This window comes from Parasteatoda tepidariorum, chromosome 7, assembly GCF_982258835.1.
Source record: "Parasteatoda tepidariorum strain Cologne lab strain chromosome 7, Ptep-v5.0, whole genome shotgun sequence".
Taxonomy (NCBI): domain Eukaryota; kingdom Metazoa; phylum Arthropoda; class Arachnida; order Araneae; family Theridiidae; genus Parasteatoda; species Parasteatoda tepidariorum.
Window position 1 is genome coordinate 85,181,982 of NC_141761.1, and position 121,896 is coordinate 85,303,877.

General features: G+C 29.7%; 2 protein-coding genes across 2 annotated transcripts; one reads left to right on the forward strand and one right to left on the reverse strand.

Annotated features, from left to right (window-relative positions):
- Positions 1–60,916: 60,916 nt before the first annotated feature.
- On the reverse strand, positions 60,917–85,875 carry Snrk (SNF related kinase). Its single transcript, XM_016055031.5, has 5 exons — positions 84,812–85,875; positions 82,432–82,573; positions 74,975–75,184; positions 68,299–68,448; positions 60,917–63,216 (listed from the first exon to the last, which is right to left on the reverse strand). The coding sequence occupies exons 1-5, from the start codon at positions 85,404–85,406 to the stop codon at positions 61,782–61,784; spliced, it is 2,532 nt and encodes an 843-aa protein (XP_015910517.1). The 5' UTR covers positions 85,407–85,875; the 3' UTR covers positions 60,917–61,781.
- Positions 85,876–93,577: 7,702 nt separating this feature from the next.
- LOC107441685 (angiotensin-converting enzyme) lies at positions 93,578–117,967 on the forward strand. The gene is made up of 14 exons (XM_043045170.3): positions 93,578–93,799; positions 95,411–95,683; positions 98,356–98,520; positions 99,880–99,982; positions 103,305–103,448; positions 104,017–104,208; positions 106,258–106,355; positions 109,050–109,219; positions 110,129–110,253; positions 111,000–111,098; positions 112,800–112,944; positions 114,034–114,132; positions 115,131–115,253; positions 117,639–117,967. Exons 2-14 carry the CDS (start codon positions 95,456–95,458, stop codon positions 117,826–117,828), a joined length of 1,881 nt encoding a protein of 626 aa, XP_042901104.2. The 5' UTR covers positions 93,578–93,799; positions 95,411–95,455; the 3' UTR covers positions 117,829–117,967.
- The last annotated feature ends 3,929 nt before the right edge of the window (positions 117,968–121,896 follow it).

The following is a 121,896-nucleotide window of genomic DNA, read 5'->3' on the forward strand; positions in this document are numbered from 1 at the left end:
ACAAAATGCATTTTTTAAGTTTTCCGTTCGAATTTTTTTTTTTTACGATTTGTTATGAACAGTTTAAAAATTAAGATAAAGTAATCTTAAATTTCTAAAGTATAAAATAAATTTCAATATTCTCTTTAATTTTAATATTCTTCTTCTAAATCTTAAATTTCTAAAGTATAAAAGGTATTTTTTTTCAATACACATTTTTGTAGCCCTAATTTAAAGTCAGTATCCTGTACTGCTATTATTACACTTTTAATTCAAAAGTTTAAAACTGAGAGAATTGCTATTTTTTATTATTATTAAAATGTAATTCCTCGCAACAGTTTAGGATAAAGTTAATTTGAAAGGTGGTCTAATCTTCTTAACCGTTTTACTATTATTATTTTTGGGCAAATAACATTAATATACTGTTATAAATTACAATTAAAGCGATCTGTTAAATGATTTAGAACTTTAAACTTAATGCACAATGAGATGCAAGTAATAGTATTTAATATATCCGCCTGTTTGGTAAGCGAAAATATTAAATTACGGTAGTGAACTCATAAAATTTGTCTGAACAATATAAAGTTATATAATGGAATAACAATATAAATGTTATTTTAATGATTACTTATAAAAACTACTTCTGTTCACCTATAGATCTAAATATTTATAATACTAATATAATATTTGGAGGTGGGAAGTGGAAGAACGAGCTTAAGCAAAGCGAATTTATTTTAGTACATGTATGTTAAGTGAATAATTTTAACTTTAGTATAAATACTGTTTTCTGCCGAGAAGCAACAATTATTGCGAAGCAATCATCTGGGTTGGTGAACGGCGGCGAACAGAGGGTTTAGCTGCCTCATTGTATACAAAAAATGATAATCACGTTTATGAAATAATTTATTTGTTGATAACGGCCCTCGAGCCAACTGTGGCCAGCCAGAAGGTTTCATCCAGCCCAGTATACATTCATTTTCTTGTCTACTTTGTTTAAAAATATCTGTTCTTTCTTTTTTAACGAAGTACTGATGACCTTTCTCTATTTTTGTTCTACAAAACATAAATTGACGGAAATAGAGACAGCTTCAGTAGGTAAAGTATTGAAAACAGAAGTTCCTTATAGAATAGCCGTAGATTGGCGCCATCTAAAACAGTTGTTTCTAACTATGGCAAAGTTTGAGTCAACCAAAAGCTAGTTTTCCAAATTTAATATTTCATGCCCAGAAAATCAGGGCTATGTTTACTTCATCTTATACACCGAAGAGCCATTACATTATGACCACCCTCCATCTATAACAATGGACTCGCACAGGTTTTCATGGTTTCTCGCCCAGGAACAATGCTTTCATGGGGCACATTAGGACCCATAATCCTCATAGAACTATCCCTGACGTCTGTAAGATACTTGAACATAGTTGCAGACCAGGTTCACCCATTCATGGCAACAGTTTTTTCTGAGGGGGGTGGTGTTTACCAACAGGATAATGCACCATGTCATAAGAGTCGAATCGTCGAGGAACATTCCAGTGACTTTCAAGTCATGTCTTGGCCCCCAAATTCACTTGACCTTAATCCAATAGAGCATTTGTGGTCCTACTTGGAAAACCAAATGTGTGCTGCCACGTTACCCCTCGCAATATGAGAGAATTGCAGGACCTGTTGGTGAGTGCTTGGTACCAGATACCTCAGACTACCTATCAGCACCTTGTGGAATCAATGCCACGGAGGGTGCTAGCAGTTTTGAGGGCTGAAGGTGGTCCTACATGTTATTAGCAGGGCGGTCATAATGTAATGGCTCTTCGGTGTATATGTGAACAAGTGTTTTCAACTATGAACCTTAGAAAGAATTATCTCAGAACAGACAAACAGACTAACAGACATAGACTAACAGACAAAGATTTAGACTTGTTCCTTAGAATAAGTGCATCTCCCTTGGAACTTCAATATAAGGAACTTTTAAAAATGAAATCGCAATTTCATTCATCTCATTAAATACTTTAATTAAAACTTGTATATCTTTTTTTTTTAATTTTAGACGTTGATCTTGGTTGAGATTTAAATTTATTATGGTAATTGTATTAAAAGATATAACCCATAAATATATTCTGCATAAAACTGAGTCTTTTACTATTGAAAAAAGTTTCTTCTTCCTTGCAACTTCTTAAATAGATTTCTTTTTAAGCGTTTAGTTTCAAAATTAAAAGTTAATACTCATTTAATATCCATACTTTTAAACTGATAATTATTTAAAATAAACAGTTACTAATGTAAAGTTCTTTTCACAAACTCAAAGGGATTTGATGTGAAGCGAATTATTTTAAGCCTTTGTGAAAGTATATCACGGTAAAGAGTTGATTTACGTTTCTGTAATTTCCTCCTTTAATTTATATTTATAAAATCATTGTTAAAAATAAAGTAAATAAGAAAGGAAAACATATTTAAAACGTATATATAAGACATATATAAAACATATATATTCATATTTAAGAGCGGAAAAAAGAAATACGCTATCAAAATAAGCCGAATTATTATTGAGGAAGCTTGTTGAAAAACGCAAAAAACAAATTTAATTGCTGCTGAACTCAACTCTTCCTTATTTCCTGACACAATCAAACAGTTTTTGATGTTTTTCAACCCACTCAGATTCCGATATCATTTACGTCTTTCATTCCTTGCATTATATTAATTTTCGACCACTTTTGTGTATATATTTTTTTGGCATAATTTTTAACCAGAATTAAGGTACATATTAAGGGTATTGATTACAGAACACCAAGAATGTTACAATCCAACGAATTTATTCTTACTTAAACTTGAAAGAACAATAGCGGATGGAACTTTCATGTAAACTGAGGAAAATGTTGAGTAGCTCCAAACATCGGATAAAAAGGGACAGTTCCTATTTCAAACAATAATAAAATTTATACGTCAATGATGACTGCTAAATATCCTTATAGCCACTCATACTTAAAATATTTCAACAAAATACTTTAAAAAGTATGTACTTTTTTAAAAAAATATTTCAGTTTCTGATTGGTTTTCTTTACAAATTTTGAAAAAGAAGAAAAAATTGATTCCATTTATATTTAAAAATAATTTTATTATATAATCTTCTGCTTACCACAAATTCCTCAATATTTCAGGAGTTATGCTAAAAAAATAACTAGCAAACCATGATAAAAACGCATAGTATGGTTTTAAGCCTTCGTTATTTTCAAAAAAGGACCTATTGTAAATCGTATTCATAAATGGACCTATTGTAAATTGTATTGGTGACCTAATCCCATTGTTTTGATAAACTTTATTTGATTCTGATGTATAAGCTCGTTCACCAGGATTTGGCACCTGGCTGCGCCTTCATCACGTGATATCCGACGATATTATTTCTCTATTTTGTGGGAGAAGGATGTGAACAAAACTAAACAAGGTTTCTATTTGGCTATCATTATGACAAAATTATTTATTTCGCAATCTTTACGTGCATTTTTTTCAACAATAAATACGGAATTTCTCTCTTTTGAGTGAATAGTTTGTCTTTTTTGAGACATTTTATGTGGGAAAACAGCAGTTTTTGAATTTAAAATATATTTAATTAGCTAGAGTAGCGAAAGGTATAATAGCAGATGATAAAGCGAAGTAAGTGACTGAAAAAGAATTCACTGTTTGCGTTTGGCACGCATTAAGGGTTGTCACAATTTCAAGCGCGGAGATGTTTCTTTTCTTACTCCCGCACTGAAATAAACTCTGCGTCCGAGGAGGTGGAGCCAAGTGCCAACTCCGAGTGAACGAACTATTTAGGATCAAAAAAATAACACTCCCTATAATAGAGAAAGCATTCGCACAGGTTATCATAAACGAGAAATCTGATTGCTTAGTACTACGAACGTTATGACTTACGTACATTATTTCCCCCACCGCGCATTTTATGTTAAATACATTAGACTACAGAATTGATACGTGTGGAGGCCTTCTCTATTTTAGGAGGTTTTTATTAAATATAAGTTTAAGGTTGTTCCGCAAAAATTTGCGCATTAAGTTTGCAATTCGTCAGTAGACAGTTAAAATATGTTTAAAATGTTGACTGTATATTGAAAACAACTAAGTGCAGAATTGGCACTTAGTAAATGTTTGTGGTCATTGTGAGAATGACCAATCTGCAGTCTATTAATTAAAACCTGATTTTGACATTCAACAGATACTATTTGATAGTCATCAACAGAAGAAACTACTTGTCTAATATAGTCCCCAGTTTCATTATACTTATCTAGCAAATGATATTAAAAAATGCGTCAAATTTATGATGAAACTAAACAGTGTCATTAAGCGATATCAAACATATAAACTTATGTTAGCGTAATTTTGATTATGCTTATCTAGTTTTTAATTGAAAAGTTCAGAGAGTAGAACTTTTATAATTATATAAACAAAGTAAATACTGCCGTGAAAGTGGGGAAAAAAGCACTATAAGTGCTTAATGATATCTCTATATAACATAAAATCATAATGGTCTAGCACCGTTTTCCATTGTTGTCGGCGCATCACTAATTGTGGCCGGAAAATCACGTGGTAGGATCCAGTTTTTCGTCATTCATTTCAATATTGTTTTGGCTGTTATCATCATAAAATTAACAAAAGTAGTAAAGGCATTATTTTTCTTTAAATATTTTTGTATCCCTATTTTAAAGTTATTTTCCAGTACTGCTATTATTAGCGAAAATATTAAATTATGTTTGTAAACTCATCAAATTTGTTTGAATAATGTAATGTTATAAGAATATTAATGTTATTTTAAAAAATGATTATTAAAAAATCACTTCTGTTCACCAAGAGATCTAAATGTTTATAATACTAATAGATAGTAATATTTGGACGTGAGAAGTAGAGGCACAAGCGTCAGCAAACAGAATTTCATTTAGTACATATATCTTAAGTGAATAATTTTTATTAATTTAAGTTAATAAAAACTGTTTCCTGCCAAGAAAAGACAATTATTGCGAAGCAATCATCGGGTTGGTGATCGGCAGCAAACAGGGGGCTAAGCCCCCTAGTATTTCATGAAAAGTTACTCGACAACCATTTTCTCTTCATTTATAATGTTACGAACACTAAAACAGAATTTCAAAAAACTTATAAAAAAGTTTATTTTTGCAAAAAAAAATTGTAATAGTAATAATTTATGTAATAATTAATCTTATCTTTTTGACGTTTTACTGATGCTCTAAATGCAAGCAAACATTTATTTTTGGCATTTTTTATAAGACTAGCAGCTACATTTTTACTAACAGTGTAATAGTTATTCTGTTAGATTTTAGGAATTATATTTATACTAAAATATAAAGTCCAAAAAAGTTGTTTTAAAAAAAAATTCATTTATATTCAAACATTTATCAAAAACTGATTTCGTAAATTAAGGAAATTTCATTGATGAATAAATATTTCTCGTTGATCAACTTAAGTTCAACTTTGAAAAATTATTGCTTGGAAGTGAACTTCGACCTTTACCTTTAGATTTTTAGATTTATCAGATTTTACCTTTAACGCAGAAAAAGTGTTTCATGCTGTATTTCATAACCGTAAAATATTTAAACACCAAACATAATATTTTTCACTTATTTTGACCTAAATTAATACAAAATAACGAAATAAAAATATAAAAAATATATTTAGTAAAAATTCTGTTTCAAAAGGTTAAAAAAAAACTCCAACTATATAAAAATTTCAATTTCGAATTTTTTTTTGTCACTATTTCGCATAGTTTGATCTTTCTATTGCATGGCAGAATATGCCTTTATAAAAATTAAATTACTATAGGAATCTCTTAGATACTTTTTAAAATGTTCTTCTAAATTTTAATTTAATTTAAAAATGATAACTGTTACAGATGTTCAAACAAAGAATTTACAAAGCATTCTCATTGTCACGTGCTTAAATCTTTGAAATACATATTAGCTTCAACTTCAATCTAAAAATTGTATTAGTTTTAACTTCAATTAAATATAAAACTATTTAAAAAAATAGTTAATGGAGTTGAAAGGTTCAATTCAATTAGCGTTTTCTGCAAAGTAAGAAGCTAAGTAGGAAGAATATTTAAATTGCACCTTGAAAAATAGATTGATCATATTTTGCCCAATGACATTTTCGCCAAGATCGAAAATATTACGTCAAATTTAATTAGTAATCAATTCCATAACGATATAATATTTTTGTAATGTATGTTAATTTCTTTTATACTAAATCGTGTACAAAATTTGGTACAAACACAGTTTCGTAGATAAACTCAAAAACGAATGTACATTAAGCAGCAAAAAAAAAATTATACTTTTTCAACTATCGAATTTTTATGTACTGAATACCAATTTTAATGGTTCGGAGGATTACTAATATGTTTATTTTTAAAACGATTAAATTTAGTTACATAATCAAACACAAAAGAGTACTTTAGATAAACTTTTTTTTCGGATTTGGAATCCTGACAATAAAAGCATAGGATTTAGTTGCAATTTGGAAAATTTGATCCCAATATTTTTGTCAAAATGACAAAATACAATATTTGAACGTAATCAGGTGCTTTGAAATTTTATCATGCATTCGGAAGATATCAGAAGTTGCAAGAGTTCCTCGGATGCAAATACTCTGTAGTGGGATCGAATCACCTGTGAAGATGTCCAAAATACTCTTGGAAGTGATTCGTCAATGAGGTTTTCTTTTTTCCTTTCTGAATGAAGCTCGAAATGCGCATTTAAATAAATAAGCACCAATAGAAATGTGTATTTAACAAAATGAACACAGATCAAAATGCGTATTTAAAAACAATGAACACAGATCGAAATGCGTATTTAGGAAAACGAACACAGATTGAAATCCGTATTTAAAAAATTAATACAGATGAAAATGAGTATTTAAGAAAATAAACACAGATCAAAATGCATATTTAAAAACAATGAACACAGATCGAAATGCGTATTTAGGAAAATGAACACAGATTGAAATCCGTATTTAAAAAATTAATACAGATGAAAATGAGTACTTAAGAAAATAAACACAGATCAAAATGCATATTTAAAAACAATGAACACAGATCGAAATGCGTATTTAGGAAAACGAACACAGATTGAAATCCGTATTTAAAAAATTAATACAGATGAAAATGAGTATTTAAGAAAATGAACACAGATCAAAATGCTTCCTTAATAAAATGAGTAAAGATCAAAATGCACGCCTCAAAATGCCTACTTAAGAAAATGGATATAGAATTTTATTCCGTCTTTCATACTTCTTTTATAACAATTGTCCTTCTTTAACGAATACACTAATGAATCAAAATAAATTAGAAATGTCAGCTGATTCAAATGTCAACTGATGACTCTTGCAAAGAAGGGACTAGACCATCCAGTCCCCTCCACCTCAGAGCTTACATACCTTGAACTTTTTGCAAGGCAAAAGGCCCAGAATAAACAAAAGTGGCTGCTTCCACCTATTCACTACTGGTATAAAGCAAAAAGACCAGGACTCTCTCTATCTCTCCCTGGTGACAGGCAAACCAACACCTGCCTATCCCGACTTGCCAGTGGACACCTGAAAAGTCTCACATTTTCTGCAAATCAAAAGATCTTTCCTCTTTGCCCTAAATGCCAACAAAACCAGGCATCACCTGAGCACATCTTGATCTGTTTAGGGCTGGACTGGAACGATATTCATTCCTCTCCCATTCTGGTTTCGGATTTTCTCAATGTTAACGGATTCATTGATCTGGTCTGACCCCGTCAGACCAGATGGGAATTAGCAACAACAACAACAGAAATGTCATGTCCCCATTTTCCTAAATTTCTTAAAATATTTTTTAGTTTCCTTAAAAAAATTTCAAGTCAAGTTTGTTTTTTTTTTAACTTGTTTTGGATCCTTATAGATTTTTAATATTAGTATTTAATTTACGCTGTATGTATTTAGGTTTCTGAAAACTACGTTATCGTACAATATTCTGAAACCAAAGAGATGGTCAGAAAAGTTACATCCGTCTGGTCGGGGGCCCGTAATGATTATGCTTAGTGCTTAAAAAAGTAAGTTCGAAATTCCTCGTTTAGATTTTAAATTTAGGTTGAACATTGAAATGGCACATTTTTATTTTTTTGCTGTGTCCATCTTTTGAAATAAGCATTTTGAGCAATACCCATTTTCTTAAATACTCTTTTACAGCTCTGTCTAGCAAGAATACAAAAGCTCATGAACTCATTGCAGCGCTCCATCTCTTCCAACAACCATTAACGACAAGTAAATTATAAATGACGTTATAAACACTCATATTATTCTCTTATGCACAGTAAACGTATAATAAAATTAGTCAAAATTAAGTAAAATTAGTAATTAATTAAACGTTTTAATTAAATTAGTTATGACTAGAGGAATAAAGAAGAATGAGATAACTTTTAGTAAATGTTATATATATTTATAACTAAATTTATTAAAATTTAAGTATTACAATTATAAGTGATCTTATTTCTTCCTCTCGCTTGGTACTATTTATTTGTCACATTCGCCGTCATAGTAGTTCTCATCAAAATTTGAGAAGTGCTCAATCGGTATTTCACGGTACTTCTTATCAATACATGTGCGATGGGAATGTTTGCATGTTGGGTGGTATAATTTTCATGGCCAGGTTCGTATCATTTTTTTAATATCTTTTTGGTTATAATTTAAAGCATTTAATTAAAAAATTTCACATAATTTTAATTACTATTTCTTTACTGCTCCGCTAAATTATGTTTCTTCCTTGACTTTTTGTTAGGAACGTATGTGTTACTTTTAAGGATCAAAAGCCGCTAATGTGCACTCTATCAAGCTAATCATCAGATCAACTGATTTGCTCAGTTAACATTGCTGAATCAAGAGGTTTTCAAATTTTACTTGGGTAATGAGCATGCATACTAATGGCTTCTACGTCGTTTAAGTCTAAAAGTTAGTCTCAACTAATTTTTTTGCTTGATTCTATAGATACCAAAAATAAATAATATTATGCTGATTTCCTTATTATAATAATATTTTAACGCACTTTATTTTCGATATTATTGCTGCTAAAGTGATTGATGATTGATTGATCAACTAATTTGTTGAATGTTTAATTGCAGCAACTCGTTTTTTTAGATAGCGAAAATAAATAAAATTAAACATCATTATATTGATATAAGCGTACGGAAATGTTGCTGTTGTTCCGGCAAATATCTTATTTTAATTTGAACGATTGTTTAGTAATTAATGTGCAGATTATCTAGGTAGTTTGCAGATTCCCTAATTGATATCAAATTGAAAACAATTTATCGGCACTTTAACGAATCACCCTAGTTAAACTGCACATTAGTTAGATAATCTGCAGAATAACTGATTTCTACTCTTTAGCCAGTAACATATATATAATTCATGGTCTTTATTTTCTAGTGTAAGACGTATAGATCCTAACAAATCACTCTAGTTAAACTGCACATTTGCTAGATAATATGCAGAATAACTGATTTCTACTCTTTAGTCAGTAACATATATATAATTTATGGTTTTTATTTTCTAGTGTAAGGTATACATATGGATCCTAACGAATCACTCTTGTTAATCTGCACATTTGCTAGATAATCTGCAGAATAACTGATTTCTACTCTTTAGCCAGTAACATATATATAATTCATGGTCTTTATTTTCTAGTGTAAGACGTATAGATCCTAACAAATCACTCTAGTTAAACTGCACATTTGCTAGATAATATGCAGAATAACTGATTTCTACTCTTTAGTCAGTAACATATATATAATTTATGGTTTTTATTTTCTAGTGTAAGGTATACATATGGATCCTAACGAATCACTCTTGTTAATCTGCACATTTGCTAGATAATCTGCAGAATAACTGATTTCTACTCTTTAGCCAGTAACATATATATAATTCATGGTCTTTATTTTCTAGTGTAAGACGTATAGATCCTAACAAATCACTCTAGTTAAACTGCACATTTGCTAGATAATATGCAGAATAACTGATTTCTACTCTTTAGTCAGTAACATATATATAATTTATGGTTTTTATTTTCTAGTGTAAGGTATACATATGGATCCTAACGAATCACTCTTGTTAATCTGCACATTTGCTAGATAATCTGCAGAATAACTGATTTCTACTCTTTAGCCAGTAACATATATATAATTCATGGTCTTTATTTTCTAGGGTAAGGTATGCATATAGATCATTCTTGTTAATCAGCACATTTGCTGGATAATCTGTAGAATAACTGATTTCTACTCTTTAGCCAGTAACATATATATAATTCATGGTCTTTATTTTCAAGTGTAAGGTATACATATAGATCCGAACGAATAACTCTACTTAATCTGCACATTTGCTAAATAATCTGTAGAATAACTGATTTCCACACTTTAGTCAGTTACATATATATAATTTATTTTTTTTTATTTTCTAGTGTAAGGTCTACATATATATCTTAACGAATCACTCTAGTTAATTAAATTAGCTAGATAATTTGTTGAATAACCAATTTCTACACTTTAGAGGTAACATGTATATAATTCATGGTCAATTTTTTAGTATAAAATATACGGATGGATCTTAATATTTTGAAATTTTAAATCATAGTACCACTGTTCTTTTATACATATAAAAAACAACATACATGTAAACAATAGAATTATTATTAGAATTTAAAGTTGATTGCCGCGTAAGTTCCGCGCGTCTATTATTATAAGACCATCGTTGATAAACTAAACATGTTTTTAATTTTGACTAACTATAGGTATTTTGACCCTTTTCATTTTGCAAAATCTCATTCGTTTTGCATCAAAAATCGTTCACACTGTTCTAAATTCCAATGTTTAAGGGAAAAGAAAATAAGAACGTTCGATCCGAACATAATTGTTAACATTTAGTAAGTGGAAACCCTTACTTTGAATTCTTAGCGAAATTCAAGTGTATTTTCACCAACATCGATAACCCCGTCATTATGAAGAAAATAATTCGAAGAAATAACCTTGCGTGGCTACTTCCTGTGATTGAAACCTATCATTTCATTTCAACTTTACGAACTTTTAACGCAACAGTAATTTTGTGGGCAGACAGAAGTTCGCTTGTGTACATACAGTTTATTTGTTTTTATTTCCTTTCTTTATTTTTTGTAATTTCAAGTTTAAAGAAAATTTAATGGAAACAAAACGTAGCACTACTCTATATGATTGCTTTGACGTATTCGAATAGTAAAATGGATTTAAAAAATGATGTAAATATAATGTAGGAAAAGTAACGCGATCACCATAAACTATTTTTTATAGATATTACTTCATTTTGAATTCATTTTTTGTTCAATGGTTATTCATTTACCAAAGATAGTCTTTTGTTTTATTTGAATATTTAATTACATTTTAATTTGGCTTTAACACCATGTAAAATAGTTTATCTTATCGAATAAAAATTATCTGATACTTGAATTCTTTTTAATTGAAACATGTATAACTCGAAATATTAATTAATTCGAACTACAATTAGGAACTTCCTCTAGAACTTTCTTTCCTCAATGTTATTTTTTCAATTCAACACAGGCAGTCAAAGGTAGATTAATGGTAAGGCCTTTTTTGGTTGTAGTTTAAGGTCTTTGCTTATCAAAGAATCCTCTTCATAGCCCAGAAATGCATCGTCGCTGAGATTTTTCATTTTGGATTTGCTCAAAATGCGTAGGTAAGAAAATAGACATAACTCAAAATGTACGTTTACGAAAATAATCACAACTCGAATTGCGAATTTTAAAAAATAGACATAACTCAAAATTTGTGTTTAAGAAAATTGATATAATTCGAAATGTGTGTTTAAAAAATTAGACATAGTACAAAATGCGTATTCACGAAAGTGGACGCAGCTCGAAATGCAGGTTTAAAAATGGACACAGCTCGAACTGCGCGTTTAAGAAAATATACATAACTTTAAATGCCTGGTTAAGGAAATGGACATAACTCATTATGCTTGTTTTAAAAAAATACACATAGCTCAAAATGAGTATTTAAAAAGTTAGACGTAGCTCAAAATGCGTATTTAAAAAGTTAGACGTAGCTCAAAATGCGTATTTAAGAAAATGAACACAGTTCGAAATGCGTATTTAAGAAAACGGTTGAACGCTAATTGAATAGGTCTTAGTTGAAGTTCGGTCTTTACAAGCGAAGTCTCGCATGGATATCGAACCTCATTTGCAGCTATATCATGGCATTTGTTCTTGCCATAATTTAAAGCCAATCAGATTCGACACCCACCGGTGACATCACTTGCAGATACCCAATTACATCTGATTCGAAAATTGATTCCGCGTCATAATTAACCAAACATAATTGCTGTTATCTTAATATGTCGTTTTACTTATACACAATCAAAAATTTAATATTGCGTTCTTGTTAACCTTTATGCATATTGATGTGATAGCTAGATTTTTGTGGAAAATGGATTTCGAAAAATTAAAACATTCTTAAGAACTGCTCTTAAAAATATAAAAAAATGCCTGAAAAGTGCCTTCAAAATAGAAAAACATTTCCTTAGTAATTAAACAAGAATTTCTTTCTGAAACATCATTTCGCTAAAAAGTTTTATATGACATAACGTATAATTGTATTAAAACGTGTACATTATAAGAAGTTGAGATGTAATTTTTATTTTAGTTTGAATTTATTGTCAATTGCAAAAATAATAAAAAGCAATTCTTTAGCCAGTTTTTTTTTTTTTTTTTTTTTTTTTTGGAACATCAATAGACCATCAGATTTTTTTTAATTAAACAACACTTTATTGGGAACAAAAACAAACACATAAATACAAAGAATATATATTCGTCGCCAGGAGGAAAATCCTGTCCAGGCGACAGAGAAAGGTAATACAATAAATTTAAAATAGAAATTAAAAAAAAAAATGCATGAAATCATATTTAAAAAAAGCAAAGGTAACATAAGAATTTCATTTGGATTGGCACAAGCCTGGTATAAAAAATTAAATGCTTCCCTCAAAGTGAAAATCGTCAATGTTCATCACAAATTGAAATAAAGCACGCTTAAAACAAGAATAGATTTGGATATTTTGCAACTGAAATGGAAATTTATTATATAATTTAGGTGCTAAGTAAAAAAACTGTTTATTTTGCTCGATTTGTTTAATCAAACATAATGTTACCAGTGTGTCACTCTAAAAACGGCATAATTTAGAGCTATTTGATATATTTGCAGACACAAAAGAATTCACATAATTCTCTGTAAAATGGCTACTTCTTTCATTCTGTGGGCATCTGTTCAGCATCTTAAAATAACTCTTAAACGTTTATCTTTTCGAATATGATAGACAACAATAAGTAATTTTTTAGTAGCAACTCTCGTTTCACATAATTTGCAAAATAAAATTACTTCATCTCTAGAAAAAACACATTCTCAATTAGCTCCAGAATAAACTTCCTCAAGGCCGGGATAGCCTAGTTGATAGAGCGTTGGGCCCATGTTCAAGAGGTCGTGAAATCAATTCCTGTCGGTCGAAGACTTCCCGTGTAGTAAATGGTGACTGGTGCAGGTTAATTCTGTCAATTAAAATACAATTCGCGATGTTAACGAACTTAGATAACATTCATACTGAGTGTTGTTTGAACGTTTTGCTTAAAATACACCATTCAAATTCACAATTTCAAAATGAATATTTTATACAAATTTTTATTCTGATGAAAAGGTTTATTCCCGGTGCAGCGTTGGAAAATATTTTATATTAAAATGCAAAGTTCGCTTTCAAAACACTTGAGCATTTGAATTCAAAGTAAAATAATTTTTTTGTAACAAAAAGAGAAGTAACCAATATCTCATTCCCTTTTAAGATGATAAACCAATTAATCTTTTCAGTTTGTTTTCGAACGGCATCGTCAGAACAGTTTAGAGCGGACTCCGTGTCGGAAAACTAACCCATTTATTACAGTTGAAAGAAATTAACACTATTTCCGAAAAAAGTTTAAAAATTATTTTAAATTATATCTAAAGAAATGGAATATACACAGAAATCGTAATTTCGAATAATATTTTTTATATATATATACACAACAAATATAGAAATACAAAAGCGATATTTATTTTCGTCCAAGCGTCGTTGGGGATAAAGTTTCCTTTTGTCCCAATTATTTTTTCGATCTCGAACTATTGAACTTTCAAACTCGAATTTCTCTCAAGGAAGTTTCGAGTTTCATTGAATTCAACTGTTTTTACAAAGTTATTTTTCGATTATTAATGCAGGTTTGACAACATTTATTTCAGCCCATTTCTTTTTAATTTTCTATGTTGATTTTTGTTAATTTTTCAACTTTTTCATTTATTTTTAAACCAATTCGTTAATTCATTGATTCGATTTTGCGATTCATTAATTCACTTCCGTTCTACTATCCATCTTCTCTTCTTTTATTTAGTCATCAAATCAAAAATCATATTTTACTTGATTGAAAACCTCATCCCCTTCAAAAAATATGCAAAATGGAAATAACAGTAGACGTGTATCAAGCGCTCAAAAATAGGCGCCCGTTCTTAAGACTCGCTAGACGTGAATGAGAAGGAATGAAAGTGATTTGAAATAGGAAACGTAAAGTAGTCAACGAAAAATAAAGGTGAGAAACAAAACTAGAAAAACCTTAGTGGCCGAGGCAGAAAAGATTTAAAACAGAATGAGAGAAAACTAAACCTACAGTGGCCGAGAGAGGTAAATCAAGCAAAAATGCATTTCCATTAATTCTGATTCCCTTGTTAACGACAGTAGTTCCTCACCACCCAACCATAACACGTGGAAATGCATTTACCCTGATTTTACCCTCTCTGCCACTGTGGGTTTTTCCTCTCTGGTTTTTACCTTTTCCTCTCTCTGCCTCTGTGATTTTTCTAGTTTTGCTACTCGCCTTAATTTTTCTTTTTTTCGTTGGCAATTTTACACTTTATATTTTACATAACTTTTGTTCTTTCTCATTCACGTCTGACAAGTCTTGAAACTGGAAGCCAATTTTCGAGTGCTTGAAACTTATCGACTATTTTTTCCATTTTGCCCATTTCTGAAGAAAAGGAAGTTTTCAATAAAGTACTATCTTACCGATTCATTTTCTCACGATTATTTAGTTAAAAAAAACTGTAATAATATTCCTTCAAAACAGGGAGTCAACGAACTTAATAACCATGAGCTGTGCTTGATTTATCATAAGGCCTAAGAGTCCCCACACTTCTGGGAACCCATAAGTGATGCCAATATTTTTTAGTGCTTTTCCTGTGCAATTGCCAATTATAATTACAATTTAACAAAAAATATTAATATGTATAATTTATGTTTATAATAATTTAAAAGCATTTTTTTGTTTATAGGTAACATGTAATAAACCTACATGTTACCTATAAACAAAAAAATTAGTTAAATTTAAACCCTGTTAGTTGTTTAAAGTTACAACTAACAGGGTTCCCAACAGATCTATGCCTACATCTCTCGGATTGCAAAATAGCCCCCTAGCTATTTCTACTCTAAACTAATTAAACTAACATGCGAAATATTTTAAAAAATGACCTGAAGTTAGATTTTCATCAAACATTTGGAAAAAATAAAGGAAACAACTGAAGTGTTGGCTATTTTCTATTGACTCTCTGATTTTGTCCAGCCATTACTATCTTTATAAAGAAAAAAATAAGCCAAAAGTGTACGCGTTGATACATTTATGAAAGTTAAGTTGAGCCATAATACGGTAATATCTTAAACTTGAGTGCTCGATACTGTAATTCAAATTGAAACGAAAAACTTGACAATTTAACACCTTACTAAGGTTGCAGAAATTTTTCACAATTTTCAAGTTCTGATATAATGATTCGGAGTTGAATCGATTTTTTTTAAAGTATTGACTATTTTCTAATGGCTATATGGCTATGTTCATCTATTTTTACCATTATTATTTTGAGAGAGAAAAAATTATCCGAAATAATACACGCATTGGTATTTATGTAGATTGAACCATATTATTGTACTTCTTAAACTTGATTGCTCGATACTGTAGTTGAAAGTGACAATTTAACACCTTACTAAGGTTGCAGAAATTTTTCACAATTTTCAAGTTCTGATATAATGATTCGGAGTTGAATCGATTTTTTTTAAAGTATTGACTATTTTCTAATGGCTATATGGCTATGTTCATCTATTTTTACCATTATTATTTTGAGAGAGAAAAAATTATCCGAAATAATACACGCATTGGTATTTATGTAGATTGAACCATATTATTGTACTTCTTAAACTTGATTGCTCGATACTGTAGTTGAAAGTGACAATTTAACACCTTACTAAGGTTGCAGAAATTTTTCACAATTTTCAAGTTCTGATATAATGATTCGGAGTTGAATCGATTTTTTTTAAAGTATTGACTATTTTCTAATGGCTATATGGCTATGTTCATCTATTTTTACCATTATTATTTTGAGAGAGAAAAAATTATCCGAAATAATACACGCATTGGTATTTATGTAGATTGAACCATATTATTGTACTTCTTAAACTTGATTGCTCGATACTGTAGTTGAAAGTGACAATTTAACACCTTACTAAGGTTGCAGAAATTTTTCACAATTTTCAAGTTCTGATATAATGATTCGGAGTTGAATCGATTTTTTTTAAAGTATTGACTATTTTCTAATGGCTATATGGCTATGTTCATCTATTTTTACCATTATTATTTTGAGAGAGAAAAAATTATCCGAAATAATACACGCATTGGTATTTATGTAGATTGAACCATATTATTGTACTTCTTAAACTTGATTGCTCGATACTGTAGTTGAAAGTGACAATTTAACACCTTACTAAGGTTGCAGAAATTTTTCACAATTTTCAAGTTCTGATATAATGATTCGGAGTTGAATCGATTTTTTTTAAAGTATTGACTATTTTCTAATGGCTATATGGCTATGTTCATCTATTTTTACCATTATTATTTTGAGAGAGAAAAAATTATCCGAAATAATACACGCATTGGTATTTATGTAGATTGAACCATATTATTGTACTTCTTAAACTTGATTGCTCGATACTGTAGTTGAAAGTGACAATTTAACACCTTACTAAGGTTGCAGAAATTTTTCACAATTTTCAAGTTCTGATATAATGATTCGGAGTTGAATCGATTTTTTTTAAAGTATTGACTATTTTCTAATGGCTATATGGCTATGTTCATCTATTTTTACCATTATTATTTTGAGAGAGAAAAAATTATCCGAAATAATACACGCATTGGTATTTATGTAGATTGAACCATATTATTGTACTTCTTAAACTTGATTGCTCGATACTGTAGTTGAAAGTGACAATTTAACACCTTACTAAGGTTGCAGAAATTTTTCACAATTTTCAAGTTCTGATATAATGATTCGGAGTTGAATCGATTTTTTTTAAAGTATTGACTATTTTCTAATGGCTATATGGCTATGTTCATCTATTTTTACCATTATTATTTTGAGAGAGAAAAAATTATCCGAAATAATACACGCATTGGTATTTATGTAGATTGAACCATATTATTGTACTTCTTAAACTTGATTGCTCGATACTGTAGTTGAAAGTGACAATTTAACACCTTACTAAGGTTGCAGAAATTTTTCACAATTTTCAAGTTCTGATATAATGATTCGGAGTTGAATCGATTTTTTTTAAAGTATTGACTATTTTCTAATGGCTATATGGCTATGTTCATCTATTTTTACCATTATTATTTTGAGAGAGAAAAAATTATCCGAAATAATACACGCATTGGTATTTATGTAGATTGAACCATATTATTGTACTTCTTAAACTTGATTGCTCGATACTGTAGTTGAAAGTGACAATTTAACACCTTACTAAGGTTGCAGAAATTTTTCACAATTTTCAAGTTCTGATATAATGATTCGGAGTTGAATCGATTTTTTTTTAAAGTATTGACTATTTTCTAATGGCTATATGGCTATGTTCATCTATTTTTACCATTATTATTTTGAGAGAGAAAAAATTATCCGAAATAATACACGCATTGGTATTTATGTAGATTGAACCATATTATTGTACTTCTTAAACTTGATTGCTCGATACTGTAGTTGAAAGTGACAATTTAACACCTTACTAAGGTTGCAGAAATTTACACCGTTTTAAAGTACGGCCTTTATGATTCAATTTTTTTTCTTCGGAGTATTAACTATTTTCTATTGGCTCTAATGTTCTAAACTATTATTATCTTCATAGACGGAAAAAAATTCCAAAATGATAAGCGTGTTTTCATTTATGTAATAGTCACCTTCGTTTTTCAAGTTCTTATGATTTACTTCAAATCTTTTGACCAGCGTCATAATTATTGTCAAATTACAACATTATAAATCATTAATTAATTTTTTTGGCGTAATCTTATTTCACAGCGGAAAGGGGTTTCACATTCTACAGATACTGAAACGATAATCACACTCATCCAATCCAAAATACACAGTTCACTTACAACCATTAAGGCTGCCACCACCTCCACCCCCCTTCTCCTTCATCTCGCAATTTTCTTGACAGAAAGTGAATTGTTCGTGGGAAAAGCAATTAAGATTGGGTATATTTCTTAATCTTGTTTTTATTTCGGTTCTATCAGGGCGTCACTTCGAGTCATTGTACGAAAATGCTTTTTAATGCCCAACAAATATTTTTTTTGCAAATACCGCATAACGCGCTTTCTTTTAATAGAAAAGTATAAAATAAATAATTTCGTGTCATTTGTTTGACCTCTTAAATAATAGTTTGACTTCAGAAACATGTTTTATTGATAACAAATTCCAAAAAAGGCTTTTAAAAATTGAATGTAGGTGTGTTTGCCATTTTCAAACATGTCACCCTTAAAAAAATTTCATTAAATTTTAACATTTATTTAATAGTATTTGCTTTATAATATTTTGGGTACAACTAAACAATTATAATAGTCGAAGGTCAAAGCAAGAACCTATTAAAAGGAAGATGAATTATGATCTGAAAACTTGGCAATTATTTTACTGATAGTTTATATTTGATTGGAGGTTTACATTTTAGTTATACTTATCTGCCCTTTAGTTAAAATCATTTTTATTTTGAGAAAATAATCATTTACACTCAGAAGAATAAAGTATTGCAGGAAATTCATTCAATTTATAAACAAATGGGTCACACAAGGGAAAATATAGCCACACTTTTGTCTGTAAACTTCCACTAGTGATTACTTTTATCTGTAGGATTGATATATTCCCACATTAAAATGGGATAATTTCCACCATAAAATAGAATATTTTTACTTCGTTAAGAACACAAATCAACACCAACGCGATCACTTTCCTTTATAAAATGCATACTTTCATCCTATAGGATTTATATTTTCAGCTGCAAAATGGGATATTTTCCACTATAAAATGATATTTTTTAACCTTATTAATAACAGAAACAAGACCTAAAGATTTTTTACCCTTTGCATTCCACTATAAAATAGATACTTTCACCCGAAAATTTATATTTTCCTGTAAAATGGGATACATTATACTTTGTTGATTTTAAAAACCAGAGTCAATGGATTAGTTACCTTCAACTGGAACTTAGATACTTTCCACTATAAATTAAATACTCTATTTTTATCTCTGGATTGATACATTCCATTGTAAAATAATTTTCAGCAAAAAATTGGATATTTCTTACTACGTTAAAACTTATCGGTTACTTTCCTCTAACAAATCACCAACTGGTAAGTTATTTTCCACTATAGATTACATACTTTTTTTTTTTGCTTTCTGTTGCATGAGATTTTTTAACAGATCGTAGATACTTCTGTATCAGGGCTAAAGAGCTATTCTCTTTAGCCCTGCTTCTGTATAGCTGATTTCTAATCTGCTCCGGTTTCTCAATCCAAGATGCAGTTTTTTTTTTTTTTTTTTTTTTTTTTTTAATGACATTTCAAGTCTATTTTTTGTCGAAATGCACACGATTAAAAACGTTATGAATAACTAGGGGTCGCATAAATATTGCGACTGACATCTAAGTTAAAGGTCATCCTGATTAAAATTGCATAGGAACTCTTGTCCGGAAATTTCGTCATATGCACACTAGGGGTTCCTTCCCAAGATGAATTGTTTCCTCGTGTTCTTCTGAACAGTTAGTAGGGGAAGCACCCCTAACCGAGTCCAACATTTTTGGGTATGAGTTCTAATGTATTTTTAATCCTGATGATGTGCCCTAATATGCATAATTATATATTATAAATACATAAAAATAAGTGGAATGAATTGGGTGGCCCTCGTGATTCGAATGAGTGATGACAATACAATAAAAAAGATACTGCTTTTTAGACCCACTGGAACAAGAAAGCGGGGAAGGCCGCGGTTGAGATGGGCTAACTCAGTGGAGTCTGATTTTCTCGCAATTAATGAAAAGAATTGGGGATCAAAGGTGAATCAGAAGTCGTCATGGAGAAATCCTCAGAGAAAGGCAGTGGCTCACATTGGGCTGTCTGTCCTACTATGATGATGTGCCCTAATTCCCATAGAAGTTTGTCTCAACATTAACGCTTCCCCCTGTTGCATTTTAAGTTTTTAAGGTAGTACATTTCAACTAAAAACGTGATTTTCAAATCTAAAATTAGTTTTGTTTTTGGAGCAAGACTAATTTTAGATTCGAAACTTTTACCCTTGAATTATTCAAGATCAAATATTTGCATAAATTCAACCAAGCATTTGTTCTCCAGTGCTATTTACATATTAACTTCCACTATAAAATAAATACTTTCATCCTAGAATGGATATTTTCCTATACTTATACATTTGGGATACATTTTACTTTCGTAACTTTACACAAAATCCAACCGATTAGTTACCATTAACTTTAAGTTAGATACAGAATTATAAAATGAATATATTTTCCGGTAAAATAGGCGATACTTTTCCTTTCGTTAAAATTAAAACAAATGCCAGCAAACAAATTAAAACAAAATTAAAATTCATAAAATAATTTTTCTTTAACTCTATGATTATTACGAAAAAGATAAGACCATTGTTTTTTTCAGATTTTTGTAACAAAAAAAATTTAAAGTTGAAGTAGTTTTTCCCCAACTCTAAAAATATTTCAATTTAGTAATTTTTGATAATAGTACTTCATTACTTTTGTAAGGTATTTTAAAACATAGTCAATTATTTTTTTAAAGTGTGAATAAAAATAATTGGCTCGGTTTAAAAGGTATGGTCAATTAATTTTTTTTAACATTGAACGTATTTAATATATTCGTTGCTTTTAACAACTTTTCAGTTAAAAATATATTTCTGATTATACTAAAGCCAGACTCGGTACGCATTTTCCTGCGCATTCGCTGCGCATTTTAAAATCTAGGTTGTAAAAGCAGTCTGTAAAATATGGTGCCAATAGTTTGGTCAAAAGAGCAGTCTAAAGTTTGAACCCCTTAATGTTAATTTTACTTTTTGCGTATTTCTCTATATTTCGAGAACATTTTAGCGAATCGAAAACTTTTTGCATGCAAATATAAAGTTTGTGGTTCCAAGGATAACTTCAGGCAAAAAATAATTTTTAATTGTAATTTATTATTTTTATTGTTTTATTAAATAAGTCAAAAATTTTGTAAAGTATAACATTTTTTTAATTCCTTTAAAAAATATACTCATTTTATATAGCAACTACAAAATTTGATCGAAATTGGTCAAATAGTTCCTGAGAAATCTGAATTTAACGATATGACTTTCTTAAAATTCTATTTAAAATATTAATTCCTAAAAAATTTTAACATCAATCATATATATCAATAATATCAATGATACATCACAATTACAATGCTTAAAATTTTATTAAAATTTATATACTTTGCAATTCAAAAAATGTTTTTCTGTTTTTAAATAAAATAATAATAAAATAAAAATAAATATTAAATATTTAATAAGTAATTAATAAAAATAGTTTTTGCATGAAATTAACTTTGGATAAAGTATTTTATAACCGTGTGCAAAAAATTTTCGATTCGCATAAAGGTTACGCTTTTAAAGATATTGAGAAATACGCAAAGAGTGAGAATAACATTAAAACCAAACTATTATAATCATATTCAACATATTTTGAAAGTAAGAAATGCGTATGCTTCGAAAAGATGGTGTGTTTTTACTCAGAGAAAGTACGTTTTTTGTGTCTGATTTCGTGACATCGTCTGCGCAAATTAATTAGCTCATTTAAGGTCACCCCTTTACATTATTAAGATTAAGTCCTAGCACGTGAAGATCTAGGTTAATAACTTATTTAAGGAGTTCCGCTTTCTTTTTGTACTGTATATGCGATTAAGTTAAACAAGAAAAGAATATATGGAAGTTTTAAAAAATAGGAAAACCACTACCATCGTTGAAGATTTAAACTTTCTAGACCTTAATTTACAGTCTTTAAAAGCTAATTTTAGTTGCATCAAAAATCTATATATATATTTCTCTTACACGGCTACAAAAAAAACCTAATTACAACTCCCTGAATGCCAGCGCTAGAAAATCGACCAATGATTGCTGCTAAAAATGTCACACGTCAAATCTAGTTGAGGTGGCTCAACGTATAGCGCTTTTAAAAACGGAAACTGAAATAACCTTAAGCTAGGCAGAAGTAAGTAGTCTTTGTCGATAGATCTCTATTTTAAGTATTTTGTCGAAAGCGCTTTTTTTCACGAATTTATATATTACGAATTTGTTTGACGATTTTTGATTTATATCACGAATTTATTTGTTTTATTATTGTTACTAGTTATTCATTGAAAAATGAGTCTCAGTCGCGCTGTTACGCTTTAAGATTTTATAGTACTATAGCACATTTCTAATAGGTTTAACGAATTACATGTCATTTATTTGAATTCAAATTTATTTTAATGACTTAGTATTTACTAAAAAGATGTAATTTTTTTTCAAAAAACTTTTTTTATATGGATTTGAATGATTGTTTTGAATTCTTAGAATTTTGTGTATTTGCAATGTTCCTAAGTTAGTAGCGAGAGAAGCAAACCATATTAGATTGCGTAGCAATTTTCGGGGGATGGCGAGCGTTAGGGAGCAGGGGGCGCAGCCCACTAGCTTATTATAAAAGTAAATGAAAATAAATATTTAAAATCTAAAAATTTGTTTAATTTTATTTATTTATCTTCTTTATTCGGGCATTTTTCACTTGTTTATTACATTATTTCATTATAAATCTGGTTTTATCGACTTATTTCCATGAAATTGGGTAAACGTATACGTTCAAGAAATAATTCAAAAATATCTTTGTTTTTCGTTAAGTATTATTTTAGAACTGAATGACTAATTCATTAATGAAGTGAAATAATTTTATTTTCCGCCTACTGTATAGGAAGAAAAGATAAAACTTTAAAACATGGTTTTGTCCAGCTTCAAAAATTACCAATTTTTTTAAGTGTTTTAATTTTGCTTAAAATTCTACATTTATTATTATAACTTACCAGTACATATTTCTTTAAATTTCAATAAAATATTGAACATTTATTGTTTTTTGATGATATAAAACTAGTCATTATTGAATTATTTAGTTTAATCTTATACTTTGGCTTTCTAAATACATCTAAAATCTAAATCGCTCAGAAACATTCTGCGCAAACATTTAATGAATATTTTAATAAAAATCAGCACTGTCCGTTCATTTTTCGATGCCAAAAAGCCAATTACAATTTCGGCATTTTTTTAAAAATGTATTATGAGTAATGCTATTTAATTTTCCAGGATAATGAGAATTTTTTCCACGGAGCCATGGTGGCTTAGGGGATAGAGCGTTCCCATTCCAATGAGGTGAGCCGGGTTCGAACCCCAGCTATGACTGGTCGATTCGTATTCCACACCTGGCTCGCACCGACCACAGTGCCGACGTAAAATATCCTCAGTTGTAGACGGATTATGGGTTAGAGTCCCCTTACTGTCAGGCTAATCGTGGGAGGTTTTCGTGGTTTTCCTCCATTGAACGCAAATGCGGGTGAGTTCCATCAAAATGTCCTCCACGGTATTTCTCCCAGTACTTGATCTAGGAGTTCCCTTGTCTTCTGGATTGGGTTCCAAATTACAAGGATACGTAGTTGAACATCAGTAGTCGTAAACCCAAAATGTTGGGTTGGCTCTTCAACAACGGTTATAAAAAAAAAAATCCTTTAAAAAAAACGTTCACACGCTTGTGATGTATATTAAGCATAGCCAAATACTACAGCATATCAGAATTAATTTTTTATGTACTTCTAACAAAATAACTGAATATTTTTAACTTTAACAAAGTAATGCCGTTTTTCGATTTATAACTCTTAATTTGTTACAATGGAATGGCCTAATTCAATATGTATATTAAGCATAGCCGAATACAACAACATATCAGAATTAATTTTTTATGTATTTTTAGCAAAATAACTAAGTATTTTCAACTTTAACAAAGTAATGCCGTTTCTCGATTTATAACTCTTAATTTGTTACAATGGAATGGCCTAATTCAATATGTATATTAAGCATAGCCGAATACTACAGCATATCAGAATTAATTTTTTTTGTATTTTTAACAAAATAACTAAGTATTTTCAACTTTAACAAAGTAATGCCGTTTTTCGATTTATAACTCTTAATTTGTTACAATGGAATGTCCTAATTCAATATGTATATTAAGCATAGCCGAATACTACAGCATATCAGAATTAATTTTTTATGTATTTTTAACAAAATAACTAAGTATTTTTAACTTTAACAAAGTAATGCCGTTTTTTGATTTATAACTCTTAATTTGTTGCAATGGAATGGCCTAATTCAATATGTATAAAAAGCATAGCCGAATACTACAGCATATCAGAATGAATTAATTTTTAACAAAATAACTAAGCATTTTTAACATTAACAAAGTAATGCCATTATTCGATCTATAACTCTTAGTTTGTTACAATAAATGGCCTAATTCAATTTATCTAGCAATATTTCTAAATTACATTTCCCAATTTTTCAATGTAATTTCCCAGTTGCTTTCTAGCGCTTTTAGCGTGTAAACAAACATTATTTTCTAATGCATTTATCGCTTTAATTTATCAGTTTAGGGCGTATTTCCGATGGTGAATTCGAGGATTCGTTGCTATATTTACTTTTTATGTATGCATCTTCTCGAAATGGTATTCAAGAATTTTGAATTTTTCTGTGGGAAGACAACAACACGGAATTTCACGCTACATTAAGGTAGCGACAAGGCTTCGTGCGAGAATTATACTTCATGTGTTTTCCCACACTTCCACGGATTGCCTTTATTTCTCGCCCTAATCACTCGTGCTTACCTTATAATAGAATCTTTATCATTAGAAAGCAGGCAAGAATTTTTTTCTCATCACGTTACCTATTCGATTAACCACTAAGGGATAAAGTGATTAGAAAGAGTCTTAAAAAAAAAATTCCTGTCTTGAATATTGAGTTTGTAGGATTATATAAAAAGAATTAGAATTATGAAGTAAACAATGTTCTTTGTATAAACGTGCCCATGATTAAACCCTTATTATAAAAACATCATGTGGCATTTTATAATAGCAATTTATTTGCATTGACATGGGTACATAATGGATCGTTTTGAATCTGTTTTGGTTTGCCTTCCATAAAAAAAAAATTAATCACTCAATATTTATTGTTTAGCCCGTTTCAAAACACATTGCATAAGAGCATATATTTATCCTAAGTTCTTTATCTGTTTCATTAACTACTAAAGAAAAAAAGTTATTCGAATGATTCTTATAAATTTCTGTCTTGAGTATTTTGTTTTATAGTCAGCTTCGAACAGCCGACTTAATTTTGAGTTTCCGACTATAAATTTTCATCTCCGTAGCCTTGTAATTCTGAACCCAACTCAGAAGACAACAGAACTCCGGTATAAAGTATTGGGAGAAATTTGCCTTTGTAGAGAACTTTTTGATGCAACTGATCTGCATTTGCTTTACACGGAAAGAAAAATACCGAAAACCTCGATGGCAAGAGGACTTTATACTATGATCTGTCTACCACTTAAAATATTTTATATCAGCACTGTGGTCGGTGCCAGCCGGGAGCAGAATTCACATCAATCAGCCACCTCTGGAGGCTCGAATCTCGGTCATCTTATTGGATGGCGAACGCTCTATCCCCTGAGCCACCATTCATGTGATATTGATCTTTTGGGATCATATGTAAAATAAGAAACAATTCCATAATATGCTCTAAACGATAAGTTACCTATGTCTTTTTATATACTAGTGGGCATGGATAGAAATTTTGAATCTTTCTTTTTCAATATATATATATATATATATATATATATATATATATATATATATATATATATATATATATATATACAGTCAGTCCTCGATATAAGGTTATAAGGTCACCCTAAGGGACATCGCAAAAGTGACCCTATAAGCGGGGTGACCTTTTAACCGATTCAATAGCAGTTCGTAACTAAGCACGCAAATAGTACACATTATGACGTTTTAAAAATGGTAATACAAACGAAACTGATCGTCCATAAATTAAATATTTAAGTCAATAAATTTTAACAGAATTAATAAAGAATTAAGGAAAGTTAGATTTTTTAAAAAAAATTTAATTTAAAATAAAGCTGTTTACAAATTTCCTCAAAGTGTACATACATACATTACATCTTACCTTATTTAAAATAATCATTTATGCAGGTCTGTCTCGTTTTTGGTTTCATTTTTCGAACAATGTTTTCTAGATTTTGTAGCTTCTCAAAATGTTTCTCAACTCTCTCATGTTTTGTAAAAAAATATCGTGTGACATTTATTGCATTGAAGGCTTCCACTTGGGTTACAGCTACAGTCTCAGGATCACTGTCGTTGTCCTCACTGTCCACAACTTGTGAAGCAATTTCAGAAATTGTAGCTTGCTCGTTCGCTGCAAAATTTTCCTAGAACTCGAGAGGGGTAATTGCCTTGCAAGGAAGCTAAATAGGCTTTTGTTAGAAAAGAGCTTCCCTCGCCTCCGATAAAAATGACCTTATAAGCGATAACGATTTTTAAAACTTGACCATGTATCCGATAATCTGTATTAAAGAATTCCTATTCAGTACGCCGGGACTTAGGAAAAGTGACCTTATATGCGGGGTGACCTTATATCGAGGTCAAAAAGTACTTGAAGAATAATTTTATAAATTTAGAATTGTTTAGGTTATACGATATCTTATACTTGTCTTGTAACATTATTTTGGTTATTAAATTCAATACTTGCGCAAAATTCCGTAAGCATAGCTTAAACATCTATGGAAATATGAACATTTTTATAAAAACTAATTTTTTTGCTTTACGTTTTTTTGCTATAACTTTAGAAATATTTAATGAAATTAAACTTAATTTTTGGAGTAATTTTAAATTAATTATAAATTTTTTGCTTTAAAATTGTAGAAATTGTTTTTTCAAAACTGCGCAAGACATGAGTAATTAATGTAGTTCTTTTGTACTGCTCGGAAAATATTAAAAAAAATTATTATTTTTTTGTAGTGAATCATGTTTGGCAACTGATAAAAAGGAGTCTCTTTTGAATATCTTAAAAATTTAAACAGTTTCAAGCAATTTTCTATGTAGTTTTCGTACTTTTTTAAAGAAAGTTCGAAATGATAAGGGATTTTCCCGAAATTTCATTTTGTACTATTAAGCAAGATTCATTAAAAATGACACCGGCATTGTTGGGGATCATCTTTCATAAAAGAATCTTTTCTTTCGTATGTTTTCTTTCCTTATTCGATCATATTTCGGCGCATGAACTTTTATTGTAAGGTATTATCATTTGTCATTTTATTTTCTAGTATGATATGTAATAATATTTGTAGAAAGCACTCTATTATTTTGAGCTTTCTTTTGAAAAGTATGAATTTGCTTAAAACTTTTTATGTTTATAAGATATTGAAATTAGACTCTTTTCATTAGTTACCAAATACGATTTATTATAAAAAAAAGGATGTTAAATTTGTTCCTAGCATGAGTAGTATAAAAGGACTACTTTAATTACTTATGTATTGATCACTTTTCAGCGAATTCTTTCAGATTTTAATTTTTAACGAATTTTTACAGATTAATTTTGTAAATAATTTTGAATTGCTCTAAAAATTTTGTTTCATTATATTGAATGTATTTAAAGTTATAACCAAAAAGCCCAAGACAAAAAAAAAAAATGAAGTTTTTTTTGTAAAAATATCCATGCTCCATCAATATTTAAACTAGGCTTAGGAAATTTTGTGCAATTATTGCTTATAATAATCAAAATAATAGTTACAAGTTACAAATTCATTGCTATAGTTTTTGGCATAGGGTATGGCATACTTAATCATTTTACATTTGACTAAAACTGCAAAATAACACGAATATTGATCTCCTTTTTTTCAAATTGTTCTACAAGTTTTAGAACACAAATACAAAAGCTTTTTTCTCTTTACATTGCCTCCTATTTGATTAATTACTAAAAAATAAAGTGATAAGAAAAACTCCTACAAATTCCTGTTCTAAATATTGATATTTAGTATAAATAATACGAAATACGAATTACATGTCCTTCATATACTCGTTTTTATTTAACTTTTAATAAATAGAATTATGTGGAGTTTTATGTGACCAATTCGTTGAACCATTTTACAAAATGGCTTCTGCAAAAACTTGTCCAAAAATAATTATGAAAATTTTCAAAATTAAATATAAAATAATTTGAGTTGTCGACTGTTATTCTAATTAAGAAAATATTTTTTAAATTCCAAGTGTATAGTACAATTTTACAGAAAGGCTTCTGGAGAAAATACTTTCATAAAATAATTATTTTGCAGTACAAGTTTGTTAAGTCAAAGATGGATTCTAAGTTGTTTTTTAAGATGGAAGATTTTCATTCACATTGTTATAAAAAAGAAAAAATTCTTCGACTGCCATTCCTATAAAAAAAAAATATATAAGAAATTTTAAAACCCAAAATGTTTAGAATTCCTTCACAGAACAGCTTCTAAAGAAATTATCTATTTTTTAAAAAAAAGGTTCATATCGAGGTTCGAATTTTCTACAATGTATGATAAATCTTCACTTAATTTACTGTAAAAAAAAGTCGAGCTTGGAATGTCATTTCAAGTGAGAATTACTATTAAAATCTTAAGCACCATTTAACTTCAGAATGGCTTCCTGTAAAAATTAGGCCCAAAAATGTTTAACTGTGGTGCAAATTTTGAAAATTAATTTCCATCTTTTCCTTTTGAAATGGCAAATCTTTAATAACATTGTTCTAAAATAACTCAAACTTCGACTACCATTTCCATAAGGAATTGCAATTTCAAAGTGTTTAGGGTCACTTTATATGGTTATGGCTTTCGTAGATGTCGAACCAAATTTATTAAATTTTTAATCTTGAAACGGTAAATTTACCGTCTTCGCATTGAAAAAAATCGAACTTCTATTCCTATTTTCATAAAAGAAAAATAAATCAATCAACACCTATATCCAAAATACGAAGTAAGCCCTTGATGTAAAACTGTGCTTAATAAATTTTCAAACAAAACTAACTTTAAAAATACTTCAATATTTTTAGAATTAAAATACAAACGTAATCAAATATGCATTTTTTGCTTCGCTAACTGTACGTACAAATTAATTTATATCTTTATCTTTCAAAATAAAACAAATTAGTTTTTATCAGAAATTTATTGTTTATTTTGGAAATAAAAAGTTGGTGCAATTTATTTAATTTTAAATAAAAACTTTAAGCTTTCATGTTTTCTGTTTGATAGAATCTATTTTCATTTTTAACAAGCATTAGAGAAATATTATTTTACTTTTTGCTTATTTCACTATATCTCGAAAATTTTGTTAAGCGAATTGATAAATTTTATACATAATTATAAAATTCGTATACATTATCGCTATCGTAAAATTCGTTACACATTAAAATTCGTTATTCGATATCGTATTATATTATTCGTTATATAGTTAAAATTCGTTTATTATAATATTCGTTAATCATTCGCTATCAAAGATAATTTCACACGTAAAATAATTTTTAATGCGTTTCAATAGTATTTTTTTTTTAATTTTAATAATCATCGAACATATTTTGGATTGTAAGGTATACAAATTTTTATATCATTTTAAAGAATGTAATTTTAAAGGCAAAATACAAAATTTGAACAAAAGTGATCGAACAGTTCCTGAAAAATCGAATTTCATCGAATCTGCATTTTGAACATTTGTAATTTAATAAAATAGAACTTTTTTATTTCCTAATAGGTTGAGTCAAGGTAAGATAGGCAAATGGGGAAGATGAACACAAGCCCACAAGTGAAAATACGTTATATATGAGCTTAACAATGAGGAAAAGTCGTAAAAATGTAAAAGATCGCTATAAACAATACAATATTGTACATTTTTGCAGCTGATTTTGCTTCAGAGTTAAAATATTCTCTACACTAATTAATTAACATATTTGAGTTCACTCCAGTGAACCTTTAAGTTTGACAACTAGTGCATAGAAATCCGATCATTAGATCAAAAAATTTTCAGGGTGTTTTTCATTTTTCGCACTGTAAAATACGAATGTGCCATCTGGGTAAGTTCAATAGTTGTTTGTAATTTGTTATATTTTAGAAAAATTATTAATTATGCATATTTTATACCCTAATCATCTTATATGCTAAAAACAAATTTAGATCTATTCAAACAGAATATATTAGGTTGTTCCATAACCACCACTCTTATTAAACATATTTAAAAACTTTGTCGGAAATTAAGTCAAAAAACTATTTACATTAGGAGTCATAAATAAAAAATTAAATGGGGGGAACCTTAAAATCTGTCGAATCTTTTGTGTGAAAGAAGAGATGAAAAGTATCACTGATCGTGGGATGTAACTTAAAGGAGTTTTTAAAAATTACCTTTCAAAATTTATCTTTTTCCTCCGACAATCAAACAGGTTTTACGTTTCACCTTTTTCAATAATGATTCTTAGATAGATATATAATAATAATAAATAAGTAAATACAAGAAAACACGAAGAAAGTTAAGAAAAACAATAAGTTTCATTTCAGGTAAATCCATTGCCAAAATTATTTACTAAATAATTTCTTTGTTAATTTGTATAATTTTTCCATGTGCAAATCCATTTCGGGCAAATCCGTGGTTAGAATTATTTGCTAAAAATTCCTTTACTAAATTATTTCCTTTGTTAATCTATACAGTATTTCCATGTGCAAATCCATTTCGGGCAAATCCGTGGGTAAAATTGATTGCTAAAAATTTCTTTATTAATTTATACAATTTTTCCATGTGCAAATCCATTTCGGGCAAATCCGTGGCTAAAATTATCTACTAAAAATTTTTTCTTTGTTAATTTTTCCATGTGCAAATCCATTTCGGGCAAATCCGTGTTAAAATTATCTATTAAAAAATTTTTTCTTTGATAATTTAAATAATTTTTCTATGTGCTAATCCATATTGTGCAAATCCGCGGCTAAAATTATTTGTAAAACAGGCAATTTATGTTTCTCTTTTCTATTTTATATTTTTTCTTAAATAAACATCTATCTTTTAAAACTATTTATGATCAATTTTTAAAATTATCCAGTATAATATTACCTTGTGCACATCCATTTCGGGCCCATCCTTGGTAACTAACAAATCAAAGCTCACAATAACAAATCACTTCAGCAGTGCAGTAAGAACGACACTTTAAAACCCTCTTGTTACACTCAATTTGCGCTTTTGTTTTCATATTTTGTAATCTGGCAATCTTTCTGCGAAAACATTTTTAAATCATTCTTGAAAAATTTTCTGTCCTTGTAAGTTGATCTGATTTTGCTACTCGCTTTATAGTCCCTTTTAAATGTTTTTTATTTTATTTTATTTTTTGTTTTTACATGCTATTTTTACTTTTTGTGATCTATTTTATTTGTTGTTATTTTTATAAAAAAAATTTTTTTGAGTGCTCCTCACACTATTGTATTAATATATTTTGCTTTGGCCTTATTGATACAATATCAGAAAGCACTCTTTTTTGCGGATATAATCGTGTGGGCTGAAGTAAAGATTATCTCTTTTTTTTCCGTTTTTTAAATAAAATTTCATCCATTTTTTTTTTTTTTTATATTTATTATATAAACTGCTGTTTGTTATTTTTTACTTATTATTCCCCCTCCCCTTTTTTTTTCATTTGTCTATAATTGTTCTTTGTTTTATTCTTCATTTATATATACATATATATATATATACCTATAGCACTTACGCTTTTTCTTCCCATAAATAGTTATTAACTATCCCTAGTATGATGATACTTTTTTTGTTTTATTTTCTACAAGGAGACTTAAAATGTATATTACGAGCGATCATTAGTGAAAACCAAGTAGCTTTTAAACTAAGCCATCCCGCAGAGGACTGATCTTAAAGACACGGTTCCCAGAAGAACACCGAAGTCAAGCATCACTGGCAGCGGTCAGTAAGCGGGTAGGTGACTGCCTTGATCAACCTGCGCAGGGACCGAGGGTGTGCGGTATCTGTCCTCGTTAAATTGTTCTACGGTAAAGTGACTACGATTTCGTGGCCAGGCCGTTGGGCTACCAAAGCAGGGGAGTCATCCCCTCTGCAGATGATCAAAATTGCGATGGCGGATCATCATCAGGGATGTTTCCCAGACCGTCGCCAATAATAAAGTACCAACCTACCTGTAACTAAGTCAAAGTTTCTTTACGCTTCTGATTTAATATACGAAAACTTTTTCGTTACATTATTTCCTAAAACTTCTAAATACTCAAATGAAATCTTTAAATACAGAATACTCAAATGAACATAATTCTTCACAACGCAACAACAGTCTTAATATGAGCTTGATTTAATAAATACAGAATACGTTCTCTTTCTAGTTCTAGTTCAGAATACGTTCACTTACTAGTTAACATTAGTTACTTGCAATCAATTCTATTTCTTATTCCTAATTTTTAACACATTGGGTTGTTCGGAAAGTAATTTAGTTATTTTTTCCTTATGAAAAAAACTTTAAAAAAAAGTGAATAAATATTTTATCGAATTTTATATTGTACACTCTGATCTAAGGTGTAGCATGGTTCATAGCTCATACAATTTTTGTTCTTTGCTAGCAAAATACTGATCCAGGTGATTTTCGACCTCCTCGTTTGGAGTAAAGGTTTTTACAGTCCAAACAATTTTATCGAGAGGGGAATATTGTTGTGGACAATCCACTTCAAAAATGCATTATTTTCTTGAGGAACCAATATCAGGCGTCTAATGCGACGATATGATTTTCTTTCCATAAGAACATGAAGAATCCATATGCCGAGCTCTTAGAATAAACCTTGGCCTTTCAAATGATCTTGAAAAGTCGAATTCGTATTATTTTTTATCTTCGAATTATTTATTTTTTATTTTATATTCGTCGTTGAGCATCAGACTCAATTTCTGGGTTTACGACTGCTATTCTTCACGTCGTAGCCTTGTAATTTTGAACCCAATCCAGAAGACAAGGGAACTCCTGAATCAAGTATTGGGAGAAATTTTGCCTTCGTGGAAGACTTTTTGATGGAACTCACCCGCATTTGCGTTGCATGGAGAGGAAACCACGGAACCTCCCACGGTTAGCCTGACGACAAGGGGACCCTTACCCATGATCTGCCTACCACTGAGGATATTTTACGTCAGCACTGTGGTCAGTGAAAGCGATGAGGAATTCGTATCGACCAGGCATCGCTGGGATTCGAACCCAGTTCAACTCATTAGAAGGCGAACGCTCTGTCCCCTGAGTCATCACTGCTCACCCCACCAGTTTGCATCAATTAATGCGTTTATTTTATTTTCATTGGCGTAAACTGAATCTTCATTTGTCTTAATCGAAATTTTTCAGAACAATTTTGGCACTGGCGTACTATCAAATACATTTTCGCCATACACATGGAATAACTTATTTTTTGCTTGAAGAGTATTTTTACATTTTCGATAATAAGAAAGTAAAATGTGCCACAAATGCTGCTTTTCACTTTCCATATTTGAAAGAGCACCAACCACTACAGCGTAGAATCAATAGAACTTTTTAACGAGTAAGCCTTTCTATAACAGCTTTCAAAATTTATAAGGATTAAACGTCTTAATTATGAAAGTGGTTGTGAAAAAATACATTAAAATTTTCTGTTTGGAAAAAAACGGTATTACTTTCTAAACAACCCAATAAAATTAGTTGTTCGTAGTAATTTAAATCATTAAAAACATGCGTCAAAAGCATTGAATATTGACTTAGAGATATTTCAAATTTATTTAGAGGCTATGATAGGGACGAGCGAAAAAATTATTTCCTATGCACAATTTTTTGTCTTTTTTTAATATTTTATTAAATTAGGTATTTTATGAATATCGTAAGTTTTTTTTTTCTTTAAAATTGTTCAAAACCAAATGTCATTCTCAACGCATTTAAAGAGCTAACTTATTGTAAAGTTATGTTCAACACTTGTTTACGAAAGACTAAGTAAAAAAAATTGTTTAGTTTTTAAAGATTAATTTTTAAGTGTTCATTATCTAGTTATCAGCTTGAACAATCGCAATGAAATCATTTTTATTGTTTTACTCGTCGAAACTAAATAGGTTAGAAATTTCAAGAAATATACCGTGAAATCTTAACTACCACTTTAATACTTCACTACATTTAACAACGGCATTATAATACCCGAAATGTAGAGGGTAGCCACAATCGGGTAAATATGGTCCCAATAGTTTGGTCAAGAGTTCAAAGTTTGAACCCCTTACTGTTTATTTTACTTTTTGCGTATTTCGAAATATCTCGAGAACTTTTGAAGCAAATTAAAAAAAATTTCACACACTTATAAAATTCGTTCATCCAAAGATTGGCCAATAAAGAGATTAAATATATGACTTTTTTTAAATTTCATTTCTCAGTCACTATTCAACCGATTTTGCTCAAATTTTGTATTCTCTCATGTAAATGTACATGCTTTAAAATAATGCAAAAAATTATATACAATTCAAAAAAATTTCTACTATTATTATCGAAAATTATAATAAATACATACTAAAATTTATTTATGCACAGATTTTTCTTTGGATAAACGAAAAAATGTGTGCAAAAATGTTTCAATTCGTTTAAAAAGTTCTCGAGATATGAATAGAAATTGAGTAAAGGGGAAAAATTCGCTACGGCCTAGAGAGGCAAATCAAGGCAGATTGCATTTCTATGTGCCCTGGTGGGGTGGCGTGAAACTTATATCATTAACTAGATTAACCTTTTGCGAACCTTTTGCGATTAGAGTGCTAGGTAAATTACAGTTTATTACTTTCGGATATCTAGTGGTTACCGCTTGTAATTTTTCTTTCTGAAAATAATCTTTAAGCATTCCTGCTGGTTTCGAACTATGGAATCGCATTATGGAACTATATTTGCTTGGTTGTTAACTTGTTACGATAGAAATTTAATTTAAAAGTATTTCAATTTCATATTAATCCATTTTCGGCTAAAGGTGCACGCGCCATTTCAATCATATTTTTCTAAACACAGTGGTGTATATTTTTCAGTAATTTTATCTTTCTGCTACTTTTTTAGGATTTTGAAGACATCCATAAAATAATAGTAATTCAATTAGAGTATGCAATTGTAATTAATTTTTTTCTTCTTTAAATATGTTAGTTTTTTTTCAAACCTAAAAGGGTTATAGACAAATTCAAATTTTTGAAAATGCATGATTATTCCACTTGAGATAATGTTTTTATTATGGATTAAAGTCACTAGTCCTGAAAATATAATTACCGTTTTATTCACCATTTGTACACCATTATGCATTACATTACCATTTATGCACCATTTCGTTTCTAGAATTTTATTTTTCATGCACGGAGCTTTTTTAAGTCTTAAGGAATATAACTTATGAAAATAATAAATTGAAATTCAATGAAAATAATATCAGAGTAATATAAAATTTAAAAACCGAAAATGTTTTAGGATGGGTAAAATATCTTTAAACATGAAAATTAAATAGTGGAAATTATTGTTAGATATTTTAACGGTAACAAAATGAAAAATTATGTATATCAGTTGAGTAATATATTTATTGTGTATTGCCTTCATTTTCTTTTTTGATCTTAAGGGAATACACAGTAAAATTTTCAAAAAAAATTTGATTGCATTTTTTGATAGTTTATCCTTTTAATATTATTGTACCGAAATATTGAATTAATTTTCGTAAAAATTTAAAAGTTACATCCTAATAAGCAGTACGCGCTTTGACATTTATAAACAAGTAAGCTTGTGTCCTGAGTTGATTAATGGTTTTGCTCACTTATATCAAAACATTTTAGTAAAATACTATTATTTTAACTATTTTAGCAAAAAACTTTGTTTTAATTATGTCAGAAAAAGAATTAATGGCACTTTCAATATAAATAGTTGAAAAAGCAGCTCATTTAGCCCTGATAATTTTTAATGAAGGTTGAGAAAAGGCTACTGACAGTTTTGGAACTGTATTAGAAATAAATTTGGGGCTAGTAGATAAAGAATATGCTCAAAATGAAGATGACAGCAGAATTTCGGCTGCTACTCTAAAAACATATGAGGGTAGATCGACAAGAAAAAAGACTAAATTAGCACTTGAGACTACTAAAAATGATGGAGAAAAAGCATCTCATGAGCCTGTTATTGATGCACTTATAGTTAGTTGCAAAATGTTAGATATTTATATGGATTATTGATCATAAAACTTCAAACACAATTCATTCGAAGCTATATTTCTCTAATTGCTGTATCTCTTATACAATTTTCAACCGATTTGCTTTAAATTCATGATATATTGTTCAAAATAACTATAGTTTTTGTTGCACTTGGAGCTTTTTTTAATTGGGTTGACTTATTTGGAGTAATTCACAAAAATGTAACTTATTTTATGTCATTTTTAAATAGTTTTTTTTTTAATCACTACTATTTTACGAATTTTATGAATGGTACATAAATGATGTCATTAACATACAATTTATCATTATGTTATATAATACAGTTTATCATATTTATCAGATGTCATTAATACAGTCATTAATAAGTAAAATTTATATAAAAATTATATACAGAATAAAACTCTGTATCAGCCTTTCTCAGATTCATCAGATTTTGAGAAACTAATTATTTTTTGCTTTGACTAAATCATGTGATCTAATATGATGTAAGACGAATATACACAGCGCATGAGATTTGATTCATATTTCGACAATCATTCCAATGACAGAAAGTGATCCTGATTCATCAATAATTGGATCCATAGATAAAATCCTCAATAGAAGGGAATGATTTATTGTTTTAAAATAATGTATTTAGATCTGTACTCAATCAGTTATACAGTTCCATTTTTCCTATCGTATTTTAATTGATGTACTTTTGATAGTTTATCACATACATTAATTTTTTTTTTATAACCGTCGTTGAACAGCCGGTCCATTTTTATGGGTTTACGACTACTAATGTTCTACTCCGTAACCTTGTAATTTTGAACCCAATTCAGAAGACATGTCGGATCAGTATTGAGCATTGAGAGAATTTTGATTTCGTGGAGAACTTTTTGATGGAGCGAACCCGCATTTGCGCTACATAGAGAGAAAGACTACGAGAACCTCCCACGGTTAGCCTGGTGGCAAGGGGACTCTAACCCATGATCCTTCTACCACTGAGGACATTTCACGTCAGCACTGTGGTCGGTGCAAGCCAGATACGGAATTCGTATCGACGGGGATTCGAACCCGGTTCGCCCCTGAGTAGGACTGGGCGATATTAGAAATTATATATCGTGATGCATCGTCAGTTTTGCATCGCGATATAGCGATGTATCGCGATATAGTATTTTTGAATTTCATTTACTTATAAGGCACAGAAAGTCAGATTTCTAGCAAAACTTCATACTCAGATTGATTTAAATCAATTTATAAATTAGAAGATATATATGTTTTGCTTAAGAAAGATATTAAATAAATTGACTACAATGTACAAATCTTACTTAAAATATTTATTGAAATGTTTGTTTAGAAATTCATAATACGCTTAAAACAAAGTATTAAAAACTTTTTTTAAAGCGTTTTATACAAATTAATCTTTTCTTGTACTATTATGCATAAATAATTACATAATTAAGTTCGATCGTAATGTTCAATTTCTAAATAAAACGTTAAAAATTATTTGTATGTTTAAAACAAAGTGCTAAATAAATTTTAGAAAAAAAAACGCTTTTAAAACACTATTTTTTATTATTATGATTACAGTTATTATAGTTCATTTACGTCACACTAGAGCTGCACAATGGGCTATTGGCGACGGTCTGGGAAACATCCCTGAGGATGATCCAAAGTCATGCCATCTCAATTTTGATCTTCTGCAGATGGGATGGCACCCCCGCTTCAGTAGCTCGACGACCTGCACGCGAAGTCGAGCACTTTACGGTAGAACAGTTTAACCGCACACCCTCGGTCCCTACGCAGACTGATCCAAGTGGTCACCCACCCGCATTTTCCCAAAGATTTTATGATCTTTCTATTCTATTCTTTCTTTTAAAAAAGAAATCAACATATAAAATAAATAAATATAGCCCTAAAACACCAAAAATACATCTTCAACAAATTGTAATTATTCATTATTGAAATGATGTAAAATTTTAATTTTAAAAAAAATTAATTGTGTTTAATTTCCTACTCAGTATTTACATTTTATGCTATTTTTAAAAAAATTTTGAATAATAGTCTCAATGATTCTTATTTTATTATTCCCTTTCATTAAGTGAAAAGAGAAAAAAAATCTGCATATAATCGTATTTATTTTAAAAGATTTAAAAAAAATGCTATGAAATAACAAAGTTTTACATATATATTTTTAAAAATTGCTCTTTTTATTTCAACAGAATTCTCAACTTTTAATTTATTTACTTAATCAAATATCATTTTTAAAAAAATATTTCCTTGAAGAAGCAACAACCTAATCAACAATCCAGACTTAAATAATAAACAGTTATACGCAATGTCACCCGTTCAAATGAGGCTAATTTTAATTTAATTACAGTTCTCACAAAAAAATCAAAGATCATTGTTATTGTTGCCATTTACATATTTTCCAGGGTATTATTTTTACACAAATTTACTTAATAGTTTGTTTAGATTACATTTGTGTTCTATTTAAAATGATGTTTTGAGTATGACTTAAAATAAATTTCAACCCACAACGCTGAATAACTTTTATTAAAATAGTTAACATTTTTTTGTTTCGGTAATTCAGAGCATCTTAATAAACAACTTTTGAATATCAAGTATCAAAACTTCCTCATAAAGAAATTTTTCTTTGGAGATATAAATACAACTTTCTGTTGCGGATATTAAGAGTAAATTTAATGTCGTTGTTGTAGGCCATAAAAGAGAGCGGTGCTATTGTTCTTGTTTCCAGTGGCGCCATCTATGATCAAGAATTCAACTTCTGTCACACCCGTTTATAGGGCGAACCCATTCATAAGTCCATTCATTCATCCACAGATCGTAATTTTGACCTGAATCAGAGAACGATCAATCTCCAATTCGGTACCCCTAGAGGTACAGTTTGTTATGGGAACATGGAGAACTTTGTGACCCGACAGATCTAACATGCACTAGTCACCATTTACTATACGGGCAATCTTCGGCCGGCTAGATTCGAACTCCCGTTCTCATGTACAAGAGTCCAGCATCCTGCTATCCAGGCTACCGGTCGAGTAAATTTAATAATAATTAAGAGTAAAATTAAAAATGATTACCTTTTGTAATGAATATTAGTGATAAGATACTTTTCTACAGGAAAAGGCCTCCCAATAATTACAGCCAGTTTATAGATAAATAATGTTGGAGATTTATATAATTATTTGTTCAGCTATACGAGACTATGAATAAGATTTTTAGCCCAGCCTTTTCGCAGAGACTGAGCTAAAAAAATGAAAGATTGTGTGACTTTAAAATAAAAATGAACGAGTTAATGACAAAAGTTTCATTCTTTTCAATAGAATATGAAATAATATGCATTTTTATCCTCGTGTCCACATCGCTATGGATAGCTTATTTTCTACTTAACCCTTGAAAGCAGAATTTTTTTAAAACATATTTTTCATAATTGTTTTAATTATTTGGTATTAATTTAGGTCAAAATAAGTGAAAAATATTATATTTAACATTTTAATAATTCATAATTATGAAAAACAGCATGAAATACCTGCGCCTTTTTCTGTGTTAAAGGTAAAATCGTCTATACACAGCTCACTTCCAAACAGGGCTCGAAAAACTGCCCGTCCTTGGCGGTCAAAAATTTCCCGCGGACAACGAATTTCTCGAACCAGACGACCGCTCGGACGGCCATTTTCCCGTTAATGTTCGTGATACACTTTCAATTTTTGTTATCTTACAAGAGTCTAGCGCCTCACTTCTAAAATGACCCTCTAATCTAGAAATCCCGTTCAGCAACATACTGCGCATGGTGGTTTGATGTTTTTTTCCGTCTGGGAGTACTGCAGCAGTTAAAAGGGACTTTTCAGCAATGAACTTACAAAAAAACACATTACGTAAGCGTTAAACGCAATTATGAACATCCACCTAAATGGAAAACCCCTTTCAGATTTCTGTGCAGAAACCTCTCTAAATCATAGGCTTGATTGTGGAACTGGCAAACGTCATATTTGATTCATTTAAAAAACGCAGTACCCTCGGATAAATTGACATTCCAGATAAATTGACCTTTGACATTTAAATTATTTCATAAGAGAAATAAATTACTTCATAAAAGAAATACTAGGTTTTACTATTAGTAACCTAGTATTTCTATTATTACTGTATAATGTAATCCTAGTAGCTACTAATTCATTGTGTAATTTATATAAATGTTTGTATTAAATAAGGAAAAAAAATATTTTTATTTATTTAGAAGCGACGGATTAGTTTCATAGGAGAACGGGTACATTGTTGGACAAGCCGTCCTCGGGGACGGGTAAAATTTCTGAGTTTCTTCGAGCCCTGCTTCCAAACAATAATTTTTCAAAACTGCATGTATTTGCAGTTTTCTGATGTATGAGAAACAGTTATTTATCATTAAGATTTCTTTAATTTAGAAAATCAAATTTATAAATTTTTAAATATGAATAAACAAAAAAACGTTTTTGAATCTTATATTTTTTTCATTTTTGATCTTATACTTTTTTTAATCTAATATTTTAGTGCAAATATAATTCTTACAATCTAGCATATTTTTTAGTAACCATAAGACTGCTTTTTTATAATCAAAAAAAATATAAATACATATATTTTTACTTATAATTAGAGCGTCAGAAAAAAAATCAAAAAGAGACACATGTATTTTATCTGCTTCAAAGGGTCAAAAACTTATCAGTGTACTCCTTTCATAGAAAAATTAATTTCAATGGTCAAATGTACATTTTATTGGATTGAAGCAGCTTCACGCAAAATTTTATCGTTTGCATTTCTCTCTATAATTAAATATCGTAATATAAAGTCTAATTTTGAAATGATTAAGCCGTACACAAAAATGTACAATTGAACAAAAAAAAAATTAGCGTTCGAAAACTAGCTCAAGAATTATTAATTGAATTGTTAACTTGTTGGTAAAAACGTCATGCGGGTCGCTCTACAGGCAGCAAGAAAGCAACTACAGAGTTAAAATTTGACAATGTTAAAAGGGTCGCGTGCACTTATACTTATGAATGAGCATATGCATATACCTTTTTTTCTGAAACTTCAGTTTTTTCAAAACTTATTACAATTATAAATGTGTTTGCATCGCGAATTTTTTCTAACCTTTTTGCTTTACGTTACATTTTGTTTCACTGTGCAAAATCCATAAGATTTAGAAATTTTAAATTATGACGGTGTGTAAAAAATGCTCAACGAGTTTCAGGGAATAAAATTATTCAATTTTGATTATTAGTTCTAGAATTATAAATTTTATTTCATTTTGTAACCGTCGTTGAACAGCAGACCCAATTTTGCGTTTACGACTACTAATGTTCAACTCCGTGGCCTTGTAATTTTGAAGGCAAGGGAACTTCTGGATCAAGCATTGGGAGAAATTTTGCCTTCGTGGATGACTTTTTGAGGGAACTAACCCGCATTTGCGTTATATGGAGTGGAAAATCTCGAAAACCTCTCACGGTTAACCAGATGGCAAGGGAACTCTAGCTTTGTCTATCACTGAGAATATTCTACGTTATTGGTTCGAGCAGGGTGCATAATTCACATCAACAATCCTTTGCCCGGACTCGAACCCGGTTCAGAAGTCGAACGCTCTATCTCCTGAACCATTACGGCTCTAGAAATATAAATTGAAAATTGGTGCACTGAAAGGACTATTTTCGGTTATAAACTTAACTCTAGTTTTTTTTTAATTTAAATTCCAATTATAATTGCAATTTTGGTGCTTTTTTGCGGGAATTTTTTATAATTTTTTTTTTTTTTTGCTTTAAGTATTGATTATTTATCCATTGATGTCCAATAATTCATCTCCTTCTCTCGAGATCAAGCTTTTGATGCCAAACGTAACATAAAAATAGGTTGATGAAATAAAAGAAACAGGAAAAAAGCGAGTAGATGTTACCTATTATAAATCATAACATTTATACAGAAATTTTAAAAGAATATAAAAATCTCGATAGAAATAAAAATCGTTTGCAATTTGATCTGTTTTACAATATAAGGTTATCCTTATAGATTGTTAATAAGTAAAATTACTTTTCAATCATTACTTCTTATTGTTCCAGAATTTAAATATTTGTTTCCTAGCACAGTTGATTATTTTTCAAATTCCAGAAATTGCCCATTTTGTTACGGTTAAATTATTAAAAATTGTTCTTATACAAAATTACAAAAACTACATATTTTATAAACAAAATGGTCTCTTAAAAAAAAAATTTTGAATTTTAAGGAGAAAAAAAACAAAAATGAATAAGTAGCCACCACGGGGGAAGGCGAGAGGTGTAAGTAAGCTGCAGAGCGTCTTAGTATTTTAAAAGAAAAAAAATATTATTCAAATGATCAAATGTCTATTTTATCAAATTAGAAAACACAAAAAGTGTATTTTTCAACTTTAAACAAAATGTGAAAAAAAATTTGCATTTTTCAAGTGATCCCCTGTTTCAGTGTTTTCCTAGATTATCCATAATCTGTCTGCATAATTTAAAAAAATTGTCGCATGCTTGTCTCATTTACAGGTTCCAATATTTATAACTGCTTAAAATTTAGGTATGTATTGTTTAAAAGTATTTTCAAAATTTATTTTCAAAAATAAGATACAGGAAGTTATTTGTGACCAAGAATCAACATATCTCGATTGCCCTGTTACTAAGGCACCAAAAAATATCTCTCCGAATTTGGTCCTGAAAAACCACCAAAAAATTGTAGGATCGAGCGCATTATTTCAAATTTTTACCAAATTTGGTGTTGTAGTTAACTATAAGAACCATCAGTGGGAAATGCTTACACAAAGTTCACGCATTTACACAATTCATGGATGATTTTCACCTCCGAAAACACCAATTTTGACGTACGTTTGGACATTGTTAGTTGGCTGACAGTATATTGATTAAAATCGAACATGAGCTGGGGTGAATGTGTTGCTGTTGTGTTGCGAGTTGCTATGCACATATACGGAAACTAAAGTTCTCTGATACAAAAAGTACACTGTAAAAAAAAAATTCATTGCATAGTTGTCACCATATTTGGTGTTAATAAAAACCAAATACATTTTTAATTATAGAACTGTAATTATCGTGCAAAAACTTATCAATAACTTAATAACTGAATTCATAATACTACTTAATTACTGAATCAAACTAATATTTATATCTCTGTTCTATTACGTGAAAACTGAGCTTAATCAAACTTAATAACTAAATTCTAGATAATACTTAATAATTGAATACTAAATAATACTTATTAACTGAATCAAACTAACATTTATATCTTTAATACAGTGAAAACTGAACTAAATCAAACTTAGAAACTCACTATTAAATAATAATTAATTACTAAATCAAAAATGTATTTATAAATCTGTTTAGCTTCAGAGCATCAAAAAATTTATCAAGAACCCGAAAAACATTATCATGAGCCTGAGTTCGTATCGGGTCCGATCTCGGACAGAAAGCGCCTTTCCAGTAAAATACACATAGTCTAACGGGCCCCAAGTGAAGCTCGACTCACCCTAATCAGGCCGATAGACTAACGGTTAACGTTTCGTTCAAATTTAGACTTAATAAAATACAAAAAGCTATTAGGAAGACTGACATTTTACAGCGCTCTCGGACTACGAATCGTATATCATTGGTGTCAACAAAAACTTTACAAACAGTTAAAATTGAGATAAAGAAAGAAAGAAAACTCCTTAAAGAAAGAAGAAGGATTCCAATAAAAGTCAGAAATTAAAAGAGGAAATATTGTTGGTGAGTCATAATGCTTGGATGAGTGGACCAAAAGGCGCATTTATTTACGCAAGCGCCGATGGGAATTCTTCAATTCGACTTTCTCACGCGAAAACCATTCGATTAAAAGAAGATTTTTGTTTCTTACTATTTCTTCCTGTCTTTTTTTTTTTTTTTCCACCGCTTCCTACATATTGATTCGAATCAACCTATACTCCCACGCATTATTCTGATAATTTATTTAAATAAAAAAAAAACTTGTAACAGAATGATTTAATTTTTTTTAATTCAAAATTTTCTTTAATTTATTGTGAATCGGGTAAGATTTGTTAAGTTTTAAGAATATTCTCCAGGAATTTAATCTTGAAAAGGCATTTTTTTTTTCATTCAAAATTTTCTTTAATTTATTGTGAATCGGGTATGAGTTGTTAAGTTTTAAGAATATTCTCCAGGAATTTAATCTTGAAAAGGCATTTTCTTTTAATTCAAAAATTTCTTTAATTTATTGTGAATCGGGTAAGATTTGTTAAGTTTTAAGAATACTCTCCAGGAATTTAATCTTGAAAAGGCATTTTTTTTAATTCAAAATTTTCTTTAATTTATTGTGAATCGGGTAAGATTTGTTAAGTTTTAAGAATACTCTCCAGGAATTTAATCTTGAAAAGGTTTTTTTTTTCATTCAAAATTTTCTTTAATTTATTGTGAATCGGGTAAGATTTGTTAAGTTTTAAGAATACTCTCCAGGAATTTAATCTTGAAAAGGCATTTTTTTTAATTCAAAATTTTCTTTTATTTATTGTGAATCGGGTAGGATTTGTTAAGTTTGAAGAATTTTCTCCAGGAATTTAATCTTGAAAAGGCATTTTTTTTTAATTCAAAAATTTCTTTAATTTATTGTGAATCGGGTAAGATTTGTTAAGTTTTAAGAATACTCTCCAGGAATTTAATCTTGAAAAGGCATTTTTTTTAATTCAAAATTTTCTTTAATTTATTGTGAATCGGGTAAGATTTGTTAAGTTTTAAGAATACTCTCCAGGAATTTAATCTTGAAAAGGTTTTTTTTTTCATTCAAAATTTTCTTTAATTTATTGTGAATCGGGTAAGATTTGTTAAGTTTTAAGAATACTCTCCAGGAATTTAATCTTGAAAAGGCATTTTTTTTAATTCAAAATTTTCTTTTATTTATTGTGAATCGGGTAGGATTTGTTAAGTTTGAAGAATTTTCTCCAGGAATTTAATCTTGAAAAGGCATTTTTTTTTAATTCAAAAATTTCTTTAATTTATTGTGAATCGGGTAAGATTTGTTAAGTTTTAAGAATATTCTCCAGGAATTTAATCTTGAAAAGGCATTTTTTTTCATTCAAAATTTTCTTTAATTTATTGTGAATCGGGTAAGATTTGTTAGGTTTTAAGAATATTCTCCAGGAATTTAATCTTGAAAAGGCATTTTTTTTTAATTCAAAAATTTCTTTAATTTATTGTGAATCGGGTAAGATTTGTTAAGTTTTAAGAATATTCTCCAGGAATTTAATCTTGAAAAGGCATTTTTTTTAATTCAAAATTTTCTTTAATTTATTGTGAATCGGGTAAGATTTGTTAAGTTTTAAGAATACTCTCCAGGAATTTAATCTTGAAAAGGTTTTTTTTTTCATTCAAAATTTTCTTTAATTTATTGTGAATCGGGTAAGATTTGTTAAGTTTTAAGAATACTCTCCAGGAATTTAATCTTGAAAAGGCATTTTTTTTAATTCAAAATTTTCTTTTATTTATTGTGAATCGGGTAGGATTTGTTAAGTTTGAAGAATTTTCTCCAGGAATTTAATCTTGAAAAGGCATTTTTTTTTAATTCAAAAATTTCTTTAATTTATTGTGAATCGGGTAAGATTTGTTAAGTTTTAAGAATACTCTCCAGGAATTTAATCTTGAAAAGGCATTTTTTTTAATTCAAAATTTTCTTTAATTTATTGTGAATCGGGTAAGATTTGTTAAGTTTTAAGAATACTCTCCAGGAATTTAATCTTGAAAAGGTTTTTTTTTTCATTCAAAATTTTCTTTAATTTATTGTGAATCGGGTAAGATTTGTTAAGTTTTAAGAATACTCTCCAGGAATTTAATCTTGAAAAGGCATTTTTTTTAATTCAAAATTTTCTTTTATTTATTGTGAATCGGGTAGGATTTGTTAAGTTTGAAGAATTTTCTCCAGGAATTTAATCTTGAAAAGGCATTTTTTTTTAATTCAAAAATTTCTTTAATTTATTGTGAATCGGGTAAGATTTGTTAAGTTTTAAGAATATTCTCCAGGAATTTAATCTTGAAAAGGCATTTTTTTTCATTCAAAATTTTCTTTAATTTATTGTGAATCGGGTAAGATTTGTTAAGTTTTAAGAATATTCTCCAGGAATTTAATCTTGAAAAGGCATTTTCTTTTAATTCAAAAATTTCTTTCATTTATTGTGAATCGGGTAAGATTTGTTAAGTTTTAAGAATACTCTCCAGGAGCTTAATCTTGAAAAGGCATTTGTTTTCATTCAAAATTTTCTTTAATTTATTGTGAATCGGGTAAGATTTGTTAGGTTTTAAGAATACTCTCCAGGAGCTTAATCTTGAAGAGGCATTTGTTTTAATTCAAAATTTTCTTTAATTTATTGTGAATCGGGTAAGATTTGTTAAGTTTCAAGAATATTCTCCAGGAATTTAATCTTGAAGAGGCATTTGTTATAATTCAAAATTTTCTTTAATTTATTGTGAATCGGGTAAGATTTGTTAAGTTTTAAGAATACTCTCCAGGAGCTTAATCTTGAAAAGGCATTTGTTTTCATTCAAAAATTTCTTTAATTTATTGTGAATCGGGTAAGATTTGTTAAGTTTCAAGAATACTCTCCAGGAATTTAATCTTGAAAAGGTTTTTTTTTTTCATTCAAAATTTTCTTTAATTTATTGTGAATTGGGTAAGATTTGTTAAGTTTCAAGAATATTCTCCAGGAGCTTAATCTTGAAAAGGCATTTTTTTTCATTCAAAATTTTCTTTAATTTATTGTGAATCGGGTAAGATTTGTTAAGTTTTAAGAATACTCTCCAGGAGCTTAATCTTGAAAAGGCATTTGTTTTCATTCAAAAATTTCTTTAATTTATTGTGAATCGGGTAAGATTTGTTAAGTTTCAAGAATACTCTCCAGGAATTTAATCTTGAAAAGGTTTTTTTTTTTTCATTCAAAATTTTCTTTAATTTATTGTGAATCGGGTAAGATTTGTTAAGTTTCAAGAATATTCTCCAGGAGCTTAATCTTGAAAAGGCATTTTTTTTCATTCAAAATTTTCTTTAATTTATTGTGAATCGGGTAAGATTTGTTAAGTTTTAAGAATACTCTCCAGGAGCTTAATCTTGAAAAGGCATTTGTTTTCATTCAAAAATTTCTTTAATTTATTGTGAATCGGGTAAGATTTGTTAAGTTTCAAGAATACTCTCCAGGAATTTAATCTTGAAAAGGTTTTTTTTTTTCATTCAAAATTTTCTTTAATTTATTGTGAATCGGGTAAGATTTGTTAAGTTTTAAGAATACTCTCCAGGAGCTTAATCTTGAAAAGGCATTTGTTTTCATTCAAAATTTTCTTTAATTTATTGTGAATCGGGTAAGATTTGTTAAGTTTTAAGAATACTCTCCAGGAGCATAATCTTGAAAAGGCATTTGTTTTCATTCAAAATTTTCTTTAATTTATTGTGAATCGGGTAAGATTTGTTAAGTTTCAAGAATATTCTCCAGGAATTTAATCTTGAAGAGGCATTTGTTTTAATTCAAAATTTTCTTTAATTTATTGCGAATCGGGTAAGATTTGTTAAGTTTTAAGAATACTCTACAGGAGCTTAATCTTGAAAAGGCATTTGTTTTCATTCAAAAATTTCTTTAATTTATTGTGAATCGGGTAAGATTTGTTAAGTTTCAAGAATACTCTCCAGGAATTTAATCTTGAAAAGGTTTTTTTTTTTTTCATTCAAAATTTTCTTTAATTTATTGTGAATCGGGTAAGATTTGTTAAATTTCAAGAATATTCTCCAGGAGCTTAATCTTGAAAAGGCATTTTTTTTCATTCAAAATTTTCTTTAATTTATTGTGAATCGGGTAAGATTTGTTAAGTTTCAAGAATACTCTCCAGGAATTTAATCTTGAAAAGGTTTTTTTTTTTCATTCAAAATTTTCTTCAATTTATTGTGAATCGGGTAAGATTTGTTAAGTTTCAAGAATATTCTCCAGGAGCTTAATCTTGAAAAGGCATTTGTTTTCATTCAAAATTTTCTTTAATTTATTGTGAATCGGGTAAGATTTGTTAAGTTTTAAGAATACTCTCCAGGAGCTTAATCTTGAAAAGGCATTTGTTTTCATTCAAAATTTTCTTTAATTTATTGTGAATCGGGTAAGATTTGTTAAGTTTCAAGAATATTCTCCAGGAATTTAATCTTGAAGAGGCATTTGTTTTAATTCAAAATTTTCTTTAATTTATTGTGAATCGGGTAAGATTTGTTAAGTTTTAAGAATACTCTACAGGAGCTTAATCTTGAAAAGGCATTTGTTTTCATTCAAAAATTTCTTTAATTTATTGTGAATCGGGTAAGATTTGTTAAGTTTCAAGAATACTCTCCAGGAATTTAATCTTGAAAAGGTTTTTTTTTTTTCATTCAAAATTTTCTTTAATTTATTGTGAATCGGGTAAGATTTGTTAAGTTTCAAGAATATTCTCCAGGAGCTTAATCTTGAAAAGGCATTTGTTTTCATTCAAAATTTTCTTTAATTTATTGTGAATCGGGTAAGATTTGTTAAGTTTCAAGAATACTCTCCAGGAATTTAATCTTGAAAAGGTTTTTTTTTTTCATTCAAAATTTTCTTCAATTTATTGTGAATCGGGTAAGATTTGTTAAGTTTCAAGAATACTCTGCAGGAATTTAATCTTGAAAAGGTTTTTTTTTCATTCAAAATTTTCTTTAATTTATTGTGAATCGGGTAAGATTTGTTAAGTTTCAAGAATATTCTCCAGGAATTTAATCTTGAAGAGGCATTTGTTTTAATTCAAAATTTTCTTTAATTTATTGTGAATCGAGTAAGATTTGTTAAGTTTTAAGAATATTCTCCAGGAATTTAATCTCGAAAAGGCATTTTTTTTCATTCAAAATTTTCTTTAATTTATTGTGAATCGGGTAAGATTTGTTAAGTTTCAAGAATACTCTCCAGGAATTTTATCTTGAAAAGGTTTTTTTTTTCATTCAAAATTTTCTTTAATTTATTGTGAGTCGGGTAAGATTTGTTAAGTTTCAAGAATATTCTCCAGGAGCTTAATCTTGAAAAGGCATTTTTTTTAATTCAAAATTTTCTTTAATTTATTGTGAATCGAGTAAGATTTGTTAAGTTTTAAGAATATTCTCCAGGAATTTAATCTTGAAAAGGCATTTTTTTTCATTCTAAATTTTCTTTAATTTATTGTGAATCGGGTAAGATTTGTTAAGTTTTAAAAATATTCTCCAGGAATTTAACCTTGAAAAGGCATTTTTTTTAATTCAAAATTTTCGACACTATAAAAAGATGTCATTGTTTGAGACCAAAGAAATTCTATAATGGGCTTAAATTTAATATTTATGTGTCAAAAACCTTAAATTTCTTAAAGCATAAATATAAAACAAAGTTTAATTCAAAATGCTTAAGTAACCGTAAAAAATTACTAATGAAATCAAGCATTTGGTCCCCCACCCCGAAATCTGTGTGAAGACCTTGATTTTTTTTTGCAGTTTTAAAAATATTCTCCAGGAATTTAATCTTGAAAAGGCATTTTTTTAATTCAAAATTTTCGACACTATAAAAAGATGTCATTGTTTGAGACCAAAGAAATTCTATAATGGGCTTAAATTTAATATTTATGTGTCAAAAACCTGAAATTTCTTAAAGCATAAATATAAAACAAAGTTTAATTCAAAATGCTTAAGTAACCGTAAAAAATTACTAATGAAATCAAGCATTTGGTCCCCCACCCCGAAATCTGTGTGAAGACCTTGATTTTTTTTGCAGTTTTAAAAATATTCTCCAGGAATTTAATCTTGAAAAGGCATTTTTTTTAATTCAAAATTTTCGACACTATAAAAAGATGTCATTGTTTGAGACCAAAGAAATTCTATAATGGGCTTAAATTTAATATTTATGTGTTAAAAACCTTAAATTTCTTAAAGCATAAATATAAAACAAAGTTTAATTCAAAATGCTTAAGTAACCGTAAAAAATTACTAATGAAATCAAGCATTTGGTCCCACCCCGAAATCTATATGAAGACCTTGATTTTTGTTTGCAGATGCACATATTTTGAATTTCTGTCAATTCCTTATGTTCTTAGGTCGCTTCGGGGTCAAATTAAGGTTTTCATATCAAAATCGGGAAGCCAGAATGTTACACTTCATATTAAACTTTTGTTAGTATTGCTTACATTTTTGTGCTTTAAAACTAAAATTTGTTCATATTTTTTTCATTCTTTGTTCATTCTTTTTTTTAAAAAAATTCTATAATATACGCTTACACTGGGGGACAAAATTTTAGCTGCATTTATACTAATACTCGATCTTGACTAATCCGGCTGGTGTGCGACTAACTTCTAGGGAGTTGGGGCACGTAATCAGGATTAAAACTGCATAGAAACCCATGCCCAGAAATGTCGCCATAAGCGTACGAAGTACACGAAGTAATGGTTCGTAATAGAAAAGCACACCTAGCGGCGTATGATAACATTTTCTGGCATGGATTATTATACAATTTTTATCCTGATCATGAGCAAAAAAGAATGTTGCAACTATTCTCAGGCTTCCCCTAGAGAATAGTTGTAACATTTATGCGACCCCGTGCTGTATATAACGTTTTTAAATTTACAAATTTCGACAAAAAATAGACTCAAAATATCACTTTAAAAAAAACTGTAACTTAGATAAAGAAACAAATTGCATATTTGAAATCAGCGATACGAAAGTATCTAAGATTTGTTAAAAAATTTCATGCAACAAAAAACGAAAAAAAATTTTTTTTTTACCCTGTGTTTTATCATTCGCCCATGAGAAAAAAACTTAGCAAGTTAACATTAATCATAGTCGTAGGAACTACAGATGTATACATATTTTTTTTAACAACAAAGAAAAATTGAAGGCAAAAAATTATCGCCTCAATTTCCTGAGAAAAGTTCTCGAAATTCATTTACGGGAAGATTCTACGCTTTTGACCCCCACGCAACGTGTGAATTCAATTAATATATTTCTCAAAAAATCATTTTTGCAAATATACAGGATGGTCCTAAAATATATGTCAAAAATGTAAAGGTAGGTAGAGGGGACATAAATAAACATATTTCGGATAGGAATGTGTGTGCGGTAATGGCACATTAAAGCACTAGCTTGTAAAGCAGTATGAATCAGAGGAAACTGAAAAGACAAGAAACGACAAAAGAAAATAAAAATTTATCAGCAGTTCACAAGAGGTGCTCGAAAGAGCAGCCACCAACATCGATACAAGATTCACAGCGACGGCGCATGGATCGGCGTACATTAGAAAAGACGTTAGGCATGTCGAGCACATGTAAAGCAGCAACAGACAAGCGGGGAACAAGATCTTCTTGATGGGACTCTCGTACACCAGGCTTTTAATATGACCCCAAAAGGAAAAATCCAAGCAGGTTAAATCAGGAGAACACGGTGGCCATGGAACTGGACCACCCCGTCCTATCCAATGCTGGCCGTAGACAGCGTCCAGGTGATTTCTGACGCTCCCTGTACATCCTTTGAGCAGCTAATTCGTGCAGTCCCATGCATGAAATGCACGTCGGCAAGCTCCACATTGGTGAAACGATGCATGCTGTTTGAGATCCGTGCGGGAATCCAGCTAGCAAGCGCTTTTATACGGCGCAGCCATCAGCGTTCCCTACCGGCTCAAGGCGGCATTACCACACACACAATCCTATACGAAATATGCTTATATAAGTTCCCTCTACCTACCTTTACATTTTTGACGCATATTTTAGGACCACCCTGTATATTTACGTGTGTAAATTTGCGAGTATATTTACATATGTAAATTCATTAAGAAAATATGCAAAATTATAATTTTTCATTTTATCGCCCTAAGGCTTTCAGAATGTAAATCTATTCTGTTTCTATAAATGAAATAGTAATGCAAGTTTCTATCAATGAAATAGCAATATCATTCAATGTATAGTATTGAAAAGAAAAACTGAAGTTTTAATTTATATTTTACTAAAGTAAAACGTCTATTGACTACTTTGACTATACTAGTCGAATACCATTGTTTGGCTCAAACGTCACATACACTAACGTTTTTTATTTTTTTTTTTTAATAACTCGATATTTAATACTCGACTGTTAGGTAAAGATTAGTCTATTTTTAGCCTGTGCCTTCTATGTTCATTCTTAATGTGGCGCAAAACGTGAATAAGAAAAGACACAATTTTGTATTCAAAAATTTGTGGTTTATTTTTTAATGTTACAAAATTTGCCCCAACGTTGTTTCAATTGGGCTCATGAAAATGTGCCAAAATCGTGAATCACTCATTGATTTTGGCAATTCTCAAAACAATCTCGCCATATTGGGATTTTTTTTTTTCAAAAAGAAAATAAAAACATTAATAGCTTTTATCTAAGTTATTTGTCCGTTCCTAATAAGTAATTCTTTAAAGCAAGTTGATAAATAGATTTTAAAGTTACAAGTTTAAGACACTTAAACTATAAGTCATGCAATGTAATGTAGCTATCACATTTGTTTCACCACATTTGAATCATATAGTGATGAGAATTTGAATCATATAGTGATGATTCAAGATACAGATAATATAGTGCAACGTCAAATCGATTTTTTTTTTTTGAGAGAGGGAGTGCCATAATTATCTAGAAACATAGAATAATTTAGCACTCATTAACATATTCACAGCCCAGAAAATAGTGACTACCACAAAAACTGTAAAAATGCTGGTAATGCCCATATTCATTGCATAATTACCTTCAGTCATTGAATGTCCCGCAGTGGACTGATCGTTAAGACACGGTTCCCAGAAGATCACCGAAGTCAAGCATCACTGGTTACGGTCAGTGTGCGGGTGGGTGACCGCTTGGATCAGTCTGCGTAGGGACCGAGGGTGTGCGGTATTGGTCCTCGTTAAACTGTGCTACCGTAAAGTGCTCGACTTCGCGCGCAGGTCGTCGGGTTACCGAAGCGGGGGTGCCATCCCCTCCGCAGAGGATCAAAATTGTGATGGCATGTCTTCGGATCATCCTCCGGGATGTTTCCCAGACCGTCGCCAATAGCCCATTGTGCAGCTCTAGTGCGACGTAAATTAACAACAACAACAGTCATTGAATTTGAACACTTCATAGTTACTATTATATTTTAACCATATTTTATTTTCATTAAAAAAATTTCGAATTATATGTAATAGAAAAAATAAGAGATAAAAAAAAAATAATTACTAAAAATATGTTTAGAGAATTATTAAGCTTAAAAAATTAAATTTAGACATTCTAGAATATTTTCAGCAACAAAGGCGAAGGGTAGAACATATTTATTGCGACAAATATGTTACCGACTAATGCAAATATTTTGCTCAGCCAAGTAAAATGCTAATTTAAAAAATTTTTTATAGCAAACTATGCCTTTTTCACGAAATTATTATGCTGGACGCTAAGACCTAGCCACAACAATCATATTTAATTTAGTGTCTTACTCTGTCTTATAACCATCTGGTCCAAATAGTTTGATCAGGAAAGCTGTCGAAAGTTTTTGCCCCTTGATGTTGATATACTTTTTGCATGTTTCGCCATATCTCGAGAAATTTTTAAGCGAATTGAACATTTTTTGCACAGAATTATAAAATTCATTTATCCAAAAATAATTCCACGCAAAAAAATAACTTTCAATAAATATTTTTTATTTTCTATATTAGTCCAAAAAAATTTTGAATTGTAAGGTATATCATTTTAAAGAATATAATTTTACTTGACAAAATACAGAATTTGAGATAAATCAGTCTAACAGTACCTGAGAAATCAAATTTTTAAAATACAATTTTTTTTTAAATTCGATTACTCATTAAATAAAATAATAAAGAATATTTGCTTAATAATTTCTTGCATAGAATTATCTTAGGATAAATGAATTCTATAAATCAGTGCAAAGAGTTTTCAATTTGCTTGAAACGTTCTCGAGATATAGCGGAATACGCAAAAAGTAAAATTAACTTTAAGGGGTTCCAAGTTTGGCCCACTCTCTTGACCAAACTATTAGCACCTCTAAATCTTTTGAGCCATAAATCCTAATCAATCGAAAAAAAGGTATGTTTGGTTATAAAAAGTACGTTTTTGTGCATGCATCCGTAACTTAAAATATCATCTGCTTTAATTAATTAGCATATTCGAGGTCACACCTTTGAACCATTATTAACGAGTTCCTATAACGTAAAGATCCGATCATTAGATCAAAAGTTATTCAGGGTGTGGTCCGTATAACTTTAAAACTAATAATATTTTTTTCTAAAACATAGTCTTCCATTAAAGCGACCAATATTCAGTCAAAATTTTAAAATGATCAAATAACAATTACACATTTTTGTTTCAAACGTCCAGAATTCCCTTCGCAAACAGTTAACAAATTAATAAGGATTAGCAAATTAATTAAAGATAATAAATCGTTATCTATTATTACTTTGGTAATTCTGTAAAAGGTATATAAGTTACCATTAAAGTAATGAATCTAGCTACTATTATAACAACTGGCTATGAATAAAAGCTGGTGGTTATTACTAATAAAAATAGAAAATTATTTCATTTTATAACATCCGTTGAACAGCCGACCCAAATTTTAAGTTTACAACTACTAATGTTCAACTCCATAGCCTTGTAATTTTGAACCCAATCCAGAAGACAAGGGAACTCCTGGATCAAGTATTTAGTGAAAGTTTCCTTCGTGGAGGCCTTTCTGATGGAACTATCCCAAATTTGATTTACATGGAGAGGAAGTTCGCGAAAACCTCCCACGGTTAGCCTAACGGAAAGGGGACTCTAACACTTGACCGTCTACTATTGAGGATATTTTACTTCAGCCATGTTGTTGGTACAAGCCAGGTGCGGAATTCGTATCGACCAGCCATCGCTGGGGTTTGAACCCGGTTCACCTGAACTATTTTGATATTTTTATATCATTTTTAACGTTTAATTTACAGAAAAAAATACCAATAATAAACATAACAAAACAGTAAACTATCTTGGTTAATAATTTATTTTCTAAGGACAATGTAAATATGTGTTTATATTCAACAATACAAAAGAAAAACATTCAATAAATAAATCTTGCTTAAAAATCAAAACAATCACTGATTACTTTTAAGCAAAAACATACATTCTGGTTCCACACAACAGGAAAGGAAAACAGATAATTAAAAAAATTGAGGTTAAGAAGTTTTAAAAGAAATAAAACAATCAGTTAAAAAACACTGTTATAGGAAAGATGTTTAAGAAAATTTATCTAAACTAGTCTAAATAATCAATAATTATTTCAACTTTGATATAGAAAGCAAAGATTTGGCACTCTGTTTATTAAAAAAAAGAGACATCCCACAACAATCTCTAATATTTTTTTTAAAAAAAGTGAAAATTAAAACAAATATTTAAAAAATAAAAAGGCTTAAAAGAGTGAAATTGAGGTAAGAGAATCAGTCATTGTTTAAACACGCAACTTTAAAACCCATTTTCTCAAAAATTGCAGATGACAAATTTTAACCTTAGACAACTGAATTTAAATCAGTATTACCACTATAAATTACTATTTGACTTATAGACTAATAATAAAAACATGTTTATTTTTATTAATACATTTCTATTATTTACTTCAAACGAACTAAACACAACTTAAGTGAAACATATTTTTTATATAAATGTAAAAAATTTCATAAGGAATTAGTCATTCTCCTTACTAGAAACCATATTTTAACATCACTCAACAAATAAGCAGATTTGAATCTTCCTTTGATAATAATTTATCCGATTTTTATTACATTTTCCTATTTTGTTTCCCTTTACATAAATATTAATATGAAAAGCCTAATTTGTGATTTTACAATTTTATAGCATTCCAAAAATATATATTTATTTCAAATAAGTATTTAAAATTAATTTATTAATATTACTTCAAGTACACACTATACAAAAAAAAAATTACACAATTTGTGAAAACGTCATACAACTATCGTCATTAGTATCAGAAAAAATGGGTCTCATAATTTTGAATAGTTAAACAAGGCCTAATGTTTCATCTTAAGCAAATAATATTATTACCTCTTTGCACATGTGACTTAGTACTACTCACAAGTGGCTCAGTACAATATTTACCGTCACATAACTAAACACTCATCAAATAAGACTGACTTTTTTTTTTAAAAGTAGGAATATTACAAAATTTTTGCCCTTTGATGCAGAATTTTTATTAAACTTGTTATTCATATTTTTTCTTTCATTTCGTTGTAATTAAGGTCAAAATAAGTGACAAATATTATATTTAGCATTTTAATTGTTTATAGTTATAAATACAACATAAAACACTGGTGTCTTTTTCTGCTTTAAAGGCAAACATATACATGCTGTGTTAAAGGTTTCTAAACACTACTCACTTCAAAACAATGATTTTTCACATTTGCAATTATTTAGATCTAAAAGAAACAGTTATTCCTCATTGAAATTTATTTTATTTTTCAAAGCTGATAAATTTTTAAATATGTATTAAAAAAGAATTTTTAAAACTTATTTTTTTTTTTTTGGATTCTATATTTTAGTACAAATAAAATGTAACAGAGATTTTTTTTAGTAATTATGAGATCGATTTTTATAATTAAAAAATACCAAAATTTATTTTTGCCTGTAATTGGAGCATCAGAAAAAACATATATATAAAAGAGATACTGGTGTGTCATCTATGTCAAAGGGTACAATATCTTCAATATATAACTGATATACATTTTAACAGATTTCAGATTATCTCCGTTAAGCTAAACTAATTTCTTTGACAAAAAAGTATATATAAAAATAAACGTTTTAATCAGTTTGAGTCAAATAATTAGCAACAGAGTAGCACTGATTTAAATTTAGTTATATAGGACTTAATTGCATGTTGAACTATCAACTAGTCCAGCTAAGTTTCGTTACAATTGGTATACAAAGTATCTTAAATTTAAACAATAACTGTTATAATTTTTTTTTAAAAATACAAACCAAGCAAATTATACGTTTTGTGTGTGTGTGTAGCAAATATAAATAATTAAACTTGTGAAATAATGGCTTTTTAAGACCTACTGCCATCAGATAACTAGAGTTAAAGAAAAAATTAAGTACAAATTTGCACTGCAAATATTCAGTAAAGCTTTGTAAAATATCAAGACTGAATTCTCTATTCATAAAAATTTGGAATATTCTTAAAAATAAAACTTTGTTGGAAAAAATTTAGATTTGATTTAATTTAGTGTTAAATTATAATAAATCACTCACAAAACATTCATTTGAAGCATAGATTTTTTTTTCTTCTTCTCATCTCTTGTTACTACCTTGAATGAAACTAAGAGAAACATTGATAAAATGATATGTCAGTTGATTATTAACAAAGTAAAACTAACAATAATATTAATAAATAATTATCAAACTATTTCTTATTGATACAAAATTATCCTGTTTTTGAATAACCTGCTAAAAAAGAAAAAAAAAATTTAAAAAATGTTTGTAACAGGTGTAAATATGCTAAAAAAGGCAAAATAATAATAATTGTAGAAAATTGAAATTGAATAAAATAAGGTGAATTATAGTTTTTGAAGAACATTAAACTGCGAGAATGGTTAATAGATAAAATTAATTCGTTATTCTTGACTTTGGTTAATTTATTTTGAATTTCAAAGTTTGATAAGAAATATTAATGCAATTTATAAATACATATCTTTTTAGCAATTTATTCAATATATTGTTGTTGGAAGAAATATAATTTTTAAAATTTGTTATTTCATTTGTATTGCAATTTTACACAAATAAGTTCATAAGAATAATCTTAATATTAAATAAATAATGGATTATTGGTTAGATAAAACCTATTATAGGTTTCAAAAATCATTACTAATTAAAGTAGAAAAAAAGGTCCTAACAGAAACCCTGCGACCTTTCCACAGCACCCTAAGGTTCCGCAAAATACCATTTGGGAACTGATGGTTTAAATAATCCCTAACAAAGTGAATATTAAAACTGTTTAAAAATTTTATTATAAGTATGCTTGTTTACATAAACCTAAGAAATAGGAGATTAATAAATTTAATTTATCATTGAAATAAAAAGATTAAATAAGTATTCAGTTATTTTACTAAAATTTTAAAGATACATAGTTAAATTGGGGTGTAAAAACAATGACTGTGTTACGAAACAAAAATACTACAAAAGAAAAACTTCCTATTCAATTTTAATCATTAAAAAAAAAAAAACTTTTTATACGCAAACCCTTATATAGTATTTTTATTTAAAAATATATATATATATATTATCGATATTATTGAAACCAAGAGTAAAACAATTTACAAAATTTCATTTGCAGTTAACAAACAATCATCATTTATCATCAAATTTGATAGTAAATAAGTTTTACAAAATTTGAAAATAAGGCTTCACAAAACAGAAAATTAGGAAACAATATGCTATTGATCTGACCATCTGCAAAACCATTTTATTATAACCAAAGATGAATAGCCTGCTTTTTTTATTTGCATTTCAGATCACTATAAGAATGATATCTTGTTACAATTTTACAGATCTTGATTTGAAACAACTGATAGACTTTTGTTTTAACCATCAATGAAAAAATTTGCGAGCAAATCACTCAACTGACTAGTAGAGCTACTGGGATGTCCCCTAAAATATTTATTGTTCACAGTTTGCCACAACAGATTTGAAAAAATAAAAGGTAGTAGTTGTTTGTATCAACCACAACTTTAACTTTTCAAAGAAGCCATATCATTCAAGCAAAGTAAGAAAGTGTCATTTTATATACTCGTTATTCATAAAAATGTAGATGTGTCAGCATTTTTCAACTTTTAAACTTACTCAAATGTATAATTTGGAAATAGTTCTAGCACGCACACATTGAAAGAATTAACTTATGACATATGGAAAATATTATATAACTAGCAATATTAACCCATTATTTTGAAGTTAAAATATGAAATATCTGAAAGAAAAAACACTTTAAGTTCATAGTAAAAATTTTATGGTTTATTCAGGAAAATTAAAAGCAATAATTAACAGTAAAATTTTTGAAAATTGCCTTGTCAGTAAGTTATTATGCCACAAATCAGATTATAATCAACTTGAATTACTCACAACTAATATTTAGTGAAAAATATACACAGTAAAACAAGACTTATATAACAGTATTTATTATATAAGTTGATTCAACTAACTGGCTTTCTTCTAAAAAAAAAATATATCTAAATTTAACGAATTTATATTAGTGAAAATGAAACGATAAATTATTTAAAAATTTGAATGTAAATAGAACTGAAACGATGAAGTGAATAGGAGTTAATAAGCTTAAAAAGTTTCTTTGTAGAATACCTTGCATTTATTTTTTGTCAGTCAACTTCCAATTCGGAAAATTACAAGACATTCTCAGTCTTTGTGTTTTAATTGGAAGGCGTAAAGAAAAGGATATTTGTCGACTATTGTTGCAAAATGCACTTAAAACCAATTTTTATTCCAAAAACACTCAAAAATTATTATTTAATGTGTTCCTCAACTGCAATACGCAAAATTTAAAATATATTAATTTCTGACACTAGAATCACAGAGAAAACTATAAGCTTCCAATATTTATATAAACTACATGCATCTTGGCATTTTAAGTTATAGATAAAAGTGAAGCTAAGGTTACTCATTTGACTATTTTTACTAAATGCACTTTGAAACTTAACACACTGAAAATTTTCAAAGATTGTTTTTCATACAAAGATTGTTTCTCATTTATATAATACTACAAATAAAACTTTTGCTGACAAATCTAGATTTTTTCAAAATAGAAGACTGAACAGAAATGCATGTAAAAACATTTTATAGTGTAAAGCTAGTGAGATTAATCTCTTTATGGTAGAATGCACTTCTTAAAATTATATACTAGGATGAGTCTATTTTTACTTTTTTTCAAAAATCAACATTTCCAGTGGTGGAAAAAATTGTGTATTGGCATCAAATGTTTGTTTAAAAAATTGTTCTATTTCTAAATCAAATTTGCCCCTTCTGCCAGCATCTTTAAATTAATTAATATTTTATTATAAAATATTTTTATATTTTATAATAAAATATAGAATAATATTTTCTTAAAAAATATTTTTATTTTTCACATTTAAATTTTTGTAATCAACTAGAGAAAATAGTTGCCTAGTAAGATTCCTTATTCACGAAAAAAATATTTTGATATTATACGATATTTAAGACCTCAACAGGGCTGGATTTAATTTCTCTAAATGGTGCATTTTATAAAATATATCATTTTTTATTATGAATCAAAACTTCTAATCAACTGCAGAAGTAAGAATTTCAAAGTTGTGCTTTGTCTTTGTTTGTGAACAAAAATAATATTAAGTCATATTTACCACCCTTATCTAGGTGAAAACACAAGTCCTTTTACATATTGTGGTTTTATAGGGAAACTTATTGATACACATGAGCAACTATCGATTGTGAAGTTCAGAAAAATTGCTGTTGATCTGCCTTTAATAGACTTAGTACTGAGCAAAAATATTTGTATCATATATGTGAATGACAAATATATTTTGATAGCAATTCAATTTTTTTTACAAACATTTCATGTAAATACACAACTTTTCCCACCACAGGCAATTTCAATTTTTAAAAAAAGTAAAAATCAACCCACTTCATATGATAAAATTTTTATTTTCATTTTTCACATAAAATGACACCTGGCCTCCATTTGACAAGTGTAAGAAATATGGTCGATATAACAGAAGTAAAAGCAATAGTCACAGTTAAAAAGAATGAAATTCTACAATTCATTAAAAACCACACTACAGATGACTATAAAAACAATAAATAACGAAGCATTTTGAGCTCTTTTTCAACATATTTTACAGGAAGAAGGATCATATGTACAGGGTTAATTTTACAACACTCTCACGGAAGACTCTACCACACAGAGAGCCAACATTAAAAATGTTCATTGTACAGATCATCAACATAACAATATAAATATTTGTTAACATAGAGTACAACATTTTGAGGCTAATTTCATGTCAACAACAGCCTGTTGACTCCCTCTGCTTTTGCGACTACCAGAAAGATCTTTCTTACGCTCATTCTTTTTCCAACCATTCTGGTTGATGTCGAGCCTTTGCTTGTTGGCAGACCGGCTACCTGAGTAAACTAACCGTCCTAGAGTAGAAGTTCGCCCATTTTTATCAGAGATTTTGTCTGGATGTGAGCTATGGTGGTCGCTTTTAAGATTTAACTTATGCCTTTGCAAAGAACTCAACCCACTGTTTAAACTAACACTATTACCAATGGATGATGTGTACCTATTGAATGTACTATCAGGGAAAAGTTTAGGATGAGATTTCTCTTCCACAAGTTCACAGGAGGAAGCTTGCGGAATTTCCGTAAGTGAAATACTATCAGATCTAACCACAGAACATTTTTCCTGAGAAGAAAAATGACCAGTATCTGCTGACAGATCCCCACAACTCATTGAGTTGGTCAAGCGCGGCTGACCTTCCGAAAGAAAATCTAAACTGTCGGTACTTTCTGTTGAATAAACGGAGTGAGTGAATGATGCTTTTTTCTGTTTCCTACAAGTCGAGGCTTTCCAACGTCCAGGATCTTCAAGTTCTTTAGAAGACTCTTTAGCAGAATTACTTTGTGAACAGCAATTCTTTTCCTTACTCATGCAATCATTTTTAAACTCTTTCTCACAAGAAAGAGCATGTCGCTTTTCTGGGGACTCTTCCTGGTTTGACGTGCCATCTAGCTTCTCTTTCCTATGCTGAAATTCAAACATTCTCATTCGTACGTGAGATGTGACTGTACTACGCCCTTGCAATTTGCCAACATATTTCTTTTTTATAGCTGCCAGTCGTAAAGAAACTGCTCTTTCTGCACAATCCTTTTCTTCATTGACTTCATTTAAAGGTAGCTGGGGTGAACTCTGGACAGAATGCAACCTTCGATTTGGACCAGTACTTTTAAGAACTGATTCTACCACTGGTTTGGAACTCTCAATTACAGGTGAAAAAGTAGAAATATTGGGTACTGGCAAAGAAAAAGATGGTCTTGGGGATGACTTTTTCTCAGACGCACTGGAACACTGGCTTGATGTTTCGTCATTATCCTCTTCTAACTTTGCTAGTTGCTCCCGAAGGTTTTTATTCTCATTTGATGGTGATTTGGCAGGAGATGAGGCTCCGCTGGCAGTGCTACATGCATCTTCCTCTTCTCGAACAATGCTACACTTTCTTTGAAAAGGAATAGTACTGGCAAAAGTTTCGGCAGAAAAACGTGGAACAGCATCGTTCAACCCCAAGCGTGGGGTAAAATCGGGCATTTGCAGTGATTTGGACGGGAAACAAGGAGACAATAATCCTTCGACTGAAGTAACCGGTTTTTCTTGAGCAGGAGAGGGTACAGCGGATGATACACTGAAATGTGAATCAAATCATAAATTAGTATCCATATTTCTTTAGTAGTTAGAATGAATTCAAAACAAGCATTGATGAACATTGTTAAAACATTCAGAGGTTTCATTTCTAAAATTAAAAAATACAGAAAGACTTCACATTTTTTTTTTTAAAATCAAGTACCACTTTCTATGTAGTAAATTTTTGCATAACTTGCATTTATAGAATTAAGATGTGACCATTTTCAGAGATTTCCAGAGAGAAATGTTTTACACTAAGAATGCTTTTTACAAAGTAAATTAGTGTATTTTTAACAATAACTTAAAAATTAAAGCATGGACATTAACTAATACCTATCAGTGAAGATGAAATTATAGTTTTGGATGTTCTATTAGGAAGGGACCATTGATCTAAATTTATTGCAATCACCTAGCCTACTGATTTTGACTACAGTTAGATCAATGTTGCTTCTAGGAAAACAATGAAAACTGTCATATTGCTAAGTCCTCTATAAAGTGGTATGGGGACAACTGAATTAACCAAATAAACAGTACTGTTCTGAACCTAGATCCTATTTGAAAACTTAAAGCTAGAGTTGAATCCCTGTATTAAAAAAATACAATCGTCAAGCTCTACTAATAAGTGTTACGACTCCAGTGAGGAAAGGAAATAAAAAATGTATTTATATTCAATATTTGTGAGCCTCTACAAGATACACTAACCCTGGAAAGCATGCTTTTAATAAGTTTTTGTGAGACAGCTAGTGGAATTTTCTTCCATTCAGCATAGAGAACAAATAATATTTGAACAGTTGTTACACCCTTTAATTGGATGATCCACGAGAGTCAACTCAGAATAGAGTTCTGGGCAAGCCAGTACGTTCAGTCAATGTCCAACAGTCAGTGACGGACCTCACAACAAACATTGTCATCCTTCAAGTAACAGAGGTCCCATCCCTAAAACTGTTACAACTTATTATGTTTACTGCTGTGCTAGGTGACGCAAGTGGTTCTTATTTCTGAAAGTGAAAAATTTGCGGTTTCATAAGAAATTAAAAAAGTTAAATCAGTTTCTATAAGAAATTAAATTCTTAAAAAGATAAACAAAATCTATGGACAATGTGCACCTCTTGGGTTCTTCTGTGACAGACTTAAATGACTCCAAATTGCCATCTTTGCAAAGAGCTCTAGGCCTTTTTCTTCACCATTATATAAATGCAATTATTTGTGAGTCTACAATATTTTGGCAAAAAGCCAGAGAAAGACTTTTAAAGAAGATTGGAATGAGTTACACAAAAGAACCAGCAAGAATACTTTATTTTAAAAATAGACTATCTCTCTGACAGTCAAATGCATTCAAAATAATAAAAGTATCTGAAGACAGAATTTTTGCTTGCACAACAAGAGAAAGGCAGAAGAGGCTCAATGATAGGTATTATTGGCAAAGTTCTTTCTAAAATAAAACAAAAATCAGAGATAAGATGTTGCAAGAAAAGATTGCTGAAGGAAAGTTTGGGAGAGAAAAAAGTGAAGTAACTGTTGCATTAACATCATCTGATGATGATACAGATAAAAGCTGTAACACTGATCACTAATGAAACAGACATTTCATTTTCAACAACTTAGTCTAAGAGAGGACAATTTAATATCTTGTCACCACAGTTGTCTCTGCACTAGACCATACTAAGATATCAGATAGCAAAGCAGTATTTGTCATTGCAGAAATTACAAAAAGCCTGGGTCAGCACATTGAAGATTGAGTACAAAGTCTAATTATCTCACATACTTAAAAAGAAATTTAAATGGCATGTTCTTTTAACTGGGCACTGGGATGATAAACTTTTACCTAAACTAACTAGGAATAAAAAAGTTTATCAGTTACCTATTTTAGTTTCTGGAAGCAAAGTATCCAAACTACAGTGCTACACTACTGTTACTACATTACCATCTGCTATTTATGAAATGATTGGAACAAGCTCAAACACTGGTCAATATAATGACGCCTCTGCTCTATTTGAAAAAGAAATTCTGTGTTTTGCATGTCCCCATCATATTATGGTCAACTTTCGATGTAAGTTAGGGATCAAACTGATTGTGTATATGGTGTATAAATCAATTGAGAATGATTTATGCATATTTGTAGTTCGAGTATACGTTAATAACTGGATAACTGCTCTGATAGCATCTGATGCACCTCATGACTTTCGGTTGCTCAAAATACTTCTGGATAATTCTGTTATAAATACCAGCATTTCCAAAGCTGCGTCTTAAAAACTAGCAAAGCATCTTTGATATAAAGATCTTATAGCATTAGCTTTATCGGACAGTAATGTACATGCCTGTTCTTATAAAACAGTTTATGATAAAGGCTATGAAATAAGTAAAAAAGTCAAAATAATCTTCCAAACTTTGGTATCATTATACTTTAAGCTTTCAGAGAAAAAAGCTTGAAGATTTTGTGACAGTAATGTACATGCCTGTTCTTATAAAACAGTTTATGATAAAGGCTATGAAATAAGTAAAAAAGTCAAAATAATCTTCCAAACTATGGTATACTTTAAGCTTTCAGAGAAAAAAAATTGAAGATTTTGTGACAGTGGAATCAATTGTGTTGTTTAAACAGATGGAACATCCATGTGAATTCCTTGATGTTGATCTAATTATATGGAAAGATAGAGATTTCTATCAAGCCCCCAAAACTGTAAAATGTATGGAAGTTATAAATGATTATGCTGAACATAACATTGCTCTTATTCAACAGTTCACATGATTAAAAGAAAAGATCAGTCTCAAACTTATACTCCTAATGCAAGTAGTTAAGGAATAAAGAGGAGCATACTCTATTGACCCAGCCCCAGATCCATCAATGGGAGAAAGTAATTAGATTTTCAATAAATTATTATTTACTAACTTTTTAATCAAATTAACCATTTATAATTTCTTTCACTTAACAGCATTAAGTAAGAGGATATTAAAATTGCTTTGTTTGGATTTGCAAGTTATCACTTACATTGCAAACTTTAAAATTTGAGTAGCTTGATCTACCTTTATATTTTCTACTGAAAATTGACAAACCTTATTTTCTCTCTAAGGGGAATCTTTTTAGATATAGTAAGACCAACAACAATTTAAAAAATCAAAAATTATGCCTTTTACTTTAAAAGTCTTTATTATTAATAAAAATCAAGGTTCCCATCCATTGCAATACATGCATAATTTAACACATTTGATATACAGTGCAGGGTGGGCCTCCCTGTTTGCTATTTGAATGAAAAATCTCGCCCATATGTCTTTCGAACCTGATTACAAGCTCTGAAGGGGAAAAAAATGGGTTATGCGCATCAATTATTTTTGTAAATCCCATGCGGTGTTCTGATCGTTTTCCAGGTTGTTTTTTGGTTGTAATTAATCGCTTTTTAGTAATGATACCATTGTGTAATTATTTAATAAGATATTATTACGACACACAAAATTTTCAAAATTCTGGAATTTTCACTCATTTTAAAACCATTTAAAAGAACGCACAAATTATAATGAGGAATTATTATTATTTTTAAACTCATTCTCATTAGAAAAAAGATTTTTTTAATGATAAATATAAGAATTTTGTACGTTTTGGGTGTTGTAAAAGCTATGCAAACATTTGTGAACGAAGAACAGAATGAAGGACAATAAAATCAAAAATGTTTACAAAAAAACATCTCTTTCAGTTTAACAATAAATGGTAAAACACCAAAACTGAACATTTCCATTTAATATTTTCGATCTTTCGCATCTAAAGTGTGAGGAGATTATAACTTTGTTAATGATAGAAGTTTGTTGCGAAAATGATGTCTCTTTCTGTAAGTTCGAAATTGGACAAAATTCTGATATCCTGATCTGTCTTTCATAGAAGGGATTAGATGCATAAAAAGCGAAATTCTATACAAGTTATTTAGGAGTAACAAAACAAAGTTGATTAAATTTTATAGGATAACAATTAATAATGAAATTATATACTAAGTATAAAAAGGAGATGAATAAAGCATAAAATTAACCACATTAATGCTAATTTGTAAGCGAAATAAAAGTAGGTAAATTCCTTTTACAAATTATATGTTGAAAAGTTGGTTAGTATACACAGTATGAAACACTAATGTATAGATTTTTTAAAAAAAATTTAAAAAATATTTTTTATCAAAAAATTTGATAATAAAGGACATTTAAATTTGATCTAAAAATTTAAATAAAACCCTGTTCAAAAAATGAAAACTAATCAATGATTCTTTTGTAGCCTGTTTAAAGTACTTATAAGAAAAAATTTCCATTTGTACCAATTCCTTGTAAAAATCAAGGTAATTTTTCAGCCTGAGATATTTTTATGAGACAATAACTTTGAATTCCCTTCATCACTTCTTAATGCATTCAATTACATTTCGATTTTTTGTTGGTTTTTTTTCTTCTTTTTTTTTGCTAATTACACATGTTTTATTTTTGTTTTTTAATAATTCCAATATTTCTAACGAAATGTTATGGCAATTAAATTTCAAATTCGTAGCAAATTTAGTATACCAAAAATTCAATATCTAGATTTTATAAAAATAGTTGTCTGGTCATTTTGCCTCCATTCTAGACTTTCTAGTAACAAAAAGGAGGCCTCACACACTAAATACACTTTTGAATTAACTTCCAATAATGCAGGCATTTCAGCTTTAGTAAATTTGGGCAGTTTTAATTCCGAATGGAAAATCAATACTTATTACGAATAACAGTGCATATATTTTGCTTACCTTTTAAAATAGGTACAAATAAAAACTTTTCATTTTAAACAGTTGAACCTTCAAACATAAGAAAATTTGATCGAAAAATCAGTTCTTTTGAAAATAAAAAAATTTTGAAAGTCAAAATGAAAAAAAAATCTGAAAAATCTTAACCCTATCACAAACAATCTCCAAAGTGAATTATGTACAAAAATAAATACTAAAAATTACTTTAAAAAATTGTTTTTTTAAAGTATTTTTGAAAGTTCAATTTTACTATAAAACTATACCAGCTAATATAGGTAACATCAAAATATATTAATAATATAGTATAGACAGCTCTCTTAAGGAAAATCAAACATTACCTGGGTGTGAGTGCAACTGGTGATAAATCTGTCCTAGAAATTCGGCTGTTAATCATTTGGGCTCTTTCTTGACGTTGGGCTCGCAGCTTTCTTTCAGCCAGAAGAAAATATGTTGCTGTGATGTGATTATACTCATTCTTATCAAGAGCTCTAGAGTGTATAAAACAAGTTAAGACACATGGTAAAACTACAAAAATAATAACAGTTCGTAATGTTTTGAATACAAAACTGTGAAACATTTGAACTAATAAATTTGCAAAAAATTTTTTCTACATAACATAGTTTTTCCATATTAAGTAATATTAAATTTGTTATACAACATGGAAAAAATGAAAATTCTGCAATTCACTTTGAAACAGTGTTACAATCTTAGTAACACCACTTCAATTTCAAATTGAATTACATTCCACATTTTTAACATCAGGGGTAATTGTGGGCCCAACTCAAAAATCCTGAAAATTTCTTGAGTAAAATCATTCAAAAAATTACTATCTTTATAAATTTAAATCATTGAAATTTTCAATACATGATATTCAAAATGAATTATATGCAGCATAATTTAAATGAATAATTATGTGTAAGTTTACTTTTATCTCTAATCACATTTATTATTCTACCAGAAAAAATATTTACAAATGAAAGAGATGCCAAGTATAAATTCTAGTTCTAATATTTTTTTATAAAATATACAAGAATTTTCATATATAAATGTGATCGATGATGTCTTGAAACTTCTGGACTTTGGATTTCCGGAAACTTTCGGATCGCAGTTAGCGAAAAATCCGGAATTTTTCCGGAGCACAATCACCCCTATAACATAAAACTGAACAAAAAAACTTTCAGAATGAGATAATCATTTCAGTTTAATCAATCAGTTTGCTATTGAAGAAATCTTGTTGATTTGAGTTTTAAATGACAGAGGAAATGCAGAGTTAAAAGGATTATATTACATCATTACACATGAACCTTTATTTAGAAAATTCAAGAATAAATATACTATTTTTTGCGTATTATGGTAACAGATTATAAAACCCCACTTGACTTGAGCATCTAATGAGAACCTGGGTTTGAATCTCAAGTACATTATTTGCAGTGGTAGGAAGTAGCCCACTACAAGTAATAAAACTACTGCAGTCGTTACATTTGTTTTGTAATTTTTAGTGTAATGTGCTACTTTTTCAAAAAAAGTAGTATAGTGCAATGATACAAAAAAAAAGTAGCTTGTAGTGATTCCGTTTACTTTTAAAGTTAGTTTAGAAATTAAATGCTGTTTTCATGCGACTAATTTATCTAACTTGATGGGTACAAATCTTCGCGGGTCCATCAATGAATACAACGAAAAGGACCCTATAGCTGTAGTTGAGAAAGGAGTTATTTAAAAGGAAGAGAACATATTTTCAATGTACTTAATTTCTTAGAAGAATAAAAGAGCATTAAAAAATTGCTAATATTTGATAATTTGGCATTTTCTTAACTAAAATATTCGCTATCAAGAAAGTCATAAAAAGTGGAAGGTTAAATGAACAAATTTAAAAAAAAAAAAAAACATGTTTTGGAGTAATAAACTGGCTCATTTAAGCATGAATAAATATTTCGAAACTATTCCCTAATATTTAACGTAAGCCAATTTCTAATTCAAAACCATTTTGAACATAGGTGTAAGTTAAGTAATGTAGTTTTTCCAACCATTGCACATTTGCTACATGTTATTGCTTTTATTGATCATAGCAAAGAAGAAAACATATGCATAAGTTACAGTCCCAATTGCACACCATTTAATAATATAGAATTGTTTCTTACTATTAATCATACTAAAAGCATTTTGACTCATTAAGGCCGGATTTAATGCCAAAATATGGATACCATGCCAAGCTCAAACATAATATCGCGTCTATTAAACAGTCAAACTCAATCTAAGAAGGACTACATATAACTATAGAAGTTAGTTATTGCGACAATTTCCCAACAAGTAAGAAACTAAAAATCTTCTGCCATTACGACAAATATCTTTTAAGGAAATATATTTTTAGGTTGTTTAGGTGAACAATATTATAGGAAAAAGGTTTAAATGAAGACAACATAATTATATATCAATCTAATATCAATACAAGAAAGCAAGAAAAGCATATCTTTGCCTTCTTTAAATTTCAACCCCTTATATTTTATAAAGTAATATGAGTAAAGAGGAACCACAAGCTATTAAAACTTATTGACAATTCTAAGATCTATGCTTAATCTGAAAAAGTAATTTATTGTAAATAAATTATTTATTTTTCTGTGTTTTGATATCTTTAATAATTTAAACACAGTGTTTCAAAATTATTTGCCAGTTTTTACACCAGTATTTCTCAATTACAAAAGGGGGGAAAAATAACATTTCTATAAATTTCTTGAATTTATCCTCTATTTTTGCTAGCTGCCTTTGCTTTCATTAGGATATGTAATCAGGGTAAAATACATCATTGGCAAACATATAATTATAGTATTAAAATATTTAGTCCAAAACACCTCTTAATAGTCCTTATCAGCATCCTAAAAGTACGCTATTTTTCAAGAAAGGTACTTATAAAGCTGTAAAATAATAGAATAAGATTTCCCAAAATGTTATATAATCTTAACATTTGCATATTCTTTATACTAATTCGCAGCATACATTTGAAAGCATACCTACTAAGGTCCTCCCCTAAGAATCTTCAATAGAAAACACAAGAAAGACATTCCCATACGATTAATATCAAAACCATTCTTATAATTAAGAAGCAGATATCTTTTTTTTTTCTAAGTATATAAAATGGAAATTTCAAGATTCCGGGTTGTGACTTAAAAGATTTCTGCTATATTTATGCTCTTATCAAACTAAAATAATTAGTTTACTTAGTTAAATAATTAATTGGTTTCAAAATTTGTTTAGTTAGCTAAATAGTAGTTGATCTAATTAAAAACAATTCTTAGTTTACTTTATAAAGTTATTGTGGGTAAATATACTTGCATACAGTTTTTTTTAAATAGATTTACATCTGGACGTTTTAAATTAATATCATGGTTTTGAATCTAAATAGAAACACTGGATATTTATTTCATTTTATAATACATCTTAAAAAACAATTTCTTTCATAATTCTTTGATTCATCTTATATATATATATTTAATTAAATTAAAATAAAATATATATATTTTAATTTGACTCTTCGATTAATAAAAAAATTTATTAATTTGGTAATGAAGGTTTTAAAACTGAGGTAAACTAATTAACAGCTCTTTGTATGAAATAAAAAAAAAATTACTTAGATGATATGTAAGATTAAATAGTTTCAGTATAGATAAATGCTGTTAAATTGAAATTTAATGAAAATTGGCTAACCTAAAAAGGTTGGACACACAAAAGGCAGCTAATTTTGTACATAATTTGGACTAACAATGATCGCCTTTTTTTCACAGGTTTACAGTTCAAGTTGAAAAGACATGAAAAGTAGACGTCAATCTAACCCAATCAGAGTACAATTTTCATTCTGACAGACTTACAACACTTTTTGCTGCAAGATTTTAAAGATGGTTTTATTGAAAACAATGCATTGATATTGATTGTCAACGCTAATGATTAAAGTAATGTGCACATGTGATTAATTTATGCCCCATCACCTTTCAATGTTTTGAAATAATAAAACTGAACATTATAATTAAAAGACAAGTTTACAATATTGACGAATGACATTTATAAAATAAGAAATCGTATGCAGAAATCAGTGCTGCTTTTAAAGGTTAGTGCTACAATTCTTCTATGAGTAGCAAAGAGAGGTTTTAATAAAATATTTTTTGTTTTATATTTTTGATTGTTTATGCATCAGCCAAACATCTGTTTAAATAAAATTCCTTTCTCACAACACCATAATTGGTAAATTAATCAATATCAATACACCTGAATAATTTGATTTCACCAACAACTTACATTTAGAGACAATGAAGCAACCATTGTTAGAAGTTACATTAAATTACATATGTAATAGAAAATTAAAACATTATGATAAGATAAGATAAACTTCATATGCATGCAATACCAAACTCAAAAATACTCTTCAAACTGCAGAATATTTATAAGTGTTACTCATTTTAACATATACAATATAAAATAAAACAGAAGTGCACAAATCTAACTAATCAACTCTTAATGCTTAATGAATTATACCACACTTCTAAGGAGAGAGAAAAACTTATACTATTTGAAATAGAAAATTTAGGCATATACTGTTACTAAAAAAAGAGAGAGACAATTTTAGATCAGTTTTTGATAATAATTTAATACCATAACAGTTGAATAAAAAAATTAACCAAAACCATGCCATTAATGAAGTAAAACTAACATAACCAAAACAATTAACCATGTAGTGCTTTTGAAGCTTTATTCTACATTAAGAGGTAACCAAATTAAGAATGCCTCCACAACTTCCAAATAAAATGTTCTTCTACAATTTTATATCTTTCGTGTCAGATTATTTCATATGTATATCAGATCAAAATGACAAGCTACTTGAAAAAATATGCACAAATTTTCAGCAAGAAATTAAAGATCTTGCATTATTTTTAAGAATCTTGATGTAAAAAGGGTTGCAAATTTCAAGCAAGATTTAAATTTCACGTGATTTGCGCAATTAAATGCTGCAAATAAAAAAATAAAATATTAACATTTTGGTGATTAAAAATGCAGCACTACAGAAGGTGTTTTCAAATTTTTTCTGGTTGAGTATTATTAGAAATTCCCTGGTTGTGTAATTTACCATTTTGGTGAACAAAACAAGCCAATCACACAATTTAAAGTCTTCAGGCTTTTTTTTTCTGTTTCATGAGTCTAAGATTTACGTCAACAAAGCCATAATCACCCATGAATTGAAGGAGAAAATTGAGAACTGTATTAATGGAAGTTAACCCAATCCACTTATTCAAAATGACCTGATAAACTATCTTTTACATAACCCTATACTGTTACGTAATTTACTCTCTTGGCAATCAGACCATGCAATCAGGCAGTTTAATGTCTTAATACTTTTTTTCCCCCTAAAGGTCAAAGATTTATGCGAATGAAGCCATAAAGAGACAGTTGAAAACTGTATTCAAATGCGTCAACATGGATAGGAAAAAATTCTGTAGATTTTACGAAATAATATTAATTTGAATGTACTAAACACACTTACACATAGGGTATTTTAGTGATTTTTATAGTCATCAAAATATAAAGACTGCAATTTTTTCCAGTTATGATTGACATTAAACATACTTGAATTGTTACGTATTATGTTTAATCATAATTTTGAATATTAATAGGCATTTAATTCATCAAAGATTGTTACAAGATTTTTTTAATTAATTAAAAATAAACTGTCCTGATAATAAACTGAACATTTTAGAACAAAAAAAGCTTTTAACTGATTTCAATAAATGAGGCTTGCTTTAAATAAGTATTACTAATTTTATGTATTAGTAATACTTATTTAAGTAAGCAAGCAATAATCAATATAAAAATTGTATTTTGGTGGGGGTTTTTTTCTTCAGGAAACTTCATTTTCACTGAATTTTTTAAGATGCACAAAAACCAGGAAAATTTTATTTAAACCAGGAGAAACTAGAAAAATTTAGTAGGGTTGGCAACTATGTGTATTAATAAAAGTCAACCCATTTATTGAAAATGACCTGATAAACTAGTCTATTCATATCCCTGTACTGTACACATTATGAATCCATAAAATTACAGTTCTAAAATTATTTAATCAAAACTATTTCTTGTGTGACTTTTGGAAAGAATGTTAAAAAGAATATTATGTGGTATACAGTCTGTTAAAGGGTTAAAAATAATGACACAAAAAATATAAAAGTAACAAATGTATGTTGAAGATAAAACCCTTACAATTATTAAACACCTTGCACTTAAACATTTTTAATAACTTTTAAATATTTTCTAGATTCTTAAAAATAGATTTCAAAACTAGGATGACAGAATGACAAAATAGTTTAGTCATCTAAGGTTAAACTCCCAAATTTTGGTACTAACGCTAAATTGGGACAGTACACTAACACATTAACATCTTACAAGATTGCAAACCTTAACTTCAGTTTCATTACTTATCTATACCTGAACATTTTTTTTTTGTAGTATGCTGACCTGTTGAACAAAAAAAAGACAGAAATATAAAAACAAGCATGCTTATACAGAATATAAACTTCATTAGCTTGAAAAAATTATTAAGGTAGTAAAAGTCAAACAGCTTCGCTTGCTCAAAAATGAGTGCCCATTTTCAAGATTTGTAGTAAGTGATGGATACCTATTTTTGAGCACTTAAAACTTGTAGATTTTTACTATATTCACAATTTTTTTGAGCAAATGAAATTTTTAGCGTCATGTATATCTTTTTGATTAAACTAATGTAAAACTAATTTAACACTTTCATCGCAGCAATGACGCACGGCAAGTACCCTCTGCGCTTAGAGTTCCCTTGCAGCACTAAAATTGAAATAAAACTCTTCAGAATGACTTTACTTTAAAAAATAATAAGCAATAGCAGTCAATAACTATATTCACTAATACAACAGTAGAGCACTGCGAGTATTCCTGGAAGGTGAGTCATCTCGTCCGGCACAATAAAAGAGCTAAGTTTCATAAAAAGAAAGGAGAGGGAAAAAAACATACTCAATTATTTCTTCTTTTGAAGCAATGTTTCCATTAACCATTTTCTGTACAATATGAGCATGATCTTCGTCTGAGAGATGTTCTCTTGAAATCAAAGGCAAGTGATCAGCAGGCTGGATTGCATCTCCGCTATTCAACCAAGGATCATTAGCTATTTGCTCCAAAGATGATCTTTTATCCGGGTCTCTAATCAACATCTCTCCAATGAGCCTAAAACAAATAATAATCAAGTGAAGACAGGTTAAAGAAAAATTATGTAATTTAATTTAATTATTAAAAACCATAATTTCCAGTGTGTGTTAAAAACTAAATGTGCTCTATAAATGCCTATTTTAAAAATGTTTCTCCAAAAAATATGAACACTTTTTATAGAAATCCCTTAAAATATCATAAAATTAAATGAATACCCATCCTTCAAACAAGGTGGAAAAAAAAGTAAACAATAAAACAGTACTCAACAACACTACAAAATCATACACACATAATTGCAGAAATTAATAAAGCTGTAATAATTCTTTTTTTTTTTTTTTAAATATTTTTTGTCCTTGCTGATGACTTTACATTATTAGATTAAGCAAAACATGTTCTTTGTAGTTCATCCATCAAAATAAAGAATCACTTTATTCAGTATCATTTAGCATGCTTGTATCATTTGTATATTCAGTATATTATTTTGCTTGAAGTTAACTCCTGATAGTCGAAATTTACCACAATCAAGTTATTTTCTTTGGTAATTTTCCTTTTCGACAGTCCATAAAAAATTTCTTTCAATAGTATCTAAATTAAAACTGGTAGCTATTAAAATTGAGTCAATTATGTACAAATATACTAATTGCACCTATATTAGTACATTTGGTGGCCATTAAAATTGTCTCAATTATCAAAATGAGAGCAGCACCTATTACCAAAATTAATTAAATATCATTGGCATCAATAATAGTATGGTGATTTTTTATGTTTCTAAATGAAATAGTACTGTTTCTCTTTTAATTTAATTTTTCGCTACATAGCTTTTTTTTTTTTATTCAATTAAAAATATTACCAAAATTAAGTAGGTATCATTGATCTAAATAACAGTATAGCAATTAAATGATCTCCTTAGTGATATCATTTTGTTTTCTTTAATTAGATCTCTTAAAGTATATTATCTCTTAAGTATTAGATCTCTTAGTATATGATCTCTTCAATTAGAATCATTTTACCTGCTTCGATTCACTTAAAAAAATTTTAAATTCTTAATTGAGTTTTTTTTCCTATAGAATAAATGAATTTCTAATAAGTTTTAAGCAATGAAACCTATGGATAAAGCTATATGCTGGAACCATATACGTAAATAGTATAGTAAACTATCCCTAAATTGGAACTATTGAATTTTCCAATTTCTACTAGCATTATTAATTAATATTAAAAAAAATCGTGGATTCAAAATTTGTATGGGCATTATTGAATTGTTGATTTTTTTAATATATCAATCAGTTCCTATTACCAGAATTAATCAAGCATCATTAGCATCAATAATAGTATGCTGATATACATTTCTCTTAAATGAATTATTACTATTTGTCCATTAATCTTGTTTATGAGCATATTTTTGGCTTTTCACAATTTTTTTTTTTTTTTAATTACTTCTGATTTTAAATAACTTAGTTACAAAGAAATGCATTAACTTTCCTCCATGCTTCCAATATCAAACTCTTTACCACATCTTTTGCACTTTGCCTTGTGACGATCACTAGATGCTGTTAGCCATTCCTTATATTTTTCATCAAGTGTCCATTAATTATTAAAAACACACTTCCCTGGCATTTCTAACAATTTCACATTTGAATGAAGTATTAAAGCTACCATGTGTGCTATCAGAAGAATTGTATTTCTCGAATCCTATGGATGTAGAAGGTAAATGCAGGTCTTCAGCAGATAAAGTACCTAAGTATTGTCTAAAAAAGAGTCAAGAGCCAACTGCAGTATCACGCTCCCCTTTGCCCACGCTAAATTTTTTTTATCCAGAAAGAAATAATATTTTAATGAAAAAAATAAACAAATAATAAGGGTGTATTTTCGTCCAATTGATTGTAACCCCTACATACACGCACACACATTCAAAATGTTCTACCCTCGATGCAGGATCTCATTCTTGGCAAAAGACATACTTTTTAACTGTCGATATCTTGTGGATATTTAAATAATTGACCAACTAGTGATACTAGAAATTAAGGACTTTTAAAACCCTTAAATCAAAATTAAATACTTTTAAGGGCCCTTAATTTTCAAAATAAAAACTAAGCTGTTTTTAAGAACTTTTAAGGACTGTGGGAACCCTGACTTATCTCTAGTGGCGAGTGGTGACCAGATAAATTTCCCATTCTCGCTCTTCATATTTATCACAGACATTCCACTCTTCACTTTATTATTATAGATCGAACTTTCATTCAGTTCATGAAAGATATTAAATACCATGAAAAATGTGGGTTTATTGTATATTTTTGAACTTTAAAAAAAAAAAAAAAAAAAAAAAAAAAAACAGTGGTTATTTTTTTGTTATCTTGCACCATTTTCTTTAAAATCTAAATTTCACTCAGACAACTTTGCTTAGCGTAACAGTGCATAATGAATTGCAGTGTAGGAAAGGCACTCCCATTGACAATGAAACAGTCCCCAAATTTACAACTATTTTTGGAGACAAAAACTTTATCAACCTTCTCAAAATTTCAAAATTCTGGATAAGCAAGATATTTGAGAATACACTAGAAGTTTCAAAACCTTTCTTCTACAAAATAATATGTGATGCAATACTTTGTTTTTAAGATATGAATCAAGTATCGTTTGATTAGACAGATCTACAATTACATCTTTAGAACAAAAAAAAAACATTAAAATTTTCTTGTACATTTGTAATCTTTACCTTTATTTTTATGAAAAAAACAAATAGGGTGACCCGGGGTAATTCACGATCACTCTGTTTCTGGGGTAAATAATGATCATCTAAGTTTTATTTTAAAAAAATAATTTTTTTTAAAATTTGAGACATGGACAAGAATGATTGTACTCTTTACTAAAGTATAACTACATTTAGTTAATAATAGTTTTTTGTTTAATCTAACAAAATAAGTATCTTTTAAACTGCTCTCTGTATTTTCCATTTCAAAGATGGGTTTCGAAATGTGCACATTTCTGCAAAGATCCCCCTCCTTCTCTTAATAATAAATATTTTGAGTTACTTTCTTTTTCTTTGATATAAAAATAGTGAAAGCTTTTGTTTAATTGTTTCACATATACTGTAAACATTATAATTGATTATAGGAAACTATATCAAATGTTGCCCCCTACAGATGGGGTAATTATTGATCACTGGGGTAATTCCTGATCATTGTCATTTCTTCTTATAAATAGTTTAAAAAATAGCTAATAAATAGTTAATTTTCTTTTCTTAAATAACAGTTCATATTTATTAAGTGGAACAACTATAAAATATATTTTAACTATAATCACAAAATTTGTTTTTAACTGTAAGACAAATGTGCTCTGATATGCACCATTTCTAGCTTGTCTTACCTTGCTTCTATCTTAATTTTATGTGTGTACATTGTTAGAATAATTTTTAAGTTGATAAATTAACCTAATATAAATATGGTGAGAAATTATAAGCCTAAAAAGGATACTAAGCTTCTAGAAAGCAAAAATAGTGAATTTCTTTTAATGATTGAAAATGAAAATTTCAGTGTGAGAGCTGCTGCCAAAGCTGAAGAGTTAATCTTTATTCCTGCTTTTAAATAAAACGTTTTATTAGCAGCTTAAACATATCTTTTTGGTTTATTTGTTTGATCTTAATGTCTTATTTGTTAATTACCATTGTATAATTATTTTTAAACAGCCCATTTACTATAAAAACTGGTGATCAGTAATTACCCCAGAAATGATCAAGAATTACCCCGGAAATGACCAAGAGAAGGGGTAATTCTTGATCACTAAAAATTTAAGATCTTTTAAATTCTAATTAGATTTTCAAACAAAAGAAGGTAGAATAGGACTCATCTCATATAGCTTCAAACTTGCAGTAAACATTAAAATCAGGGTTGGGTTTTTGACGTCAAAAAGTGGTTTTTGACATGACAAGGGTATAATACTGGTTTAAACCGTCAAAAACCCGTCAAAAATGTCAAAAACTAAAGTTTGCCAAAAAATATATAAACTTCAAAACTACCAACAGTTGCCATGCATTATATTGAAATTTAATTATACTATAGGTAATCAGCAGGTTTTAAAATATTTTTGAATTAAAATTAAGGTAAAATAACAGATTTAAAATCTCAGAAATTTATATTCAAATGCATGTGCAGAAAAATTTTGCACAAAATTTTTTTAAATATTTATATTTTGAAAAAAAAAAATTTTTTTTTTTTGATACTTAAGAAAATTAAAAGTTTATTACTATGCATTTTTGACATATAAGGAACATATAACATAACTAATATTTATAAGGAACTTACAAGCTATGTTGTATAAATACAAACTTGATACAAGTGTATGAAAAAATTTTTTAATGTTATACCGAATATCTTTATTATCCAGATTGTTAATTTGAATTTAAAAGTAGTTATATTTGTGAATAATGATAAATATAATTCATATTGTTTATTATATTTATTTATAATTATTACACTTATCATTTTAAAACAATTTTTACCTCTTAATTTTTTCCCCCACTTGTATTAAGAATACAAATAATGCATATCTTGAAAGCAAGAAGTAATTATTCAACAGCTGAATATTTAGATATTCAACAAAACTATATAGTATTCAGCAAAATGAAATTCACAAGTATTTGGATAAACTAAATTTTCAGCATAGTAAATGAATAGGCTGAATATACTGTAAATCGACACTAACTACTCTGTGTATTTAACAGAAAGCACTTAAATTTGTATTGTCTTATGTTAAAAAGATTATTAAGAAGATTTAAAAGAATATTAAAAAGATTTTTCTTTAAAAGATGTCTAATGTGCAAAACTGCTAATGTTTATCTTTAAAAATGTCTAATTTTTAGTATAATCTATACTATACACTAAATTTGGTTATAAATAAATTTCTTAATAATATCACTGCAGATTTTCAATAACACATGAAAATGAATACATAATATTACAAAAGATGTGAGCTTTCAAAAGTACAAGATTTTGGTTACTATTCAAAATATAAGTGTTTCTTCAAAATTTTAAATTTATTTTTTCTAGAACATATTTAGAAACACTATCCTTTATAAAAAATATATAAATTTTATGTATTAATTAAATTTCACATATGAATATAGGTTTTTGACATTTTCGACATTTTTGACAGTGAGGTTTTTGACGTGACGGTTTAAACCATGGTTTAAACTGTCAAAAACTGTCACATGTCAAAAACCTGCCAACCCTGATTAAAATTCTATCTTGAATAGTTTTTTCACAAAATAGATGTTTGCATTTTTTGATCAATAATTACCCCAGGTCACCCTAATGCTTGTAAACCTGTAATACTCTTATGATTGAAACAAGCATTGATGTTTCACTTTTAGTTCATTATAATTTGCATAATAACTACAGGATTGAAGATTTTCAAAAGTTAGAGGAGAAAAAATAGAGCATAAAATTTATCAGCAAGTCAATGCCTGCTACTGTTTGCAACACCATAAAAATGAGACTAAAATTGTGCATTAAAAACATTTGTCAGGGTTGCCACTCAAATCTGGAAAAAAATTCCCTGTACATCAGTGTTTCCCAATGTGGGGCCCACGCCCCACCGGGGGGCAATTTAATTGCAAAGGGGGGCAATTCAAAAATGGACTTGGCATGAGTTTAAACCTTTTGCCCTGAGCCATTTAAATGCAATGTGAGATTTCGGTGACAAAATCGAAAGAAAAAAGCAAATTCTTAAATAATTGCGGTCAATAAATATTATGTGACTGAGGGATTTTTTAAGTGACAAACCTGAAATGAAGTATTTTTTTACAGTCAATGGTAAAGCATTTGTGAGTTATTTAGTCAATATCTTTGAAAAACTGAATATATTAAATAAGAAACTTCAAGGAGCAAATAAAACCTTGTTGGTGCAAAAGCGAAGATATATGGCTTCATTACCCTTATTGAGTTATGTCAGAAATATATTAACAACAAAAACTTTGAACAGTTTCATTGGCTCCAGAAATGTGAAGTAAATGATACCCCTTTACTTGCTATTGTCTATCATCTGAAAATTCTATCGGATGATTTGAAAGAAAGATATTCTGATTTAAAACAAATTTATTTTCCAACATGGATGTTGCAGTCCATGTTAGTGGATTTGTCTGATATATCAAATATATGAAGAAGAACTTGCAGAAATGCAAAATGATGAGGCAGTTAAAACCTTATTTAATATGAAAGGAGTGATGGTATGGCTTCGTGCGGAAACAGAAAACAAACACCCAAAATCAATCAAATGTGCAAGAAAACTATTGTTACCGATTCCATCTTCATATTTAGCTGAATGTGGATTTAGTGCTGTAAATGATTTTATTGGTAAAAAAAAAATCGTCTAGATATAACACAACGGGGAGACTTGAGACTGAGGCTAACCAAATTGGAACTTAAGATAAAATCTACGTGCAGCAAGCATCAAGGGCAAGAATCTCACTTAATTAAAATATTAAATTATTATAGAAAAATATTTATTAAAATTATTTCGAATTTGAATTTCAGTTCTTCATTATATGTTCAGAAAATTTACTTACTTTGTTTCGCTAACAATTTCCTACGTTTCTTAAGTGAACAATTCGATTTTTTCATTATTAAAAATTATGTATATGTTACATAGGGGGGCATAACAATTTCAGAAAGGCTTAGGTGGGGCATAGTACAAAAAAGGTTGGGAAACACTGCTGTACATATTATACACAATATATTAAGAGGAAACAACAATTACTGTGCTCTTGTGTGAGCTACATTGGGCTAACTATATTTATTAGTTTTAATCAGTGGGAAAACAGTTGAATATACCTGAATATACCAGCTGAGTATAGCTGAAATACCATGATGGCTAAATATCCCATAGATTATTCCTTGAGTGGTGACCATTTTTTAAAAGAGAAAAATAAACAAAATTCCCTGTATTTTCCCAGTTTGTAAAGAAAAAATAAAAATTCCCTGCATTTTCCCAGTTATTTTATGTGATTTTTAAATTCCCTCTATTTTCCAGGTTTTCCCTCTGTGGAGTGGCAACCCTATTAGAGGCAAACAAAATAAAAAGTAGTGATCGCAACATAATTGCATTGGCAAAAAACTTAATACAAGATAAAATTTACGCTATAAAATTCAAATTTTTCAAATATATAAGTTATCATTATATCAACTTTGTAACAATCATCAAACAAGATAAAAATTATTTTCAGGCAACAGTATATATATTTGCAAAGAGAATATGTAGTATACTATATAAATTACCTCACACAATCTTCAGATATATGAGTTGGAACATGGTATTTGCAGTCCATAATCATGGTAAGCGTTTCACTGTCATTAGCTTCTTGAAAAGGAGCTCGACCACATACAAGCATATACAGGATGACTCCTAAACTCCAGACATCTAAAATAACAGTTTATGAAATTTACAAAGATCTAACATTCAATTTAAACTATAACATTTTCAGGGATTAAAAGTTCTTAATAACAAATTTATACAATTACAGTTAAGGAAAAATTGTAACAAAAAAAAAGAAAATTAAAAATTTTTTTTTCATTAATTTTAAAAGAACTAAAATTTAAGAAAATTGAAAATATTGTAAACAACATAATGTGAATTCCAAAAATATATTTATAAGTAAACTCATAATCAAACCTTGAATACAAGGTACAAGTGTTAATTTACAAAACTTATCAAATAATTCCTATATGTACTCAAACTCAATTTCTGTACTAGGCCATCCATACAAATTTTAGAAGCAATTTTTTACAGTTTTGTCTTGGAATGATCTTCAATTTTGATCATCTATTGCCTTCGACATTCTCAATTAATATTTATTTATTCATTGTTTTCCTCTTAAATCTTAGATATTTGTTAGAAAAAATATAGAAACTGACAAAAAATTTTTAACTGAAAGCAAAAAAAAAACTTTGCTAACAGTACAAGGTTTAAGGATAAGGTCATTAATAAAACCTCAACCTCTAACTCAGAGTAAAAGAACATTTTGAACAAAGATTTTAAAAGTTTTTGAAACTATTACATCTAAGTACAGAAACACAAAGCAGAGGCTAATTCAAATAATAAATCAGAATATGTAATTCACAAAATATTTTCAAGAGTTATTAAAACTAGAACACCCGGCAATAGTTGCACCTATTATAACACCTTTAATTAATAGTTGCACCTATTATAACACCTTTAATTAATAGTTGCACCTTGTACATTAACTAAATATTATGAATGTAACAGAAGGTGCCCAAGTTTTGTTAAACTTGCAAAAGTTAAAATAAATAAATATAAGGTGGTTTTCCAGAGGCGGCAAAATCGAAGATACATCATTTGAGTAATGATGTTACTTTGAAGTTTCTCATATGGCACTGCCTGGGAAGATTTTTATATTGGTATCGACACCAAAATAGTCGCAGAATTTTATAGACTTCCGGGAAGTGGCATATAAGGAACTAAAAAAATATCTTTGAAGAAGACCAACTCAAAGACATACTTTGATTTTTTTTATCAAATTTTTGGAAACTTAAAATCCTTTTGCCCTTTTATCAATTTGGCCTTTTGGGTATTTTAGTTGGCCTAAACAAAAATACTGATGTGGAAATATACCCAACTACTTAGTCATTGCCAAAGTTTATAACTTTTTAAGCGCAGGTATCGATATAAAAATCAGAAAAATCACTAAAAAGTGCAATATTTTGGGACAGATATTAAATATGGATCAACCAAAAAAAAAAATAGAATTTCAACAATGCTTTATACACTAATTAATCAGACAAAAATCAGTAGAAAAATGAATTAGTAACAAACAAATATTATTACAGTAGAGCTTAACAATAATTTAACAAAAACCATAGAAAAGATAACTAATAAAACATTTGTTAACTTTGATTTTTCAATAATTTTTGTCCATCAAAGTAATAATTAAAAATGTTCAAATGTGATACACTTAGTTTATGGTAAGATATAATATAAATAATTGTCATAATGCTTTCCATGGGAGCCAAATTTTTTTTTTTATAAAATATATTTGTTTAAATAATTTTCATAAGTTAAAAAACTCAATTCTTCTCTTAATATACAGAATCTGTCTTTTAATAAAGCAGTCCATGAAATTTTTCTGACTCCTCCAAAATTTCTCGAACTTTAACGCTATAGTTTTGGTCCATAAGACCTGATAGGCACACTTTATGAGGGAAAATTTCCGAATCATGATCTGCAGAGAATAATCCCTTTAGTCTTGGCAACTTCTGAACAGCAGCCTACAAGAAACTGAAAAAATATCACAGAAGGGGTGGTATACTCAAAGAGTATAACTCATAGCCACCCCCAGAGCAAACCTATGTTTTTTTTAATTAGCAAGTTTAAAATCCGTTAGGCACTTGGCAATGTAGTTGGTAGGGAGATTTCTGCATCCTGATCTATGGCAGAATAATTGCCAAATCTTGGAAACTTACGCGCAGCGGCCCGCAGGAAACTAAAAAAGTAACATCACAGAAAGGAAGCAACATCATCTACATGTTTTTTATTTTTTGAATTTACAAGTTCAAAATCTATTTCGCAACTCGGCGATTGTAGTTGGTGCAACAGATCACAATAAGGAAATATCTAAGATTGACACAATTTCAGACTTACCAACTTTAGGGGCATCATAAGAATCTCCAAGCAATATTTCAGGAGCTGAATATGCAAGTGAGCCACACGAAGTTTCCAATTTTTGGCCAGGACAGAACTTATTGCTAAATCCAAAATCAGTTAATTTCACCATACCAAGTTTTTCAAAGAATACAACATTTTCAGGTTTAAGATCTCTGTGCACTACATGCAATTTATGGCAGTATGAAATGGCATGAACTATTTGCCGAAAATACTTCTTCGCAGTCTCTTCGTCCACGCCATTCTCATGTTTGAGAATGTAGTCATACATATCACCTCCATCGCCTAATTCTAAAATTAAGTATAACTTAGTTTGGGTGTCTATGACATCATACAAGCGTACTACATTCGGATGTTGTACTAATTTCATGCAACGAACTTCTTGAAACAAGTGAGCCCTCGAAACTTCATCTAGCCTTGTTTTGTCGATAACTTTTACAGCGACCTGCTCCCCAGTAAATACGTGCTTTGCCAACTTAACTACGGCAAAATGGCCGCGTCCTAAAGTATCTCCCAAATCATATAAACCTGCAATTTTTCCATCATAATGAGCGTTACTCCGGCTTCGGCTCATTATACAGAAGATCTCAAAACTTAGAGAAAGTAAACACACAGTATAAACTGTGCAAGTGAAGACATTACGATTGCATACTTCAAATGAATTATCACCTCAAAAATGGGAGAAAAAAAAGAAAAAGTACTTCATTAATCCGATCTACACGCATACGCTTTATTTATTTAACTCAAACACTAATTTTATAACAAATTAATAAAGAATATAATAAAATGTAAATTAACTCTTTGCTGACTGCTACATTAAAAACACAAAATGAAGGGGAGAGATGAGAATGTCTTCTTTTTGTCATATTTACCGATTTCCGATTTATAAATGATAATTATTTTTTAATATTTCAGTTGAATTAAAATTGAATTAGATTATGAAAATTTGATCATATTTTTTCTCATTTATTTAAAAAAAAATTTAATATTTTAGGCAGAAGATCTTTAAAGATATTCAAACCGTTAGTCTTAAAACGTGATACTAAAAGAAACAAATATAAGCAATAAAAAGCGTTACTTGCGATCATAACGACATGAAGGTGGCGCTTAACCGCATACTTTACCTATGGCAACAATACAGTTAAACTAGTTACGGATTTCTGAATAATTTAATTTGATCTGAAAAAAATTAACAACATGCGTTAACACCTGGGAAGTTTGAATAGTGGCTATCGGAAAGCTAATATAAAAGAGTTTCTAAAAAAATTGCCTTCGTTTGTGAACAGGAAAACTCTTTGCTAGTATGGAGGTAACGTCATGTAAAGATAGCCACTGTATTTTTAATTTGAGCATGCTTATACATTTTCTTCCTACTAAATATAGGGTAACAACGACGAAAAGCATTTTATTTTTTACTTGTATATTTCCAAAAGCAAAAAACATTAAAAAAAATTATTTTCGATATTTTTAAATAAATCAAATCTCTAGCGCTCCTAAGAGTTTGCCTAGGTAAGTCTGAGGGAAATGTCCGGCCCTGAGTCATTCAATAATTACGTGAACACCGCATCTAAACGAGAGAAGAGGTTTTTTTTATTTTATTATTTTTACAGACGAAGGGTTTGAGCAATGCTTATGTAAAACATCAAAACAATCTTATTTTCAAAGATTTTTTCTTTAAAGACAATTGCAAACGAAAAAATTATAACAAAAAAAAAATTACGCTTAAATTTCAACTTTGAAATAATAGTTATGTTCTGGAAAAGTAAAAAAAAAAAAAAAAAAAAAAAATCTTGAAGGAGTTTCAGATGTCAAGAGTTTTCATCACAGAAGGAAAACGTGGAATATTCTTAAATGATATTCGACATAAAATATTTGAAAATGAATTGAAACACGAAATGTATTTTATGTAAAGTTACACAGTTTATTCGAATTTAATCTTTAATTTTAAAATAAAGAAAAGAACAAGGAAGTGCTCAATTTTCTTACATAAGCAGGAAATTGGTTACTGATTTGCTTATTTTTCGCTTGCACGGGGAAGGGAATGTTTAAAATTGCCAAATCATGCTGCTAACGGCCCCTATCTAAAATATGTATACCATTTTAAATCGCATTCAAAAACAGCAATTGCTTGCTAGGACTTTTTTTTTTCGAATTCAACAAGCTCCCAACAAGGCTTAATGCATTAAATTTAATAAAATAGTCATTGTAATCAAGATAAAACTAAACATTTTTTATTATCAAGTTTACATTTAATCTATTTTAATAATTACATAAATTCACTGATTTAAGTATTACAGTTATTAATAACAATTCCAATTCAAAATCTTCCAAGAGAAGAACAGATTCCCTCTTTGCCAAACTTTAAGTCCTGTTTCAATAACAAATTTAAAAAAATATTTTTTTAAAAAAAATGACATTTAAATTTGCAAATTTGATGAAAAAATAATCACCTTCTTGAAACTTTGCGACTGTGGCATCCAGAAGAAACAAATATCTATTGAATCACATATTTTTTTAAAAGAAAGAAGTATAAAATAGTTAGCACCAGCAGGAATTTGTCTTAAATCGATTATTTTGTAAACAAGGATATATTTGCCATACACTTCAGAAATTATCCATTCGTAGGTAATATATTTTTCATTATGTTTTGTAATGAATTGAAAGGCTTTTCTTAAAAGTTAAAAATGAAAATTTTAAAAATCTTACAAAATTAACTTCAATTTTTTTTTTTTTCTCTTTTACTTATCTTAAACATTTGTTTTCAGCAAAGCTTATTAAAATATGCTTAAAAATGCTAAAATCTCAACATAACAATGTCTATGCTTAGTGTATCTTTAATTTTCCAACATTCTCAAGTAGAAATTGAATACATATTACCGATTTAAATCGTTTGCTTAAGATAATGTTATCGATTTAAATAATGTTGCACAAAATAAAGTACAGACCACTATAATAATTTTTGATCGAACGATAGAATTGTTATGTACTAATGATAGGTAAGTACTTTATTTTCGTTGCATTAGAGCTGCTTAATGGGCTATTGTGTCACGGTCTGGGAAACATCCCTGCGGATGATCCGAAGACTTCTATCATAATTTTCTCATTTGTGAGACCACTTACTCAATTTAGACATAGATCTAAAAGGGAAGGAAATTTTCTCCAGATCCCTTTACCCATGGTGATGCTCAGTGACGACCACAGGACTTTCGATTCCACAGATTTTACGAGCTCGTACATCGCATGTACTCGGTGGATCTTAGCGAAATCAAAGTATCGAACTCCACCCTTCCGGACCGGATTCCGATTAACTACTAGATTACCGCGACTCTACGGACTAATGAAGTTTTAATGGTTAGAGGGATTGCTTTATTAAATTCTACATAGTTTAAGAAGACGTTATGTTGAGCTTCAAAATCAGGAGGGAAATACACACTTTTTCTGAATAAATGACTTTTTTTATGACAGATTTAGATTCTTGACCCACAAAATAGAGGGAGAGGTAGTGGAAATCTGGAAAATTTAGTCCTAATAGTTTAGGCAGAAAAGTGGTCGAAACTTTAGACTCTTTAATGTTAATTTCAATTTTTGATTTCTATGAATTTAAATTTTTAATTTCTATTTAATTAAACAATGGTCAAAACTGTTTAATTATAATCTTTAGAATTATCTACATAATTTTAAACTAACAAAATCCAAAACTTTAACGGTATCCGTGGAATAGTTTTTGAGAAATAAAAATTTAAAAATATGGATTTTTGAAATTTCATTACTTAATAATGATTTGATTGATTTGAAGTCATTTTAAGTTAATCTTTAAAGATTTTGATTATATCATATAGCCTTCATTTGCATGCAAAAATTACACGTAATAGAGCAATGACAAAGTTTTGAAATGCGCATGTAATCATATTTTTAAAAAAAAGGAGAAAATAGCAAAAGCAATGAAAAATTATTTACACACTTTTCAAAAAATTCTAATAACTTTAATTCATATGGAATGGAAATCTCTATGTTTCATCTATCATTTAACCCCCTGGCGCACATTTGACACCGGTGTCCCTTATATATATATATATATATATATATATATATATATATATATATATATATATATATATATATATATATATATATATATATATATATATATATATATATATATATATATATATATATATATATATATATATATATATATATATATTGTTGTTGTTCATTTACGTCGCACTAGAGCGCTGCACAATGGGCTATTGGCGACGGTCTGGGAAACATCCCTGAGGATGATCCGAAGACATGCCATCACAATTTTGATCCTCTGCAGAGGGGATGGCACCATAGAGTTGATATAGTAGGTAGAGGAACCAAGTCCGCTTTATTCCTTCCGAAAAGACACGCCACAGATAGCAAGCAAAGAGTTACAATCACGTGATGGAAAGAGTGCAATACTTGGCGCAGTATCACAAATGTTGGCGCACTAAGTTTTTAAACAGCTTTATTTCGATATTACCGATGCGCAAATAATCGGAGCATTTGAAAGAGAGAAAAAAAATATTTTCGTTAATCATATTTCTTTAATATTATTAAATGGGTTTTTAAAACATGAGGAGTTTTTTTTCTCTTAACAAATAATTTTTAATTAAAGTACTGCCTTTATTTAAAAAAATTCAGTAGTTCTCGTCTGTACCCTTAACACTATTCCTTAAAATTTATTCATTATATAAAAATAAAAAACGATATTCTGCATCACTTATATTTATTACTATATTCAGAAATTTTTTTTTTAAATGTTTTTATTGCAAAGACCTATTTAAAAAAAAAAATTACTAATATATATTGTAATAACTATTGTTATTTTTTAAAAAAAAATAATAACTTCGATACAAAAATCAGGATTTTTTTTAAATCTACCAGGGCTTAAAATGTGAATTTGAAAATGTTGCCCTTCTTTTTTAATGAAACACAAGTTCGTTTAAAAAATTAATTTAATCTTTACGTTTTAAAAGTTTTATCACTGTTAGATAAAACAAATTGTAAAATTAAACAGATTGTCTGAAAAAAGTTCGATGCTTAGAAATAACGTTAATGTTGCAACACTTTTATCATTTTTATTTATGCTCACCAAGAGACTGCTCGAGAGGTAATATCAAATTTCGGGAAAAATAGCTTCGGGGAAAATAAAACCCGTTTTTAGTAGAACAGATTAGTTAGAAAACATATTTTTGATTAAATTTAATTGCGTTTAGAATTTTATTTATATATTGAATACATTAAAATATTTATACAATAAAGATTATTTACATTATTAATTTAGAATTTTGACTTCTTTTTTCCTGACACTTAAAATAGATATTTTCAAAAATAAACTGCTGTTGCATTTTAACTTAATACTCAACAATTTGTCTAAATATGAAATAAAATATTTATTCTAATATAAAAGTTTTCAGCTCCGAATAGAGAAAAATATAAGATTAAAAGCATTAAACTAATCAAAGAAAATAATCAAAGAGTTTAATTAGAAATTTTACTTTGTATTTCATGTACAATCTAATTCCATAAATTACTAGGAAGTTTAAATTGTACACACAAAGAGACTAGTAGAAAAGCTTTCGAAATTTAAACAAAAAATACTTAAATAAAAGAGAAAGCAATTAGAATTTTTACTTTGTACTAAATGTAGATTGAAACTAATGACGAACTTATAATTAAAATATCTTACTTTTTTTTGTGATAGAAATTGCAATTTATGCAACTTTTTATGAGGTAAATTTATGCAACTATTATAGGTCAATGTATATTTAATAATTTTTATGCGGAAAACCAGTATCTTAGAAAGTAGCAGTTAAAGATATTTTACTTTACAAATAAAAGAACCATAATCATTTTATGGACATTAAGAAAATTACAATGCCCATCCATAAAAAATGTAATTTTCTTAAAAATAGTAAGTGCATTTAAAACTATATCTTTTAGCCAGCTGCAAATTAAATATATACAATCTAGATAAAGGTAAAAACAGTTGAAATTTTACAAGAAAGGTTCACGATGCTAAATCTTTGCACCACAGCCAGCTGTTAGCCTTGGCCGTCTGAGCAGTTTATTCCATACCAATGCATAACATGCGCTAATTTACTGCACTAATTTACTCCTATACAACTTATCCACTTCTATGTTATGTTTTCTAAATTTGTTGCACTAAATCAAACTAATTCTACGCTTTAATATACTAGTAAAATAAAGTATTTCCAATAAAGCAACTATTTAAAAAAAAAAAAGAAGATAAACAAGTACTTAATGATTATATTAAATATACCTTAATTTATTTTCTAAATAGTACATAATTTGTATTCATTTTATGTATAGTAACAGAATTATATAATTTTATTAAAAATTAACACTAAAACTACTATACACTATTTTATATTTAAATACTAAAAATATTTCATAGAATTTAATTATTCATCAAACATATAAGAATATACAAATAATTTGGTTTTTAAGCATTCCTATGTAATTTAAAAAACACAACTTCTTATGTACCATATTTTTTATTTAAATATATATATTTAAAGGAAACATTTTAGAACAAGATAAATATTGGGTTTTAGTAATCAAGAGGTAAAGATATACAAAATCTTCAGAATATACAGAAATGATATCGACATTTAAAGAGAACTAAAACAAAACCGAAAATTTACTCAACTGTTCCTTGGCGCTAAAGTATCTCGCCAAGGAAGCCAACAAAGCTTTGCAGCTATTTCAGCTAAAAATAGAATATATATTGAAATACACTTAAACATTATAAGTTTAAAGTTTAAGAAACAATAAAAACTTATGTTAAATGCAAAAAAAGTGAGCAAAAACGAGCGTAATTGATTATTAAAGCAAATAAAATATGATTATCAGAGCATGATTGAGTATCGGAAAAATTTTAAAATCAATTTTAAAATAGAAAAAGTGAAAAAAAATGTCGCCCTTTCTTGTAAAAAGTTATCGGACAGTCCCTAGAAAACTTCTCCGTGCAGCAAAATGCTCAGGACTTTTGTACCATTCTTATTTCTGAATTAAAAAGATAGACAGTTAATTGCATCAGACGATCGCAATGCTAAACGTATGGACGGGAATCGAAGCGGTCTCAGTGAACGGCAAGTTTGGGCTACAGTCACGTGACTTTATCTTGTCCACGGGTCGGGGGTTATTCTACTCTCTCTACCCAGTATTTCAACTCTATGGATGGCACCCCTGCTTCGGTAGCCCGAATACCTGCACGCGAAGTCGAGCACTTTACGGTAGCGCAGTTTAACGAGGACCAATACCGCACACCCTCGGTCCCTACGCAGAATGATCCAAGTGGTCACCCACCCGCACACTGACCGCAGCCAGTGATGCTTGACTTCGGTGATCTGATGGGAAACGTGGCTTAACGATCAGTCCACTGCGGGACCATATATATATATATATATATATATATATATATATATATATATATATATATATATATATATATATATATATATATATATATATATATATATATATATATATATATATATATATATATATATATATATATATATATATATATATATATATATATATATATATATATATATATATATATATATATATATATATATATATATATATATATATATATATATATATATATATATATATATATATATATATATATATATATATAATTAGTTCTAATTAAAAAAATTAGTTCAAAATGTAGAGGAAACATGGAAAAAAATACAGAACAATGAAGAAAAAAAAAGGGGGGGAAAGAAAAACAATAATAAAAATAAAAATAAAATAAAAGTCGTGTGAGCTGATTAAAAGATTATATTTTTTATTTTCCTGTTTCTTATTAAATTTTTTTTACCTCTTTTTCGTTTTTTTTTTGTCCTTCGGTTTCTTGTTATTTTTATTTTTATTATTATTTTTCTTTTCCCCCCTTTTATTCATTGTTCTCTATTTTTTTCCATGTTTTCTCTACATTTTGAACACACACACACACAGATATATATATATATATATATATATATATATATATATATATATATATATAAAGATAATTATAATATATTATAAATATCTATTACTCTTATATTAATATATTAATTATAAAAATATATATCGAGTAAAAATATATTTTAGTATTTTTCAGTTAAAAGAAATAAAAAAATAAGTAATCCAGAAGTTACTAAAAAAATCTGTTAGAATTATATTTGTTCTATAATATAAAATCTGAAAAAAATGTAGTTTGAATTTTTTTTCCTTCACATTCAAAAATTTATCAAAAATTGATTTTGTAAATTAAAAAAATTTGAATGTGTAATGTTTCCCTTAAATCTAAATAACTGTAAATAAGGGCAAATTTGAAAAATCATTGTTAGGAAATGAACCGTGTTCGGAAATTTTTTATTTTAGCGCATAAAAAGACACCGGTGTTTCATGCTGTATAGCTAAAAATTATTTTTAAAAATTATTGAAATGCTAAATATAATATTTCTCACTTATTTTGAACTAAATTAACACAAAGTAATGAAAAAGTGGAAAAAATATGTATAATGAAAATTCGTCGTCAAAGTTTTAATTATTCATCATATGATTTTACTCGAGATTAATATTTCATGCCAGATGTTTCTTTTTTTTTTATCAATTTTTTAATACAATGCAAAATAGGTAGCAATTTCTATCAATACTTGATAACCTTTAAATACAAAAAGACTTTATCTATATTTATACTTCTAGGCACATCTGAGATAGTGATAAAAAGAAGAAGAAAAAATTCAAAACAGACAACACTTGTTGAACTTCAGTGGGAGAAACGATATTGAAAGGTGTACGTCAACGATTCTGACAATTATTTCTGAACGTGTTTCGATTTTGACTCGAGCAAAAGTCAGAGCAACAGGTGATGGAATCAATTTCGTGAAAACAACAAGAAAAGTTCTACCTAAGGTATTATATTCTATTAGAACTCGCCAAATTATGGTAACTCATTGAGAATTATAATCGTATTCTTCGATACGATTATTCTTCGACTCAAATTGAACTTAAAACACTAATGCTTTTAATTTATTAAAGTTTTTAAGGATATCTAAAAGAAGGGGATTTGGACCAATGTTTCATTCAAATGAAATTGCTGTTTTAAGCTCTTTAATTTTTATTTTTTAATTAATTTTCATAATACTTACTGAATCCTCACTCTCGAATTTTTATAATTTGGATTATTTGTTTGTACAGAAACATGATAAAATTGTAGAATATGTCACAATTTTGCTTTCTATATATTGAAGATTTTAAAGCACACTAAATGGAAGGTGATTCAAATAGAAATACTATTTGAAAATCTTTAATTTTCATTTAATTGACTACTTGTTTGCATATACTAAAAATTAAAATATTATGGAATATTGCAATAAATCATTATTCCATTTTAATTATGTTCTTAGTATAATTAATATTTCAAAGCATGCTAAGTAGAGGGTGATTATAAACAATGTTTCATTCAGGTAAAGTTGCTTTTTTAATTTTGTTTTTGCTACGTTTATTTTTATCATACCTACTAAAACTTATGTCTCCAAATCAAGTTTGGATAATTTGTTAGTACTAATATTCAACTGAAAATGAAAAAAGTATAGTAGTATATGTAAAATAACTATGCCTTCAGTTTATTAAAAGTTTTCAAAACTTGAAGAAGGTGGTTATGACCAATAGTTCATGCAAGAAGAAATTTTGTTTTAAATCTCTTATTCATTTATTTATTTTTATAATAAGTAATTCTTGTAATTATTATGAATAATTGTGGAATGATAAAAAAATACTTATACATAAAAATCGAATCATGCAAAGAATTTTTTCTTTCTTGCCTATGTTGGTTTTAAACTTGAAGCAAACCCTTTTTACAACCAGAATAAGATTGGGGTGATTAATTTAACCAAGAACGATAGTACATGATTCAAGACCTCACTGTATTGCTGCTTTATTATTATTATTTCGAAACAGTTCCTCGATAAAGTGTGTCCCAAAATGCATACAAGATTTGAATTTGTCACCATTTGTACTGTAAAATGCTATAAATAAATTGCAATACGACAGCTGGTAATTAAGAGTTTTCAAAGGTGGGGTGCTGAACGAAAGAATGACGCTTATTCAGTGCTGTGTAATATTTCGACAAATTAGAGTCATTCCTTTGCTGCCCGTTTTGATTACTAAAACTGCTCGTTTTGGTAATCAAAACTGACCACTCAGTTACTGCGCTCTTACACAGTTTGATTATTAAAAATAAAGAACTTAGGTTTATGGCAGAATTCAGTCAAACTTAGGCAAAATGGTCATTTAAAATTTCAACAAAAGAGAGTGTATGTGCCAACAAAAGCCATGGAGATGAATTTCCTGGCAAGCTATCCCAAACTCAACCCAATATTGTATACTTTATTTTTTAATTGAAATAACTGCTTTGACAATCAAAACTACTTCTTACGTGAACTGAGGGACAACCCATAGTCTTTTTCAATTCGTTGCTTTGTTTATTAATGCAACTTATATCATTATCTTATCCCTTTATAGATCTCCCATTAGTTTCACTAACTTCAAAACTCCACCGAGAAAATCATGGTGTCGGTTTTCTTTCTTTTGCAAGTAGTGTGCCTCGCCGCTTCTGTATCTGCAGCTTGTCTGAATAAACAGGACAAATATGTGAGCGGGGATAACACAGACTTGGCAGCAGCCCTGCGATTTCTTCAAGACAATGATCGCCTGTCAGAGAAAATTACCAATAAAGGTGTTATTGCCCAGTGGAATTACCAGAGCAATCTGACTGAACACAACAAGAAGGAATTCGTAAGTGGTTTTTATATTGTCTTGAACAAGTTTTAAGTTTTGAGGCTGCTTTAATTGTGGCGATTTTTAATGTTGGTACATTTTGGCGATTTCTTTTGTAAAACAATGGAATAAATCAAAATTTTGTAAAAAGTCTTTTTTTATGTAACTAATGTTTTTAATAAAAATTACTTTTTCAATCACGATATAAAATAAAACGGGGCTGTACAGCTTTTTGTTCAATGGAGCCTCTCTTTTTGAGAGATGCACTGCTGAACCAGTAATATCTGCAACTTTGAATTAGGACCATAAAATAACTTTATTTTCATCTTTGCAAATAACTACAAACTTAAAAAGAATATTTTTGATGTTTCAAATTTTGCTATAAATCATAGGTAATTCTGAAATTGAGGTGAATTAGGAACTCATCCGTTTTAAATTGGATTGTTGGAAATTTTTCTCTTTTCAATTTATAAGTTTAACCGACTTGAAAAATTTTGCTTCGAGAAATTCGCTATTGTACAGTTTTTTGAGCTCAGGCTGCAAACTGTGAAGGGTTGCTTAAAATTTTAAAATTCGAAAAATTAAGTATTTTTCGTATTTATTAACGTTTGGATGTTTTGAAGAACCCTTTCAGTAAAAAAAAAAAAGTACGACGAAGTAACAATTTTTTTTAATATCTGTATAGAGTGGTCTAACCCGTTAATTATTTTCCCGTTGTAAGTCATTTTTTGTAATTTCTTAAGATCATACGTTTCGGGGGACAGGAAGATGAAGATCAAATTTTATTAACTGAAACGACGTATTCAAAAGAGGAAAAAAGTCAGCATCAATTTTACTTTCTGACTGCAGGGAGTGATTGTTCACTGAATATAACCTTGTTAAAAACAAGAAACAGTTTAATCATAGAATAGACAAGAATTTAAGTACATATATGCTAGGCTTGCAAAACTAAATTTATTTCTTATTCCTTCTGCTTGGTCATTAAATTTCTGAATATTGGAAGCTTTATTTTAATGAGGTTTTACTTATTCAAAATACAATGTAATATGCAAGAGTAGACGAATTTCAAAGTTTTTCGGAGTTAGGGTCCAGCAGCGCGAAAATATTCTGATTTTTATGTCTAAAGAACAAGATAAAATTTATTATCCTGTTCTTTAAATATGAAAATCTGAATAGGATAAATATGGATGATTATGAATCTAAAAGAAAAAAATCCTAACTAGGTCAATTCAGTGGGCAAAACTTGCAGCAAGAGTAAGATTAATTATGAATGAAAGTTTTACAATATACTACAATATATAATGAAAAAGATTTTATTTTCACAAAATTTTAGAGCTCTGTCGTCTTTTTGTTTCACTACCAACTCTCTTGTGTTCCATTGGCCCTAACAGCCTAAGATAAGGGTTTTTTTTTCCATAAGGGAAAAATGAAACTAAAAATGCCTTAATTAACGGACATATTAGTTAAAAACTTCCTTAACGAAAGATTAACACTGTATATTGCAATGGAAAACTTTTGTAATACGGAGTATAAATAGTTTCTTAGTATTGACCTAATAAAGTTAAAAAATTTGACATTTGTCATTCTTTTTTTCTTTTTCCTTTTTTTGTCCTTAACACACAAAAAATTAATAATACTAAGATTCCAATTTCTTAGACAGTTAAAAATGGTTTTTCCTGTTTTATATCATTAAAATAACATGTTCTTCATGCTTGGATGCTCAGTTTAAAAACGTTTAAAAAAAATGAAAAATAGTGTATTATTTGAATTATTTTGCACAAAAATCGAAACATTTTTTTAGAATGAGAGGCTTTGTTTTGAGGAAAAAGTGTAAACTTTACAATGAAAAAATAATTATAAAAATTCCAGGTAGTTTAGTTTTATTTTATTTTACAACCGACATTGAACAACCTACATAATTCTGAGTTTACGACTATCAATGTTTAACTCCGTAGCCTCAGAATTTTAAGTCCAATCCAGAAGACAAGGGAACACCTGGATCAATCATTGGAATAAACTAGCCTTCGTGGAGAAGTTTTTGATGGAACTAAAATGTATTTGCGTTACATAAAGAGGAAAACCTCGAAAACCTTCCACGGTTAGCCCGACGGCAAGAACATTCTAACTCATGATTCACCAACCACTGACGATATTTTGCGTAAGCACTATGGCCGGTGCGAGCGGGAAGAGAAATTCGTATCAACCAGCCAACACTGGGATTAGAATCTAGATCACCTCATTGGGAGGCATAACCTAAGCCACCGTGGCTCTAGGAAGCTTAGTTTGAACGCAACGGACTTCACTAAGCAGAAATAAAACAAAAATTAAGGAAAAATTTCTTTAAAATGAAACTAATAAAAATAGAAAATGGGATATCTAAGCACAAGCCTCTTAGCACAAGCCTAAGCATAGATTTCATATCTGCAAAACAAAATTTTCTGACCAAACACTCTGAATATACAGATAGATACACACTGTCACTCAGATCTCATTTTATAGTATGTATTATAGATTGTACGTGACCAAAATATCAATAAAAATAGGAAAATATTGTGATCCCTTCAAATGTTTGTATTTGATAGCTTTTTCGTCGGATTTGTATTAGACGGTCATTTATTAAGTAATTTTTCCTTAAAAAAATTTTTAAACGCGCATTTTTTATTTATTTATTATTATTATTTTGTCGTCAGTTGCGGATGGAAGAAGAAATGGCAAAATTCGCCAAAGAAACCTGGAAAAATGCCACTTCATTTGCATGGAAGAATTTTAAAGGCAAAAACGAAACAGCCTACAGATGGTTCAAAGCTTTATCGGTGTTAGGATCTGCTGCTCTTCCTGAAAATAAATTCAACGAGGTACGTAATTCAATTTTCAAGTCTTTTTACATTTTTTATTGTTGAATAATTTTTACGACAATACAAGTGGCGTTTAAAAAAATTCAGCGAAAAGAAGCCTAAAACAGCTGAAACAAAATATCTTTATTCAATTTTAAAGTACCATTAACTAGATTCAGTAGAGAAAGATATTGTAACCTCAAGTCTTAGCAGATTGTCAAGTCCTAACAGATTGTCAAGTCCTAGGGGAAGTACGTCGGGATTGTATTCTCCTGGTAGGGCCACCCAAGGCGTGAAGGACTAATATATGGGCCTTTTTTATCGATGGCTCAGCTAAAATCTGCAGGCACCGGAGCGAAATCAATCTTCTACCTTTGGGTGCTCCTGGTCTCCTGATCCTCAGAAGCTGTCCACCACTTCCTTCATTTTATTGCATATGACTTTTTAAGGACTCGTGACCTTCTGGACAAGCTCTAGCAGCCTCAACAGCGATATTGTATTTTGGACTAATTTTGATTGTATCAATTCCAATAATTTAAAAATATTATGAGGAATAGGTTATACGTTTGTCTAGTAACATATTTTTTTAGTAAACGAATGGTGTCATATACTTTATATAAAAATATTAAGTGAAAAATGTGGAACCAAGTTGTTGCACTTCAGACCATTAGATGTCCATGAAGTCAATTAGATGGATTCAAGTCAAGAATCCTTGGTCTTGGTCGACTCTTGGACTCAGTCTGAGTTCCTGCTCTCTACTTTTGAAAAATGATTAAGTTGGACATTCATGTAATTAAAACTTATTTTAATAAAGTTTTCAAGTATTCTTCAATAGGGAAATACATTAAAATGAAGCATAAAAGTGACACCAAATAATAAATTGTTTAAAAATTTACTGATTTACTAAATGCATGAAAAATTTGCGAGTCGATATGGCATAGTCTCAGAAAAATTACATTACTGCTTACTAATGTTCAAACGAGCCTGCTGCTCGTGCCTTGGACAGATTCAGTGTGGAATTTAAATACTGGGTCTAAGGTAATATATCCAGCTGGGTAAACGATATTTTTATTGTTTCTTGAAGAATTTCTGCATGAACTAATGTCAGCAGGTCATGTCAGCATTTATTAAAACTACTCTAAAATTAGAAGGAAAAAAAAGTTACAGAAACGTTTTTATCCGAGAACAAAAATAAATGCGTAAATAAAAAGAAATCATGTAGATTAAAACGGGGTCTACCTGCACTTTAGTTTATCTTTAACAATTTATCGGAATTCTGACAACTTCAATTTTATTGACGTAACTGATATTTGCTTATCTGCTGCGTCCACATATAGATATTATCCTCTCAGCTCTTATCATATTTTTTGTATCTTTTAGCTTGGCAATATTAATGCTGACATGCAAGATGTATATGCAAAGGCAAAAGTCTGCAGTTATATGTCATCCCTCTTGGATCCTTGCACTTTATCTATTGAACCAGGTGATAAAAAAGAATTAAAAAAATAAGGAAGAGTTACAATATTGTTATATTGAAACAATGAAGTTTTATTTATTTTAAAGATAACTTTTTTCTGATTACAATGTTTAAAATTTAAGCAGCTGATTCATTCAATAAAAGATTTAGAAAGAGAATAACAGTTAAAAGGATGCTATACATATAAAAAGTGATCCAAAATTAGAACAAATGTGAATTCCTTGCCGTTTTGCAATAAAATAGCAGTATTAGTATTTTATTTACCTCAAACTAGAGCACAACAATGGGCAATTGGTGACGGTCTGGGAAACATCCCGGAAGATGATTCGATGACATGCCATCACAATTTTGATCCTTTGCAGAGGATGTGGCTTCCCCTCTTTGCAGACTGATCAAATTGATCACCCACCTGCTCACTGACCGTAGCCAGTGGTGCTTGACTTCGGTGACCAATTGTTTATCGTGTCTTACAATCAGTCTACCGTGGGAAGTGAAATGAAGGATTTCAACGAAACCAACAAGAAAACTGTAATAACTATTCAAGGTTATTAAGAATGTAGCTTAAAAACGAGAAAATATGTAAAGCACGTAACATTAATGCAATTAATATATTTAGTGTAACATTAAATATAATTTAGCATATTTAAATGAACGGAATTTAAATGCATCCAGTTGTTCTTATTCAATCATAAAATTCATTAGAAAAATATTTATTTAACCTTTTGAATATCGATATTTACTACGAAGTGATATCGCAAGCCCAAATCTGAATTTTATAAGGTACAGTCAAGTCAGAGACTATTTCATACAATTTATTTCACGAACTTAAAAGTATTGTTTAACTCTGTAGACATTTCCATTACAGTTATACATGTGAAAACCCGTTGCGCACGCACAGCCTGACTTCGTTTTCTGTTTGAAACCAATGTCCACGCTGAGTTTTTGTTTATTTATTTATTCTTTCCTTCCTTCCTACTCTTTTTCTTTATTTATTTATTTATTATTATTTTTGAAGTGAAACTTCTAATGCGACTTCCAACAAGGTTGCGTAAAGGTCTGGTTTCTTAGGACAAGCGCCTTATCTGGGCGTCGGCGTGACGTCAACGTCACGCTGACGCCAACAAAATACTGGTTTGTTAGCTCAAGACCTGGTTTCTTAGAACTAGCGCCTTATCTGGGCGTCAGCGGAAAGTTGACGTAGATCTGACGCCAAAAAAATACTTTTTTGTTAGCTCAGCGTGAGCAGTCGGTCTAACGCAGACATTATCTCTCATTGCGCATGCGTTAATAACGTAAACAAATATTTATTTTGAATTTGCATTGATTTTGTTATTGTCGACCAGTGTTTTAGAGAGCAAATAATGACTTTGTCCAAGAAAAAACACATTATAGCTGAGCTAAATGAAGACTGCTATGTTTAATGAAGAAGCTATGTTTAATGTCAAAATCAAAATCTTGGCTGATTTCAATGTGCTGTTGGATGTTGTCCGCCATTGCTTCTGTGGTTAACGTCACGCTGTAATCCAACTGCAGTTGAGTTGGACGGCAATTGTAGTTCAAGATGAGCGTTCGATGACGTATACTATCAAACTCACAAATGGACCAATCAGAGGTTAACGCTGATTTCCAGCTGACGGCGTCCTGTCCTAAGAAACCAAGCCTTTAAGCGTTTAACGCTACCATGGCAATGAGCGGCCTGTGATCCTTGTAGGAGATTTTAATGTGAATTTCTCGTTACCTGAAGCGGAAACATTATTAACCTTCCTTAAAGACAAATTTGGATTGGAAATGATAAATGGCAGGAATGATCCAACAACCAAAGGGGAACTACCATTGATGCAGTTTTTGCAAGAAATATTGAAAAAATAGAACTCAAACATTTCGTATCTTACTTTAGTTATCATAATCCCATTGTAAATGTTATAGATTTGGATATTTTTCCACTCGAAAATGATAATTAGAAGATGCGATCAATCGTGAATTGTAAGCAATGTTAATAAAGTTTGTCTTAAAGAAACAATATGATTTCACTAAAAATCAATTTCTACTCCTTCCTATTTTCATTGCCACATTACGAAGTTTCACTTCCTCCGCGCGGAGAGACTCCACGCACTATTTTTTTTTTTTTTTTGAGCTTGTTGAATGGAATTCAGACGAAGATAGATCTGGACTATAGGTGAGATGATGGGCTCAAGATTTTCCATTTGAATTACAGCAGAAGTTTCTCCATTGCTTCGGCTATGCGAATTGTCGTGCTACAGGATGACTCCAAGAGAAAGATTGCAAGGGATTTTTTATTTCCTTGCGTTCTTGGGCATTGCTAACGTTTACAAATACTGCAAAGCCTATAGATCCAGAGCTTTGGAATATCAAACAGAAGCGGTCATTGTGACGCACTCCTCTTTACCAGTCCCCTTCGGAAACGTAAAGAATGGATTTACAGTTGCTTGGGGGGGGGGATAGTCTAGCGTTGAGCCCATGTTCAAGAGGTCGTGAGATCCCCAACGACCGGCCGCAAACTCCCCCGTCTGGTAAATAGTGACTGATGCGCATTGAATCTATCAGTTCTCCAAGTTCCCATAACAAATTAATACCTCTGGGAGTACTGAATTAGAGATTGATCGTTCTCTGATTCTGATCAAAATTACGATCCGTGGATGAATTAATGAATTGGTCAGCTCTTTAAGACGAGCTGACATGTGACTGCCTAAAGTCGAAATGCACCCTCCCCATTAAATTCGCTTGGTTTCACCAAGCAAGTTTGCTGGTATTGGCAAGTGACATTAGAAACAACAACAACAGTTGCTTTGTTGTCATCTTATTATTATTGCTAATATGACAATCACAGCAACGTAGTGAATGACGGACGCGTGGATACTGTTCATCAATCAGCTACTACAATGACATATTAAATTAAATTTAGTTGCGTGTTGCCCTTTCCTGGGATCCTATATCATATTCTTGTAATTTTAATCTTCGGACAACAAAGATCCTAGTAATGAAGTCTACTTATCTTGTATAAAAACCATCTAGTGTCATATTTTGTAGTCTTTGTTTACAACTACAATGATTCTAAAAAAGAAGTTCTCACAATATTGTGTAATAACCAGCGAATGCAATAGCTTGTAGTTTTAATTTACAAGCAACAATAGTTCTAGTGATTAAGTCCAGACATTGTGCAATCATTGTCAAATGCATTATCTTATGATTTACGAACAACCATGATTTTAATAAAGTGCATACGCATCATTCTATAATCATCTAATGCAATAACGTAATGTATCCAGTTCATTGAGGACTATTTTTAAAATGAGAGTTATTGTTCTAGAACTGACTGAAATTATGAAAGAATCTACAAACTATTATGAGCTGAAGCACGTGTGGGCTCAGTGGAGAGATGAGACAGGTAAAAAGATGAAAAACAAATTCCTCAGATATGTTGAGCTATCTAATGAAGCAGCTTGCAAAAATGGTAAGTCAAGGAAATCTGGAACTTCTTTTTTTTAATTTTTTTAACAAATTTAAGTAAAATCAAGAGTTAAGTGGTTTTTTGGTTTATAAATTTCAAAAAATTATTTTTTTTTATTGCATTTTCAGATATTTGATACTAAGGGGTATATGTGGGCGATTTCGTTTTGCCTCAGAAACTATTTGATATAATTCAAAAACGCAAACAACGGACAGGCGATTCAGAGCCATCGATGTTTTCGGTTTAGAAAAAATTTAAAATGTAACTGAAAGGTGAAGAAATAGAACCAAGATATCATTACACACTTTATCCTTTCATTTAACTGAAAATTTTTTAAAAATGAGGCCTAAATTGAACTTTCAGACCAGAAAAAAAACCTCTTTATGAAGTATTGAAATTAAGCACAAAATGCTCGACATACATAAATATGAATATGTTCCGTTTTAGCATTTAGTTAAAAGAAAAAGAACAAATTTAGTTTGTATAACAAATGAATTACTATTACCTTTGTGAGTTTTAGTTTTTAAATGTTTATTAAAACAACTAAAATAAAAATATTATTTTTTTTTAGGTTTTTCGGATGCTGGAGAGATGTGGAGAGAAGAATTTGAAACAGATAATATTACAGAAGAATTTGATCAATTATGGGAAACTATTAAACCATTTTACGAGCAGTTGCATGCTTACGTTAGGCGTAAATTAATCAAGGAATACACCGACATCCACATCAAACCTGATGGTCCCATACCTGCTCATCTGTTGGGTAAGTTTTCATCACATTTCTGAAGTAATTTCTACTTACCGTACCATTTTTTTGCCTAATTTTGAGTTTTTTAGAGAAAAATCCGTATGGTTGGTTGACTGAACGTAAGCAAGACCGGAAGAAATTTAGAGAACTTACGGTGTGTTGTCTATCCGCTTATGTTATGCTTACGAAGCGATGTGTGAATAGGCTTAACATTCCAGGAATTTTTATTATTGTGATTTGTGTTTAAACTTACGTGTAATTTTACCATTCATAAGAGTTTTCTGTAATTTAAAAATTCTCAGGGATCGTGAGCCTAAAATAATTAAGAAAAATTAATATCACAACATTAAAAAAAAAGAGTCAAGAAAGTCATATGTTTTGAGTGCTATCCTTAATTTGGTTATATTTGTGTAAAATAGCACCGTTTGTTATTTTTTGGGTAGCAACATAGCAAGCTTGTAGTGTCTTCCGTACTCATTTGTTGTTTGTTTTGTTGAAAGTTAGACTCAAAACACTACAAGTATAATAATATTGGATGGTGCGTTTTTTTCAAGCTTGGCCATAACAATCAGTCGAAAGTAGTCGCCCTGAAGTCTTACGATGAATGTTAACCCCTAGAGCCATCTGTGCTTAGCTTTACAAGGTCAACCATCCACATTGAGCCGCGATGGCTCAGGGGATAGAGTGTTCGCCTTCCAATGAGGTGAACCAGGTTCGAATCCCAGCCGCAGCTAGTCAATACGACTTCCACATCCGGCGTTCACCGACTACAGTGTTGACGAGAAATATCCTCAGTGGTATCATGGATTAGAGTCCCCTTACCGTCAGGTTAACCGTGGGAGGTCCTCGTGGTCGTCCTCTCCATGTAACGCAAATGCGGGTTAGTTCCCTAAAAAAGTCCACCACGAATGCAGATTTCTCACAAATACTTGATCCAGGTATAATATATGAATAATATATTAAATATGTTTTGATACTATCCTGGTACCATTTCATATTAGGGCAACTTATATAGATCTAATAAATTTTAATGAATTTATTTTTTGAGATAACTCTGCTAAGGTTTTGAATTTTGCAAATTGGACAGCTCTCTAGTGGTTTAAGACGGTGACATGTGCATTATGTATATTATTAATAATAAGCAGTATAATTATGATTATGTTCTTAATTTTGAAAAGCGAATCTTTTATTAGGAACCTTTTCCGTACTTATTCTAATTTCCGCTGGTCAATTGTTTGGAATTAAGAATGACTTATTTTATCAATTTTTGTAGTCCATTTGATAATTAAGAGGAACTTTCTCTCAATTGGGCACTTGCAACTCGAGAAGAAGAGATTATTCCTAACTATTTTATATAAATCTGAATTAATTAGATGCCAATAAGCTACGTCACATGTGTGTGTTGAACCTAACTGGCTACTGAATCGACAAACACCACTATTTACCTATGATGACGTCACTCGCATGCATTCAATTGAATTGCACTTCGCATTTCCATCAGTTACTTTTTGTTTAATTAATAATCATTGAACGTTAGACAAACATTTTTAGATGTATTTGAAAATCACCCTTTTTATTAATACTATGATTACTTTTTAATTATTTTATAATTAAGTTTAATTTAATGATTTTTTTACTTCAACGGGTTATTCTCAACACGAGAAGAAGAAGACCACTGATACATAACCACCTAACCTATAACCTCAGCGGGTTGCTTATAAGCAAGATGATGTGTTAATATTCTGGATATTGCTAGCTAAAGGTCGAGCTAAATTTCTCGAAATAAGTAAGAGTTTTAATTAACGTGAAGTTAATCAATATAGGATATTATACTATTTTTAACAAGGTATTCACACAAGACATAGACATTAAGATAAAGTAAATTTATTTTATATTCAACTAGCGAAAATAAATCGAAATGTAAGAGTTTACAACCTGAAATCAAATATTTATATCATGTTACATTTAAAAAAAAATCTTTTTTGATATTTGTGAAGTATGAATGAAACAATATTCAAACCTGTTATGAATTCATCTTTTCTAATTGTTAAAATCTCCTGTCAGGAAATATGTGGGCCCAAACTTGGGGCAACATCTACCGCCTTGTCGCACCCTATCCCAAGAAGAAAGCAGTAGATGTGACAGACACTATGCTTGAAAAGGTACATTTTTTTTTTTTTTTTACCTTTAAAAGTAAATATTTGGAATGAAATGTTTAGATGATGTTTACTAAGTGATAAAATAAATAAATCACAGATATCACCAGGAATAAGTTTTATTCTTATGATCGGATTTTCACGAACTAAGAGTTTGTCTCAATGGTTCAAACTCAATATGCTAATTAATTATGGCGTACTATAAATTAAGTTATGAAAAAATCTATTATATATAATTCTCTTACGTGGCTCCCAAATTTTGGCTGTATTTCTTTTCCGCCGGTGGCAACGTTTGCTTTGTTTTGAAAACACCAAAGCATTCTGCCTTTTAATGATGTGTTTCTGATCTAATATATATAATTCTCTTACGTGGCTCCCAAATTTTGACTGAAGTACTTTGTACAACTAAATAAGATTCTTTTCATAACAGTTAAATATTTACTTTATTTTCTTCATTCATAGAAAAAACAGTCGGCAAAGAATTCTGTTAGGTTAAAAAACATTTCGCTAAAAAAATAACGAATTCTAAAAGAAATAAAAATAAACAACTTAAAAAATAAAAATGCTGTTGCCAGCCATAGAATTTTTTGAACGTTAACTTAGCAACATAAATCAAAATGACATAGAAGCGCAACTAGATCAAAATTATGATACCTGAGCGCTTGACGTAACAAATCCTTCGATTCTATAAGTGTTGTATCGCCAAATGCCCAAATTAACAATTGTGTTTTTAAAGAAATTCTATAAAAAGTTTTAAATAAAAAAAACTTCTATCCAGCTACTTCTACAACTGCTTCTTGAAGAACTTGGCTAATTGATTAAAAATATTGTCTTAATTTTACAGTACTAACTTTACTTCTACTAACATTATTGCTATGACCCTCTTTCATTACATTTTACAACTTTATGCTAAATTTGAGGACTTTAAGTTGCTTTGTGGTTGAATACTGACATTTAGCAATGTGTACATAAAAAAATAATATTTAGAGGTTAAGAGTTGCCTCAGAAAAATTTGAATTGTTGACACTGAATTTAATAATAGAAACAATCGTTTTTGTGAAAAATTGAATTGTATTGCTGACATCAAAACTAAAAATATTGTGTTTCAACTTAACAATACTACCTTAATTTTACTGACATTTTGAACAAAATTAAGGTTTAGAATTGCCTCGGAGAAATTTGAATTGTCAATGACTTAAACAAAAAGTTTTATTTCAACTGACAAATACTATATTATAATTTTAACTTTTTCTATGACTATACTCATTTTCTTACTCTTTTCTTTGTTTTTATACATTTTAAAAATAAAAAACTTATTATTGTTCTGCTTCTGAACACTGATGAAAACGCAAAATGATGGGCTTCATCAACAATCAAAAATATATACATTTATTTTACAAATTCCATATTATTAGGGTGGCGCCTTTCAAAGAATTAAAAATACGAATTTATTTTCATCGAAGCCGATGCTTTACATCCGGCGTTCAGTGGCAGACTACTATTTCATATTATTTTACAACACATGGTTTTAGCCCTCTGGTGGGAAAGACTTTAAAACAAAACTTACAACAGTTACTTTTCTCAACAACTGAAATTTAGAATAGTGTGATTAAGAAAAATATGTGAACTGTTTGTAATTTCAAAATAATATTGAAATGTACAGGTTTAGAATTTTCTACAGTGAAAAGTTTTCGGAACTTCAGTAGTCAAAAAAGTATACAAAAACTAGACGTTAAGAACGTATCCAATGAGCGAGCAAAGCGAGCATTGGATTGCGCAGCAATCCGAAATGAACTGTGAAAGCAGTTCCGGGGGTTGGTGAGCGCCAGCGAGCAGGGGGCGAAGCCTCCTAGTAAACATATATTTTTCAGATTTGGATTCTTGACTACTGAAATAAGGAAGGGAGGTAATGATAACCTGGAAAATATAGTCCCAACTCAATAGTTATGTCTTCAGAGCGGTCGAAAGTTAGGATCTCCTAAAATTGGTTTTTTACTTTTTGCGTAATTCGCCATACCTTAGGAACATTTGAAGGAAATCTCTAAAATTATGCATGCAATTATCAAACTCGTATTTTTAAAAATAATTTCAGAGAAAAATATTTTTTAAATTCTTGCAGATAGTGGCCCCCTTCAAGATATTTTGATGGTCAAGAATCCAAACTATCAGAAAAAGTACGCTTTTTTGGAGAAATTTATTATAAAATTTTAATTAATTTCTCGAAGATAAATTTTTTTATTCATGGTAAATTTTTTATTAATTATAAAATTTCCATACCTGATTTCATAATTAATTATAAAATTAATCATAAAATTAATTATAAAATTTTAATTAATTTCTCAAAGATAAATTTTTTTATTAATGGTAAATTTTTTATTAATTATAAAATTTCCATACCTGATTTTATACTTAATTAAAACCAGGTACTCATTAATAAACTAAGGTTAGCTTTTTGAGCCAAAGGATGTGTATTTAATGTGAAAATTGGATCATTAGTGCAGAGATTTTTCAAGGCGATTCTTCTTCTTTTTTATTTCTTTTATTTCCTTCCTTTGGGTTTTAGAATCAATGTGCTTTAGAATCTTAACTTTTATTTCATAATATTGACTTTTAAGAATTAAATAACGACATATGCAATTCTTTGAGAACTGTTTCAAAATATTAGCATAAATTTTTATTTATTTATTATTATTTTTTTAGAAACTGAATGCTCGGGATATGTTTGAAGTTTCTGAAGAGTTCTTTACCTCTCTCGGCTTGATACCAATGACACCTACATTCTGGAAAAAATCAATCATAGAAAAACCTACTGATCGAGAAATGGTGTGTCATGCATCTGCGTGGGATTTCTACAATGATGGTGACGTGAGGTTAGAGTTCATTTATCTTAAAACCTCACCTTATTTATCCTAAGTCATTCTTAAATAGTCTGCTGTCATGTGGAAATAACACTAAAAAGTGTTAAAGCCAAAAATATGTAAGTTTTATAGCTGTTAGAAAAATTAAAGGTTATAGGTTCGTCTCGCCTTTGCCATGACCATCAACAAAGCACAAAAGTATGTGGACTAAATTCAGAAAATCTTTGCTTCTCACATGGACAGGTCTATGTGGCCTGCTCATGAGTCAAAAAACCTTTCAATATATTCGTGTAAGCTCCGAACGGAAGAACAAAAAATATTGTTTCCAAAAGCACTTCGACATATTTGGAACGAAACGTGAAAATGTCATTTTCTCCCCTAACTTATGAAAGGAAGCTACGTTAAAATGATTTTTGTTATTTTAATTTCGATATGCGTAGGTAGGTACTTTATTTACGTCGCACTAGAGCTTCACAATGGGCCATTGGCGACGGTCTGGGAAACATCCCAGAGGATGATCCGAAGACATGCCATGACATTTCTGATCTTCTGCAGAAGGATTGGCTCCTCCGTTTTGGTAACCCGATGACTTGCGCACAAAATCGAGCACTTTACGATAGAAAAGCTAAGCGAGGACTTGATACCGAGGAACAGCCTCGGTCCCTACGCAGGTTGATCAAAGTGCTTTACGTACTGGAAACTGTATCTTTGCGATCAGTCCACCGTGGTACTTCGATATAAGTCGTTTCCTTTAAATAAAATTCAGACGGGAGACGGTGTAACGCCCGCCTGGTACAAATAGTAAAATAATAAAAGAGACTTATTAAATCTAGAATAGTAAATATTATTTTGAATTTTTATCATTATTGTGATAATTATTATTTACAAATGAACTCTAGATGAGTAAATTTTATTTCACAGGATCAAAATGTGTACCCGAATTGACATGGAAGATCTTATAACTGTGCATCATGAGATGGGCCATGTGGAATATTTTTTGCAGTACAAGGTGCAACCTGTGGTATTTAGAAATGGTGCAAACTCAGGTAACTAAAATAGAGGGTGTCCCAGGATTATTGGGACAAACTTTAACGGGAGGTAGGGGACATCACAAAGATTTAGAATGGCATAGAAACCCATGGTCGGAAACTTCATGAGAAAGTAGTAAGACAGAGAGGTGCAGGAAACAAAGAGACACAAGATTGGAGATCATCTGAAATATTTATTCGTTAAAGATATTACATGTGCTGTGGTAGATTGTAAGTGAAGATGTCACAAAAGATCTTCAAAGTTTCCGCCATTGCTAGCGATGCATGCATTACGACGCCGGACCATGGATTGACGGACTCGCACAAATATACTGGATTTTGTTGGATATCCCCCCGCTGCAGCACAGCCGATTCTTTCAACCACATCTATTTCTAAATCCACAGGTGTTGTGTACTCAGCGCTTTTCAGTGCACCCCAAAAAAGAAATCCATGCAGCTTAAACCAGGAGAGCGTGGTGGTCAGGAAACAGGACCACAACGCCCAATCCATTTTGTGAACAACACCACCTAACGGTGAACGAGGACGTTTCTGAGCATGGGTTGTTCTACAAATCTGAATCCTTGCGATGTCCCTTACCTCCCCATGAAGTTTACCTAACAATCCTGGGACACCTATATATATATATGTATATATAGTATATGAATAATAGTTACAAAATCAAATTTAATTGGGTTTACTTATATAAGTTTTAGTTAATAAAACTTTGTGAAATTAACTATTTTACTTTGTATTAATTTTATAGGCTTTCATGAAGCTATTGGTGATGTCTTGGCTTTATCTGTAGCTACTCCTGATCACATGAAAAAAATCGGATTGTTGAAAGAAGTCAATCATGACCCAGGTAATTGAGAGCAGAAACTGGTATAATATACGCATATATTGAAAATAAGAAATCTCGATTATTTTAATTTTAAACAGGCGTTGAACGACTGACCCGATTTTGAGTTTAGAACTATTAATGTTCAACTCCATTGCATTGCAATTCTGAACCCAATCCAAAAGACAAGGGAACTCCTGGATCAAGTATTGGGACAAACTAGCCTTCGCAGAGGACTTTTTAAAGGAACTAACCAGATTTGCGTTACATTGAGAGGAAAACCGCGAAAATCTCCCACGGTTAGACAGTCGGGAAGGGGACTCCTACCCATGATCCGTCTACCTACCACTGAGGATATTTCACGTCAGCACTGTGGTTGGTGTGAAATTCAAATTTATCAGCCACCGTTGGGATTCGAACCCGGTCACTTCATTGGAAGACGAGCACTCTAGCTCCTGAGCCACCGCGACCCATTCCTCCTTGCAAACACGAATTATTAGAAACCAAAAAAGCACAAATCATGGTGTTATTTATGGTAGAAATCCTTGCAACGTCAGAAAATGTTTTGGAAATGAAAGTCTTTTCCAATCGCTTCGTGAATTGAGCCTGAATCGTTCCTCATTTCACTACACATTTAACCTTACTAACAGAAGAATTTCTCTTCCTTAGAGTCTAAAGCTATAAGTTGCTATAGATGCACGATAATGATGATATAATATTAATAAATTTCAAAGAGTAAGAGCATTTGATATATCTCGATCAGTGTGTACCATATCTTATCCTAAATTTTGATCTCACACACCAACTTGAAGTAGTCGAACTTCGTAACAAATGACAGTGCTCTGGACAGTCGGCAAAGGGAAATTCCTTCATAAGGCATACAGTGCGCAACACAGGATTACGATAATTCTCATGCTGATCAAATTGTTTCATTGTCACTTGTATTGAACTATTTAATCCTTTTAAATTTTTCACATATAAAAACTAAAATAAGCACGAAAACATTATATCATTACCTAACCATTTAAACTTACTTTTAATAAATCATGCATTTCGAATTGATATACGTTCCGTAGAAAAAGCTTTTATGTTTTTAGAATCCTTGTTAAAACTAAAGTAAAACAAGTAATTGTGTTGGGACTCCAGTATTTAAGCGATTAAAAAAATGCATATTAAATCTAACGGCCTTGATTGTTGCAGCTAACAGAAAGGACTCCACGTGTCATCAGGTAATGAAAATAGTTTTGATGTTTTCGCCCCGCCGTACCCACTAGTGATTCGATACATTTTGATCGCGCGGGTAATGATGGTGGAATATTCTGTATATTACAGTTGCCACGCATTCACACCAAAAGGTCTCTTAAAAAGAAACTTTCATTTGCTTACTTCTTGTTAAAAGGAAGATTTCTGGGAATCGGTAGTTGGAAATCTATACCATAACTATGTCAATATTTTTGGTTTAATACGCTTAGTTCCACCTAATTTCATATTTAGTTTCACTATATTTTGATTCTTGAAAAAGTTTTATATTTTGTATCTCAAAAGTTTAACTCTAACACAGTTAATAATTGCATCTTGTGACAGGAATTTCGAACATGCTGCCAAATGATTCAAATAAAGTAAAGAACATGAGAAGTTTTTATTCCATTCATTTTAAACAAATTCTGTTTGTTTCGAAAATCCTTGTGTTTACCTAATCCACAAAAATAAAATAAAAAATTTCAGAGGCAGAAATAAACAATCTGTTAAAAACGGCTCTGGATAAAATAGCGTTTGTACCATTTGGATTTCTAATTGATGCTTGGAGATGGAGAGTATTCGATGGTTCTGTTAAGACTAATCAACTCAACTCTGCATGGTGGAATTTGAGGTAATCTATTTTGATATCTAACGGCTGACTTTAGACAACACCTCCACACCATTTCCTTTTCTTTTTTTTAAATTTAAGAGCGCTGAAAATATGTATTTGCTTCTTTCGTTTCATGTATTATGCGATAATTCGAGATCGCAACGCTCGAATACGCCATTTGGAGAGTAGACTGGTTCCATGTCTTGATCCTCCCCTCTTCTACGATATTTTCCGTATTTAATTGTCAATTTTTTTTTTTTAAATTTTCACAACGCTTTCTTTTAGAACTATGCTCTAAACATGTAGTTATTACATACTAAACATGTAGTTTTAGAACTATGTTCTAAACTATGTACATGTAGTTTTCTGTTCCCTATGATTTCCCAGCTTAAAAGTTTTTAATCTATTTGAAAATCAAGACAGAAACCAACGTACTTCCTTCTCTTATGACTCTCCACACGCTAATGATGAATGCCATGCGAAGTGTTGCCATAGGTAGAGCCAATATGATCATTCCATTTATCAGAAACAATCAAAAATATAATGGATCGTGGTAGCTCAGAGAATCGGACTCTGGTCCAGAGAAGCCGGAGTTTATTTTCGACTACACCAAGATCCACCGAATACGTGTGGTATACTCGCCTGCAAAATCTGTGGAAACGAAAGTCCCATGATTGGTCGCTGAGCAGTACCATGGGTACAGGGATCCGGAGAAAAATGTTTCCCCCTCAGATCTATGTCAATATTGTGAAAGTGGCCTCACGAATGAGTGGAGCTGCTATCTATCCGAGAGGTTCGGAGCTAAGTCGTATTTTTACCCTAGTGGTGCTCTCTTGTCAAACGAAAGGCGCACCTCCCCTGACTTAATTCGGTTGGCGTACTTGGCATATCCAAGTGCCATAAGAAACAGCAACAAGCAAAAATATAATGATAAATAAATATTTCATGATTTTTATAATTTGGTAACTTCAAAATTATTCTAATTCGATGCTCATCTATTCTGTCTCCTTAAAATACTCATAAAATTATGAATGGCATAATTTTCGGGGAAGAAAAATATTCGTGTTAAGTAATTTATTTTATTTTTTAATATTTATTTAATTTTTGTAGGTTAAAATATCAAGGTGTTTGTCCACCTGTCTTAAGAACTGAGAAGGATTTAGATGCTGCTGCAAAATACCACGTAATTGCAGATGTTCCATACATTAGGTAATTGTGGTTTGTTAACTCTACTTTAAAAAAAAAAATTTTTGATTAAAATTACCACTTATTGACACAATTAAACAATTTAAATATCAGACTTCACCCGATGAAAAAGTTTGAGCATAGACTATAAAGCACATCTGTTGAGCATATCTGTTAGCACAGTCTTAGTTCTTGAATCCGAGAACTTGGGGGAATTACTCTCTCCAAGGAATTGGATGATGCGTCAACACTATCCAAGTTCTTGAATGTTGCTGATTGGTCGAATGAAAAACCTACACATGCACATTGTTCATGTTCAACATTATAGAATCATACTTACATGAATTCAAAATTACTAAATAAATTCAAATAAAATTATAAAAACACAAATACACCCTAAAAGATTAATTTATTTGAATTAAAATATATAAAAATGGATAACAAAATGACATAATCTGATGCCTGCTTGTTTACGTCACAAAACTTTACAAGATGATTAATTAAGGGAGGAAAAACTTGGAGGGAAAGTAGAACATGTTCTACTATCATCCAAGGACTTGGATGATCCAAGCTTCAAGCTAAACAAGTTTTCACCAGTTTCAATCAATCTTCGTCCAAGAACTTGGATCATATAAACAGGCCTTAATGCCTGAACGGTGGTCTGAATGTAAATAATAATAACTAGAACCCGGATTTTGATGATCTAAAAAATCTCAACTAATGCCCTTAAAAAGTGCAAAAAAATGCCCTTAAAAAGTGCAAAAATGCCCTTAAAAGTGCGAAAATTGCGCTAAAAATGTCTTATGACATGACTTAAGTAAAGTAAAAATATTGAACTAAAACAGTGTTTTACTCTTTAAAATTATTATAAGTCATTTCAAAAAATATAAGGCAATCTTAAAAATTGCATCGAGAAGATCGATGCAATTTTTAAGTGAGATAACCATAAAATCAAAACTTCAATCCAAGTTAAAATTCAATGCAACATTCGATTAAATAAATGTTATGTTAATCTTCTGCAGGTACTTTGTAAGTTTTGTGATCCAGTTTCAATTCCATAAAGCTCTTTGTGATGAAGCCGGATTCAAAGGACCTCTGCATAAATGTGACATTTATCAAAATAAGAATGCTGGAAAACTACTAAGGTATATTCTCCTATTATTATCAGAATTAAATCTTATTCATAAAAAATTTCTTCTGAAATTAAAAATAATAATAATTTTTTAAAGTGTTACTCACAATTATTATTTATAAAGCGTAACTCAAAATTATTATTTATTAAGCCGATTTGATACGTAAGCCCTTAAGCGACTAGTTTTTTATTTCTTTTTAAATCAATTTTTTTTTCAATTTTCTCTGGTACAATCTATTATTATTATCATTTTTTTGTACATTCTTTGGAAACCCAGCTTCTTGGACAACACTTGGCGCAATTTTACCACCTAAAAAAAGAAAAAAAATTCTAATATTTGAATAGAATCTTAAAATATGTAATATTCTAAGACTAATTGTCTATGAAAGGCTTGTCTATGCATAAAAAAATTAAATAACTGATGATTTTGCCCTCTTGATTAGAAACTTCAATCGCAAAATATACAAATTGGAAATAACAGTTGAAAAGTTTCAAGCACTCAAAAACGGGCACCCATTTGCAGGACTTACCATTACCAGACGTGAATGAGAGGAAACAAAAGTGATTTGAAGTATAAAAACGTAAAGTTTGCTAACAAAATATACTGAAATAAAGGTGACAAACAAAACTAGAAAAACTATAGTAGCTGAGTTGTTATTGTTAATTTACGTCGCACTAGAGCTGCACAATGGGCTATTGGCGACGGTCTGGGAAACACCCCGGAGGATGATCCGAAGACATGCCATCACAATTTCGATCCTCTGCGGAGGGGATGGCACCCCCGCTTCGGTAGCCCGACGACCTGCGCGAAGTCGAGCACTTTACGGTAGCACAGTTTAACGAGGACCAATACCGCACACCCTCGGTCCCTACGCAGACTGATCCAAGTGGTCACCCACTTGCACACTGACCGCAGCCAGTGATGCTTGACTTCGGTGATCTGCTGGGAACCGTGTCTTAACGATCAGTCCACTACGGGACCTATAGTAGCTGAGAGAAAAAAAAGAAGAAAAACCACTGTGACCGAGAGGTACTAATTAGGGACTCCTGTTGGAAGAAGTTTAATTACAATGAAAAATTATAAGAACAGTTAGAAATTCGATTCAAATAACCTTTTGGTCAGTTTTATGGTATATAAATACTTTATTATTTGAGTCTAGAAGATTTTATTTTAGGATCAAATTGTGAAGAAAGTAAAAAAAAAAAAAAAATCCTAATAAATACGCATCAAAAATTTAATTTTTAAATTTATCCTTTTAATATGTAATGATTAAAATATAATTAAAACAATTTTAATAACTTTAATTATTTTTGTGAAAAAAAATATTTTATCGCAATTACGAGTATATTAGTACTATATATGTCTCAAAAAAATTGCATTTTCTGCCAATATTTAGAACTTGGGTCCTAGGAGGTTTGGGCAACAAATTTTAATTATATTTTGTTAAAAAAATATTTTATCGCAATTATGAGTTTACTTTCTTTTATTCTACATTTCTCAAAAAAATTGCGTTTTCTACCACTATTTAGGACTTGGGTCCTAGGAGGTATGGGCAACAAACATTAATTAATTTAATTATTTTTGTAAAAAATTACCTTATCGCAATTGTGAGTTTACTTTTCTTTTATCCTATATATTTCTTAAAAGAATTACCTTTTCTGCCACTATTTAAGGTTTGGGTCCTAGTAGGTTTGGGTAATAGCCAGCTCTAACAGAAAGACTGCAACAGCAACAGTTAATTACTAATTAAATGTGTTCTATTTTATGTGGAATCTTATAAACAACAAAAGTAAAGTAATCAATCACATTTGTAATGAATCCTTTCTATATATATATATATATATTTAGAATTGTTGTCAAAAAGAGTACATACATAATGGTAAATTAATAAGATGAAAAAAAGACAAAGAAGCTGTGGGAAAAAGGCTTTTTAATGAGAAATGCGAAACTCAAAAGTGATCGATTACCCCTGGGAAAAGGATTTGAAGTAGTTTCTTAGAAACGCCTCCAAGTTTCACAGGGAAATTAAACTGGTTTTCAATTTTTTTTTTTTTATCCCATTCTTCCTCAAGAGTGATTAAAGCAGATTTCGATTGAGTTTTGATTCTCACCATGATTTTACGATCCATCCATGAAACGCATATTTGTTTGAAAGAACTAAAAGGTAGCGATAGCACCCTATGAGAAATTTTCTTTAAAGCTAAAAATTCCTCATACAGGAGTTTCAAGTCTAAACATGAATAAATTTTGGTTCAATAATTTTTTTAAATTATTTTAACTCATATTAGTAGTCAGGTGATTTCAAATGAAACTTAGTCTTTAGTGCAATCAATGTAATAATTTTTTTTTATTGATGTAATGAAAACGATGCTTAAAAATCAACGAATTTCTTTTTAGTGACACGTTGAAATTGGGAAGCTCTGTATCTTGGAGAGAAGCCATGAAAGTAATCACAAAGGGAAAAACGGACAAGATGGACGCATCTGCTATCTTGGAATACTTCAAGCCCCTCTATGATTGGCTCAAAGATCAAAACAAAAATGAGTACATTGGATGGAAAAGCAAAGATCCTATGATGTGCCCATAATGTTCACAGAACTAGCAAAACTTATTTATTAATTTGTTACTAACGATAAACGTTGTATCATCAGTACTTTTCTTTAAAAATCAATTTAATGTTTTATAATACATGGTCGCAAAAATAAAGAGCAATTTGAGAGGAAGGAGACAGAGGTGTACGGTTTGCTGCATTCCGCACAGAAAGCTGAGAATTATTCTCGCCAAACTTCACGCATACTTTTCAAAAGTATAAAACAATACCTTCTATAGTATGAATTCTGTTTCATCAATTACATTAAAAGTATTTGCATAGGTATCTATTCCATTTATCCTTAAATTGCGCCACGTTGTTGATTGCGATGAATGGTTATTTTGAAGGGAAAAAAATAATTTTTTATTTATTTCCTTAAATAGCAACAGAGCCCGACTTAGCCTAATTGCCACCCCCCCCCCTCTGCTTCACTAATTCAGTAATGAAGAGCCTAACTCTATTGAGGTATTTCAATTTTTTACCTCATTATAAATATATAACAAGAAAACTGACTGGAACCTAAAATAGATATAAAGTCTCCCCTTCAATAGTCAGACAAAATATCATTCTGTCCATTTCATTGATTTTCTGACAATTCTATATCTTATCCATCATGCCAAATACCGTTTTCTGATTGCTAACTTTGTCATCTAGATGCGAAAAATTCATATCCTAGCTGACATTAGGGCGGAATTAAGCTAAATTTTCGAAATTACGATGACTTAATTAAGCCAATCAGAAGGCAGTATTTTTGTGAACATACCGAAATTGCAATATTTAAAAATACAGGCTTTTGATTCGCCGAATTTGTCTATCGTAATTGCGAAAATTTAACTAAATTCTACCTTAGAAAGCTATGGATTTATAAAATATAGATTTTTTGTGTTCATACGATAGATTAATGAAAAAGCTAACGGATTTTACAATGTTCTGATATTTTGTTTAAAATAAGTTCATTAAAGAAAACGTAAAATAAACTTTCTATTCGATTTGGGGCTCCAGAGCAACTGCCCCGTATGCCCCTGCCTAAGTCAGGCTCTGACTAGCAACACAATTTATTGACGAACTTGATAAATAGTTCTGAAACAGGAGAATAAAACTAGCTTCATGAGTAGAACACAGTATATCGTATCCTTTGTTTACCTTACTTAGTGTTGCTATCTGGACACAAGTGAAATATTGTTTCTTGAAGCACGCAAATCAAGTGTCTATGAATCCGCATACAAATCACCAGAAATTTCCCAAAAAATGTTAGTAATTTAAAATAAGAATGTATCTATAACTTCCCTTCAATTTGAAATTTATTATTTTTTTTCCACGTCTAACTACCGCATATCTTCATTAAAATTGATTGATTGGCCCAGTAAATCAATGTTGTTACACGGTGTTCGGCATTGTTAAAGACAAATGTTTTGGAAAATTTCGATAGATTTCTACAGTGGGCAAGAATCGTAAATGTAAAATTTTCTAAAATAAGCGATATTTTTACAATTTTTTTTTATATCTCGTGTCAAATATTTATCAAGAGTGAGATTAACATTATAACATATTCCTTTCAATTATTTGTTCAAACATCAGACCAAGCTAGTATCATTTGCAATATCATAGCTTTTGACAATATTAAAAACTGTAGTAGTTACATTGAAACTGGGATAAGTATTTTCCCCATTAAGGCGCACTAAAAAAATAAATAAACAATATTCAGCCATTTTAACGGCATCTGCTTTGCAAAAAAATTTCAGTATCGTCAACGGAGATTATGAAACATAGCACGATTTAACAGCACCATGTAAGAGAAATACAAGTTTTTCTTTTTTTTTTTTTAAATACTCTCAAGAATGCACAATATAACAGGGTGCGTAGCCAGAGGCGTATCTATGGAAGGAAGCGCCTATGGCAAATCTCGCACTGGCGCCCTTCCTAAAATATTTATAATCTCTTTTTTTATGCGATGCGAAATAAAAGCGTTGTTTGAAGTATTTAAGCCTTTTGGCAATGTTGCAAAAAGAGCCGCGGTGACTCAGGGGATAGAGCATTCACCTTCCAACGAGGTGAGCCGGGTTCGATTCCCAGCGATGACTGCTCGACACGATTTCCGTATCCGGCTTGCACCTACCACGGTGCTGACGTAAAATATCCTCTTTGACGGATCATTGGTTACCCTTGCCGTCAGACTAACCGCGGGAGGCTTTCGTGATCCTCCTCTCCATGTAACGCAAATGCGGATTAGTTCAATCAAAAAAGTGGTCTGCGAAAGCAAATTTCTCCAAAATGCTCGATACAGGCGTTCTCTTGTCTTCTGAATCGGGTTCAAAATTACAAGGCTACGAAGTTGGACATCAGCAGTCGCAAACTCAAACAATTGGATCGGCTGTTCAACAACGTTTATAAAATTTTCCAAAAAGATTGCAACGCAATTTTTTTTAATAGATTAATAAATAAATAAAAATTAACTACAACAATAAAATTATCTCTTTTTAATTATAATGCATTCAAGTGTGTTCGAAATCAGCATTAGTTAGAAATAAAAAAAAAAGTCTGCTTTATCATTTTTAAAGAAGATTCTCTTGCGTTTCTTCAACTGTCAATAACAATTCTAACAATTTGTTTAATTAAGCAACAAATACAATTAGGTAACAAAAATACGCACGCACAACAAATGTCTCTGAATTAAAGAAGAACTATAACATAACCAGATGATTACCCATTATTTTCAAAATTTAAACTGAATAAAATTAATTGTTTTTAGAAATAATCATGCTTTGCTAATACCAAAACAATAAAATCATCGAGATATAACAAATTCATTAAAGATCACAGTGTAAATAATTACGATTTGTTATGACAATTACAAATAAAATAGCTACAATCAAATTTTATAACTTCGTTAGCTTTTTATTTACAAAAAACCGATGGTCTTAATATAATGGCCGAATAACTCCACCCCCCACATAACCGATAATAAGAAAAAATATACATATAGTAATTAATACAGAACTCTAGACAAAATAGCGACAATAATACATTCTTTAATGAGAAATAAATTAGAAGAAGTTGACGTCTTAGTTTAAGAATATCTAGAAATAATTGATTTTTTAACAGTGAAAAAAAAAGGGCAAAAAGTTAAGAAATAGACCAAAAAAAAATCAAATTATGAAAAATTTTCTTTGCATCAGAATGGAACAAATTAGAGAAAAAGCAGAAAAAAATTAAACAGATTTGAATCACAAGTTTGTAGACGTTCGGTGCGCAAAAAAATAAATAAATAAACGGACTACCCTGATAACTTTTGATATAATAATCAGATCTTCACGTTCTTCTCATGTCAATGGTTCAAGGAGGTGACTTAAAATATGCTAATTAATAAGTGCAGGGACAATATTTCAAGTTACGAAATCAGACACTAAAACGTACTTTCTCTGAATAAACATACCATTTTTTTGACTGATTTGGATTTCTGTACCCCTAAGTATTGGGGGTAGTCACAATATGAGAAGTAACTCGAGAGCTTTTCAATCGAATTTTAAAAAAATTTTCCCATAAAATACACTATAAAGGTCCTTTGTTAAAAAATATCTTTTCGTAAATATTTATTATTTTATTTATAATAGTCGTAAAAAAATTCAATTGTTAGATGTACATTTTTTACATTGTTTTAAAAAATACTACATTTTAGCGAAATTGATCAAATAGTCAAATTTATAGTCAAAATAGAAATCAAATTTTAAATATCCGACTTTTTTTCAATTCTATTTCTCAGGAATCCTAACTCCATATTCAAACAACATGAATTTAGACCAACCTGTATAACAGGGAAAAAAACTTTTTTTAAAAAAATAATCAAAATTAATTAGCTTTAAAATTTGCTTTTTAGGAAGAAGAGAAATATAAGTGATTGGAATATTTGAGGGAAAGAGGGCTTTTTTTGTATCTTTATGAAAATACATTATAAGAATGCGTATACTTCATTATTTAACAAGGTCTAATTTTTCAATATTTAAAATGCTTATTGTTTTTTTTATATTCTTAAAATAAGGATAATTATTTAATGAAAAATAATTATTG

Coding starts and splice junctions, on each gene's coding strand:
- Snrk (XM_016055031.5), bottom strand. CDS start 85,406: ATGAGCCGAAGCCGGAGTAACGCTCATTATGATGGAAAAATTGCAGGT. Junction 82,574..84,811: donor TTATGATGCCCCTAAAGTTG/GTAAGTCTGAAA, acceptor CTGTTATTTTAG/ATGTCTGGAGTTTAGGAGTC. Junction 75,185..82,431: donor ATATCTGAAGATTGTGTGAG/GTAATTTATATA, acceptor TATTTGTTTTAG/GCTCATTGGAGAGATGTTGA.
- LOC107441685 (XM_043045170.3), top strand. CDS start 95,456: ATGGTGTCGGTTTTCTTTCTTTTGCAAGTAGTGTGCCTCGCCGCTTCT. Junction 110,254..110,999: donor TAGAAATGGTGCAAACTCAG/GTAACTAAAATA, acceptor TTAATTTTATAG/GCTTTCATGAAGCTATTGGT. Junction 114,133..115,130: donor GCAGATGTTCCATACATTAG/GTAATTGTGGTT, acceptor AATCTTCTGCAG/GTACTTTGTAAGTTTTGTGA.